Genomic DNA, 144,179 nt, shown 5'->3' with positions numbered 1-144,179 from the left:
AAGATAACTGGAAGCAGTAGTAATGCCATGTGAAATATTAATCAGAATGAGGCAAGCTCCAGATACGAGAAACACTGGTAAGCAATGAATCCAACAAAAGCAACAGGTAAATATACATTATTTTTAATACTATAATTGTGACAAAAAGAACAATTTTGAAAAAATAAGGTAAGATATAAAAATTGAAATCCAAATTATTTCAACAAAACATTAGACATATGGGTAGGGTTAAAGTGTGGTAAATGTCTTGATGGACATGGGGAGTGGATGTAGATAATTTTTACTTCTCCTAAGTAATTTAAATGGTACATAGTTTCAAATACAGAATTAAGAATTAAAAATTTTAAAAATTAAGGAAAGTAACAGTAAAATAAAAATAATATACAAACCTTACAAATCACTAGAGGAAAAATAGAGATCGATAAAAGCTGGATCATCCTAGTAAAAGTCAAAAAAGGAAAAAGAGGTGAAACATCAGGAGCACATAAGAAGCAGAGAACATAAAATAAGATACTATAAATAAGACCAAAAGTAAATTGCCACAATAAGCGTAATAGGTTAAATTCCTTCTCTTAAAGACTGAAGACTTTCATGTTGGGTAAATAAAATACAACATGGCTATATGCTGTTTACCAAAGACACACATAAACGACAAGTGAAGGTTAAAGATAAAATTTGGACAAAACTATACCAAGCAAATTCTGGCAAAAAGAAAGCATTGTGGAAATTTTAATAATAGGCAAAGTTGAATTCAGGGCAGCAGACATTCAATAAGACAAAAATGGATATTTTATAATTATATAATATGTAATTCATGAAACTTTACATACCCCCACGATGGAATTTGGATGTGTTGTCCCCTCCAAAACTCATGTGGAAATTTAATCCCCAATGTGGCAGTGTTGGAAACTGATTGAGTCATGGGGGCGGGTCCCTCATGAATGGATTAATGCTCTCCCTGGGGGAGGGGGGATTAATGAGTGAGTTCTCGCTCTATTAGTTCCCATGAGAGCTCGTTCCTTAAAAAGACCCTGACACCTTCTCTCTCTCTCTCTTGCTTCCTTCTCTCTCTTGCTTCCTCTCGCCATGTGATCTGCTTGTACCCACCAGCTGCCTGCCACTTTCCACCATGAGTAGAAGCAGCCTGAGGCCCATGCCAGATGCAGCTGTCCCAGAATCATAAGCCAAATAAACCTCTTTTCTTTATAAATTACCCAGTCTCAGGTATTTCTGTTATAGCAACACAAAACTGACTAAAACACCCCAATAGTAGCAAAATACAGACGGAAGAGCAGGTAGAACACAAAGGTACAGCAGTAGAAAAGGCAGAAAAGGACAAACTCCTCTCCTCCTTTATGCTTCCCTACTGGGCTGCCTGGTAAGCTCAGTTGGTTAGTGCAAGGTTATAACATCAAGGTCAAGAATCCCCATACCAGCCAGCCACCAAAAAAAGAAAAAACAAAAAAACACTGTATTCAGGCTTTTATAATACATTTTGACAGAAATTGACAAAATTTACATTTTGATAGAAATTTATCCACACCAACCTGTTTACTGTCCTAGAAGTTTATATTTTAAAATGTATCATTTCAAATTGTGAGTCAAAGATTCTTTCTCTAATTGAAGAGATTTTCCCTTGTTAGTGAGCTAGGGAAAGGTGGGGCAGGAATACAATGTCCTGCAAGTACACCTGCTTCAGTCTTATTAGCATTCCAAGTGAAGCAAAATCAAAAAGGATAGCAGAGTACATGGGCCAGGCCCTTTTTCCTCCCCATCCCACTCCTATTCCTTTGCAGCAATAATAATGAGGCACTGTGATGTGGCAAAAAAAAAAAAAAAAAAACCCAACAGAGTAGAAGTAACTGCTCTAGCCACAGCCAGGCCTTAACTAGTTTTATCCCTTTGAGGACCTCCTATCAGCCTATACTTTTATCACCTGGAAAATAACAGTAGCCAAAGATCCAAAACCAATATCTATTGTGTCTTGTTCTGAAGGAAGTGCTTTTTACAAGGGTATAGGGAAAATACAGCCAAAAAGTCAAGTTAAGAAACAAGGGGAACAGAGTCAAACAGGATATCTGTGGTTATGCACCTGGGCCCCGGCCCGAGGCAAAGGGCGGATAGTTCCCAGAAATAGACAAGTCAGTTAAAGTTTCAAGAGTGCCCCTCAGCTGTTTCAAGGACTCCCACTTGACCGAAGTTCACCCCTGGCTTGATTTAAACTAACCAATTACCTTGCTTCTCGCTTCTGTACCCGCGCTTTTTGCTATAAAAAGGACCCAGGAGCTCTACTCGGCGCGCCAGTCTTTCGAAAGACTGAGTCGCCCGGGTACCTGTGTGTTCAATAAACCTCTTGTTTTTGCATCCGAAGCCGTGGTCTCGCTGTTCCTTGGGAGGGTCTCCCTGAACTGACTGACTACCCACTGCGGGAGTCTTTCATTTGGGGGCTCGTCCGGGATCGGAGACCCCCACCCAGGGACCACCGACCCACCAACGGGAGGTAAGCTGGCCAGCAGTCGTTCTGTGTCTCGTTTCTGTGTCTCGTCTCTGTGTCTGACTCAGTGATTTCGACTGTCTTTTCTGAGCGCGCGCATTTTGGTTTCAGTTTGTTCCGGGTTAGTCGCTCTGGGAGCGAAGTGCGGGTAGCGAACAGACGTGTTCGGGGGCTCGCCACCCGGCAATCCTGGGAGACGTCCCAGGATCAGGGGAGGACCAGGGACGCCTGGTGGACCCCTTGGCAGAGGATTATTGTGTTTTGGTCTCACCGCGTCTCGGGAGGCGCGCTCTGCCATCGGACTCTTTCTTCTATTTCTACGGCACTCGGTCTCGTCGCCGTTTCTGGTTTCTTTTTGTCTTAGTTGTGATAGGTCTTTGCGTCGTCGTTCCCCTATTGGAAATTTTCGAGATGGGGCAAAGTGCCCTTACGCCCCTCTCCCTTACTCTAGATCATTGGAAAGATGTCAAAGCCAGGGCTCACAATCTGTCCATGGAGATCAAAAAAGGAAAATGGCAGACTTTCTGTTCGTCTGAGTGGCCCACATTCGGCGTAGGTTGGCCGCCAGAGGGAACCTTTGATCTTACTGTCATTTTTGCAGTTAAAAAGATTGTTTTTCAGGAGACCGGAGGACACCCGGACCAGGTTGCCTGTGTCGTGGTATGGCAAGACCTCGCCCAGAATCCCCCTCCCTGGGTGCCACCCTCCAGCAAAGTCGCTGTTGTTTCGGGATCAGAAAATACTCAAAGGCCACCTACAAGGAAGCCTTCCGCCCCTCCCCAACCCCCCGTCCTCCCGACACCAGATGACCTATTTTCTCTCTCTGAAACCCCACCTTACCCGGCGGCTCCGCTGCCCCCTCTGGCCCCTCAGGGAAACAGATCGGCACCAGGCCGAGCGCCCGGTGATCCTAGCCCTGAGGGACCGGCTGCGGGGACTAGGAGCCGCCAACCTCGCAGTCCGAGAGACGGCTCCGGTCCTGACTCCACCGTAGCTTTGCCCCTCCGAGCCATAGGGCCCCCAGCTGAGCCTAATGGCTTGGTCCCTCTACAGTATTGGCCTTTTTCCTCAGCAGATCTTTACAATTGGAAGTCTAACCACCCGTCTTTTTCTGAAAAACCAGCAGGACTCACGGGACTTCTTGAGTCCCTTATGTTCTCTCACCAGCCCACTTGGGACGATTGCCAACAGCTACTCCAGATCCTCTTCACCACTGAAGAGCGAGAAAGGATTCTTCTGGAGGCCCGCAAGAACGTTCTCGGGGACAACGGGGCCCCTACACAACTCGAGAACCTCATTAATGAGGCCTTCCCCCTCAATCGACCTCAATGGGATTACAACACGGCCGAAGGTAGGGAGCGTCTTCTGGTCTACCGCCGGACTCTAGTGGCAGGTCTCAAAGGGGCAGCCCGGCGCCCCACCAATTTGGCTAAGGTAAGAGAGGTCTTGCAGGGACCGGTAGAACCCCCCTCGGTTTTCTTGGAACGCCTGATGGAGGCATATAGGAGATACACTCCGTTTGACCCCTCTTCTGAGGGACAGCAGGCGGCAGTTGCAATGGCCTTCATCGGACAGGCAGCCCCAGATATCAAGAAAAAGTTGCAGAGGCTAGAGGGGCTCCAAGATTATTCCTTACAAGATTTAGTGAGAGAGGCAGAAAAGGTGTACCACAAGAGAGAGACAGAAGAGGAAAAACAAGAAAGAGAAAAAAGAGAGACAGAAGAGAGAGAGAGACGGCGCGATAGGCGCCAAGAAAAAAACTTGACTAGGATTTTGGCCGCAGTGGTAGGTGAAAGAGGGTCTAGAGATAGGCAGACAGGGAACCTGAGCAACCGGGCAAAGAAAACACCTAGGGATGGAAGACCCCCTCTAGACAAAGACCAATGCGCGTACTGTAAAGAGAAGGGTCACTGGGCAAGAGAATGTCCCCGGAAAAAGAACATCAGAGAAGCCAAGGTTCTATCCCTAGACGACTAGGGGAGTCAAGGTTCGGACCCCCTCCCCGAACCTAGGGTAACATTGACAGTGGAGGGGACCCCCATCGAGTTTCTGGTCGATACCGGGGCTGAACATTCGGTGTTGACCCAACCCATGGGGAAGGTAGGGTCCAGGCGGACAGTCGTAGTAGGAGCAACCGGCAGCAAAGTCTACCCCTGGACCACACAAAGACTTTTAAAGGTTGGACATAAACAAGTGACCCATTCCTTTTTGGTCATACCTGAGTGCCCTGCTCCTCTGTTGGGCCGGGACATTCTGACCAAACTAAAGGCCCAAATCCAGTTTTCTACAGAGGGCCCACAAGTAACATGGGGAGATCACTCTACCATGTGCTTGGTCCTAAACCTAGAAGAAGAATACCGGCTGTATGAAAAGCCGGCCTCTCCCTCCATCGACCCATCCTGGCTCCAACTTTTTCCCACCGTATGGGCAGAAAAGACAGGTATGGGACTGGCCAATAACGTCCCACCAGTAGTAGTAGAGCTGAAATCGGGTGCCTCACCGGTGGCCGTCCGACAGTATCCAATGACTAAAGAAGCCCGGGAAGGCATCAGACCCCACATCCAAAGGTTCTTAGACCTAGGGGTCTTAGTGCCCTGCCAGTCGCCCTGGAACACCCCTCTGCTACCAGTAAAAAAGCCAGGGACCAATGACTATCGGCCAGTCCAAGACTTGAGAGAAATTAACAAAAGGGTGCAAGACATTCATCCCTCAGTCCCAAACCCATACAGCCTCCTGAGTTCCCTTCCGCCTAGTCACACTTGGTACTCAGTCTTGGATCTCAAGGATGCCTTTTTTGCCTCAAACTACACCCCAACAGCCAGCCACTGTTCGCGTTCGAGTGGAGAGACCCAGAAAAAGGTAACGCTGGTCAGCTGACCTGGACACGGCTGCCACAGGGGTTCAAGAACTCACCCACTCTCTTCGACGAGGCCCTCCACCGGGATTTAACTCCTTTTAGGGCTCTCAACCCCCAGGTCATATTACTCCAATATGTGGACGACCTCCTAGTGGCAGCTCCCACATATGAAGGCTGCAAAAGAGGGACACAAAAGCTCTTGCAGGAACTGAGTAAGTTGGGGTACCGGGTATCAGCTAAAAAGGCCCAGTTATGCCAGAAAGAGGTCACCTATTTGGGGTACCTGCTCAAGGAGGGAAAAAGATGGCTGACCCCGGCCCGGAAAGCTACAGTTATGAAGATCCCTACTCCCACAACCCCCAGGCAGGTCCGCGAATTTCTGGGTACTGCCGGATTCTGCAGGCTCTGGATTCCTGGGTTTGCTTCCCTGGCTGCACCCTTGTACCCCCTGACAAGGGAAAACATTCCTTTTACCTGGACTGAGGAGCATCAAAAGGCTTTTGACCACATAAAAAAAGCCTTGCTGTCTGCCCCCGCCTTGGCTCTCCCAGACCTCACCAAACCATTTACTCTATACGTAGATGAAAGAGCCGGTGTAGCCCGAGGAGTGCTTACTCAGACCCTAGGACCATGGCGACGGCCAGTAGCTTATCTATCAAAAAAACTGGATCCAGTGGCCAGTGGGTGGCCAACCTGCCTAAAAGCGGTTGCTGCAGTGGCACTCCTCCTCAAAGACGCTGATAAGTTAACCTTGGGGCAAAATGTGACTGTGATTGCTTCCCACAGCCTCGAAAGTATTGTGCGGCAGCCCCCCAATCGGTGGATGACCAATGCCAGAATGACTCATTACCAGAGTTTGCTGCTAAACGAAAGGATATCTTTCGCGCCCCCTGCTGTCCTGAACCCAGCTACCCTACTACCAGTCGAGTCAGAATCCACCCCAGTACACCAATGCTCAGAAATCCTTGCTGAAGAAGCTGGGACTCGACGGGACCTGAAGGACCAGCCATTGCCCGGAGTGCCTGCCTGGTATACAGACGGTAGCAGCTTCATTGTGGAAGGTAAGCGGAGAGCAGGGGCCGCCATCGTAGATGGCAAACGGACGGTATGGGCAAGCAGCCTGCCAGAAGGGACATCAGCCCAGAAGGCCGAGCTAATCGCCTTGACGCAGGCATTACGCCTAGCCGAAGGAAAAAACATCAACATCTACACGGACAGCAGGTCGCCATTATCCACTGCCCGGGCCACCAGAGAGGAAATAACCCTGTGGCGGCCGGGAACCGGAGGGCCGACGAGGCTGCAAAACAAGCCGCCCTGTCGGTCAGGGTGCTAGCAGAAACTATAAAGCTTCAAGAGCCAATCGAGCCTGCTCAAGCTAGGACCAAGCCAAGAGAGCTCACTCCTGACCAGGGAAAAGAATTCATTTAGCGGTTACATCAGCTAACACACTTAGGACCAGAAAAGCTCCTTCAACTAACGAGCCGCACCAGCCTCTCCATCCCGAATCTCCGGTCCACCGTTCAAGAAGTCGCCAATCGGTGTCCGGCTTGTGCCATGACTAATGCGACTACCACCTACCGAGAGACCGGAAAAAGACAACGGGGAGATCGACCCGGCGTATACTGGGAAGTAGACTTTACAGAGGTAAAGCCTGGCCGGTATGGGAACAGGTATCTGCTAGTATTTGTAGATACTTTCTCTGGATGGGTAGAAGCTTTCCCTACCAAAACTGAAACGGCCCTGACTGTATGTAAAAAGATACTAGAAGAAATCCTGCCCCGTTTCGGGATCCCTAAGGTGATCGGGTCAGATAATGGCCCAGCCTTTGTTGCTCAGGTAAGCCAGGGACTGGCCACACAACTGGGAATAAATTGGAAATTACATTGTGCGTATAGGCCCCAGAGCTCAGGTCAAGTAGAGAGAATGAATAGAACCATCAAAGAGACCTTAACTAAATTGGCCTTAGAGACCGGTGGAAAAGACTGGGTGGCCCTCCTTCCCTTAGCGCTGTTCAGAGCCAGGAATACCCCTGGCCAGCTTGGTCTGACCCCTTATGAAATCCTCCACGGGGGACCCCCCCCCATACTTGAGTTGGGAGGAACACTGGGTCCCGATGATAACTTTCTTCCTGTCTTATTTACTCACTTAAAGGCTTTAGAAGTTGTAAAAACCCAGATCTGGGACCAGATCAAGGAGGTATACGAGCCAGGTGCCGTGGCCATCCCTCATCCGTTCCAGGTCGGAGACCAAGTGCTGGTCAGACGCCATCGACCCAGCAACCTTGAGCCTCGGTGGAAAGGCCCGTATCTGGTATTGCTGACCACCCCGACCGCAGTAAAAGTTGATGGCATTGCAGCCTGGGTACATGCTTCTCACCTCAAGCCTGCGCCACCCTCCGTACCAGATGAATCCTGGGAGCTGGAGAGGACTGATAATCCTCTTAAGTTGCGCATTCGGCGGCGGCGGAGCAAGCCTACCAAGTAATAACCCTAACCAGCCCAACACCCTCACCTGGCAGGTACTGTCCCAAACTGGAAAGGTTGTCTGGTTCAAGACAGAAGTCCACCCCCTTTGGACTTGGTGGCCCTCCCTTACCCCTGATATATGTGCCCTGGCGGCGGGTCTCGAGGCTTGGGATATTCCAGAAATTGATGCACCGGCCTCTAAAAGAGTCAGGCCTCCTGACTCAAACTATGAAAATGCTTATAACCAGATCAAATAACTCCCCTTGGTTGACCACCCTACTGTCAACCATCGCCGGGCCCCTATTACTCCTCCTTCTGTTGTTCACCCTTGGGCCCTACGTCATCAATAGACTAGTCCAATTCATCAATGATAGGGTAAGTGCAGTTAAGATTCTGGTCCTTAGGCAAAAATACCAAACCTTAAATGGCGAAGATAACTTTTAATTCCGCTCTAAGATTAGAGCGATCCACAAGAGAAATGGGGGAATGAAGGAAGTGCTTTTTACAAGGGTATAGGGAAAATACAGCCAAAAAGTCAAGTTAAGAAACAAGGGGAACAGAGTCAAACAGGATATCTGTGGTTATGCACCTGGGCCCCGGCCCGAGGCAAAGGGCGGATAGTTCCCAGAAATAGACAAGTCAGTTAAAGTTTCAAGAGTGCCCCTCAGCTGTTTCAAGGACTCCCACTTGACCGAAGTTCACCCCTGGCTTGATTTAAACTAACCAATTACCTTGCTTCTCGCTTCTGTACCCGCGCTTTTTGCTATAAAAAGGACCCAGGAGCTCTACTCGGCGCGCCAGTCTTTCGAAAGACTGAGTCGCCCGGGTACCTGTGTGTTCAATAAACCTCTTGTTTTTGCATCCGAAGCCGTGGTCTCGCTGTTCCTTGGGAGGGTCTCCCTGAACTGACTGACTACCCACTGCGGGAGTCTTTCAGTTCCTCTGTTGTTACGATCACATAAACTCACAGAATTTTTAAAAATCTATTCTGAAATAACTATAGACTTGCAGGAAGTTGCAAAAATAGAATAAAGTGTCTCATGTACCCTTCTCCCAGTTTCCCCCAGTGTTTATATCTTATATAGCCATAGTATAATATCAAAACCAGGAAACTGACATTGGTAAATTTCTGTTAACTATACTACAGACATTCAGTTTTTAAATTTTTAACCTGTACATAATACGAATTGGGAGGTATTCAGAACTCTTCTTCAATTTTCTGAAATAGTTTCTGTAGAATTGGTGCTAAAAACTCATCAAATTTTAAAGCTGAAAGACATCCTTGAAATTACCGAGTACTGATTGGAACCTTGATTTGACTGTGGAGGCACAAAAGACCCCGTTATTTCTCTCCAAGTAGCCAAAATCAATTGTAGATTCTTACACCTTGGACTATTAGCAGAGGAATAAAATGATTATTCTTGACACAGTATGAAGAAGTTATGTTCAGAAGTAGCTGAAGAGCCATTTCCTAACAAAGTTGCCATTTGCTCTCTTCACTGCACCATATAACCAGGAAATGACAAATGAATTCAAATTTTGAGGACAGAATGAACCAAAGCAATAAGGACTGATGAGTATGATGCTGTTTTTTCCCAGAAGCTGATCCTGAGGCAAGGATTTCAGTGCAAGTTGTTTATTTAGAAGGTGCAAAAACAAAACAAACAAACAAAAAAACCCAAAAAAATATCTCAGCAGGAGAATGGGGAAGTTACCAGGGAAGTAAGACAAGGAAGGCGAGGCGGCCAATGAAGAGTGTGTTATTAAGTCATTTACCACTGTGGGTGCCTGGAACTTAATCGTGTTGGGGAAATTCTGAGAACCAGTATAAAATGCACACATACCTCAGTTACTCCACCAAGGGCATAAGGAGCTGGGATATTTATACACCAGCTTCTTTCAGGCATTGAGTGAGAGCTACTCCTGAGGGGCATTGATTCCCTGGCACTTCTGGCCGGCTTGCATAAGCTCCAGTGGCAGCACAATGCCCTAACCAAGGAAGTTAGGGGCAGGTAAGTTGGAAGTCAGGCTGGGTGCACTTATGTGGTAAAGCCGGGGGACCACCTACAGCATCTACCACAGCAGAGGAAGGGAATTATATTTTGGACACAGTGAAATGAATTATCTTCCAGAGAAAGATTTGTATGATTTTAGAAGGCAAATATGAATATCATGATTTATTTCAAAATTACTCAAACTATAGAAATATATTTTGGGGGGCAACACTGTAAAATTTTTTTTTTAAATAATATTCCTTTGATTCTGTGCCTTCAGAAATAATCTGTGAAGGCAAAAAGAGACTGGCAAGGCATAATCTTTGCATAGAACAATTTTATTCACTTTAAATTAATGCAAACCTAAATATCATCTGATCCTATTTACTTTAGCATGTTAAAAGAATTACATTAACTTATTTGTGCTAAATGAGAATGTACCCTGAATGAAGAAAAAAGTAATGGATTGCATGCTGAGAATAACCTATGGATTAATATTTAAAGTTTCTCAAGAGATGATGTCATGATAAAACTGCCAGGGACAGATAGTATAATGGCATTAGTCATAGATTTCTGGAAATGCTGATCCAACATCTTTTAACACTAGAGGCTTTTTATTTATAGAAATCTGTAACAATTATCCATCCCAAATATACTTAGGTTGTATCCGATTCTACCTTAATATTCCATGATGGAACAGTATAATTTTTGGTATTTATTTTTTTACTCTGGTTCATAACCATTATGTCTTGATGTTTTCACTTTTAGAAGTTTCTCATATCTCTGCAAATGTTGGAGTATATCATTTGACAGGTTAATTTGAATGCCAAAGATTGTCATAATTTAATATTACCAGGGAGAAATGAATATTCACTTTTCCAAAAATACAGAAGGAAATGACTTACTCTTGGAGAACTTTAAAAAATGATACACATGAATATTTTAAACTTAATGTCATTTCTATGAATCATAGCTGAATATAATACTGTAAATTTATAGACTAGGGTTGAAAATGTTTGGATTTGGGGCAATCTTCATTCTTTCCCATCTTCCTGGGCCACAAATCTGAGCATCTCACCTTACTTGCAAGCAAAAATTTAATAGTAGAGGTTGTAGAGGATCCATAAAACAAATGTACCTCACAGGGCCTAGTTTTCCAAAGCCTTGCAGTTTCAAAGATTGACCTTGCAAAGGACAGGAAATTTTCCCCAGGCTATTGAGTCTCTGTTGCAAGATAAGAATTGTAACACAGCAAGGTTGCTGGCTCAAAGACAGACAAGTTACTGATTGATATGTAAAGATCCTGGGAGATTGTGGTAAGAAGAGAATGTTTGCTAAAATCAAGCCTTTGTTGCAAATTGCATTACAGAAGGTCACCTTGCTTGACTTACTGAATGTTACCAGCTTCTATTGTTAAACTTGTTAAACTGTACTTAACAAAACTCCACCTAGGTCTCTTCCTGTAACTTCTTGGTCTGGAGAATAAATGCAGAAAGAGAACCCAATTCATGGTTAATTTCCCAAATGGAAGGATGCCTCACACTTGAGGGTCCTGGGATATTAACCCCTTTCTGAGGCTTCTCACTGCTCAAAAGAGATGGGCTTTGAGTAATCTTTGGTGGCTCCATCACCCAGAAGAAAAGGGGTGACAAATCCATGGGAGGCAAAGCAACAAATGGTGCCCTGTGTGAGGAAATTCTGGGTCCACAGATCGGAGGCTGACCTGCCAAGCCTTGGAAAGGAAAATAAAGAGTACATCTGCCAGTCACCCCGACTAAAGGGGGGGCCTCAACAAAAGAGGTGAAAAGAAAGAGGGTGTCCGCCACTCATCCCATCAAAAGGGAGGTTCCCATCAAGAGGGAAGTCCCCGTCGAAAGGGGAGGCCTCAACAAAAGAGGTGAAGGAAAAAGAGGACGTGCTCATCCCGTCAAGAGGGAAATCCCGGTAAGCGGATCACAGGGGCAGCTTTTGATTAAGCGATTGCACACCTGCTGTGGTGCTTAGCTAGGACTTTGCCCAGACGTTGTGCTTTCTTACTCTCTCAACTCTATCTATTTTTGCGATTATGGGTAGTTTACTGTCTAAGAGGGAAATTCATCATAGTTCAGTCCTTCTGTGTCTCCTTAAGGCAGTAGGTTATAAAGTAACTAACCGTCATCTAATTAAATTATTATTGCTTATAGTGGTTTGGAAATTTTGTTGAATTGCTTTAAAAATTATTCAGAACCTTAACAAAAGGAAAAAACATGTTTATGCCATTACAGAGGATGAAAAGCAATCCTCGCTGCCTCCTCCTCCTCTCCCGCCACCTCCACCTTTGGAGGCAAACTATTCATTTGTTCTCTTGATGGAGTCCTGTCTTAAAGAAGGACATAACATGGGAGTTGATGCTCGTCATGTGTTCCCTGTTGTAAGAACTGGGACTCAGTCGAGACATGAAAACCTCCCATTCTCCTTGTTTAAAAGATTTAAAAAGAACATCACAGAAAATGGCTTACATAGTACTTTTACTAAGGAATGCTTAGAATCAATTGCTAAGGGGTATAATATGACCCCTTGGCATTGGAAAATACTTGGAAAAACTGTTTTAACTCCTGCTCAATATACTGTATGGCTTCAAGAATATCGGGAAGACTTACATGCTATTTCACTCGAAAATTTACGAGATGAGGTTCAAATTAGCATGGACATGTTGCTTGACTAAACAGCTAGAGCAGCCATAAAGGCTTGAGACAAAATTCCTGAAACAAAATCTAAACTTCAACCTCTTGCTTCCCCTGATGCACCTTTTTTTTTTTTTTTTTTTTTTTAAAGATGACCGGTAAGGGGATCTTAACCCTTGACTTGGTGTTGTCAGCACCACGCTCAGCCAGTGAGCTTACCAGCCATCCCTATATAGGATCCAAACCCGCAGCCTTGGTGTTATCAGCACCACACTCTCCCGAGTGAGCCACAGGCTGGCCCTCCTGATGCACCTTTGATACAAAGATTAGATAAGACTCAGCCACTGTTGATATCTGTTAAACAAAAATTAATTACAGATTCGGGGGCTGATGTTACCATAATTGCTAAAAAGGATTGGACCCCATTATGGAAAGTAACTTCTTCACCAGTTACACTTACTGGATTAGGCAGGCTCAAAATCCCTTATCAGAGGAAAAATCCTTTGTTGTGTACTGGCCCCGAGGGACAAACTGCCTCCACTATGCCTTATGTTCCAGATCTACCTCAAACACTATGGGGCTAAGACCTCCCTGCTCAATGGGATATTTATATTGGAACATCATGATGGCCATGGCCACAGTCCCACCATCCAAATTACAATGGACCTCTGGTCCTCCAGTTTGGGTGGAACAGTGGCCTCTTAAAGGGGAGAAATTAAATCAAGCTACTTTATTTGTCAAACAACAGTTGCAAATGGGACATTTGGAGCCATGGCATGGTCCCTGGAATATTCCCACTAAATCTTTTGCTACTGTTAGACAGGGACCCACTGTGCCTTATATAGATTTTATTAATTGTCTTCAAGATGCTGTAACTAGACAAATTGACAATGCTCATGACAATCCAGAACTGCTATCACAAGTTTATTTACATTTAATCAAACAAGTTAATAATACTGGTTTGCAAGTAGCTCCAGATAAAATTCAAAAAAAGGAGCCTTAGAGATGCCTTGGCTTTTTGATCACTCAGAGAAGTATGCAGCCACAAAGTATATCTTTCCATATTCCGGAGCCTTTTACTCTAAATGACTTACAAAAATTACTTGGCCACATTAACGGGCTCTGCCCTTCTATGAGTGTTCCAAATTATCAATTACAACATTTGTTTAATACCTTAAAGGGAGACCCTGATCTGTCCCTGGTCTCCCCTTGTTACTTATCTAAAGAAGCAAAATTAGAATTAAAGCACATTGAATCCTTTTTACATTCTAGACAATTAACACATGTTGTTAAATCTCAAGTTATTCATTTCATTATTTGAAACACCCCATATAGTCCCACTGGTTTGCTTTGCCAATTTCTTCCTCAAATAAGAGTCATTGAATTGTTTTTCTTACTCCATCAACAAAAAAGGAAATTATATACCGAATTGAAACAACGTATTCATTTACTCACTGGAGGAGGACACTGTTATCTAGTGCTTGCTGGGTGTGATCCTGATGTTGTTAATCCTGGTCTTTCTGGGGCTGATTTTTGTGCTGCCCTTAAACTATCAGAATCTTTGCAGATGGCCGTGGTTGATTTTGTTGGTGGGATGCAGTTCTCATTACCTCATGGTGGAGTTTTGCAGGGACTCTGATTGTTGCCCATGCAGTTGAGATCCTGTTTGTCCCCTGTTCCCCTCTCTCAGGTGCTGGCTGTTTTTATCTATGGTCCTGGCAGATCAGGAAAGGGATCTGTGACATGGCGGGAGCATTTTGTTGCTGTCCATCATAAGTCCACTCAAAGGGCTGAATTGGCAGCTGCCATTGCAGCTTTGCAACATCTTTACAATCAGCCACTTAGTTTAGTAGCTGACTCTGCCTACATAGTTGGAGTCTTACAGGTAATTCAAGATGCATCTATCCATGAGGGAAATGATTTTCTTTTATTTGAAATGTTTGGACATTTACAAAAACTTATTAAAAAAAGACATTATTCTTTCTATGTAATTCACATGCATTTTCATTCTGGTCTTCCTGGCCCTTTATCAATTGGAAATGATATGGCTGATCACTTTGTTATGTGTAATAATGTTTTACAGAAAGCTATTAATTCTCATCAGATTTTTCATCAGGGTGCACGAGCTCTGGCTAACATGCATCAGATCTCTTACAGGCAAGCTTGAGATATTGTTCATGCTTTTCCTGATTGTCAGAGTTTTTCTAAATCTAATTCCCCTGGAGAAATAACAGGTAATGAAATTTGGCAAGTGTAAGTCACTCTTAGATATTTACATCTTACTGTTGATACTTACTCTGGTCTTATTCATGCCACTGCCCAAACAGGAAAAATTGCTAAACATGTTAAAAAACATTGTCTTTCTGTCTTTGCCACCATGGGGATTCCAAATCAAATTAAGACAGATAATGGCATACACCTCCAAAGTCTTTCAAGTATTCTGTGACAACTGGAACATTAAATATGTCACAGGAATCTCATTTATCCCCACTGGCCAGGCAATTGTTGAAAGAACTAATGGCCTTCTTAGATCTCAAATAAGCAAACAAAGGAGGGGCAATATAAATATAGGAATGGCCCCTTATGAACAGGTCTTTAAAGCTCTGTTTACACTAAATTTTTAAAATTGTAACTCCCAAAAAGTGTCACAGAGTGACACTTTATGCCTCCTAAAAAGAGACCTAGACCCTTGGTTTTATACCGCCATCTGCCGACGGGACCACAATGGTTGAGATCTGTCAAACTGTTGACACGGGGGAGAAAGTATGTGTGTGTTCTCTCACCCACAGGCCCACCATGGATTCCTGCTAATAATGCTATTAAAGCCTATGTGGACCCCCAAACCAGACGAGGAATTGAACCTGATCCCAAAATCTCAACACCTTGCCATCACACCTCAATCCATCTCACTCGGGATGGTACACATCAGACCACCAGTGATAGAAATAATGACAACAAGTCCCTAATCCACCCGGGGTAAATTAAAACACTTCAATGGTCAAATAGCTTTCAATAGCTCAGCTCTTAAGCTCAGTAACTCATTTGAGAAACAAAAACTAACCTAAAATCTACCTGTTTAACTAGATGGTCTCAGATTTTCTGGCATCTTAAATAGACTTCTAAATTCTCTCCAAGTCTCATCTATGTATTTCTTTACAAAATCCTATGGTAGAATTCTATGCTATTTTCTTAAAAGGAAGAGAGTCTTCTCTGCATCTTCTTGAAAAGGTTTGCATACTTTGCTTTACAATGTAAATTTGTTATCTTGCTTTCTTTAAGGCAGGGTGAGGCCTCACCAATAAGTCTTTTTGAAAAAACACTATCTAAAGCTGACTGTCCTTTTTACTAGTGAGCTTTTTTACATCTTGAACGAAACCTATAAGATCCTTGTTTGTTCTTGTTGTTTATGTCTGCATATATGCGTGTGTAATCTGTATGTTATGTCTATATGTTCATGTCTGTATGTGTAATCGTTTTCTTTTTTTTTTTTTTTTAAAGATGACCGGTAAGGGGATCTTAACCCTTGACTTGGTGTTGTCAGCACCACCCTCAGCCAGTGAGCAAACCGGCCATCCCTATATAGGGATCCAAACCCATGGCCTTGGTGTTATCAGCACCGCACTCTCCTGAGTGGGCCATGGGCCAGCCCCTATATGTGTAATTGTTTTATGTGCAAGGTACCAAATTGGCTTATAATTAATGCACGCTCATTAAATAAATAAGGACACTTTTCAAGTTCACATGACTTAAATCTTCTAAAGATTTGATAAATATATTTTCAAAATTGGATTTAAACCTTTTACCTAAATTTATCTCTAGGTCAATATGTCTCCTGGTTATCTCAGCTCTGACTCCTGGCCATGCTGGGAGAAAAGATATCTTTTAGACATACATAGTGAATACTGCTCTCTGTCTCTCTGGATTCCACATGGCTCCAAACGCCACATGGAAATCTGGGACCTGAAATGGCTAGTGAAAAAAAAACCTATGCCAAATATCGCATAGGCCCTAGTTAACATTAACTGATAAGGGTATAGATCTAATACACCAAGTTTTTGGCTAGGAAACCATAGTATGTATTTGGTAAATATAGCTAAAACTCAAACTGGGCTTTGTATAATTTGCTCTGATAAATGGACACCTATTTACTAACCTGAATGTATAAAAATGTTCTATCAGCACACATCATTGCCTGGGTTTACTAATCAAACAGGATTATTAGAGGTTTTTTCACTTGACTGCTCCTAATATAAAATTGTAAAAGGTTTTCTTTGTCCCTTAGATAACTGGTTTAAGAAACTTACTTCATGATAATTTCTTGTGCTCTCTGCCTTTGAAACCCTTTGTCACTTTGGTTTTATTTTTGTAATAATTTGTGATTTTATTCAACTAAATGTTTTAAGTGTTTTGTTGCTTGACAAAGCTTTCCAAAATCATAAGCCCAACGTTTTTGGTTTAGAATAAGTATGAGGAATTCCAAGGGCCCTAGAGTTTCTCAAAGGATATATAAAAAATGTATCAAAACTAATTGGCTTATTTAATAAATTAGACTATATGGGAAGGCATTGTCAGTACTGAAGGTGTTATGGATATGTGTTCCAAAATCTTCTAAGGCTCTTAAATATTTGTGTCTTGATATAAATGCTACTGGTCATAATCTTGGTTTAATTATAATTTTAAAATGTTATGTCTTCAAATATTTCATGAAAAATCTCTGATAGGTACAGTTTCCTGACAAAACTTTGAGTTCATAGCTTTAAACTAAGTTTCCAGAATTCTAATGAAGAAACTGATGGGTTTGTGAAATTGTTCACAAAGGTCAAAACAACAAAAGTTAATTGGTAAATTAATTTAAAAGAATTATGGGTTTTTACAATTTCTTTATTTTGAAACACTACTTGTTCTCCTAATTTTCTGTTTTCCAAATGTAAGAAAACTCTCTCTCTCTCTTAAGCTATCTATAACTAACAACACTTTGGCAAAATGTCATTTAAAACAGAAGTAAAAGTATTTGTTTTCTCCCTATTTGATCCCCCCCAAATTTAATAACTTTAAATATCCTTATGATTATCATGGCAATGTGGCTATTTTTATAAGTTCAATGAAAATTAACTCTCTCTTTTTTTTTTCTTCCAAATTTTATTTTATTCTGTCAATATACAATTTGGTTGATTATTGTGGCCCATTACTGAAACCTACCTCCCTCCTCCCTCTCCCCCCTCCCTCTCAACAATGTCCTTTCTATTCGCTTGTCGTATCAACTTCAAGGAATTGTAATTGTTGTGTCTTCTCCCCCCCCACCCTGGTTTTTTGGTATATTTGTGTATTTATTTTTAGCTCCCACAAATAAGTGAGAACATGTGATATTTCTTTTTCTGTGCCTGACTTGTTTCACTTAATATAATTCTCTCTAGGTCCATCCATGTCGTTGCAAATGGCAGTATTTCATTCGTTTTTATAGCTGAGTAGTATTCCATTGTGTAGATATACCACAGTTTCTGTATCCACTCATCTGATGATGGACATTTGGGCTGATTCCAACTCTTGGCTATTGTAAAGAGTGCTGCGATGAACATTGGGGAACAGGTGTACCTTCGACTTGATGATTTCCATTCCTCTGGGTATATTCCCAGCAGTGGGATAGCTGGGTCATATGGTAGATCTATCTGCAACTAAAACAATTAGAAGTGATGAGTTTTGAGTGGTTAACACCAGTGCTTTTAATATAGTTTACTTAGTTGTAAATTTATACAATTTAATTTTTAATAATGGCTATACTTAACAACTGGTTCACAAAATTCCTGAAGATTTAACAACCAGCTTGAGCAAGCTAAGTATGAGCCCCTCTAGCACTCCTGTCTGCATCCTGGCCATTCCCCCATTTTCTTGTATTTTTTAAAATTTAGTTTTTATAGTCAATGCATACTTATATAGAGTTTTAAAAATCAAATAGTTCAGCAATGATCATTATAAAAACCAGTAGACCTATTTTCTGATCCTCAGGGGCAACCATTTCAAATATTTTAACTGATTATTTTGGCATTTACGTCCATATCTCTAAATTAGATGTTTCTTGATTTTTCCATTTTGGACATTGCTATAGACTGAATGTTTGTTGCCCCCCACCCCACCTTCATATTTTGAAATTCTAACCCTCAGTGCAATGGTATTAGGAGGTGGGGCCTCTGGGAGGTGATTAGGTCATGAGGGCAGGGCTCTCATGAATGAGATTAGTGCCCTGACAAAAGGGACCCCAGAGACTCACTTGCCCCCTTCTGCCATGGGAGGACACAGCAAAAAGACTGCCATCTATGAGCCAGGAAGCAGGCCCTCACCAGAAACTAAATCTGGTGGCGCCTTGATCTTGGACTTCCCAGACTCCAGAACTTTGAGAAATAAATTTCTGTTATTTAGAAGCCACCCAGTCTATGGTATTCTGTTAGAGCAGCCTGAACAGACTACAACAGACATCATCTACTGACTTCCCATTATGGGAGAAAAGGATTAAACTCTCTTTCATTCTCTACCCATCCCCACAACTACACACATACACATTTCCCATTCCTCCAGGCTTTCCATATGGTTATATTCTAATATTGGTTAGATCAGTAATCGCGAATGTTATTTACTACTTAAATAGGTAATATACAAGCATACCTCGTTTTATTGCACTTCGCTTTGTTGTGCTTCTCAGATACTGTGTTTTTTACAAATTGAAGGTTTGTGGCAACCCTGCATCAAGCATGTCTATCAGCGCCATTTTTCCAACAGCATGAGCTCACTTCGTGTCTCTGTGTCACATTTTGGTAGCTCTCACAATATTTCAAACTTTTTCATCATTATTATATCTGTTATGGTGATTTGTGATTGGTGATCTTTGATGTTACTATTGTAATTGTTTTGGGACGCCACGAACCGTGCCCATATAGGACGGTGAACTGAGTTGATAAATGCGTGTGTCTGACTGCTCCATCGACTGGCTCTTCTCCGTCTCTCTCCCTCTCCTCTGGCCTCCCTATTCCCTGAGACACAACAATTGAAATTAGACCAGTTAATAACCCTACAATGGCTTCTAAGTGCTCAAGTGAAAGGAAGAGTTGCAAGTCTCTCATTTTACATGAAAAGCTGGAAATGATAAAGCTTAGTGAGGAAGGCGCATCGAAAGGAGAGAGAGACCGAAAGCTAGGCCTCTTGCACCAAGTAGTTACCCAGGTTGTGAATGCAAAGGAAAAGTTCTTGAAGGAAATTAAAAGTGCTACTCTGATGAACACACCAATGATAAGAAAGCAAAACAGCCTTATTGCTGATATGGAGAAAGTTTTAGTGGTCTGGATAGAAGATCAAACCAGCCACAACATTCCCTTAAAACAAAGCCTGATCCAGAGCAAGATCCTAACTCCCTTCAATTCTGTGAGGGCTCAGAGAGGTGAGGAAGCTGCGGGAGAAAAGTCTGAAGCTAGCAAAGGTTGGTTCATGAGGTTTGAGGAAAGAGGCCGTCTCCATAACATCAAAGTGCCAGGTGAAGCAGCAAGTGCTGATGTAGAAGCTGCAGCAAGTGATCCAGAAGAGCTAGCTAAGATCATTGACGGAGGTGCTACATTAAACAACAGATTTTCAGTGTAGATAAAACAGTCTTCTATTGGAAAATGTCACCTAGCACTTTCATAGTTCGAGAGAAGTCAATGCCTGGTTTCAAAGCTTCAAAGGACAAGCTGACTCCATTGTTAGGGGCTAATACAGCCCTTTTAAGTTGCTAATACAGTGACCTTAAGTTGAAGCCAATGCTTATTTACCATTCTGAAAATCCTAGGGCCCATATAAATTTTGCTAAATCTACTCTGCCTGTGCTCTGTAACTGGAACAAAGTCTGGATAACAGCATATCTGTTTAAAGCATGGTTTACTGAAGATTTTAAGCATACTGTTGAGACCTACTGCTCAGAAAAAAAGATTCCTTTCAAAATATTATTGTTCATTGACAATGCACCTGGTCACCCAAGAGCTCTGATGGAAATGTACAAGGAGAGTAGTTGTTTTCATGTCTGCTAACACAACATCCTTTCTGCAGCCCATAAATCAAGTAGTCATTTTGACTTTCAACTCTTAGCATTTAAGAAACACATTTTGTAAGGCTCTAGCTGCCATAGATAGTGATTCTTCTGATGGATCTGGGCAAAGTAAATTGAAATCCTTCTGGAAAGGATTCACCATTCTAGATGCTATTAAGAACATTTGTGATTCATGGGAAGAAGTCAAAATGTCAACATTAATGGGAACTGGAAGAAGTTGATTCCAACCCTCATGGATGACTTTGAGGGGTTCAAGCCTTCAGTGGAGGAAGATGTGGTGGAAATAGCAAGAAAACTAGAATTAGAAGTGGAGCCTGAAGATGTAACTGAATTGCTGCAATCTTGTGATAAAGCCTTAACAGACAAGGAGCTGCTTTTCATGGATGAACAAAAAAAGTGGTTTCTTAAGATGAAATCTACTCCTGATAAGATGCTGTGAACACTGCTGACATAACCACAAAGGATTTAGAATATTACATAACCTTAGTTGATAAAGCAGCGGCAGGGTTCGAGAGGAATGACTCCAATTTCAAAAGAAGTTCTGCTGTGCGTAAAATGCTATCAAACAGCATTGCATACCACAGAGAAATCTTTTGTAAAAAAAGAATCAATGCAGCAAAGTTCATTGTTGTCTTATTTTAAGAAACTGCCATAGCCACCCCAACCTTCAGCAACCTGATAAGTCAGCAGCCATCAACATCGAGGCAAGACCCTCCATCAGCAAAAAGATTATGACTTGCTGAAGGCTCAGATGTCCATTAGCATATTTTAGCAATAAAGTATTTTTAAGTTAAGGCACGTACATTGTTTTTTTAGACATAATGCTATTGCACACTTAACAGATTACAGTATAGTGTAAATGTGACTTTTATATGCACTGGAAAACCAAAAAATTCGTGTGACTCGCTTTATTATGATATTCTCTTTATTGTGGTGGTCTGGAACCTAACGTGCAATAAATATCTGCGAGATGTACCTGGACCATGATTACTCTTCCTTTCCAACTTTTTTGTTCTTCCTGAAGTTAATAATTGTCCTGTTTTTTTTTTTTTTTTTCCCATTTGTTTCGTTCCTCAAATACATATTCTCAGCCTTTCTCTCAGTTGGGTAAATCTCCTTTCAAATTCAAATACATTAATTATTTCATCTTCCTAAGAAGTCTCTTCTAGAACCACCTGACCTACTCCAATCTGGATTCGTTTCTCCAGGTCTGCTCCATGGCTGCTATTTTGGGACTTCCCCATCATCTTAGAGATTTCCTTGACCTCTCTTGTGTTGGATCCTCTATTTCTTCAATCCCGTTTTCATCTTTGTTTATATTCTTGTATTGGTGAAACAATATCCTCCAGAGTTTCTTAAGAAATGCACATTTCTGTAATCTCGAATGTCTGAAAATGTGCTTATTCTACCCTCACACTAAATGGAGAGTTCGGCTGGTTTTAGAATCCTAGGTAGGAAATTATTTTCCTCACAATTTTAAAGGCATTGCTTTATTGTCTTTTAGCTTCCAGTGTTGCTTGAGAAGTCTGATCTTGATCCTTTATGTGAAATTAGTTTCTCCTCTCTGGAAACTTATGGACCATTTCTGTGTTTCTTTATCCCCAGTATTCTAAAGTACTGCAGTGAAACTTTGTGGTTTTGATTTACTCTCGAAAGAATTCCCTAACTTTAAATTCAAAACTTTATTTTATTTTTTTAAAGCAAGGGAGCCTTTGAACTTTATTTATTTATATGGTCGCTGGCCGGTATGGGGATCTGAACCCATGACCTTGGCATTACAAGGCTGAGTTCTAACCAGCTGAGCCACCCAGCCAGCCCTATGGTGAGGCTTTAAAATCCAAATTCTCTGAATTGTCATAACATTCTTATTTCATTAATGCAATATCTTTTCTTATTAGTAGTCATTTTTAAAGGTTTTTTTACATTCAGAGAGTCTATTTCCTTCAAGTTTTCTTCTCTGTATGTGCCTCTGTCTTTCACACCGGAAGCTTTCCTCAGATGTCCAGAGATGCTTGGTTGTCTGTGCTGATTTTTTAAGTGGTTTTTAACTGGGGCACTCAAAAACCAGACTGGAGGCTCTGTGTAGTGGGGTGCAGCTAGCTGACTGTAGGCTTCTCTGACTGGCTAGCCATCAGTTGTAGGACTCCCTTCCCCCATACCAGTATTTTGAAGTCTTTTGCATTGTTGGTGAGACTCTCCAGAGGAGTCTCTTCTAAACTTCCTGGGGTATGTAACTCTAGCTGCCAGCATTCCAAGTGCCTGTTGGGGGAAGGAGGCGGGGGTTTCAACATTCAATATGTACATTTCTGCTTAATCTCCGTTTTCAGTACAGTACTCTGGCCCTTAGCTGTGCCTCATGTTTTCCAGTCCGGAGAACTTTTGTTTTGCTCTCTCTAGACAAAAAAGCCTCCAGTCTCATGCCCAAATGAAGAAGGGGCAGTTGCCTGACTACAGGGTATGTGTTTTAGTTTCCTAGAGCTGCCGTAACAAAGTATCCCAAATTGGGTGTCTTAAAACAACAGAAATTTATTGTCTCACAGTTCTGGAGGGTAGAAGTCTAAGATCAAAGTGTCTGCAGGGCCATGCTCCTTCTGAAACCTGTAGGAGAGAATCCTAACTTTCTAGTTCATGGTGGTTTTCTGGCAATCTTTGACATCCCTTGGCTTGCACCTGCATAACTCCAGTCTCTGCCTTCATCGTCACATGGTACTTTCCCTGTGTGCCTCTGTCTTTACAAGGCCGTCTTCTTATAAGGACAAGTCACATTGGATTGGGACCCACACTACTCTGGTATGACCTCATCTTAACTGATTTTATCTGCAAAAACCCTATTTCCAAATAAGATCATATTCTGAGGTACTGGGGATTAGGACTTTGACATGTCTTTTGGGGTGAGTGGTAGTCACCCCCATAACAGTTGGGAAGGGATTTGATGTTCTAATAGCTTCTTAGACTTTCTCTCTTTTTTTTTTTTTTTTAAAGATGACCGGTAAGGGGATCTCAACCCTTGGCTTGGTGTTGTCAGCACCACACTCAGCCAGTGAGCAAACCGGCCACCCCTATATAGGATCCGAACCCGTGGCCTTGGTGTTATCAGCACCGCACTCTACCGAGTGAGCCACGAGTCGGCCTGCTTCTTAGACTTTCAACCAAGTCCTTTTTCTTCACCCCTTACTTCCAGAGGTAACCCGCTGTTGCAAATTCCTGAATCTTCTCAGGAATTCATGGGGCGAGTCTCATGATGTAAACTGGTTTGCTTCTTAGCTTTCTTCAAGACCAGTTTAAAATTCAGTTCTTCGGCTGGCTGGTTAGCTCACCTGGTTTGAGTATGGTGCTGATAACCCCAAGGTTAAGGGTTCAGATGCCCTTGCCGGCCAGCCACCAAAAAAAAAAAAGATGACAGTTCTCTCAGATCTGCTAAGTCAACCACCACTCGTTCACAAGCTTTCCAACTGCCAAAATTTTGCTGCTGTTTTCTCTGATCTCTATCACTGAAGGTTTATGCCTTTAAAAAATCTCTTTACTGTTATTTTAGTGGGGCTTGAGGGGGAATTTAGATGCTTGAAAGATTTAGATGTTCAAGCCAGCATTTTTAGCCAGAATTTCTCCTACATGTATCTTCATTCTTTCCCTCTCAAGTGGCATCTCTTTTCTTAATTCTCTCACATCTCAAATCACAACAAAACTTTTAAGGAAAAGAATTTCTCTAATCTCTATCTATGTGAATACTGGAGGGATTGAGGGAGGCAAGGGGATGGGGAGAGAGAATCAGATTTGGCTGATTCAAAGCTTATACTCTATTACAGCACTCTGCTCCATGAAGTGGATAAACATCAACATGGTACTCGCCACTCAAAGAGAACAGCTGGAAAGCAATATGACAATGCATATAGACAGCTATAGAAATGTTTAAAATCTGTGATATAAGTAGTACCACTCTCAAGATTTTATCCTGAGGATATAATTCAACAGAATGAAGTGAAGTGTGGACTTTGGCTTATGAGAAAATGGTACACTGAATATTCTGGAAAAAAAAAAAAAAAAAAAAAAAACTCCCACTGCAAAAACCATAGAACTCCTAGATGAAGTGCAAAAATGTCTTTTAAAAGGCAGAGTTGAGTTTGTAAAAAGGAAAATCCTCAGGAGTCAAAAACAAAGAGAAAGCTACAAAGTAGCATCGCAAGTGACTGATGCCCTGAGTACGTCTGTCAACATCAGCAACCTAAAGTTTTGTCATTTAATGACTTTGTGTGTGGGAGACAAGATCTTGGGCTCAGGAAAGGTAGGGTTTAGAATTGAGACATCTGCATGAAGTCAGACTCTAAAGGACAGTAAGGTGAAAAGAAATGGAAAGAGAAGACAGAGCATGTGGGAGAGTCGATCTTTTTCAGTATAACCAAGGAACACAAAATACAAAAAGAAAATCTTAAAAGTGCCAGAGAGAAAAGAGAGATCATCTAAAAAGAATAACAACTAGACTGGCAGCAGCACCAGAAGACAGTGGAACAAGAACTTCACATTGCTGAGAGAAAACCACTCTCAATATAGAATTTAATTTTATGTATTTAAGAATACATAATATATTTAAGAATAAGGGCAAAATGAGGACACTTTCAGAAAGCCAAAAACTGAGTTATTATCAACAGATATTCACTAAAGGAGCTTTTAAGAGTGTACATCAGGATCAGGATAACAAAAAACGATCCCAGAAGGAAAGTCTGAGATTTGTAAAACAATAATAATGTCTAATTTGCAGGTTAAAAACAAGATAGTTCTAAAATATCAGATATAACAAGAACTTGTAAGACAAGAGGATGGTGATTAGCATTCTAAGTCTGGGAGGAGAGTAGAGCTATTGATTAACTTTAGACTTTAAGTATACATGCTAAACCTTAAGAGTAACCACTAAGAATAGAAATAGAGTGGGATTAGGCCGGCCCGTGGCTCACTCGGTAGAGTGCGGTGCTGATAACACCAAGGCCACGGGTTCGGATCCTATATAGGGATGGCCGGTTTGCTCACTGGCTGAGCGTGGTGCTGACAACACCAAGCCAAGGGTTGAGATCCCCTTACTGGTCATCTTTAAAAAAAAAAAAAAAAGAAATAGAGTGGGATTTTTCCCAAAACAGTAGTGGGAATAAAGTGGAATCAAAAGAATGATCTCAAAGAAAACAGCAACGGCGGGGGGGGGGGGGGGGGGTAGAGATGAAAATGTGGGACAGATAACACAAAATAAAATGGCAAAAATAATTCCAAAAATATCAACAATTAATTAAAATCACAATAGAGTGTAAATGGGCTAAACTTAGATGTCCTCAGATTGGATTAAAACAAAACAATCCAGATATTTGCTGTATCCTAGAGAAAACCTAAAACACAAAGACATGGTAGAATAATTAATGTTAGCTGTTGTAACAAATAACTCCTAAGATTGCTGGGACTTAACACAGCAAAGTTTATTTGTTGCTCACATCACAGTTCATCAAGAGAGAGGGGGAAAGAGGGAAAGAGAATAGAAGATCACGAACCTTTTTTTTTTTGCAGCTGGCCAGTAAGGGGATCTGAACCCTTGACCTTGGTATTAGTTATAACACTGCACTCATACCAGCTGAGTACCCTGCAAGCCCCCATGTACAACATTTTAGGGGCCAAGCCTAAAAGTGTATCTGCCCACATTCCTCTGGCCAGAACTCAGTTTACATGGTCCCAACATAACTGCAGAAAAAGCTGGGAAATGTTGTCCTGTGTTTCCAGGAAGAGGAAATGGAATTAGTGAGTATCTAGCCAGTCTCTGGCATATGAAAAAGTTGAAAATAAAAAGATGGAAAAGGATATGCTAGGCATACACTAACCACAAGAAAGCTAGAGTAGCTCTGTTCGTATTAGGCAAAATAGTCTTGAAGACAAAATGCACTATTAGGAATAGAGTTAGTAACTATATAATGACAACAAATTCAATTCACCAAGAAGAGATGCTAATTCTGAAATTATATATGTGCCTAATTATATTTTCAAATAACACAAAGCAAAAATTGAAAGAATTATAAAGAGAAACTGACAAGTCCACCACTATAGTAGGACATACATAACATACACCACCTTTCTCAGTAGATGTCACACAGAGCAGAAATTAGTAGCATATAGGAAACATAAACAACAAGCTTGATTAAAAGGACATGTATAGAACTTGTATCCAACTATACAGAATGAATGTTTTTCTTAACAGTACAAGAAAAACATTTATGAAATCTGACCATGTACTTGGCTATACAGCTAGTCTCAACAAGTTTCCCAGAATTGGTATCATATGAAGGTACTTCAGAAAGTTTGTGAAAAAATATAATTAAAAGATAATATAAATCTTTCCATAAATTTTTTGAAGACCCGTCATACAAATCATGTTCTCTGATTACAGTGCAATTAAGTTAAAACAAATAACAGAAATATAATGAAAAGAAAGAAGACTGTTTATGAAGATGTTCATCCTAGTGTTAATTACTTACAGTAGTGAAGCATTAGGTTTTTTTTTATTTTTTATATTTTTTAAAATTTCATTTTGTCGATATAGATTGTGGTTGATTATTGTTGCCCCTTACCAAAACCTCCCTCCCTCCTCCCTCCCCCCCCAACAATGTCCTTTCTGTTTGCTTGTCGTATCAACTTCAAGTAATTGTGGTTGTTATATCATCTTCCCCCCACCCCCCCGGGTTTTTGTGTCTGTGTGTGTGTGAATTTATATATTAATTTTTAGCTCCCACCAATAAGTGAGAACATGTGGTATTTCTCTTTCTGTGCCTGACTTGTTTCACTTAATATAATTCTGTCTAGGTCCATCCATGTTGTTGCAAATGGCAGTATTTCATTCGTTTTTATAGCTGAGTAGTATTCCATTGTGTAGATGTACCACATTTTCCGTATCCACTCATCCGATGATGGACATTTGGGCTGGTTCCAACTCTTGGCTATTGTAAAGAGTGCTGCCGTGAACATTGGGGAACATATATACCTTCGACTTGATGATTTCCATTCCTCTGGGTATATTCCCAGCAGTGGGATAGCTGGGTCATATGGTAGATCTATCTGCAATTGTTTGAGGAACCTCCATACCATTTTCCATACAGGCTGCACCATTTTGCAGTCCCACCAACAATGTATGAGAGTTCCTTTTTCTCCGCAACCTCGCCAGCATTTATCGTTCAGAGTCTTTTGGATTTTAGCCATCCTAACTGGGGTTAGATGGTATCTCAGTTTGGTTTTGATTTGCATTTCCTGGAGGCTGAGTGATGTGGAGCATTTTTTCATATGTCTGTTGGCCATTTGGATATCTTCCTTAGAGAAATGCCTACTTAGCTCTTTTGCCCATTTTTTAATTGGGTAGCTTGTTTTTTTCCTTGTAAAGTTGTTTGAGTTCCTTATATATTCTGGATATTAATCCTTTGTCAGATGTATATTTTGCAAATATTTTCTCCCACTCTTTTGGTTGTCTTTTAACTCTGTTAATTGTTCCTTTTGCTGTGCAGAAGCTTTTTAGTTTGATATAATCACATTTGTTTATTTTTCCTTTGGTTGCTCGTGCTTTTGGGGTCGTATTCATGAAGTCTGTGTCCAGTCCTATTTCCTGAAGTGTTTCTCCTATGTTTTCTTTAAGAAGTTTTATTGTTTCAGGGTGTATATTTAAATCCTTAATCCATTTTGAGTTGATTTTAGTATATGGTGAGAGGTATGGGTCTAGTTTCATTCTCCTGCATATGGATATCCAGTTATCCCAGCACCATTTGCTGAAGAGGCATTCCCTTCCCCAGTGAATAGGGTTAGTGCCTTTGTCAAAGATCAGATGGCAGTAAGTGTGTGGGTTGATTTCTGGATTCTCTATTCTATTCCATTGATCAGTGTTTCTGTTTTTATGCCAGTACCATACTGTTTTGGTTATTATAGCTTTGTAGTATAGCTTAAAGTCGGGTAGTGTTATGCCTCCAGCTTTATTTTTTTTGCTCAGCATTGCTTTGGCTATGCGTGGTCTTTTATTATTCCATATAAATGTCTGGATAGTCCTTTCCATTTCTGAGAAAAATGTCATTGGAACTTTGATGGGGATTGCATGGAATTTGTATATCACTTTGGGTAGTATGGACATTTTCATTATGTTGATTCTTCCAATCCAAGAGCATGGGATATCTTTCCATCTTCTTGTATCCTCTCTAATTTCTCTCAGCAGTGGTTTGTAGTTCTCATTATAGAGATTTTTCACATCCTTGGTTAACTCAATTCCTAAGTATTTTATTTTTTTGGTGGCTATTGTAAATGGGCAGGCTTTCTTGATTTCTCCTTCTGCATGTTCACTACTGGAGAAAAGAAATGCTACTGATTTTTGTGTGTTGATTTGGTATCCTGCTACTGTGCTGAAATCATTTATCAATTCCAGCAGTTTTTTTGTAGAGGTTTTAGGCTGTTCGATATATAGAATCATGTCATCTGTAAACAGGGACAGTTTGACTTCATCTTTTCCAATCTGGATGCCCTTTATTTCCTTCTCTTCTCTGATTGCTCTGGCTAGTACTTCCAACACTATGTGAATAGGAGTGGTGACATTGGGCATCCTTCTCTAGTTCCTATTCTTAAAGGAAAAGCTTTCAGCTTTTCCCCATTCAGGATGATATTGGCAGTGGGTTTGTCATATATGGCTTTAATTAATATGGTGTATCACATTTATTGATTTGTGTATGTTGAACCAACCTTGCATCCCTGGGATGAATCCCACTTGATCGTGGTGAATAATTTTACGTATGTGTTGCTGTATTCTGTTTGCTAGTATTTTAGTGAGGATTTTTGCATCTATAGTCATCAAGGATATCGGCCTGTAGTTTTCTTTTTTGGTTATATCTTTACCTGGTTTTGGTATCAGGATGATGTTTGCTTCATAGAATGAGTTTGGGAGATTTGCGTCTGTTTCAATCTTTTGGAATACTTTGTAAAGAATCGGTGTCAATTCCTCTTTGAATGTTTGGTAAAATTCTGCTGTGAATCCATCTGGTCCTGGGCTTTTCTTTTTTGGGAGCCTTCTGATAACAGCTTCAATCTCCTTCATTGTTATTGGTCTGTTCAAATTTTCTACGTCTTCATGGTTCAGTTTTGGGAGCTTGTGTGTGTCCAGAAATTTATCCATTTCCTCCAGATTTTCAAATTTGTTGGCGTATAGTTGTTTATAGTAGTCTCGAATGATTCCTTGTATTTCAGGTGAATCAGTTGCAATATCACCTTTTTCATTTTTAATTTTTGTTATTTGAATCTTCTCTCTTCTTTTTTTTTGTTAGCCATGCTAATGGTTTGTCAATTTTATTTATCTTTTCAAAAAACCAACTTTTTGATTCATTGATCTTTTGTATTGTTTTGGGGGTTTCAATTTCATTCAGTTCTGCTCTGATCTTAATGATTTCTTTCCGTCTGCTAACTTTAGGTTTGGATTGTTCTTGTTTCTCTAGTACTTTAAGGTGAAGTGTTAGGTTGTTCACTTGCCATCTTTCCATTCTTCTGAGGTGAGCATTTAATGCAATAAATTTCCCCCTTAATACTGCTTTTGCAGTATCTCACAGGTTTTGGTATGATGTATCATTATTTTCATTAGTTTCAATAAATTTTTTGATTTCCTGCTTGATTTCTTCTTGGACCCATATGTCATTAAGTAGAATGGCTGTTTAATTTCCATGTGTTTTTATAGTGTCCAGAGTTTCGTTTGTTATTAATTTCTAGTTTTAATCCATTGTGGTCTGAGAAAATACACGGGATAATTCCAATTTTTTTGAATTTATTGAGACTTGATTTTTGACCTAATATGTGATCTATCCTGGAGAATGATCCATGTGCTGATGAGAAGAATGAATATTCTGAGGTTGTTGGATGGAATGTTCTGTAGATATCTGCGAATTCCAATTGGTCTAGAGTATTGTTTAGATCTTGTGTTTCTCTACTGATTCTTTGCCTAGATGATCTGTCTAATATTGACAGTGGGGTGTTCAGGTCCCCTGCTATTATGGTATTAGTGTCTATTTCCTTCTTTAGGTCTAATAGAGTTTGTTTTATAAATCTGGCTGCTCCAACATTGGGTACCTACATATTTATGATTGTTATGTCTTCTTTTTTTTTTTTTTTTTTTTTTTCGTGACCGGCGCTCAGCCAGGGAGTGCACCGGTCTTTCTTATATAGGATCCGAACCCGGGGCGGGAGCGACGCCGCGCTGCTAGCGCAGCACGTTACCGAGTGCGCCATGGGCTCAGCCCGATGATTGTTATGTCTTCTTGATGCATCAGTCCTTTTATCATTAAGTAGTGTCCCTCATTGTCTCTTTTTATGGTTTTTAGTTTAAAGTCTATTTTGTCAGATATAAGAATAGCTACTCCAGCTCGTTTTTCTTTTCTGTTTGCATGGTAAATCTTTTTCCATCCTTTCACTCTTAGTCTATGTGAATCTTTATGGGTGAGGTGGGTCTCTTGTAGGCAGCATATAGTTGGGCCCTCCTTTTTAATCCAGTCAGCCAGTCTGTGTCTTTTGATTGGGGAATTTAAGCCTTTTACATTAAGGGTTGCTATTGAAAGGTGTTGATTTATTCCTAGCATTTTATTGGTTGTTTGGTTGTCTTAGGTGTCTTTTGTTCCTTGCTTTCTGATTTACTGTTTGGTTTCTGTGTTTTTTGGTTCCTTAGGTTGTAGATAGTGTTTTTGTTTGTTTGTTTTCTCTTCATGAATGCCATTTTTATTATACTAGTGGGTTTTGATTTTTCTTGGGTTTTTTATGGCACTGGTAGTTATTTTTCAGGAACCAAACCCAGTACTCCCTTGAGGATTTCTTGTAAGGGTGGTCAGTACTCCCTTGAGGATTTCTTGTAAGGGTGGTCATGTGGTAGTGAACTCCCGCAGTTTTTGTTTGTCTGAGAAATATACTATTTGCCCTTCATTTCACAAGGATACCCTTGCAGGGTAGAGTATTCTTGGCTGACAATCTTTGTCTTTTAGTATTTTGAATATATCATCCCATTCCTTTCTAGCTTTTAGGGTTTGAGATGAAAAGTCTGATGTTAGCCTGATTGGGGCTCCCTTATAGGTGATTTGACACTTCTCTCTTGCAGCTTTTAAGATTCTCTCTTTGTCTCTGAGTTTTGCCAATTTGACTATAACATGTCTTGGAGAAGGCCTTTTTGGGTTGAATACATTTGGAGATCATTGAGCTTCCTGGATGTGAAGATCTGTGATTTTTCCTATACCTGGGAAGTTTTCTGCCACTATTTTGTTGAATATGTTTTCAATGCAATCTCTGTTTTCCTCCCCTTCTGGAATACCCATCACTTAGATATTTGAGCGCTTAAAGGTTGTCTGATATCTCTCTCAGATTTTCTTCAATGTCCTTGATTCTTTTTTCTTTTTCTTTTTTTTTGTCTGCTTGTGTTATTTCAAACAACCCATCTTCAAGTTCAGAGGTTCTCACTTCAACTTCGACAAGCCTGCTGGTTAAACTCTCTGTTGTGTTTTTTATTTCGCTGAATAACTTCTTCAGTTCAGCAACTTCTGCTACTTTTTTTTCAGGATATTGATTTCCTTGTACATTTCCTCTTTCAGGTCCTGTATACTTTTCCTCGTTTCATCATGATGTCTAGCTGAGTTTTCTTGTATCTCATTCAGTTTCCTTAGAATTATCACTCGAAATTCCTTGTCAGTCATTTCAAGGGCTTCTTGTTCTATAGGATCTAGACTTTGAGATTTATTAACTTTTGGTGGTGTACTTTCTTGATTTTTTGTATTTCTGGTATCTTTTTTTTGATCTTTATTCATTGTGGCAGGGCGTTCCACAGTCCACCAGTTTGAGACTATTGACTAACTAAGATGTTGCTGTGGTTGCCAATTTGGTATGGCTACCTCCGTAACTGCTCAGTTGGCCTCTAGTACCTTGTGTGTGTGGTTGCCTTGGGTCTTGGGCCTCTCCGGGGAGCCACCTCTCTGGTCAGCTTGTTCTCTGCTGGGCTGCTGGATCACGGGGCGGTACCGCAGGGTGTGTGGTCTCTGCTGAGCTTCCACTTCCCGTGCAGGACTTCTCCCTGTTCCATGCACTCAGGCCCGAGCTGTTGGATCACACAGTGGCGACCCCACAGGGTGTGTGGTTTCGGTTGAGTCTCTGCCTCCCTAGCCGGACGTCTCCCCGCTCTGTGCACATTGGGCTGGGCTAGGACGTGTCTTCTGCAACCCTCATCTATCAGCTGGGCCTTCCAGACCCTGCTCGGCACCGCCTCGCCCAGGAAGTCTACCAGCTTTCTGCTAGGTGCAGCCATCCGGTCACTCTGGGTGCCTTTGTAGCACTGTGTAGATCTTTCTTGGGACTTATCACCTTCCTCCTGGTATCGCGGTTATTTGTGTACTTGTCTTATCTCCCACACCAGAGCATGAGCTCCTCGGGGGAGGAGCCGGCAGCACACGGTTCACCTTTGAATCCCCCTGGCATGGACCGAGTCTGGTGCCCGCCCGCAGTCAGCTCTCCGGCAGGTTCAAGCGAACTCGGGAACTCTCTGACCACACTGTTCCTAACCAGAAATCGGTTAGGCCTTTTTCTGAACTGGTGGCCGCAGAGATGGTATCTGCCTCCCGGTAACAGGAAGTTTACTGGGGGCCAGAGCCCAGGGTGCGGTGGAGTGACAGTCAGCCCAGCCCGTACTTCCTTGCCCTCCCAACGCTGGCTGGGGACGCCCCACGCCACCAGCCCCACCAGAGAACCACGGAGGGAGTGGGAGGGGAGGCCGGCCCGCAGGCCCCGGGAAGCCCCGCGCCGGGGCAAGCAAGTGGGAAGACTCAGTGAGGAGCCGAGCTGGGTGAGGAGGACAGGCTTGGCTGAGCCGGGCCAGAGCCACCACCACCTGAGAAAATGGAGGGAGCCCCAGGGCCGGTGAGTGGCCCCGTGGGGCAGTCGGAAGCCGGGCAGGCGTCCACCCCCTGAGCAGGGCCAGGCTGGGGGTCACTCATGGGTCTGTGCTGGGTCGGGCGCCTCCCTCTCTGCCTCTGCATCATCGCCGTCCCCGTTCTCGGCTGCCGCCACCTCGGGCTGCTCACTCGGTCCTGCGGCGCAGCTCGGGCGCTCCCAGTAATCTTCTTTTATGCCGGCCTGAAACCTCGAATCCTGAATAGGGCTGCTGGCCGCCTTCAGCGCGGCCCCGGCCTCCGGGATCCTGGCAGCGTCAACAGCAGCCCCAGCGCTGTGTTCCCTACAGCAGCCCCAGCGCTGTGTTTCCTGTTTAGAGACTCACTTTTGCAGCTAAGAAACAGTTCTTTTCCTGCTCCATACTTCAAAGCTGTTGCCTGTAAATGAGGCAGCCTCTCCTGCCAAGGGCAAAGTGGAGGTCAGCCCCCACGACCGGCCACCAGCAGCGGTCCTCCCTTAAGAGACGGCAAAAGGAAGGTCCACAAGTTTCCCAGCTGCCTAAGGCCCAGTGGCCACCTTTTCCACCTCAGCTACTCAGCGCCAACCACTGCAGCCACCGCCATCTTAGGATCCCCAGTGAAACATTAGAAACAACTGAAATATCCAATGATATGGGTATGACTAAATAAATTATGCTTTATCCACCCATGGCCTATCACGTGACCATTATAAATTATATTATTAAATGAACTATGTTTAAGATATAATATCAAGTAAAAAGTTTAAATCTACATTTTACCTATGATTACAGCCATGTGAAAATATGTGTGCATTTACACAGATTAGAAAGGTACCAGCAGGGCCAGCCCATGGCTCACTTGGGAGAGTGTGGTGCTGATAACACCAAGGCCATGAGTTCGGATCCCTATATAGGATGGCCGGTTAGCTCACTTGGGAAAGCCTGGTGCTGACACCACCAAGTCAAGGGTTAAGATCCCTTTACCGGTCATCTTAAAAAAAAAAAAAAAAGAAATGTATCAGCAAATGAAATCAGGTGTGTTATGTTGATGGGATTATGTGTAATTATACTTTTACAAAGATTTTCTGTGATGTGGTTACATTGTTTACGTGAGTTAAAAGAATCAATAGAAGGGCCGGCCCTGTGGCTCACTCGGGAGAGTGCGGCACTGGTAGCACCGAGGCCACGGGTTCAGATCGTACACAGGGGTGGCTGGTGTGCTCACTGGCTGAGTGTGGTGCAGACGGCACCCTGCCGAGGGTTGCGATCCCCTTACTAGTCAAAAAAGAGAAAAAAAAAAGTCAATAGAAGACATGATCTCTGTCTGGCAGCAGAAGAGAAACTAGTTCTGTGTTAATATCCATTATTTCTTTCTTTTACAATAGAATTTTAACTGGGTACGTAACTGCCCAAAACAAAAGTACATTTCCCAGCCTCCCTTGTGACTAGGTGCTACAGTGGGATGAAGTGATAGCTAATAAAACATGAGAAGTGGGTACCATGAAATGTAAAGAGTATGTCCTTCCTTTGTCCCTTTCCTCCATCTTGCTACCTGAAATCTTCCTTAGCTTTGTTATTACATGTACTATGGGTCGACTGAGTCTAACATGCATTTGATCAAATAAGGGACTGCTTTTCAAATTAATGAATGAGAATATGTGTGACTCATGAGGACAAATAGGTGTTTTGCTATTCAACCAGTGTCCAGTACAAACTATGAAAACAAGATTTTCCTTCCTTTTTTGGATATCAAGTGAAGATATACTGATATTAAAAGTGCATGTTTATATTAAATATATTCTAGTGGGAATCATACACATTTCCTTCAATATTCTTTATCATTTAAGAGAATATTTTAGCAGAGGATGAGATCCTTTTATAGGGTGCCATGCCTGAGTTAGATAAGCAATCAACCTATGCATTTTAAATGTTAAGCAAAATAAAAAACTGTATTTTTAAAGTTCAATAAATAATTGCAGTTTATCACAGCCTCTGGTATGGTTTGATATAATCCAATAGCCTGGATCACAAAAGAAATCAATAATTTCCACAATCTCACGAATGAGAATTTATCAATTCAAAATGAAATTGATAAATATTACTCAAAACAGCCTTTAAGCTTGAAAAATACCCAAAATACATCATTAAATCAGATGCATCATTCTGCCCCAGGTGCTCACAATGCTCGATAATGATTATGTATGCTATGTCACGCCTACTGTAGCAACAAATCCATTATTATTTTTATTATAATTCAGAATAGGTCATTCACAAGCCATTCTGTAGAGACAACATGCAACTAAAAAAAGGCCACTGGAGGCTGATTCAAGAATAGACTTTTATTCTGTGAACTGTAATATTTATGCTAAGCATGGCCTATTCAGTTCTTTTTTAAAATGAAGGAAAACCAAAATTGAATAAAAGTCCCAGAAACAAATTTACTCATCATTTCTTGAACAAAACTGTATACTGTTACTTCGAGGGCATCTAATATAAATAATTTATTCAGATTAAAATTCTGTCAGTAAAAAAATCTTTGTACCTGTGGTAATACAAAAGGGCTTAAAATATGTCTCGCATTTAGTTGAGAGAGCATACTGAGGACTCGTTCCTATTTTTTCTTCCTTTATTACTCACACTCATCATTTATAGACAGATGAGCAGATTGTTAAACAACTTTGGTTGTCTGTCAATTAGCTGTGCATTAACATGACAGAGAATTATCAATATGCAAGTCTTCACACCAGGCAAATAATTCCTTTTCTTCTTCTTCCATTTCGCCACCTGACACCGGTTCAGTAATTTTCACAATGTCGAAAGATGGGGTGGAGACGATGATTGTCTGTTGTTGCTTTGTACTTGGTGTGTCTGTTCGTGGTTTCTAGGCAGGATTATAAATAAAAGCAGGAAGTGTTTCATATTTGGTTTTTACTACTTTATTTTTTTATATTTGACTCTTTATTATTTAGCTTTATCCCCCCCAAAATTACCACAGGTTTTCAAAATTTACAAAGTAATATATGAATACACGTTCACTGTAAATACTCCTATAACATAAAAGTACATTGAGGCAGACTTTACATAGTATAACTTTTAATACATTTCGATAGAAATGACTTCCATTTTGAGAAAAGCACCATCAGAGGTGTGCTGAATCAACAATGTCAACATATGGAGACTATTGTGGTTTTTTTGGCCAACTTATGCTGATGTGTAGCCAAAACAGCTGGTGTTTATCAGAATACCTACTAACATTGTTTAAGAATTTTAAAAATATGTTAGCAAGTAGCTTTATACTACCTAAGGTATAATATGTCAAAGGTGCTTCAGCCTTGAACTTGTAGATGAGAAAAAAATTTATTTATGCAAGTAAGATTTTTTACAGACAGTTTGAATATTGTCCAAAATAATGAATTCAGTACAAGTTAAACTTACGGTCAACTCAGAAGCACCTTTTTCTTTAGCCATCTTATAAGCTTTTTTCATTTTTTCAACTTTCATTTGAGCTTGCTTGGATCGACGACCTAAATGTTTCATTTGACTTTGCTGTTGGGAGGGCCGATACAAAGGTTGAATACTTGAGAAAGATGGACACCTAGAAAATGTTTGTATTACAGACAGGAAAATTACAAAAAATAAAATGTAAATGTAAAGCAAGTTCCAAATTTTATTAAAGCGTTCTCTAGCAAATACAAGGGTACTTCGAAAAGTTCATGAGAAAACAGAATTAAAAGATGATACGAATCTTTCCATGAACTTTTCGAAGTACCCTCATACATAATAAACCTCAGTACTTGGAGCAACATTGCATGTAAGCTTTTAGGTTAAAACTTTTCATTTCTGCTTCAGTTTACATAGCATAGTTTTTTATCTGGCACTTATGAAGGTGTACAGGTGATGATGTTGATAACAATGATGATAATGAAAACCATAAAACCTGGTATCAATGTAAAATGAAATTTCCCGGAAAATACTGTGTAGTAGCCACTTGAATCTTTTTTTTTTTTTTTTTAACACTATATACTAACACAAAAAAGTACTACATTTCATAATGGTTGAAAAAAACAAGCTGTTTTTATCAGTGCTCGGATCAGACACAGTTGGTGCCATACCCATAAATCCCCTTGGCCTGATCACTGCAGAGCACATAAGCCCAACTTCCAACTGCTAGCATTTGTATCACTCAGCCTGAGAACTTTCTTTAAAGCAAGAGCCCATTTGCAGGGAAAGCTAAAAGTGACCAAGAATTAATACCTCCCCTCCTAAGCAACACTTAACCAATGACTGATGGGTGTTGGTGTATCAATACCCCAACTCCTTTGCCCACTGTGCCATACCTCTGAGTTGCATGTTCTACACTGGCTCTGACATTCCCAAGAGGGATTAAGCTCCAGTTACCCACAGTGGTAACTTGCTTGCTGGCACACACTGTTTGGGCTGCCTTCCTTTCTCTGTTTTACTTCTCTACCCGCTCCTATCAGTGGTTCCTGGGATCACCTCCCAAATAAACTGCTTGTACTCAAATCTTTATCTCAGGGTTTGTTTCTGGGAAATTCCAGACTAAGACTGCATTCAAAGACACCTTTATGAAAGTATTTTTTCCTCTTCAATTGATTTAGAATTTGGCTACTTATTTGGCTCTTAAGTGACTCATTCTTGGATAATCAGTAACATGAATTCAAATAGCAGGGAGCCCAGGGTTATACATGGTGGCTGAGAAAATTACATCATTTATTTGACCTTGGTGGTAATAGGGTTAAGTTCTACATTCAGTGTTCATATGAATGAGTTAGAGAAAATCTATTTCACGATGACAGACTGTGCCCTAAACCAGGCCATCTGTCTGGCTAATGTATAGCCTTGATCATAAAATAAACGGGCGAAATTATGTTATTGGGTCAGCACCACTCATCTCTGTCCCTGAAAAATACCCGGTGTATTTGCCAGACAGTGGGTCACCAGTGCCGCCTTCATGTATTTTTCAAATATGCAAGTGTGAAAATAGATTACCAATAGGTCCTCTTCATTCTTATTATCTCTTTCCTTTTCTGAAGAAAGGCAGCTTAACTTGTGAATAATATGGGCTAGGTGAGACTTAGTAATGGAAAGAAAAAAGGAATATAATTGGAGCAGTCATATTCTGACCATGAGTTTCTATAATGTGAACTGGCTCACAAGCTATTGGTAAAGAAGGGAATAATGTCACTGTAATTTATATGCAATTTATCCTAGGCAAGGGGAACCTTCAAGAATACAATTATAACCTTCAGCAGGAAAGGAAAAAGCCCTCAGCTCTATGCTGCACGGGCACTGGCAGCCCTCTCGGCTGTATTTATGAAAACGAAAGTCAGCACCTGCACCTAGGACTCTCCTCCCAGAGAGGTAAACCCACCCACCCCCAGCCCACCTTACTGCCTGGGATGGCTCTTGGTTCTTGGCAGGTTTCACTGCCTCTCATGTCCACTTAAAAGGCAACCACGTTGGCCCAGAGCTCCACTTTCATCTGGACTGTCTCTGTGCCCATTACCTGTTCTAATTAAAGAGTTTGCCAGCATTTCCAGTCAATTGATGCCCATTTTTCGTATTTGCTGTGGCAGCCTCCAGCCACACTAGCTTCCTCTCTGGTGGTACAAGATATCTCCCCAGGTACCAACTATCCTTATTGTTAGTGCTCTGTTTACAAAGCTGCATAAGTTTTGTGCGATCTGCCCCAATGCTGTTTTTCCCATAGGCCTTATTATTACCTTTAGTGAGCTATTTGGCAGAAGGTGAACATTTTCAGAAATGCCCCTGGTATTGTAACCCTGATGAAGGATCTCTTTTACCTAATTTTAGAAACAATCTGTAGCTGGTGCTGACGCATCTCTTCAGTTTTCGGTCTCTGTAACAGATACTTCATTTCTTTTTGTAGACGGTTTGAGACTACTCCAGACTCTGCATAATCAACTATGTCATATATTATCATTGTCCTGGGAATGTTTTCAAGGCTTAATCTTCGCCAGTAGTTATTTCTGCCACCAGAAGATGCAGGAGTCTCATCCAAAAGACTGGAATACTATATGGAAAAAGTGATTAAGAATGACTGTGGGTGCTCTAAAACGTTTTTAGACACATTTCCCAAGGTTCCACTCAAAGGTCACTTCATCTGAAAGGCATTCCTTAATCCTATCTGAGACTTTACTGGCATCTCTCTTCTAAGACTCTTATTACCAACGACTCCATGTTTAGTAATCTGTGTACATCTTAGCTCCCTTACTGGAAGACAGGATCCATGTCACATAGTATCATGCACATAGTACCATACTCACTAAATATATATATATATTTTTTTACTAAATATTTTTTTAATGCATAAACATTTTTATGGCAAATATAACTCAGATAAATTAAACTTAGGATGGAACTAAAATTAATAATAGCTGTGTGTTCTGAATACCTGGTAGTGCTCACTCATGACATGCTTGGGTTGAGAGGATATTTGCATAAACCTTTTTAGAAACAATGAGCTCGTCTCTGGTACTAAGTGGAGAATTTCATTATTTTCATTTGGAGTACTTGTAGAAAGCCCACTTTTCTTTTTTTTTTTTTTGCAATTTAAAATGATATCAAATTAGGAATAAAAAATACAAATATATATAATCAATTTAACATTATAAATGTGCACTTAAGAGCTAGGGATAGGGCAGGAGGAGCTACGATGCTAGAAAACGGAATTACCAGCAAGGCCTTTAGGGTATACTACATGCACACACACACACACACACACACACACAAACATTCACACACACACACACTCAGTCCTCCCTTTGCACCACTGGCATGCATGAATTTCAATCCTCACAATTTAGTTGAATACCAGTCCCCCAACAACATGGTCCCAATTTCAGTGACCATGGTGTAACTGTGAGCGACTGTGTAAAGTATAAACTTTGCTGCTAGCTCTTCAGTCCATAGGTCACTACATAAATGACAGACGTGCATCATGATTAGTGACAAATCATGTACCTTCTTTCAAAATCTGTCAGTGATTGGTCACTAAGGATCTGTTCTTCAGTTCACACACAGCAAAGTACAAAATTGTGTTGCCACTTTGTTTCCCAATGATTAAACCCATGCGACATTTTATAAAAATGGATAATCGAAAGAGGGAATTGGCTGGCAAAGAAACAAAAAGTGGTAACACTGGAAGTGAAATTGGAATCAAATATAAATGGGGCTCTTGAAGAAATAGGTGATCATGGGAACGCTGACACTGCCATCACTCAACAGACTGCAGATATGCTGCTAGAGGAACTTGGTGAAGGTGAACTTAACATAAATGAGAAAAGTGGCTGTGACGAAAAGGATGAAGCTGTCCCAGAGGAAATGTCGCTGGCCAAAAAAAACCTTCACATTAAAGGAACTCTGAGATATTTCGCAATATTTAGTTAGAGTGCAAAAAATAAAATATTGGCAGCTGATCCAAACTTAAAAAGGAGCATGACAATTCACCAAGACATAGAAAAGATGTTTGTTCCACATTATAAATTATGCAGAAGAACAAGAAGGCAAGCACTGTTCAAACCACTATCGGTAAGTTTTTTCACAACTTCATTGAGATTCACGTACCATACGATTCACCCATTTAAAGTGTACACTTTAATAGTTTTTAGTACATTCACAGTTAAGTTTTTTACAAAGGAATAAAACACTTTAATTCTCAGTGTTTCTAATGTTTTATAGTATACTAAGTATGCTGATATTTTTTTTCATTTTCCTATATATTTATAACAGACGATAAGAGAGTTTTTAATGTTCTGACAAAAATTTGTAAAGGTCACGGGACGATCACAATTTTCCCCACTGGTTATTAAGTTTGCTTTGCATGGTTTCAGTTTGCATGGGCATTTTTATGGCCCTGCACTACCGTGCAGACTGAGACTACTTGTATGTTTTATTTCCCAAGTGTGGAGTAGTAAAATGCGTAAACATCTCAGACCTGCCAATGATCTGCTCTGCCACTTATTAGCTGTGTGACCTTGGGCAAGTTTTTTTGAAACTTGTTAAACCTTATTTTTCCCATCTGTAAAAAAGGTCACATAATTTACAAACCTGAAGATTAAAGGAGATACTATGCACGCAAAGGGCTAAAAACAGTGCCATGCCATTATAAGGGCTCAATAAATGTCAGCCGTCATCTCTCTCTCTCCTCCAATATGTCTGTTTGGGGATTCCTCTCTATGACACCAATCCTTGACATGTTCACAATCACAAGTATGTGACCCATGTCATTAGCAAAGATGGTTGGCATCCCCGGCTCTACTTAGTTCCTCATTAAATTCCCTAATCTCATAGGTTAAGGCTCTAAAGAAAGAAAATACAATTGGGAGTCTCTAAGGCACTTCATTAATTTCATGTCTCACATTGAAGCAACTGAGTAAGTAGTTAAAGTCATATGTATGAAGGTACTTCAAAAAGTTCATGGAAAAATTTGTATTATCTTTTAATTCTGTTTTTCTAAGAACTTTTTGAACTACCCTCGTATTATTATTATGAGCTAGAGTTTTGGGATCCCTTGTTTCTTTAGAACTTGCAAAATGGGGGTAATAATATACCTGCCTCTCCGAGTTGTTATGAGAACAAAAGGAGTTTATCACGGAAGCATTTGCCACTATTATCTTTCAGGTATCTAGTTTAAGTTTCCTCATTTAGCACTGCTATCCATCTAGTTATGCAAACCAGAAACTGAGGTGCCATGCTGGACACCTTCCTATAGCTTCCCTCCCTATCTGTCACCAAGGCCCACTGCTTTTATTCTCTAATTATCTCTTGGGTCTCCAGACTCACAGCCCTAAAGCAAGCTACCACCATTTCTCCTAGAATCCTGCAGGAGCCTCCAAACCTAGTGGGCTCTTGCTGCCCTCTAATCCATTCCCTACACTGCAGCCAGAGGATCTCTTCACTCATTGGACTAGATCACCTCATTTCTTTTTTTTTTTTTTTTTTAATAAAAGATGACCGGTAAGGGGATCTTAACCCTTGACTTGGTGTTGTCAGCACCACGCTCTCCCAAGTGAGGTAACCAGCCGTCCCTCTATAGGGATCTGAACCCGTGGCCTTGGTGTTATCAGCACCACACTCTCCCAAGTGAGCTACGGGCAGGCCCCATAGATCACTTCATTTCTTGAAACACTGCGCCAGCTTCTCATTGCACACAGAATAAAGAAAAAAATATAAACACCTTACTTTGGTCTTAAGCCCTGCAATGATGACATCTCTCTGGATAGATTGCATACCACACCCTCCGTGCTCTTCCTCCAGCTCCACAGACCTGCTTTCAGGCCCTGCAGCTCCTCCTTCCGCAGAGCTTTTGCCTGGGTTGTTCCACTTGCTCATCTCCAGACAGGGCCTGGTCAGCACCACCTCTGAGAGGCTGTGACACACATTGCCATTTGCCTGCCCAACAAGCACTTCCCACTTCTCCCTTGTTCACGGAACCCTGATTTTTTTTTTTCAGGTATGTAACAGCAATGTGCTCAGGGGAGGAGGGCCCAAGCACGTGAACCATGTTCTAAGTCAATCGTGAGAAATGATCCCATTTCCCTTTCTCAGTGATTGGTTTAGGGGGAGCGTGTGATCCACTTCTGACCCATGGGACCTGAGCGGAAGTCTGTTGGGGGCTTCAGTGGAAGATTTTCCTTCTTAAGGCAAAGAGAAAGATGCTAGGAGTCCCCTTCTTCCTGTCTTTGAATAGAGGAGCTGAGGATGTGATAGCCATCTTTTTACCATGTGAAGGAAGCCAAGAGACCTGAAGAGAAGCTGATCTAGAACCCTGATGTCCTTGAGCTGCTGAATTAGCTAGCCTAGGAACTGCCTATCCGGGGCCTTCTTTCATGGGACAATAAATGACTTTTATTGTTTAAGCCTCTTGTGGCTGAAAATATTATGTAACTTGTGGAAGAAAGCATCCAAACAATAACAGAACCCTTCCTTCCTCCTGTCATACACTTGTTTAACACCATGTAGCTATATTTTATTTTATTTTTTTATCGAGATAAAATGCTCATAATATAAAACTCACCATTTTAACCATTTTAAAGTGTACAATTCAGTGTTTTTTAGTACATTCACAATGTTGTGCAGCCATCTCCACCATCTAATTCCAGAACATTTCCATCATCCCACAGAGAAACCCTGTATTCCTTAGCTATCAAGCCCCCAAACACAAAAAGCCACATATTGCATGATTCCATTTATATGGAATATCCATACTAGGCAAAGCCATAGAGACAAAAAGCAGATTGGTGGTTGACAGGAGCTGGAGTGATGGAGGAATGGGGAGTGACTGCTTACTGGATGCAGGGTTTCCTTCGGGGCTAACAGAAAGGTTCTGGAACTAGATGGTGGTGATGGTTGCACAACACTGTAAATATACTTAATGCCCCTGAATCATACACTTCAAAATGGCTAAAATGATAAATCTTATGTTGTGTGTATTTTACCACAATAAAAAATACACAGTTCTATCTTCTCAGAGGACAGGGTCAGGAAGGCTTTTTTTGTTTGTTTGTCAACATCTAAATCTAAATTGCTTACTTGCATGTAATCTTTCATGGTGACAATGTCAATTTTATCAGTTACTTTAAACTTCTGGAAAAGACGTTCATCTTCCATAATTTGATGATAAAATTTCTTTTTCCCCATTATTTTGCAAGCATCAACCACTGCCTATAAAGAAAACAGAAAACAGACTAAAAAATAGTATAATAGCATTAATTATCAGCACACACTTTACATATCTTTTCCTACAAATACATCAAATATTGTTCCTTTCTTCTAACAGCTTACTATTCAATAGATAGGCTGCATTTACAAATTATATGGGGATTTTTAAATTACTTAAAATTTCTTTCCATGATCATATCTACATAATTTTAAAATGTAGCTAGAGGACTGGCCGGTTACCTCACTTGGTTAGAATGTGGTACTGATGACACCAAGGTCCTGGATTCAATCCCTGTACCAGTCAGCCATCAAAAAAGAAAAAAGGAAAGAAAGAAAAAATGTAGCTAGAAGATTAGCAGAGCCCACAATGCTCAGAAAGTCACAGTTAAAAAAAAATCTGTTTTCCCTCCTCAAAAAACATTTTTTCCCTTTAAAACACAAAACGAACTTATAATGTCATTTGCGCTGTCAAGGCACAGAAAACTTATCTGGAGATTAAATAGGCTGCCATAGGAACTGCAATGAATGGTGTTACTGCGACCAACTCTCTTTTATGTGGTAGTTAATACATTGCCCCCAAATGTAAACATGTACGTATCACATTGCTTAGGCCTCCATCCCTTTCAGACTTCATTCTCAGTAGCCAAAGAGAAACAAATAAAGGGGTTTTATTCCTCTCCGAGATGTCAACATTTTGTACTCAAGGAAAGCACCTGAGAGGTCAGAGAGAAGAATCACAGAAAATACGAAGGCTCAAATCCTGTCTGGCCCTATCTGCATACCCTTTCGCATATACCCATACTTGTGCTAAGAGCTATATGCAGACTGTGAGTAGAGACTTAAGTACTCCCCGTCCTCTTCTAACACATATTTACATTACGGATCTCTGCTTCTGGCCACAGACAGTATGTGTACGTGAAGGGAAGCTGGCAGAAAGGAAAATTCAAATATCTTTTGATTCCAGATCAGTGTTTCTTTTCCTTTATATCTAAGAATGTGATATTTGTGGAAGTACAAGTATGGGAACTCTAAGTTATAATGCTGACACGAGGCCATAGAAGAGTGGTTGAGAGAGGATTGAAACTCAGAACCTCTGTTTTTTTTACTTAACACACAATACAACAGCAAGCCTTACTGTATTTTCTTTTTTTTTTTTTTGCATTGTCCCTTCTCCACAGTGTTGTGATCAGTTACCATCACAGCATCTGTCACAAGTATTACTGATGACATCCAATCTCCCAGCCTCTTCCACTGTTATGCTCATCTATTATGGAATCTGACAAACCAATAAGTGAAATAGTTTCAAAGAGACTTTTCCTCCCAGTGAGAGTAAGATGTGTTCTTTTAAGAAAATAACACTGTGTGATTGGCATGGTTTGTCTTCGGAGAAAAAGTGATTTCGAATGAAACACATTACTGCTTTATGCATTTAAGAGCAAAAGGTAGATGAAAACCACAAATGTCCTTTTTAAAAAAAATTTTATCAATATACAATGTGGTTGATTTTCGTGTCCCTTTACCGAATCCTTCCTCCCCCACATCAACTTCATATCTGTTTGCTTGTATTAACAACTTCAAGGAATTGTGATTGTTGTGTCTTCTTCCCACCCCTCCACTGTTTGTTTGTGTATTTATTTATTTTTAGCTCCCACAAATAAGTGAGAACATGTGGTATTTCTCTTTCTGTGCCTGACTTGTTTCACTTGATGTAATTTTCTCTAAGTCCATCCATGTTGTTGCAAATGGTAGTATTTCATTCTTTCTTATAGCAAAGTAGTATTCCATTGTGTAGATATACCACAGTTTCCATATCCACTCATCTGATGATGGACATTTGGGCTGGTTCCAACTCTTGGCTATTGTAAACAATGCTGTGATGAACACTGGAGTACAGGTATCCCTTCGATATGATGATTTCCATTCCTCTGGGTATATTCCCAGCAGTGCAATAGCTGAGTCATATGGTAGGTCTATCTGCAATTGTTTGAGGAACCTCCATACCATTTTCCATAAAGGCTGCACCATTTTGCAGTCCCACCAACACCATATGAGAGTTCCTTTTTCTCCGCAACCTCACCAGCATTTTATCATTCACAGTCTTTTCTTTTGGATATTAGCCATCCTAACTGCAGTGAGATGGTATCTCAGTGTGGTTTTGATTTGCATTTTCCAAATGCTAAGTGTTGTTGAGCATTTTTTCATGTGTCTGTTGGCCACTTATATATCCTCCTTTCAGAATGCCTATTTAGCTCCGTGGCCCATTTTTTAATTGGGTTACTTGTTTTTCTGTGTAAAGTTGTTTCAATTCCTTGTATATTCTGGATATTAATCCTTTGACAGATGTATATTTTGAAAATATTTTCTTCCACCCTGTTGGCTGTCTTTTAACTGTTAATTTTTTTTTTTTTTTTTTTTGCTTTCTGCTTTTTAGTTGGATATAATCCCATTTGTTTATTTTTCCTTTGGTTGCCCGTGCTTTTGGGGTCGTATTCATGAAGTCTGTGCCCAGTCCTACTTCCTGGAGTGTTTCCCCTATGTTTTCTTTAAGAAGTTTTATTGTTTCAGGGTGTATATTTAATTTTTTAATCCACTTTGAGTTGGTTTTGGTGTATGGTGAGACATATGGGTCTAGTTTCATTCTCCGGCCTATGGATATCCAGTTTTCACAACACCCTTGCTGAAGAGGCAGTCTCTTTCCCAATCTATAGGCTTGGTGCCTCTGTCAAAGATCAGATGGCTGTATATGTATGGGTTGATTTCTGGATTCTCTATTCTATTCCATTGATCAGTGTGTCTGTTTTTATGCCAGTACCATGCTGTTTTGTTTATTATAGCTTTGTAGTATAGTTTAAAGTCAGGTAGTGTTATGCCTCCAGCTTTTTTTTTTTTTTTTTTGCTTGCTCAGAATTGCTTTGGCTATTCGTGTTCTTTTGTTATTCCATATAAATGTTAGGATAGTTTTTTCCATTTCAGAGAAAAATGTCACTGGAATTTTGATGGGGATTGCATTGAATCTGTAGATCATTTTGGGTAGTATGGACATTTTCATAATGTTAATTCTTCCAATCCAAGAGCATGGGATATCTTTCCATTTTCTTGTGTCCTCTTTAATTTCTCTCAACAGTGGTTTGTAGTTCTCATTGTAGAGATTTTTCACATCCTTGTTTAACTTTATTCCTAAGTATTTAATTTTTTTGGTGACTATTGTAAATGGGCTACCTTTCTTGATTTCTTTTTCTGCATGTTCACTGTTGGAGTATAGAAATGCTACTGAGTTTGTGTGTTGATTTTGTATCCTGCAACTTGGCTGAAATCATTTATCAACTCTAAGAGTTTTTTGGTAGAGGCTTTAGGCTGTTCAATATATAGGATCATATTATCCACAAACAGGGACAGTTTGACTTCATCTTTTCCAATCTGGATGCCCTTTATTTCCTTCTCTTCTCTGATTGCTCTGGCTAGTACTTCCAACACTGTGTTGATAGTGGTAAGAGTGGTTATCCTTGTCTATTTCCTGTTCTTAAGGGATGATATTGGCAGTGGGCTTATCATATATGGCTTTAATTATGTTGAGATACTTTCCATCTATACCTAAATTGAAGGAATGTTGAATTTTGTCAAATGCTTTTTCAGAATCTATAGAGATGATCATATGGTCTTTGTGTTTGATTTTATTGATATGGTGTACCACATTTATTGATTTGCATGTGTTGAACCAAACTTGCATCCCTGGGATGAATCCCACTTGATCGTGGTGTATAATTTTTCATATGTGTTGCTGTATTCTGTTACCTAGTATTTTATTGAGGATTTTTGCATCTATATTCATCAAGGATATTGGCCTGAAGTTTTCTTTTTTTGTTGTATCTTTGTCTGGTTTTGGTATCAGGGTGATGTTTGCCTCATAGAATGCGTTTGGGAGAATTGCCTCTGTTTCAGTCTTTTGGAATAGTTTATAGAGAATTGGTATCAATTCCTCTTTAAAGTTTAGTAGAATTCTACAGTGGACCCATCCAGTCCTGGGCTTTTCTTTGCTGGGAGCCTTCTGATAATAGCTTCAATCTCTTTTATTGTTATTGGTTTGTTCAGATTTTCTACATCTTCTTGACTCGGTTTTAGTAGTATGTGTGTGCCCAGAAATTTATCCATTTCCTCCAGATTTTCAAATTTGTTGGCATATAGTTGTTTATAGTAGTCACTAATGATTTCTTGTATTTCTGAGGTATCAGTTGTAATATCACCTTTTTCATTTCTAATTTTTGTTATTTGGGTATTCACTCTTCTTTTTTAGTTAGCCTTGCTAATGGTTTGTCAATTTTATTTATCTTTTCAAAAAACCAACTTTTTGATTCATTGATCTTTTATATCATTTTTGGGGTTTGTATTTCATTAAGTTCTGCTCTGATCTTAATTATTCCTTTCATCTGCTAACTTTGGGTTTGGATTGTTCTTGTTTTTCTAGTTTTTGAAGGTGAAGTATTAGGTTATTCATGTGCCATCTTTCCATTCTTCTGAAGAAAACATTTAATGCAATAAATTTCCCCCTTAGTACTGCTTTTGCAGTATCCCACAGGTTTTGGTATGATGTATCATTGTTTTCATTAGTTTCAATAAATTTTTGCTTTCCTGTTTAATTTCTTCTTGGTCCCATATGTCATTAAGTAGAATGCTGTTTAATTTCCATGTGTTTGTATAGTTTCCAGAATTTCGTTTATTATTGATTACTAATTTTAATCCATTGTGATCTGAAAAAATACACAGGATAATTCCAATTTTCTTGAATTTGTTGAGACTTGATTTGTGACATAACATGTGATCTATCCTGGAGAATGTTCGACGTGCTGATAAGAACGAATATTCTGAGGTTGTTGGGTAGAATGTTTTGTAGATATCTGCAAAGTCCAATTGGTCTAAAGTGCTGTTTACGTTTTGTGTTTCTCTGCTGATTCTTTGCCTGGACGATATGTCCAATATTGATAGTGGGGTGTTCAGGTCCCCTGCTATTATGGTATTAGTGTCTATCTCCTTCTTTAGGTCTAATAGTGTTTGTTTTATAAATCTGGCTGCTCCAACTTTGGGTGTGTATGTATTTATGACTGTTATGTCTTCTTGATGGATAAATCCTTTTGTCATTATATAGTGGCCTTCTTTATATATTTTTATGGCTTTTAGTTTAAAGTCTATTTTATCAGATATAAGCTACTCCGGAATAGCTCTATATAGCTACTCTGGCTCGTTTTTCATTTCCATTTGTGTGGTATATCTTTTTCCATCCTTTCACTCTTAGTCTATGTGTGTCTTTTCAGGTGAGGTGAGTCTCTTGAAGGCAGCATATAGTTGGGTCCACCTTTTTAATCCAGTCAGTCAGTCTGTGTCTTTTGAGTGGGAAATTTAAACCTTGCATGTTAAGAGTTGTTATTGAAAAGTGTTGACTTACTCCTAGCATATTATTGGTTTTTGTTTGGCTGTCTTAACTGTCTTTTGTTCCTTTCTCTCTGATTTACTGTTTGTCTTCTGTATTTGTTGGTTTCTTGGGGTGGTAGATAAACTTTTTTTTTTCTCTCTTCATTGTTAGCATTTTTCTTTTACTAGTGGGTTTTGATTTCTGCTGAGTTTTTATGACAGTGGTGGTTATTTTTCAGGTACCAAACCCAGTACTCCCTTGAGAATTTCTTGTAAGGATGGTCATGTGGTAGTGCACTCCCACAGTTTTTGTTTGTCTGAGAAATATACTACTTGTCCTTCATTTCAGAAGGATAGCCTTGCTGGGTAAAGTATTCTTGGCTGGCAATCTTTGTCTTTTAGTATTTTAAACATATCATCCCATTCCTTTCTGGCTTTTAGGGTTTGTGATGAAAAGTTTGATGTTAGTCTGACTGGGGCTCCCGTATAGGTGACTTGGCTCTCTTGCAGCTTTTAAGATTCTCTCTTTGTCTCTGAGTTTTGCCAGTTTGAATATAACATGTCTTGGAGAGAACCTTTTTGGGTTGAATATGTTTGGGGATCTTTGAGCTTCCTGAATCTGGAGATCTCTGTCTTTCCCTATACTTGGGAAGTTTTCTGCCACTATTTTGTTGAATATGTATTCAGTGCAATCTCCTTTTTCCTCCCCTTCTGGAATACCCATGATTCAGACATTTGGGCACTTAAGGTTGTCTGTTATCTCTCTTAGATTTTCTTCAATTTTTAAAATTCTTTTTTCTTTTTCTTTTTGGTCCACCTGTGTTATTTCAAACATCCCATCTTCAAGGTCAGAAATTCTCTCTTCTGCTTCTTCTAGCCTGCTGGTTAAACTCTCTGTTGTGTTTTTTATTTCGTTGAATGAATTCTTCAGCTCCACAAGCTCTGCTACCTTCTTTTTCAGGGCATTGATCTCCTTGTACATTTTTCTTTCAGGTCCTGTTTACTTTTCCTTATCTCATCGTGTTATCTAGCTGAGTTTTCTTGTATCTCATGTAGTTTCCTTAGAATTATCACTTGAAATTCCTTGTCAGTCATTTCAAGGACTTCTTGTTCTATAGAATCTAGAGCTTGAGAGTTGTTATTACCCTTTGGTGGTGTACTTTCTTGATTTTTCATATTTCTGGTATCTTTCCTTTGGTGTTTAGTCATTGTGGCATGGGATTTCATGGTCCACTCGTTCAACCCTATTGTCTGACTAGGATCCTGTCAGTACTGCCAATTTGGCACAGCTACCTCAGTGCCTTTGGGTGGGAGGCTTGGGCCTCTCTTGGGGGGCCTCTCTTGGGGGGCCTCTCCAGGCGAGTGCTGTGTGCACTCACGTGGGCTGGGGGTCCTGCAGCAGTGGCTACCTGTTCTTTTGCACAGATGCCTCAGGGTACATGGTCATGGCAGCTCTCGGGCCTGTCTGGGGGCTCCTCTCTGGGTGGCGTGCACTCGCCTGGGCTCCTTACTGTATTTTCTATTCCAGTTCTCTCTTATGTTATCCATAATATTCCTTTTGTATTTATTTTTTAAATTCCAAAGATTAGATCACAGACACATATGGAAAATGAAAAAGGAAGAATATGTTCAAATGGTTATAGTTTTAATCCTAATGTACTAAATTGTAGGGACAGAAATAGTTTACTAAAAATATGACATAAAGTTTTCCTATACGTAGATCATTTTTGCTTTCCATTTCATTAATTTATTTATGTATTATGCATCAAAAGAAAAGACAGTATTGGCACATCTCTCCATTAGGCTTTCTTGCAATTAATTTTCTGTGAGTTCTTATTAACCAGCCCCACAGTGACATGAAAGGTAAAAACAAATAATTGTACACTGAACAGGTATGAAAACTAAATAATCTCTGCTTTAGGAATTTCTTTAGGCCTAACTATATTTTACTTTAGCTCAAGTTACTTAGAAAAGGTATTTATTGTCAGTTCCTCCCTACACTGCCCCACTCAGCCACCACCAACAATCTCTCCAAGACCCAGTTTCCTTATTTGTATAGTGCCTCAGCTGTGTCTGGCCCATTCCAGCCCTCAGCCAAAGAAAAACATGCCTGGCAGGATAGGGCAAGCTCTCTGCTCACTTTAAGAGGGGTTTGAAAAAGTTTGCCATCCAATGGTGATGGAGTTTGGATGTGTTGTCCCCTCCAAAACTCATGTGGAAATTTGATCTGCAACGTGGCAGTGTGGGAAACTGATTGAGTCATGGGGGCGGATCCCTCATGAATGGATTAATGCTCTCCCTGGAGGAGGGGGGGGGGAGTAATGAGTGAGTTCTCACTCTATTAGTTCCCGCAAGAGCTTGTTGCTTAAAAAGACCCTGGCACCTTCTCTCTCTCTCTTGCTTCCTCTCGCCATGTGATCTGCTTGTACCCACCAGCTGCCTGCCACTTTTCACCATGAGTAGAAGCAGCCTGAGGCCCATGCCAGATGCAGTTGTCCCAGAATCGTAAGCCAAATAAACCTCTTTTCCTTATAAATTACCCAGTCTCAGGTGTTTCTGTTATAGCAAGACAAAATGGACTAAAACAAATGGCCATGGTGTTCTTTCTCAGACATGTGCCACGTATGGCCAGATTCAGAAAAGTCCTTCTCGATAGGAAAGAAGAGCCCAGCCCCAGGGGAAAAGAACAGGCAAAAACTAGACAAAGATTCCAGGATAGCAGCCAGTCAGAGTAGGATTCAAGAGGCAGGTTCTGTTCTTAGTGGGTGACTCAAACGGTCAAAGGGGGGCATCTCTTCCCCTGATACTCAGCATCACTGTGGCTCAGGAGCCCCCACAGCCCTGTGGCTACTTGCTAGCCCAGATCTACACTTGGGCTTATAAAGTTACTCTACTATCTCAAGTCACTTCCCTGTCCCTGCTGGAAATCCTCACTTGTGAAGGTAGTAATAACTGGTATCACTGCACTGGAACAGTTTCTTGGTTTGAAACAGTTCAATTGTATATAGGCTCAGAATAAATAAAACCACCATAACTGCTGGGGTTGTTTCAACCTTGAAATGTGCACAGTACAGTGGAAATACAGACAAGTGTTGAGTCTCAGTCATGCCCCTGCTAAGTCTCTCCAAGTTTCAGCTTCCTCGTAGGCAAAATGGGAATAATATGTACCTCACCAGAGTTACTGGAGGGCCATGTAAGAGAATGTGTATGCTCATGTTTAGTGTAGTTCCTGACTCTCAGGAGTGGCTAAGAACAGGGACTTTGGAGTCAGGCCAACTGGGTCTTGATCTCACTACCTTCACTTTCTAGTTGTAAGACCTTAGGCAAGTTACTTAGTCTTTTTAAAATGAGGATAATAACAGAATATACATTATAGCGTTTATGAGAATTAAATGAAATAATGCATATAAAATGTTTAAGATCATACTTGATAGAAAGTGCTCAATAAGGGCAGCCATTATCAGTAATAATGTGTTTTTTAAAATGTATAAATGCTCAATTCTCAAAAGGACAGAGATTTTCAATTTAAAATAATAGTTGCTGGATGCCAACAGTTAAGACTTATCAATTACCCAGAAGTGTTGCAGGCCAAGAGGGTGGAGGACACTTTTAGGACAGTGCTTTCAAACTGCATAGTGCCTAGGATCACCTGGAGGCCTTGTTAAAATGCAGATGCTGACTCAGTGGGTCTGGGGTGGGACCTGAGATTCTACATTTCTAACAAGCTCAGCAGATGCCAGTATGGGATGCCAGTGCTGTGTGGCTACAGACCATACTTTGAATAACAAGGCTTTAGTATATTCTCTGGTGGATCAATGACAGTGACAACCCTCTGTAAATAAACACTCCTCAGAAAATAGATCATCAAAGTAGGCAACAAGATCTTTTTTATGCGTGGCTATGCAATCGTTCTGGCACCATTTGAACTGCCTTGGCACCTCTGATGAAAATCAATTGATCATCTATCTATGTGTGAGTCTGTTTCTGAATTCTCTGTTTTCTCCTGTTGATCTACGTATCTATCTTTATGCCATCACTACACTGTCCTGATTACCGCAGCTTTACAAGTCTTAAAATCATGTAACGCAATTCCTTTAATTTTGTTCTTCTTCTCCAAAGAGTTATTCTATTATTGTATTATTTTTGCTTTTTGTTTTCTGTGAATATGTGAGAAATGTAGCTGGAAAATAAGGAAATGAAACCAGAAATGAAAATAAGAAGGAGAGAAAAGACAGAATGACAACGAAAAAATCCTTTATAAGTGAACTTAGACTAAACATCTTAATGGACTAAAACTAATTTCTTTCATGTTAAGAAATAAGTAAACTTATAAAAGTTGGATGAGTTTGCTAAAGACATAATACCTACGTTCAAAGAGCAAAGGAGTTGAGAAAAATTCCACTTTTACAAGTTTTCTATCAACCACGAGTCCAAGTGTTACCAGAGTTTGTTTTAAAGCTGAACTAAAGAGAAAAAGGAACCCTAATGTGTTCTCTTGAAGTTGGCTATGTTCTGATCATTTAAAACCATTATAACATTTAGTCAAAAACTCAAGTTGAATAGCATTATCACATTTTTATAATAAGAACAGACAAAATTTTTAAATCATGGGAAAAAAGGAAGGATACACAGCAAAATATTAACAGTGATTATGCCAGAAGAGTGAAAGCACAGAAAAGAAAGGCATAAATGCATACAGGCCAGCTGCTAAGAAAAAAGAAAAAAAAGGCATAAAGGCATATTTTCTTTTTATATCTCTGGGCTATTTCCATTTTTTTCAACAACTATTTCATAATTTAAACAAAATTTTTATGTTATTATACAGCATTCTAATGCATTTTAATATATACACAGTGATTTCCGGTTACTGCCTCTAAGGTTCTCATCTCCTCACGCCTGGGCACAGCAGGGACCAGCAGGTGCAGACCCAGGAGAATTTCAGTTCCTGGAAAAGCCCCATTATATAATCTCAAAAAAGAAACAGTTGATGATATCTTATAGGGACAACTACAAACTTATTCTGTAGATAAATGTGGTATCAATTTATCCCTCATATGTAGGATAAACATATACTTTTGCATTTGAAGTCAATCTATATAAATGAACAAATGTTAACGTTTTTGAAATACCATATTCCATAATGGAAACTCTGCAGTCCACTTGATATACTTCTGAAACAAAGTTAAAATTTTCTCTAATATTGCCCAAGAATACAGAGAAAAGCAGTCCCTTTCCTTCTAATATTCTGCAGAGAGTCAATGCTGCACACACTGGGTCTGATCAGAAACTGCCAGGCTGTGTGGTCTTCTCTCCTGAATACATGCTAGAACTCATGATTTAAGGTGGGCCATACTTTTTGTTTAAAATATTTCCAGAAGAGAGATCTTGCTGTGGTTACAGGAAAATAACCTTTGATGTGTGATTTATAAAAGGCTAAATTAAGAATTTCCACCTTTTTTTACTCAATTACAGTCATGTATAAGGGCCAAAGGAACAAAACCTGTGCTGTAGATACTTGCAATTAAACCCATGGTTGATAGACCAGCAGCAGCCACATTTTAAGATCCCCAAGTGATTCCTATACTGTAGACATAATTATGGTGAATATTCATGAAACTTAAAATGATGTTGATATCATGTAAAAAATAAGAAGAAGAAACAGTGTATGAGAATTCATGTAAAAAAGAATATTTAAAAATGCATTTTCAACAGCATAGGCCAGCACGTTTTTTCTAAATATGCTACCAGAACAGAAACAAAACAATAAAATTCCATTTAAACAAATAAAATTGCATCAAACGTTCTCTATATTACAAAAGCCCTGACCAAAAGGCTGCTTTAGTCCATTAACAAACCAAAATTTTAATACAAAAGAAAACTGATGAATATTTTCTAGAGCCTTATATAAGTAAGCCATTCCAAATGTTTTTTACCTGATAAATGGAGCCACTTTGAAACACAGTGCTTAAAAACAAAAACACTACCTGCCTGGGGGACTGTTCAATGGTAAAATAACTTAGTCTGTATAAATTGAATGCAATTCAGATACTACATAGATATTAAGAAGGTAAATTAACATAAAATGCGCATCATAAAACATTACCTCACTTGATGGCTTTAACAAATTTTTTCCGCTAAAATACTTGTAACCACGGCCTTCAGTTTGAAGAAAAATTTTAAACACGATGAGAGGTGGAAATGTTTCACCACTAAGTCTGAAATAAAGACCATAAGTTAGTCATTTGGCATCAGGTTTTGGGCTCATATAGTTTTTTGCATACAGGGTAAAGGCTATGCCAGGGGCATATAAAGAACTGGTAATGAAATGAATCACTGAGGATGAAAGACCCGCACTTTGGTGTGCTCACATTTATTCTCATACTGTGTCGAACTGGACATGGAACAGGAGATGAGAGCTACTCTTATGGCAACTTTTAGCCAAAGAGCCATGTCTTAGTTTCTTCACCTAACAAATGTAAACAAGGGCAACACATTTACTTTATAATTATATCCCAAGAAGTTAAAAGGATTAAAAAAATTTCTAAGATTTCTTCATATTAACTAAGTACTTCTTGAAATAAATCAGCATAGATACATTACCTGAATCTGACTTTACACTTCATGCTAGGATCTTTAATAAGCTCGGCCTCTAAGGGGCTTACTTTCTTCAGTATTTCATGTGTCACAGAATGTTCCTGAAATAGATGATGGTGCTGTAAATGAAAAGTGGTACCCTGCCCAGACACAATGTACTGACTATAACAGAGGCAGCATGGTAAAGTGAACAGTACACTGGACTTGGAGTTCCAAGGAGGTGAGTTCTTGTCTTGGCCCCTCCACTTATCCTTTGTGTAGCTCTGAGTCAGTTATTTAATCATTTTGGCTCCAAGTTTGGGTATCTGTCCTTTCTTGAGATTGCAGGCACTGTTCTTTCCCTAGGACACAATTTTCTCAATATATTGTGATTACCTATCAACCTGTCTGTGTCTCCTACTAGACTGCAAGCTTCATGAAGGTAGTGGTGATGTCCTTTTTCTTTACCACTACTATATTCCTAGCATCTAGTACAGTGCCTAGAATACAGTAGATGCTTAACAAATATTTGATGTTGAATGAATCACTGTAACAATGATAATAGTAATAACTTACTAGCTTTTAAGCACCTTTATGTACCACATGCTATGTTAGGTGCCTTATGTAACCTCATTTAATCCTTACAACAGCAATATTACTAGAAGATTATCATTCTCATTTTACAAATGAGAAAGCCAAGGCTCAGGGAGGTTTTGTAACTTATACCAAGGCATACAGGTAGTAAATAAGAAGTCAACATTCATACTTAGATCTGTTTGACTCTAAAGCCCCCATTCTTTTCCCCAAACAACCCCACCCAACCTTTATGCCTATGATGATCACACAAAAAAAGTACACTAAAGGGCTTTTATTTTTTTTTATTTTTTAAAAGATGACCGGTAAGGGGATCTCAACCCTTGACTTGGTGTTGTCAGCACCACGCTCTCCCAAGTGAGCAAACCGGCCATCCCTATATAGGGATCCGAACCCACGGCCTTGGTGTTACCAGCACCACACTCTCCCACGTGAGCCACAGGCTGGCTCTACTAAAGGATATTTAAAAAGACGAGGCATTATTAACATAAGGTATTAACTTGAAGCATTAGGATAACAGACGAAAAAAGAATTAATTTCCTTCTTTCTGTTACTAAAAGAGTCTAAAATTACAACAAAACCAATACTATGATAATTAAATACAAGTTCCACATAAACAATGGACAACGGATCTGAAATATCAAGAGTTTAACTGGGTGAGTTTTCTGTAAGGCATTCTGCTTTAACCGACATCAGAAATGGGCCTGTGGGTCAGATGAAGAAGTGTACACATTGCTCAGACTATTTTTTCAGAGCTACTAAAATTCCCTTTAATGTGACTATCGCTAATAACAGAGCACTGGAATTATGGGGTTTTTTGTTAGGAGAATATTTGGTACTATACCAAGGAAGGCTTAATACTCTGCTGGGGCTGCCAGAGTTGGGTTTTGTTTTTTTTTGGGGGGGGGGATATGCATCTTTTTTTGTTTTTGTTTTTTAGTTAAATAGGATCATATTCTTCATACTGTTCCACACTTGCCTTTTTCACTAACGGGCTACCTTGGTTTATCTTTCTATTGCAGAATCATGTTAATGCTGCAAGATTTAACACTATGAAAGTAGCAATATTTATTTAACCAGCATTCTATCAATGGATATTATACAGTTTACTTTCTTTGCTGTTACAAAAAATGCTGCAATACAATTGTACATATATTGTAGAAGGATCTCTAAAAGTGAAATTGCTGGGTGGAAGGTAAGGGCACTTTTAATTTAGAGATTTTTATTGTTGGAAGATCATTGTCTAACAAAACAAATAACAGTATATTAATTTCAGGAAAAGAAATAACAGTCATCCACATTAAAAATAAATCCAGAAATATTTATTTAGGGCTAACAAAGGAAGCAATTCCAAAACCTCATGCAGTATTATTAGATCCAAATAGAATAGATAAGGAAGGTTTTCTATTCTATCTTTAATTAACAGATCTTTTAGCTTGATAAGTAATTAAATCTGTCAGAGAAAACAAAAAGCAAAATACATACCGCTGCACATACTGTGTGCTTTAGGAGTTGAAATATTATTTTGTCCATATGACATAACCAAGCTCTCTGTATTATTTGAGCTGCAATGTCTCTATTAATTTTGAGAGAAAAAAAGAGGTTAATATTTATGAAGTAGTTTTCATTTTCCTAAAATCTTGGAACACTCTCAATTTATGCTTCCTCTTCCTGCACTTTCCCATCCTCCACTCAAAGACTGACCTAATGAGGAACATTTGGATGTGGTAATTGGAACTGGTCATTTACAGAATGTAGTCAGAATGAGGATATGAAATACTTGAGAATATTTCCCTGGAGACTGAAAAAAAAAAGTCCTGGCTAAAATTTTATTATCAAGAGGCATATATATTATAAATTTATCATTAAGAGGCATATACATTATAAATAAAAAGTTTGAGGAGACAAACTTGCTTTCTAAAAACATCCATGACTTAAAAATGATTCAGTTTCAGTTAGTTTTTAAAAACACTGTCCAACTAGCTCAAATGCTATGAAAACGGAATTTGGAATAGTTGAAGTTACAGGAGGCCCAGTTCTCTTCTGGGGGCAGATGACTATGCCCTAGAAAAAGAAACACCCTTCTCTGATCTTTGCAAAAACCAGGCTCATCCCAGTTAGGTCAGAGAATTATTCTACTTTTGATCACGTCCCAGTACTGGCAGACTGTGAGGGTCTCTCTCTCCACCTCTCCCACCTCTCACAGGGCTATGTGCAAAAAGAGATCCTCCTGCATAATGTCCCTGTTGGCTGCAAACTGCAGACTACAAAATGCAGAGAAGAAAAGGCCTGAAGTATGGAAACAAACCTTTGAATCCTAGCTGATGCCATTTATAAGCTGTTTAACCTTCTGCAAGTCACTTACCTTCTCCCAGTTGCTGTTTCCTCATTTATAAAATATAACAATAAAACTGTCTCACAAGGTTGTATCACGATCAAATAGACGTGTTAACATGCTTTGTAAATTACAAAACACTACAACTATAATAATTATTAGTCTATTTATAAGTAATTTTAAAACACAAAAAACCCTCTGATTTACAAAACAAGAAGTGTTAGAAGTTATCTGGGTAAATACTGTTTGGAAACTGTCCAGTTGTAAAAAATGACACAAGACAAAAGACAGGTACTTACCGTTTTGTTGTCTTTGTCTTTGCAGTATTTGCCAGTTGTACTTTGTGGCCTTTTCTTGGGTGTTGATTATCTGATTTTGGAACACCAGTACCAGTTGCTTTTGAGGAACGATTCATTTTCTTTACAATGAAGTAATCTGCAAGTACATAAATTAAGCCTTTGAGGTCATAGTCTACATTATTACACTGTATGGACTAGACTCAAATGCCATATGACTGTTGTGCTAATTCCAGAACCCTTTAAAAAGGAAGGCATCGCGAATCTCTCAATGTTGCTTACAGTTTACATTCTTTGTATACTAAAAATATTATGTGGTATATGGGAAAGACAAGAGGATCTATCCATAGCCTTCTAACTGGTCTGTCTCCAGTCTCTTCCTCCCCCTATTCATTCTCCACACTGCTGCTGGAGTTAACTTTTTAGAGCAATAATTCAATCTTATCCCTCCCCGCTGTCACTCCAACAAATTCATAGAAGGCAGGAGGCATCTTGCTAACTATGGAATCCCCAGTGCCTGGCAGAGTGGAGGGTTTCTACATGCTTGTCTGAAAACCTTTCATCCCAGTTTTATGACCAAATAGCTGTGAGACTTTGGGCAAGTCACTTAACCTCTCAGTGGTTCAGTTTCCTCCTTGGTAAAATGAGAGGGTGTGTACTAAATTATCTGATTCCACCTCTAACTTTCTTTGAAGCATTACTCCAATGTGGATGCAGCTCCCAAATTCTCAGTCACTGCTTAGTCTCTTCTACTAAACCAGGGGCCCTTTATCTTTTCTTTTGGTGCCATGGACCCCTATGGGCAGATCCCTTCTAATAACTATGTTTTTAAAATGCAAAACATAAAATACATAGGATTACCAAGGACTCCAATTATACTGAAATCGTCAAAATATTTTTAAAAACAAAATTATAGTAATATGTCTTCTTTGTGCGTTAAATATCTAATAACTACTGAACTTGTGAAGCAGCAATGAGCATAGATATTTCAAGATATCTGCTATGACTGTAATGTGATATAAAAAGTATCTGTGCTTTCTATTGATGACAAAGTCACAGATACTACTAACATTACTGTGGTTTGTTGCCTACACTAAATTGAAAGAAACACTAAAGTTCAGTTACAGGTTAGTGAAAATGAATTGTCATTTTTTTCCCCATCCAAGTTCACATACCTCCTAAATTAAGAACTCCTGCCCTAAGTTATCGCTATGCTTCATGCTTTTATATATGTGTGATGTTACATTACTGATGGAGAGCCTTCAGAGTCTGTTCAATATTTCTCCTTAGGGATGGAGATGGGGAAGGTGATGGCTTGAAATATACAATTCTCTTGAGAAAGAGAAAAGAAGCCCTTAACATCTAGGAGCTGACCTGGTACTTACAGCTGGGCATTGGTATTACTCTGCTTCCTAACAACACCCAGTCCAGAGCAAAGCCCTGCTTCCTTGAACTCGCCCCCCAAATCACCCAACCAAAGCCCAAATCCTATGACAAATCTAACTCTCTTACTGAAATGCCCCACTGTTTCCCCAGATGTGCATTTTCCCGCAGCAGTGAGAATCCCAACTTCTTCAACTACAGGTGTGCTCCTAGTGGTCTTTGTCTGGAGGACAGCGACACACCTCTGCACAAATCCCCAAATCTGCCGCATGCCCACCCGGATGGGGTTTGCATTTTCTTTTCGGTTAGGACAGAAAAATAGAATGAACTACAAAATACAACTTCACTATGAGACAGTGCAACAATTGTTTAGGTTAGAGTACAGGCTTCAAAGGCAAACTATCTAGGTTTGGATCCTGGCTTCCCACTTTCTGTGTGTGGCCTTGTACAAATTACTTAACTTCTCTATGCCTCAGTTTCTTCATCTATAGATTTGGAACAATAATCTTCGGGTTGTCAGAAAGATTAAATACGTGTAAGAAGCTTGGATCAGAGCTGCGCACATAGTAATCCCTTACACTAGTGCTTGCTATTCTTGTTAATAAGACAATTATTACCATTATTACTTATTTCTACAAGTATTAAGGGGTAAACATTCGATTCCCAGGGATGGGTTTATGCTTAAGTATTTTAAAACAAAAAACAAAAAAATGCCAGAGCCCTTCGCGACTAAAGACGTGGCAAATTAGTTAAATTTAAAACCTGAGAAACGTCTATAAACCTTCCGTGCGGTCAATCCAGGGCCTTAATCGGCGAATTCCGGTTGTGAAGATTTGCAGCTGCCCGAGGTCCGCCGAGCGCCCCCGCCCGGGCGGCCTCAGCGAACAGGATTCCCAGCCCACGCCGTTGGGCGCCCTTCGTTGGCGGCGAAGGCAGATTCCCAGCGCCGCGCGGCACCTGGCCCCTCCTTCCTCGTGCCTCCGCGTGCCTTCGCGTGCCGCCCACACAGAACAGCGCTTTCTTGCTGCCTAGCAACCACCGGCGCAGGGGCGGAGCCTCCCGGAGGGCGGGGCTTGCGCTCGCCCACCGCCCGGGGCGCGACGCGCTGCCGCTCAGCGACACCGCTTCCAGCCCGGGGTGGTTGAACTAAGCCTTGGCTGCGTCGAGTTGGCTGTCAGGCCGTGACTCGCACCGCGGCCCCCTTGCGGTCGGGGAAATCAGGGCCCTACCGAGCCTCCGTAGTTGCCTCTGTAGTGGGCGTGGCCGAGGCCGGGGTGACCCTGCCTGAGCCGCCGCTGCCAACGACATGTTCAAGGTGAGAGCGTGGAGCTGGGTCACAGCTGTCACCGCCCTCTCCCGGCCTCCCAGAGCCCTCCCCACGCTCTCGTGGGGCCTCTCCGGGGACCAGGCCCGGCTGGCCCAAAGGCTTTTCCCGCCTCTGAGCCGGCTGCGTTCCGGCCCCGCGGTTCATTCACCGGTCTGCTTGGGGTGAGCGGCTGCCGGGCGGAGGCGTGAGACCCTGGGGTGGGTAGGGGAGGCCCTTTGGCTCGTGCTGTCGTGAATAAAACACTTTGAAAAGTTAAAGTGCCTCCCCCGAAAGTACCCACCCCCCGACTGATGCCTTCCTGGTGTCGTGGGTAGGGTGAGGCCAACTCAGGGCACTGCGGGGTTCGCGGCTTCGGTTGCCTGGCAGAGTCAGGTTTCAGAACCTGGTATGTAGGTGGAGGAGGGTCACCTTTGGAGAAGCTCCTGAAGGGTGTGGGGGATGCTGGGTGAGTAGGAAAGCTGGAGCTTTGCTCCATTCCCTCCTGAACCTTATTTAATGTGGACAAGTCGACCCCCCTTCCTTAGGTTTTATGAACTCGTGTCCTTTGAAAGAAATCGACTTCTACAGTGAAGACTTTTATTTCGGAAATCTGCATTTTAGCATAAAGCCATTCTACTTTTTAAAAAGTAAATTATATTTTCTGTCATAAGAAATAAATCACAGGCTACCAGAAATTAATCTACAAGTCTTCAAGAAGCACAGTACCCATAAAACAGTGCTAATGAAATCTCAAAATTGTATTACTCACTTAAAAGTTTTATTGAGCTCCTGCAGTGTGCTTTGGGCACATTAGTAAAGGCTGTAAAATAAGGGCATGGGTTCTGCCTTCCATTCTTGGCATTGTCACTTTCTAGTTGTGTGACCTTGGACAGGTTACTTAACCCCTCTGGGCCTGTTTTCCTATTGGTGAAATTGGGGTAATAGCATCTACATCATAGGCTTGTTGTAAGGACTAACTAAGTTGGTATGTGTAAAGCACTTGGAAAAGGCCTTTGTGCATAGATGTGCCATCTAAGTATTTGTTTTTACTTTGTTTTCAGGCAGCTCACAGTTTAGTCAGGAAGACAGATCCAATAGCAACTTTTACTCATTTGATAAATTTGTGTTAAACACCTATTATGTGCTAGGAGTTCAGCTTAGTTTTAAGGTTACAGCACTGAAGGATATGCTGTGATCAGTTTAACTGTATGGGTACCAACAATATGCTATGGCAGTACAAAGAAAAGCAGGATCTACTTGGCCTAACCAGGTGTTCTTAAACTGGGGTCTTCAGCCCCTCAAAGAGTCTGTACATAGAATGCAGGGTGTCCCTGAACTCTGATGGGAAAAAATAAATATTTTCAGTCTCCAACTGAAATTGAGCATTTCCTTCAGTTATGAATATGGGTAATTGTTTCAGTTTTTTATTGTTTCAGTTTTCTATTTAAGGCACTGCTTTATTAATTTTCACAACCTGTGGGTTGGCTGGGCAGTTTTGTTGGCATCCGCTGAACTCAGCTTTCACCTGATGGCTTGGCTGAAAGGTGACCTCACTCCCGTGTTTGGGAGCTTGGACTTTCTCACATGGTTACTGGGTTCTAAGACGGTAAGTCCAATGTGCAAACACTTATCTACATCACATTGGCTGATTCAAAACAAGTCACATAGCCAAGCCCAGAGTTGATACGGTGGGGAACTACACAAGGGCATGGATATGAGGAGGTGTAGTTCATGGGGACCATTAATTTAACAAGATCCTATAGCAACAAATCACAGTAGTATTAGCAGTCCCTGTCACCAGTAGAAGTCACAGTACCAAAGCTAGTCAGACATTTTCACATCACATTATAGTTGTTGCACGTCTCAAAATATCATTTATACTCATCACTACTTCAAAATTATGGTAGTTGCAAGACCCACTATTAGATTTTTTTATTAAATGAGCTAATAAAGAAGCACATATTACTATATCAGAAATCTCAGTTTTAACTATATTTTTATAACTACTTCAATATAATTGGTATTTCATTTTATGAAATTAGAAGCATTATTTTGAGAAGGGGTCCATAAGGCTCACAGACTGCCAAAGAGGTCCACGGCACAAAAAAGGCAAGGAACCCCTGGGGACTTCAGGGAATGCTTCACAGAAGGGACATTTAATTTAGTTTTGAAAGACAAGTAGTAGTTCTTCAAGTGGGTGAGCTGGTAGCCCAGTTTTGATGTGTCAAGGGAAAGATACAGTAAGCTGAAATTATTCCAGGTAACATATACTTTAGAAAAGATCACAACAAACCTTGGAGGACACTAAGGAGATGGCAAGGAAGAGGGGAGGCCAGAGATGGAGAATCAATTTTTGAGAAGTAGAAATAGGAGTAGAAAAGAGTAATGTTTAGAAAACCAAAGGAGGAAAATTTCAAGGAGGACAGGCTATATTAAGATGCTTTCAGCTGGGAAAACCCAATTGCTTAAATAGTAAGGAAAATTATCTCACAAAGTCCAGCGGAAGGATGGACTCAGGCTCATGGATTCTGTGGGTCAACAGTGTCATCAAGAACTGGTCTTGGCTTTCCACAGTAAGCTTGGTTTCCCTTATGGTTGCAAGATGACTGCCAGTAACACACATCCTCATTTACTAGAGCAAAAGAGAGGACAAAACTCCCACGCTTGGATTATGTCCTTCCTTCAGTCTGATTGGACCAATTTAGGATAGGTGTCTGCCCCTGACCCAATAGGAATTGCCAGGGGAATGCCGTACTCTGATTGGCTTAGACTAAACAGTATCAACTTGGAATAGGGTCACTTTACCTTAATCACATGGTAGAGTAATGAATTCATGAACACAGTGGGGTTCTTTTGGGAAGGAAGAGGACGAATGGAAACTGGATGTGCAACCAACAATGTCCAATACAGAGAGAGAAATTAGATGAGTTTGGAGAAGTTCTCATTGATTTGAGCACTTTGGAAAGCTTTCATGATCCTTATACGTGTAGGTTTGCTGAGTTGGTGACTGAGAGATGAATAAATGGATGCAATGTTGGTTGATAAATTTGACTATCAAGGAAAGGAGAGTGAGTATGGTGACCAGAGGGAAATTTGGGGTCATTCTAGAGTTTTGTGGTTGTTAAAGGGTTCAAGATTTGGCAGCATCTGTGGTCTGCGGAGGAATGTAGACAGGGAGCTTTTACAAGAGAGAATCCTTCAGCTTTACAGTGAGGAGAGATTTCCTCCTGTGAGATGGAAGGAAAAGAAGGGTGAGAGTGATTATAGACCAGTGGTTCTCAACTAGATTGTAGCACCTACTTAGAGTACATTTTGGAAACTCGTGGGGTTGTTCTTTATACCTTTAATTTGATTGTGTTGAACATTTATACACTGAAATATAATTCTTATAAATCTTTCCTTTTCACCTTTATGTTACCATCAAATCAGTACCCTGATATCTTTTTTTTTTTTTTTTCCCCCTTTGGACTTATATGTGTAGGTGGGTGATGAATTTTATTTCAGGGTAGCAAAAGAGTGTTATAAAATATTTGTCATAAAATGGTGGTGTTAGGTCTAGTAGTTGAGAACCAGTGTTTGTCAACTTTAATGTGTGTGCGGCTCTTGTTAAAATGCAAGCTCCAATTCAGTAGGTCTCGGGTAGGGCCTCAGGTTCTCCCTTTTTTTTTCCTTTTTTTTGGTGGTTGACCGGTACAGGGGTCTGAACCTTTGTCCTTATCGTTATAACACTGCGCTCTAATCAACTGAGCTAACCGGCAAGTCTTTTCTCTATTTTTTAACAAGTTCCCAGCTGCAATAGATGTTTCTAGTCCCCCATCACACTTTGAATAGCAAGAATTGAGGTAAATCAGTAGATGAATGGTTTCTTGTGTTTTCAAGGTGGATGGTTTTATGAGCACGATGAGATTTGGAAGAGGCGCTGACCAAGGAACAAAAAAGATAGAGCTGAGGCTTTGAGGGCTCTGCTGAGAGCACTCCTACAAGTCTCTGCTGAGTAGGGACGGTGCAAATGGTAGGACTGATCTAGGTTTGGGAGTTAACAGCTTGGGTCAACTAGGCTGGAGGGCAAAGGAGTTGATAAGATAGGTATGGTGGAAAAAGTACAATGTGTGTGACTAGTTATGTGCATGTTTAATTAAAATATTTAAACTGTAACCATTGCTTTGATTTAGCGATTCGTCTTCAGGTCAGTAGGGGGCATTGGTGGATTAAAAAAATACATTTGAAAGCTATCCAGTATTTGCATTCTGTTGTAGGAAGGAGCTTTTTCTTGTGCTGCTGCAGGAAGTTTGACTATTGAATACATACACCTAGTCCCCAAATTCATGTTAGTAGATTTCATTCATTACTCAGATTTTATCACATTCCAGCTATGGGCTGGGCATCATGCTGGACCCTGGTGGGTACAAATGAAAAGACCCAGTTTTTATCTAGGAGAGAGTTCCCAAGTCTGACCACACATCAGAATTATTCAGAGACAGATAGTTTTCAGGCCCTGCCCATGGTTCTGATTTACTTTTTAGGTGGAGTTCAGGAACCTTTAGTTTTGAAAAGGCATCCCAGGTGATTATGAAACTTTCTTTTCAGAAGCTCACAGTGCAGTTATCAGCACAAACAAAAAGTCCATTAGGATGCAGTGGTTCTCAACCTTGACTGCATGTTCAAATCACCTGGGGGGCTTTTAAAAGTCCCCATGCCTGGTCTGGACTCCAGACCAACAACATCAGAATCTCTAGGGGTGGGATCTAGGCATCTAGTTTTTTGCCAACCATGAAAACAACTGACTTAGAGGGAAGAGGACCAGCAGGGGGCATCAGACAACTTTATAGAGAAGAACATGCGTGCGCTGACCTATGGAGCTAAGCAGACAAGGTTGAAAGGGCTTTCCAAGCAGAGAAGAAAAGTACATGCAAGGACACAGAAGTGAGAGCTCAGAACACTGTGAAGACATTGGGCTTCACTGTGTTACCTTGAGAGACATACTAAAGCTCTCTGTAGCTGCTTCCTTATCTGTAAAACACAGATAAGACACACCAACCTCAAATGGTCGTGTGGATTTAATTCACTCATGCCCAAAGCTCAGAACAGTGCTAGCACAAAGTAAGTGCTCAAGAAATGTGAACTGCTCTAAACTTTCAGTTGGCATCTTGTAGGAGGCTGCTAAGGTAGTGTTATGGTAGTGCACAGTCTTGGGGCACTCCAAAAGTACTTTTTATTTCAAAACTTGGTAGTTGATCAGATGTGGCAGAGGAGGAAGAAGGAGAATTCAAGGATGCTGCCCAGGCTTTTGGCTTGAAAAATTGAGTGGCTGTAGAACTATTTATTGAGATGTAAAAGTAGAAGAAGGCCAGGGTTGGTTTGGGGGGAGATGACAATCTAGTTTTGAACAGGTTGGGCTTGTTGAAGTATCTGTGGGCATTGAGAGGTGATAATAAGATGTGGAACCCAAGGGTGTGGAGTTTTCCTGAAAGAGATGTGGGCTGGAGATGGGGGAATGGTCATCTGGTTTCCTGCTAACTGAGGCCCCAAGGGCAAGAAGGCCGCCTACTGAAAAGTGGCCTGAGTCAGTTTTCTTCCTGAAGGGCAAAGATGTGACCTGTACTCAGAGCTAACCATACAGAGGAGCCCGAGTGAACGTGTCCTTAACTATAAGGCATTATTACGACACGCATTGTTTGTGGCTTGGTGTAATGCCTGTATTGCCTGTCTTACTTCCTGAAATTAATTTTCTTACCATGTTACTAGTATGTTATTAGTGCATACTGAGGGGAGAATTAACAATGCTAAATGGAAAAGGAAAATCATCTGTAAATTGGAAAAGTACTCTAAGGTTTATACTTGAATATTATTTTAAATGCCACATATTTTGAAAGATAGATTTTTTTTCCTGTACAATTTAAGCATCTCTGAGGGAATTCTTGAGGAATTATAGTGAATACAGTTTTACTTGCATAAATACATTTTTTATGTGCAGAACTAATGGGATTTTTTTTCTTCCTTTCTTACTCTTTAAAGAAGTTAGTTGGTAGATAACAAAGAAGAAGAAAAAACTGCCCTGCAGCTCTGGACATGGTCTGAAAGCACAGACTCAGGTTCTAGTTGTGTTTCTGGTTTCTAGCTGAGCGACCTTGATGAGGTTTCTTAATCTCTCCAAGTCCCCTGATCATGGTACTGTGGGGATAGTAATATGCCCCTCTGTATCTCATGGGGTTGAGAGATTCGAAAATAACTTATGTGAAAAGAATGGTGAACTACAAAGCACTATATGAATGTAAGATGTTTTATATTCCTGCTGCAGCATATCTATCCACTGAAGTCATCTATGGTTGCAGGTTAGCACTGTGGACTTAGGACTGTAAAAAGTGAATCAAACTTGGATAAATTCACTTCTCATTGGGAAGTGAATGCTGCTCTGGATACTGAAGCACTCTTCCATCTACTTCTGAAATGCAAATAGCCTCCTAGTTCCAACTAACACTGGAAGAGGAGAAGGAAGAAGTAGATGAATGATACCTTAAAAGAGAGGGGAGGTCAGAGACAAAACGGAGGAGAAAAGATAATGTACTAGACATTCATGATAAATGAATTTATTACCCCCTGAGGCCTGTTCATGTTTGTACACTTTTATGACATAAAGGTTTAATTTTTAATCTATATACGTATGTGTTTCACACCCATGTCCTTTCTAGGCTAGACTAGAACTTCTTAGAGGCTAGGAAATGAACTTTGATATTTGTTTGTATGGTCCATTTAAACTTACTGCAAGTAATTAGATGTGTAAGAAATCTCTATAGCAAAGATACCTATCTGTTTCAAAAATTTAAAGTTAACTTACTTATAATGTGACAGGAAAGTGCAAATAGATTTTTAAAATAAAATAATTGAGCTTATATCAGTGATTTTCTTCAACAATGCTTAAGTGGAATTTTACAGTTCATACAGCATGAAACTTTATGTAGGTATCTTCAGGGGGGGAAAAATCTCTGTCTTAAGTATATATTTTAGAATTTGGAAGTTATTTATTTTTTACTTCTGATTTTTCCCACATTTTTGCATGACCTCATGCCAGTTTTATTAGAAAACTTAAGCAGTGCCAGTGTCTTGTTGTGGTGGGATTTTAAACTTGTGTTCATTGTGCATTGAAACTCGGAGAAGCAAGAATTTAGAGCAAAGGTCGTAGAGTTTTCAATATGCTGAAAGCCTCTAACTTTGAATATTAGCTGTATTTTCATGGTATAACTTTATGTATTATGGGTAGTATAGTTGTATTTTGAGTGAATTTTTTTTAAAGGAACTTTAAGTACAGTCATCCTTTGTCTTTCTATTTCTGACTCTTTGAAGCAATGCAGTATCTTTTATTCAAAGCCAACACTGGCTCCCACTTAAGGGCTTCTTTGTTTGGTTCTGTGAGGATGAGGAGTCCCTCTGTAGGAGTTGAGATAGATTCACAAGTGCATGTTCCTTGCCTTAGTTGGGAGGGATACCCAGTAGTTTATTTTTTCAGATATATATATATATATATATTCATATCTTTGAACAGTCTTTTAAGATAGGATATATGAAAATAATAAAGGTTCTTTTTTCTCTTTTCCCCCATTCTGCAAACTTCAGTCCTTGTGAAACAGCAGCCTGTTTTTCTTTGTGCTTGCTGTAGTGAATTTCCTCTCCTATGAGAGGTGCTGATTCATGTGTTGTATTATTACATGGGTGAGACTGGTGAGTAAGTAAGCAAGAAGTGATACAAGAACTCCAACAAGTTTCCTAAATTTTCTGTTGATGGCTTAACTCATTTGGCAAATACTGACTTTGAGCCTGTTTATGGAGTCACACAGTTTGGGAGCTCTGGTAAAGTTGCTGTGTATGGTCTAAATATTTCCTTTTTTTTTTTTTAATTTCTTATTTTTACAGAAATTTTCATTATGAATCCAGATTATCATCAGCTGAATTGAGTCTTCTGCATGATTATTTTGCAAGAAAGTTTTAGTTTTCTTTTCCTTAAAGAACAAGAAGCAAATGAATAATAACTGAGATGAGTTTGAAGGCAGTTGTCATCAGTGAGTTCAGAGTTCTCTGTGCACATGGTGGTCTGTTAGGAAGTGAAACCTGGGTCTAGATAGATTCCACTTTGACAAAATAGCTCTTCTTATTAAATGATGTACATTTTAGTTGCTTGAAAACATAGACAAATTAGAAAAGCAAGACTTGAAGTAAATATTCCCCTATGATTTTTTCCTACCTATATTCCCTTAACTCATAAAAGTTTGGGTGGATTTCAGGATGCCATTCCAAGAGAAAAAAAAAAAAAAGATATATTTTGGAATTTCAGGCAAGCAGCAGTAAATTTCTATCTAGATGAGGAAGTTCGAAGTTCAAAATAAATTTGGAACCTGGTAAATTGCATATCATTTGTGTTCCATGTCTGCGGAACCGGTATAGCCCAACTGAATGACTCAAAACCTGCCTAAATGAACAATTATCTTAATTATCTTACTCTTTGGTCCTGAGGTTTCCTTCCTGTTTATTACACAAATTTATTCTTTTTCTACAGGGATTTTTCAAAATCTAATAGCTATTTTTAAAGAGTAGAAAATGAAATAATTACAGATGAAACATATTTTCTTTGCTTTGCTGACCTAATTTTTGGTGAATTCTGCCCTCCAGAGGTAAATTAAGACTTGTTTTTCTGTAAGAAAAAAGATAATGTTGACCTTGAAAACAGCCTCATTTTTTTCTTTGCTTATCTCTTTAGATTATAGTCTGTTTATAGTGGATGAGGAAGAACTAGGAAATACTGATTAGTATAGAACTATAGAACTGAAAGTTTATTATAGAATAGTTCTGTGTTTGTCATAGTGGGAAGGTAGTTTTTCTTCTTGTTGTTTAAAGTCTGAACTCTTAAAATATTGGCTTTATAATCCTCTTTACAGTAAAACAGATTGAAATGATTGTGGTTTCTATTGTTATAGTATGAGTGCTCCCAAATTTATACATCCAAATGAGTGCCTGTCAAAACAGTCGTTTTGAGAGGATAGATTTAATTATCCTGTCAATATATTTATTCTAAAAACTCTATCACTGATCAGTATATTTATTTTTAAAATATTATCACTGATCAAAACATTTTTACCTCTCTTCATTGGAATTATCTTCATACTTTGTGACAAATTCTTTCATATATCCTCAGGAGTCAACCATCTTTATTTGCATGTTATAAACAAATCAATATTCGTTGTAAAAACTTCAGGAAATACAGATAATAGTAAAGAATCACCCTTAATACCACCACCTATAGACAACCACTGTTAACATCTTTTCAGACTCGTTTCTGGACATATATATACTCTTGGTATGACATTTTCAAAAATTCAATGTAATCATACCATGAATTTCCCCTCCCCATTTAAAAAACAAATGCCATTTTCTAATCTGCCTTCCCACTCTTATTTCAAATATATTGAGACTGATTTTCTTAGGCTTAAAATTTGATATGAAGGCATTTAGAAATGGAAGCCATATGATTATATATTAAAAGTAAGTTTCATTTATTAATTTGTTACATAAATGGGTGCAGTAAATTCTTACTTCGTATATGACTTATAAAGGTTACTAGTTTGAGGAGAAAATACCTATTTTTAAAATTTTTGTAAGTAATACCTTTTCCTTGTAAAAAGTCAAGATAGTACAGTTAATGATCAGGTTCCCATTGTCTGCCTCCCGCTGACCCCCTTCCTAGAAATAGCTTCTATTCTGTTTGGTGTGTGGCCCTCCAGATTAGAAAGAATTGCTATATGAAATGTAGGTACTGTATTGGATGCTCATTATGGGGGAAGGTATTCTTTATTCTTTTGATGTTTCAAGAATTATGGACTCATTTAGTTTATTTTTAATTCAACTTACAACACATTACTAGGGATACCAGTATAGCCTGATTTAAACAAAATTGTTTTTGTCATTTCTTTTACCCTAAATTCTTTCACATATTTTATTTTTTTGTTTTATGTCAGTTTCTTAGAACAAGAATAACCTCAAAAGTATTGTCAGTTTTTGTAGACCTTTTCTAAAAAAAATCCATTTCAGATTTTTACCTTTTTTTTTCTTATTGGTTATGAATGTTCATGGGGTACAAAGCAAATTGTCACCACTCGTGCCTAAGATGTGATGGCCAGATTTTTACATTTTAAGCGACAGAAAAGAATCAGATTAAAAAGCATTTTGTTTCAAATGAAAAATGTTTTCAGAATGGGAATTATTGCAGAAAAGGTTGATCGAAGATCAAAGAACCAGCTTAACATTTTGAAGAAAAAAATACACGATTATGCCTCTTCCTGTAAATAGAGGAATATCTAATTTTTTAAATGGCATTTACTTTAAAAATGTTCCCACCACAATTACAGATTTTAAAATGATCTTATGCAACAACTTTGGAAATAGCTGCACATTTTAATGTACAGGTTATGTGACAGTCAGCTATGTTATATAATAGCTAAAGTATAATAATTAAAGCATTAGATTTGTTGCAATTTTTGATACCAAATTATCTTGAATTGATTATCATTAAAACCCCATCTGACCATGATATTAAAAAAGAACTTCTTGATTGAGAATGTTTTTGATATTACTAAAGTAATGAATGGTCACCTGTATTTGCTCCATATAGAGATCATATCTACTTATGGGTCTAGCTGAAAAGATTGTCGTGTGTTGAAAATCATCCTCATGTTCCAAACCTTTGGTTTCTTTTGTTACTACTCTTTACAGAGGCTGTTCCTAGTGACACTGCTTTTTTTTTGCTTGCTTGTTTGTTTTGGCGGCTGGTGGTATGATTCTTAACATCGATGTTTTGGGTGACTTTGCTAAAAAAAAAGAAATACAGAAACATTCTGATTGTTGATTCTGCTTCCTCTCTGCAGTTTCCCAGAATTTCCCACTGGTGGTACTTGTGGTATTCCTTTTTCTGTTAATCCTGTCACTTGTTTGTTAGTGCACTTATCACAGATGGTATCATTATTTGTTTTTTGGGGTTTTTTGGTGGCCAGTATGTGGGGATCATGATTTGTTTATCCACCTTATTGGACAGTGGAGGCAGGGACCAAATCTTATTGTCTTTGGTTTTCATTGTTTTATTAAAGAGTTATTTTATTGTTATCCTTTGACTGTGTGGCTTGTAGGACCATTAAATGAGATAGAGAATCTCAGAGAAAAACAGGTTTTGGGAGAAAAATAAGTTAAAAACATCATGTTGTACACCTTAAATATATACAATTATATATATATATATATATATAAAAGAAATAATACATTCCATCACCTCAAAGAAAAAAGCAGTTCACTTTTGGGTATGTCCTGTTTGAAGTTGCAATTGAAAGCCTAGTGAAGATGTCCACCAGGGAGTTAGACATACAAGCCTGAGGCTTAGAGAGAGGCCAGGACTGAGGATACTGATTTGGGCATTATTAGCACATGTGTGGGAGTTAAAGACTCATTTAAATGCAATTGCCCTCCCAAGTCTGGCATCAAGATCCATGTTTCTGACCAGGAGCTGCAGAGTACCAATGCCTCTGTTGATGACAGCCACCTAGAGTAGCTCAAGGCCACAGTGCCCAGCCCAGACAAGCTCCCTGGACTCAAGATGTACCCCATTGACTTTGAAAAGGATGATGACCATATGGATTTCATCATGGCTGCATCCACCCTCCAGGCAGAAAACTATGACATTCCCCCTGCAGACTGACACAGCAGCAAGCAGGGAAGATCATCCCAGCCATTGCCATGACCACAGCAGCTGTGGTTGGCCTTGTGTGTCTGGAGCTGTACAAGGTAGTACAAGGGCACCGACAGCTTGTCTCCTACAAGAATGGTTTTCTCGACTTGGCCCTGCCCTTCTTCGGCTTCTCTGAACCCCTTGCCGCACCACGTCACCAACCACCTTGAGGTTTGCAAAGCTGAGGATCACAAACTCACCTTTGTCTGAGCCACATTTTAGTTTTCCCTATGACTATGGGTTTCACAGGTATATTCAAAACCTCAGACAAGCCAACATATTTGGGTCCTTACTTTGAGACCCCCAACTAGGTGAATTCCAGGAGAGGCATCTAATAACTGAAGGGTACATTCCAGAGGGGCTGAACCTAAAGAAACAGAGTCTTTGGGTCTAGTCTGTAGCTTAGAACTCATTAAAGATGCAGTTCTTAACAGAGCAAACTTGACTTTGATCTTGGAAGCCATACTTATCTAATCCAAAGTAATCTAATGAGTTCTTGGAAAGTGTGTACGTACCCACTTTCTGAGTCAAGTCATGTGCCCTGGGCAGGGAGTGAGCCTTGCAAACAAGGATTCTCAAGGACTGTCACTTGGAACAGAAGAGTGCTCAGGCCATGGGTACACATAGTCTGGAGGTTCCAGCCCCCATCAGAAAAGGTCCAGGTGAGATCTCACTTCTCAGGAGGTATATTCAGTGTGGTTGTACCATAATGGGTCAGGACCCCTCATGGAGAGAGAACACCTTTGTGTTCAACCCAGCAGGAGTGCTAATGGGAGAAAAGTTGATAAAGCCAGAGCTTTTTGTGATTATGACCCAGACCCTGAAAGTTGGTTAAGTCATTCTTCAAGGTGCCAGGCCTCCAGATCAGTGTTGTTCTTCCTTGGGGAGACAAAAGAGTGAAGAAGGTTCTTCTTCACCTCCTCTTTGTGCCCTCACAATTTCCTGGGGTGATCTCTGCCCACTGTAACAGACTTTCCCTTCTTAAATTCTGCTATTGAATGCGTTGTCCTGAATACTAAATATGATCACTAACAAATTATGATAGCCATCTGGCAGGCTAACAGCGTCCAGGACCCACATTGGTGACAACATCTGGTTTGGCTGGCTTCCTCTTTACTGTTATAAGGGAAAGCGGTGAATGTACTGAGGCAGGGTGGCGTAGTCTTGCACCAAGAGGAGACCCCTTTGATGCCCAAAAGGAAGGTGAACCACCCAAGATGTTGAGTACATCAGCGTCAGCCTTGTCTGCCCGTGGACCTTTTACCGAGGCTTCTCCTGTGGGCTTCCATCCCACAGGTCAATACCACTCAGTTCCTTACCACAGTCAGATGGATGGCTGGCTCCTTCCTAGTAGTGACCCATGGCCTAAAGTTCCCACCTATATTTTACCATGAGCTTGGCATGGATTAGGCGTACTGGAGGCCATGGATTTTTTTAAAAAAATACAATTTAATACAGTGAAATGCACAAATTTTAAGTTGTACAGTCTTAGATGTATGACTTGAGTTTTGACAAATGTGTATACTTTATGTAACCCATGCCTCAATTAGTATGTAGATTAGTAAGTCCATCACCATTCCCCCACCCTCCACTTCACCCCCAGGCAGCAACTATTCTGGTTTCAGTCACTAAATATAGATTTGAGGCTGTGGGTTTTAAAACATACAGATTTTCTTAAAGTCTGAATGTTGAGACATGTCAGAAAATAATATTTATTCAAGTAAATCAGTGATTCTGAATTTGGGGGGGTTGCTCCCCACGAGACATTTGGCCGTGTCTGGAGACATTTTTGATTGTCGTGCCTGGGAGGGGGTGCTACTGGCACCAGTAGAGGCCAGGGATGCTGCTATGCATCCTACAGTACACAGGACAGCCCCCACAACAAAGAATGGTTCAGCCCAAATGTCAATAATGGCAAGACTGCGAAATGCTGAAGTAAATCATGTGCTCTCTGCAGAGAGAGAATTGTCTGTGGGTCTCCCAAGTGTTCTGGAGTGAAGTTTGTTTTGTTTGTTTGTCTGTTGAGAGCCTGCTGGAAGGCCGCTACAGGAGCCGGCTTTCTTCAGTGCTACCACACTTGTGGCCACCGTTCTTGCTGTGGAATGGGAGTCAGGGTGGGATTGGGGAGGAACACTAATAGAGGAAGAAGAAAACAACTTAGACAATAAAGGGAACAGGCTTAGAATAATATTAAAACTAGAGGGCCGACCCCGTAGCTCACTCGGGAGAGTGCAGCGCTGGGAGTGCAGCAGTGCTCCCGCCGTGGGTTCGGATCCTATATAGGGATGGCCGGTGCGCTCACTGGCTGAGCGCGGTCACAAAAAAGGACAAAAAAAAAAAAAAAAGCGGTCACAAAAAAGGACAAAAAAAAAAAAAAAAAAACCTAGAAAAACGAGTAAGATGAAAAGGAAAAATAAAGTAGAAATTAATAAGTAAGAATCCAATAAAATATTAAATTAAAAAAGTAAACGAGTTGAGATTTAAAATCAGAGATGAAAATGAGTGATAATAGTCATTAGGAACATACAAGAGGAAATAGGAATAAAAGGATAGAAGGTCATGAAATGAAAAATGAAATGTGTGAAAAGTAGATAGGATTAAGGGTTAAAAGCAGGAATTTAGAATGAAGGGCCACTCTGAAACCAAGCCGCTTAGAGGTTAGGGCGTTGGATGGTGGGGAGTGGGGGTGGGGTGGGGTGGAGGGGGAGGGTGGTACAGAGACAAAGTCCGGGGTGGGGCAGGCTCTTCTCAGTGGAAAGTCTCCAGCTGAGCAGTATGGTTGTGGCTGGTCGTGGGCAGATCCAGAGGGCAGAGAGCAATGAGTTGGTGCCTCCAGATACCAGCAGCCTTATGTGCCCTCCTCGGGCTCTGGGAGGGGACTCCTTCCTGGGAACTGCAGACAACTCTTGGGTGACTCAAGCCTCAGACTGGCCTGGAGCTGTGGGGGAAGAGCTATGGATTTATTAATTTAAACTGAATTTAAAAAATCAGACCCCTCCTATTAAGGTCAGCAGTTTTATAGGAGGGATATTGTTCTCTTTAGGTAGTATCAGGGGTATGCTCGTCCTGCCTAATAATTGTGATGGGCATAAACCACATTGACAAAAGTCAGCAGCAGCTGTCTAACCTTTACCTTGGAAGTGAAAGAAATCTGTAGCAATATTGCCTTGAAATTAAGACCTTTAAAGATGAGCACTTAATACTTCAGGGTGTGTTAATTATTTTTAAACCAGTTAAAGTAATAACCACTCTTTTTTTTTTTTATGGCTTTCAGGTCTTTTTTTGCTTCTGAAATATGAGAATTTCGTTTTCGTGTGTGATTTCAGGCATACATTTTGACAGACATTTTTGTTGTATTTTATCTGGCGTTATATGTTTTGTGACTAGTACAGGATAGCCTAGTCTTATAGCCTAGTCTTTCACACTACAGGCACTGCAAATCTCAATAATGTGATTTCTGGATGCGAAATCATGCCTATGTAGTTAGAACAAGATCAACCACTCACTTATTTTTCACCTCTCTTCCATCCATTTTCTTTGTTTCATTGGAGCAGACAATAAATAGTTATTGAGCATTTTTTTTATGTGCTAGGCACAGCCATACCAATAGGAATATGGAACAAGACACAGCATCATCCTTGGAAGGGATTCCAATCTAGGAGAGAAAACTTGATAGATGTAAATGAATGGACAAATAAAAAATAGACGTAAATGAATGAACAATGAAAAATAAAAGCATGAATTTTCTCTGCTCTTAGGCAGTTCTACAGAAAAAGAAAGCAAGTATAGGATATTTATGACAGAGGAATTTGCATGTGCAAACCAGTGAAGCTGGGAAAATAGCCTGGGAGAAACATAGGGAGTTCAAATTTTGTGGAAGAGGATAAAGTGACAGGGAGATGAGGATAGAGAAAGTGGTTGTGGCCAGATCATAATGGGCCATATTTGGCCCACATCAAAGTCTGAGGCAATAAATACTAAAAGATCTCAAATAAGAATAGAATAAAGTTTGCACTTTAGAAAGATCACTCTTTCTCAGTTTGGTGCTTTGAGTCATTAGAAGGCCAGGTGACCTGTTAGAACGCTGCTAAAACAATCCAGGAAAGAAATGAGGGCCTAAAGAAAGAAATGAGGGACCATGGGAGGGGATGAAGAGGAAAAAGTAGAATTGAGATCATTAAATAGGCAGAATTAGCAGGACTTAGTGACCAATAGGATGGGGGTAGTGGTGGAAATGACATTGGAGTTTAATTAATTTTTTTTAATTGGCAGATAAAAATAGTATGTATTTATTGCATATAACATGATTACACATTGTGGAAAGGCTGAATTGAGCTAATTAACACATGTGTTACCTCACATACTTATTTTTTGTGGAATCTAAAAAAGTTGAACTCATAGAAGCAGAGAATAGAATGGTGGTTACCAGGGGCTGGGGATGGGGGGATGGGGAGATGTAGGTCAGAGGACACAAAATTTCAGTTAGGATGAATAGGTTCAAGAGATCTATTGTACAACATGGTGACTACAATTAATAACAATGTTTCGCATTCTTGAAAATGGCTAAGAGTAGATTTCAAGTGACCTTGGAGTTTCTGATGGGGTTGTCTGCTTTGGTGATGACACCATTCCTAAGAGGGAAAGTAGAGAAGGAGGGGTAGGTCTGAGGGAAAGATTATGAGTTGGTTTTGGATGTGTTCCAAAAAGCTAGCTAGCTTGCTTTCTTTTCTTTTCTCTTTTCTGTTCTTTTCTTACTTTTCTTCTCCTTCTTTCTTCCTTTTTATTTTTACTTGAAAGGCTTAGTAGAAGAACTTAGGAACTATTGTCTTTTGGAAATAAAGTTAACCTGAAATTTTAAGTCTGTGAAAACGTGTTTTTTAGGTTCTGACTTCCTCAGAACTTCTGGAATGTATTTATTTCTCATAAAGTGCAATAAGCTTTCCAGGGCAGGGATGGTCGAAGTTACAAATATGCTCATGTTCCACACATTCGGTTTGTAGCATGGAGAAATGGCTTAAGATTGCTTCTGCATTTCAGGTAATTCAGAGGTCCCTGGGGCCGGCCAGCCTCAGCCTATTCACCTTCAAAGTCTATGCAGCACCAAAAAAGGATTCACCTAACAAAAATTCCCTGAAGGTTGATGAGGTAACATGCTATTTGTGTTGTGATATATTTTGAACATCTGATTTAGTTACTGTAGGAGAGTTTTTACAAATTGTATATCAGGAAGATATTTAAAAGGAAGAAATATATTTCCTTATAGTTTGTTTTGTGGGAAATTACTAAATTATGACATTTTCAACAGATAAACTTTAATGGTAGTTAGCTAAGGGCATAATTAAGGAATATTTTATAGATTTTTTTAGTGGTGAATCTTCTATGTCCCAGTGGATTATAAGCACAACTCACTATTCTAAGTGGTCTGCCTGATTCTGGATTGCTTATCAAGCCAAGAAGGTATTTACACTTTTTTTGTCTCTAAGAAATTAGAGACCTGGGTTGTTTCTACTTCTTGGCTGGATTAGAGGCTCATAAGTAGAAACTTAATAAATACTAAATAAATAAAACAAGAAATATTCTTTCCATTGATTACATTCTTTATTATCTGTATTTCCCACTGAATATTTTAGATATTCAGTTTCTGTTGCTTTGGATAAAGTGATGTAAAGATCTGCCTTCAATCCTGGGCAGGGTTACGTGAACAGTGCTTACATAAAGCTAATTAGTTTATATTTTGCCCTTTACTCTCTTCTCAGGCCTTGAGACAGTGGCATTTTTGAGGGTGAAGAAGGCAGCCAGTAATGGTTGTGGAAAATTTCTTCTCTGGGTGGGGAACAAATCTGTTCTCCTGTTTTGATTAGCACCAGACTGATCATTTGAACTAAGCAACATGCTCTTCAATTACTCTCAAGCTTTTTTTTTTTAACCCCCCTCACCCACCTTTAGAGTAATAGAATCCTTTTTCCAAACTAAATCTAAGGTGCAATACCAAATACCAGTATATAAAATGGATAAAGGGGAGCTGCTTTGTCTGCTGTCAGTGGGTGGGAGGGGTTAGGACAGCACACAGCCCTGCCCTCTTGGCCTTGTCCTGGTTGATTAAGGCATTAAGTAAGGCGCAAAGATTCTCAGAAGTAAAGTTTAGGTTGCATGTAATCCTTAGAGTCACTGTAATTCATGAATTATTAGAAATACTGTGCCTACAAATTTGATAATTGATTACATGATCTCATTACTGTATACACATTTTTATTTTTGTTTTGTTCTAATGCGTATAGCTTTCACTCTACTCAGTTCCCAAGGATCAATCTAAATATGTGGAGGAGCCAAGGACCCAACTTGAAGAAAGCATCTCAGAGCTCCGTCATTATTGCAAGCCATATACAAGTTGGTGTCAGGTACAGCTGTTCTGAAAAGGGAGTAAACGCGTTTCTGTTGAAGCAATAATGAAAAGTCTATATTGGCTGCGTGTTTTTGGAAAAGGCAGGATAAAGGGCCCCAAGTTAAGAGTGCCCAACTTACAAATGTTCATCGGTGCCATGGGGGGGAGGGGCAGAGATGCACTAGCTTCCTGGGGACAGCTTTGCCATAGCTACAGAGATAATTACCTCTCTGAGTGGTGTGTGGCACCTTGACTAGAAAGCTGAGGGCTGGGTACTATCTTGTTGGTTGCAGTTATGAAAACATTGTTTTCCACCAGGGGAGGATATGAGGCCAGAACGCTAATGAAAGGAAAAGGATACAATATAAACATTTATATCAAGATTAGGAAATTTTTCCCTCCCTAGAGATTCTATAAGTCAGTACCACTTGAAATAGGAACGTTTGTAGAGCATTTTGAATGCTGTAATTGGAGGGCAGATACGAAAATAGGGTGGAATTACATATTTGAGTACTGAACTGTTTACTCCAATGATCAAAGACCTACAAATACAGATTGGCTTCTGTCTCTGCTCATGTTTTAGATCAGGCATCTGTCATTATGTGAATGAAAGTATGTCCGTGATTGTTAACATGTGAAACTAAAGTTGACAATCTACAGAATGCTTTTGTAGGCTTTGATATACACTTTCGCCATACTTGATTTTGATTTTTGAAAAGTGAGGACAAATTAGTAAAAACTAATATGTAGATATGTCCAAAATGGTCTGGATATACTTTGCTTGAAATTTACAAATTCAGTTTTCATCCAGAACTTGTTTTAAAATTTTTAATTTCCACTCTCTGTGCCACTGCTGAACTTTTGTTCACCAATTTAGAAAGAAAATAGTAAGCATGGGCTCTATCAACAATATAAATTAGGCCATTATACTTAAGTATCATAACCATATTATTGAGTTATGAAATACCCAAAGACTTTATACATAACATGTTGTAAAATGCTTAGACTTTACTCTCGTGTTCTAGAAGATTTTTAAACCATCTGCTGGTAGTTAAGATAAGCTTAGCAAATTTGTGCAAATATTTTTGTATCATGTAGGCCTGACTACTGTTATTTCTAGTCTTTTTTTTTTTTTTTTTTTTGTAATAAAAGTACTTTTTCTTTTTACCTTTCAACCTAAGGTTGCTTTCTGTTTTTTACTTTTTCTTCTGCGCATGGTACCCAGTGCAGCAAAATACCTCTCTGGATGATAGAGTAGCTATCAACATGTTTATTTGCACTGCTTCTACATCAAAAAGCTTTCTTGTAATTATAATGTTTTTTTATTTTCCTGGGTAGCAAAAAGTCTTTTTTTTTTTTTTAGGTATAAAATACTTTTACTAAATGAAGTCACATACATGTGTAGTTTTTAGTCACTGTCTTATTATGGGAAAACATTTACTGAAATATTAAAATGGTAGGGTTATTCCCATGGCTAGACTTCCCTATATAATCCACATGTAAAAAGGATTGAAGAATATACCGCATTCATATCAGTATTTTAAGCTGGGACAACACAGGGCAAATCACTTCACAGATTTATAGCAATCAGTACTAAATCAATTTTCTGGGTAGCCCAAACTCTTCATGAATAGAAATATTTCTAATCCCTGGCTCCTTTTTCAGGCCTGCTATTTCTAGCTCCTTTCTTGAAGAACAAATTTAATTTTTTTCATAGTAAAGAGATTGAATTGGCAAAAGAAGTGGACAGTTACTCTAGACATTGATCTGTACATTTTCTTTCTTTTTTTTTTAATGGACAGAAAAAAATAATAATGGATTTTAATGAAGTTATAATCAGTTATTTATGTCCTCCTCCAAATTCATCATTTATTATTTAAGGCCATTTAAGAGAATTAGGATAACTTGTTCTGACTTGAATTGAATTACATAAAACAAGTCCTTTTCCAAGTGACAACTAGTTCTGATACCTTCTAATGCTCATGTATCTCTTTTCCCATATTCACTGTTGGCCTCTTGAAGGTGAGTTCCTTCTAGCTAGTCCCTCATTTCCTTTAGGATCGTCTGATGTTCATGTACAAAACCTTTTTATTGTTGTAGCTAAGAGCATCTTTATACTTCATTTGCTTCAGGATTGAGGTGTCATGGGCAGTTTCCAGATATATGCTCAAAAATAATGGCAAATCAGGAAGTAGACTTAACATGAAGGACAGATTTAATCTTACAATGGGAAGGATTGCCACTGTAATTATGAAAGGGATTGGATTTTAGTCTCTTTTCTTCAATTTTAATAGAAGAGTGAAAAGTCTGGTTTGTTGAAACCATTCAACTTGGAGTCTTTGTTTCCTGTGGCAGTAGTAAGCCCTTCTGCCAAGTGTTTGCAGTGAAGGGAAAATTACAAAAGAAAAAAAACAAAAACACCAGACAGACAATATATCCCTGTGTTCAAAAAGTGTTAATAACATGATAAATTTATTCAGTAAAGACAAGTATATTTATTTTGTTACATTCTAATCAGCAAATCCTATTAATTCAGTGTCTTTTTACCTTTTTAGGAAACGTACTCCAAAACTAAGCCCAAGATGCAAAGTTTCGCTCAATGGGGGTTAGGTAAGTTGATTTTTAATTAGGCATAATCAGTTACTTTATTAACATTGGACTCTTTAACTGGGGTTCCGTGGACAGGCTCTAGGAGATCTGTGGATTCCTTAAAATTGTGTGCACAATTTTAGAGCTATGTGGATTTTTCTAGAAGGAGAATCTATTGTTTTCATCAGATTTCAGGGGACTAGTGTTCCCAGTCAGGTAACTCTTCAAGATCATTAGGATTGTTGGGCTAGCAAGTACAGATACACTGGATTTTTTTAAAAATCTATTTCCAGGTATAATGTACTACAACACACTAATTCATGAGTAAATTTTCAGAATCAGAATAGCTCATTTGCACTGCTGGTAATACATGCTATAGAAATTTAGAGACAGGAAGGAACTGAGCTGGTGTCCCTGGGAAAGGTCTTATTGCATAATCAGCAGTGTTCTTACATTTTTTTAAATTTGGTTTTTATTGTCCTTGATTATTTTTCACATGTGGGCCACTTATCACATACACTCATAAACTGGGTTCATAGTCTATGTTCTGACTAATCTTAGAAACTGGTAAATTAATAGAGACACTGATCATACATATTTCATTATCCTTATTGGGCATCTCAGCAAATCAAAATCTTGTTTTTACAAGGGCTTGTTTCCATGATGGAAGAAAATAAAACTGAGTACATTTATTTCTTTGCTGAGGTCATCATAGTGTGTTGATACGCTGATACCTCTGAAACTATTAGATAGATAAATACATTTTTCATTTGAGGACAGACATATTAATAGTTGCCTACTGGTTCTTTCAATTATTAATGCATGTTAATAAGTAACATCTTAACTTTGTTAATTTCATAAATACTTATTAGTGCTTATTATGTCAGGTGCTTTAAAAATAAAGTGCTTTAAAAATATTAATTTATTTAATACTCGTAACAACACTAACAGGTATTTTATTGTCTTCATTTTTCACCTGAGGAAACTAAAGAGCTCCTGAGGTAGTCTTTTATCTGTACATGTGTGACTGAGAAGGTCTCTTCATTTCACCTATCATTTCCCATTGATTCATAGCAGTAGGCATTATTTGCAATATTAGTCTTTTTTTTCTTCCGGATTCATACTTGTTGCATAGTTCCGTTATGAGTTGTGTTGTTTGCCAAGGCAATCAATCCATTTCCAGCAGTCACAGCCAAGGCATGTTACTAGAAGTTGGACTTCAGCACAATCTTACAACATTTCTTCTTTCCCATTTCTTTGTGATTTACCCACTTCAGTTCAGCTCACCAAAGCCATCTGAGTGTCCTTCTGTCAACTGCTCTGTGTGTACGTCTACAATTGAGTAACACTGTTACTCAATTTTTTGTTACTCGTTTTTGCTGGTAGGCAAAAAATAAGGGGAAGTAGAAAATTGCTTCAAATGACCCAGACAAGAGGATGTAAAGTAAAAACTAGGTTAAAGGCAAAATAAGTAAAAGGCCAGATGGGAATTAATGCAAACATAACACAAACCCTATAGTAGTATTTAAAATGATCACCACATTTCCCGAAGAACCCAGGAAAAGGAAAACTGTCATGTGTCTAGTACTACCTAGGGAAGAGAATTACTGAATATTTCAGTTTATTTGTTCAGTTCAGCATACATTTGTTAAGTCATCATCATGCCAGACATTAAAGATCGAGGTTGATTAAGACAGTAGTCACAACCGCTAACATGCATATAATAAATTATTCAATACTAATGCAAATACAGAGGCAATCATAGACCACTATTAAAGGTACAGAGGAAGGAAGCTACTTTAATAGAGACTGGGGAAATGGGAGCAGTCAGGGAAGGACTTCTGAGATAAATCTTGAAGGAACAGTGCTAGCCACACCAAAAACATGGGGGTGGGACTGTGGGTGGCATTCCACACAGTGGGCACAGCATGATCAAGTCTTAGAGGGGGAAAAAAAGGCTTAGAGGTGTGACTCGGTATTGGGTGTTTGAGGAACCGTTAGCAGAGAGGGAGTGCTGAAGATGAGGTTGAGAGACATGAGAGCTTTGTAAGTCATGACCTGACTGAAATTCATTTGTTAATTCAGCAGTATTCATCAGTTACTGGCAGTGTTTTAATAAATATCTGTTGAATGAACATCCACTATTACCACTGGGGGAAGATAACATAGAAGTCTAAGCAATCCACCATTAAGGAGTTTACGTTCTCCTTGGGGAGACAAAACACACACACCTGGATAATTAAACACAAGGTGCTATAAGATTAGGTACCAAGTGATGGTACAGGGACTAAATATAATGGGACTTTAGAGGAGGAAGAGAGGTCTGGGATGATGAGCTTAGGAAAGGCTTTTCTAAGGAGGTAGGACTCAAACTGGCTCTTATTTGGTGTGATTGGCTCAGTAGAGAGGAAGCATCATGCAAATGAAGTCATAAGGCATGTTCAGGCATGGTGAATAGGCTCACACACTGTATTTGTTTATATTTATTCTTTCACTGTTGACAGTGGCTATTTCCTGAATGAACTGTACTACGAGTTTCCCTCATTATCCAAATTTATCGTGTTCTTGAGTGCGAATAATGAGTTCAAATGGCAAAGGATACTTATTTTTCTGATTCTAATGTATTTGGTTCCTGAGTTTCAGAGAGCCAGCAGCAAAGCTTCAGATAGTGACAGATCTAGCCATAGATTTATCCAAATCTATTTTTGTTTCTGTGTTTAGATAACAAGAGTTTGGATAGTGAGGGATCCCTATATTTGTATTTCTCCCTGGGTGAATAGCTGATTCAGGTCTGTTGCCTTCAGGAATGTGAAGGTAATCTAACATTACTTTATTGTCAGTTGGCTGTCAGACCACAAGTGTTTGAAAGTTGGACACTTGCTATGTGATATAAATCATGTTTATGAAAGCAGCGTATTAGCAGAAAGCAAAGAATACGTGGTTTGAAAATATTTGATACTGTACATACTAGTCATATATAAGACTTTTGTTTTATTTTTTAATGAGCAATTTATGGAACTGTTTCCCGGTCTGATTCTGTTGTAGACAGCTATGAATATCTCCAAAATGCACCTCCTGGATTTTTTCCAAGACTTGGTGTTATTGGTTTCGCTGGCCTTGTTGGACTCCTTTTGGCTAGAGGTAAGTACAATTTTGTGTTTTTTAGAGTAGTTTTGGGGGGTTTTTTTTGTTTGTTTGTTTTAGTAGTCAGTTCATATGGGAGAGATAGGATATATGTTTGGTTCTTTCATTTACCAGTTTTCGGAATAATGAGTTAGTTCTTGAATATGACCTTCTTAATATATAATTGATATGGTTGTTTACTCCAGTATATTTGATTTTAAGCATATATAGAAATTATATACAATTGGTTAAAAAAAAAGATATTAGTTATCCTTTATAGGCACATTTACTTGCTCAAATCCCTATTGCTCTTTGGTACAGAAAGAGTGAACTTTTGTTCAAAGTCTTTCACACCTGAGAAATAAACTATTTGTAAATGCTTCACTATTTTTAAAAAAATTTTTAATCTCTAAATTTAAAAAAATTTTTATTTTAATAAAGAAAATGGAATTTATTGCTTGCAGTTTTGGAGGCTGGGAACCCAAATCTGGAGAACACATCTAGTGAGGGTCTTCTTTGATGGTGGCTCTGCAGCTATTCAGGAGTCTCACGTGGCAGAAAATGGCAGAGCACAGAGAGAGAGACTCTCACTTGCTTTCCTTCTAAATCCCTCAGAAACATGCCCCTGACCACCATTATTAATCAATTCATTATGGCATGGTCCTATAATCTAATCACTTCTTCAAGGCCCACCTCTCAATTACCATAATAGGATTTCCCATGCTCTCAACAGTCACAGTGGGGGCCAAACTTTTAATACATAAAACGTGAGGGCCACAATTCAAGCTTTAATGGGTTTGGGGGGCATCCAATCCACAACATTCTGCCCCTGGCACCCCAAAACTCATGTCTTTTTCACATACAAATATACTCATTTTGTCCCCAAAGTCTTAACTTGTTTCAACTCAGAAATTTTAAAGTTCAAAGTCTCATCTGTGAAATCAAAACAAGTTATTGACTACCAAGGTAAAATGGTGGGACAAGCATAGGATACATATTTCCATTCCAAAAGGGAGAAATAGGCCGAAAGAAAGGGGTAACAGGTCCTAAGCAAGTCTGAAACCCAGCAGGGCAGGCATTAAATCTCAAAGCTAGCAAATCATGTACCTTGACTCCATTTTTGATGTCCTCTGCATGCTGGTATGGGGGTTGGGTCCCCAAGTCCTTGGGCAGCTCCACTTCTATGGCTTTCCTGGTCTGAGGCCATGCTTCAACTCTCACAGGCTGGCATTGCATACTGGTAGCTTGACGATTCTGGGGTCTCCATGGTGGTCCTGCTCTCACAGCTCCACTAGGCATGGTGCTGTTGGGGTTTTTCTGCTGCAACTCTGACCCCACATTTCCGCTCAGCATTGCTCTAGCAAAGGCTGTCTGCAGTGGCTCCATCCCTGTGACAGATCTCTTCCTGGGTCCCCAAGCTTTTCCATACATCCTTTGAAATTGGGGTGGAGGCTCCCAAGCCTCCACAGCTCTGGCATTCTGCGAGCCTGCAGACCTAACATCATATGGATGCTGCCAAGGCTTCTAGCTTGTATTTTCCAAAGCTGAGGGTCCAGCTAGACCTGGGGCCAATTTACTACAGCTGGAGCAGCCAAAGCAGCTGGGATGCTGGTGTGGGGAGCAGCATTCCGAGGTGGCTCTGGGCAGCGAGCCCCCGAAAAGTACCTCGGGCCTGTTCCCTGAGACTATTCTGTCTCCCTAGGCCTCTGGGCCTGTAATGGAAGATGCAACCTCCAAGATCTCTGAAGTGCCTTCAGTGTCTTTTCTCTCTTCTCATGACAATTCCTTTCTTCTGCACTAATCTTTTTAGCCAACAGTCATACACCATTGAATTGTTCTCCTGAAAATGCTCTGTGCTTTTTACCACATGGACAGGCATCTCATTTTCCAAATTTTTGTGCTCTGCTTTCCTTTTAATTATAAATTCTGGCTTTATATCATGCCTGTGCCACCATAACTCAGCTTAGGCTGTTGCAAGTAGCCATGTGGCTTCCTGAATGTTTTGCTGCTCAGAAATTTCTTCCACCAAGTACTCTGGGTCAGCACCTTGAAGTTCCACATTCCATAAAACTTTTGGGTGTGAACTGAATGCAGCCAAATTCCTTGCCAGTTCCTAGTAAGGGTGAGCTTTGCCTCAGTTTCCAATAAGTTTCTTCTCATTTACATCTGAGATCTTCTCAGAATGGCCTTAACTGTCCATATTTCTATCAGCATTTTGATTACCACCATTTGACTGATCTCTAAGAAGTTCCAAATGCTCCTTGGTTTTATTGTCTTCTAAACTCCCACCAGCAGTTAGGCTTTTTCTAGCCTGCTCCTTCAAATTCTTCAAGCCTCTCCTTAACACCCAGTTCAAAAAGCCACTTTCACAATTTCAAGTATTTGTTATAAGCAACACCCCCCTTTCCTGGTACCAATTTTCCGTATTAGGCTGTTTCTTTTGCTTATAACATAAGTACCTGAAACTGGGTGATTTATAAAGAAAACGAAATTTACTGCTTACAGTTTCAGAGGCTGGGAAGTCCAGCGTCCAGGGCACACACCTGGTGAGGGGCTTCTTTGGTGGTGGCTTCACAGCAATGCAGGGTCTCACATGGCAGGAAATGGTGGAGCACAAAGCTGTATATGTTTCACTATTAAGATCAGGGTATTAATCACAGTAAATAGAACAGTAATTTAATAGAAATTTATTAATTTTTTGATGTGTTATGGCTTCAGTCAGTGATGATGTAAAAACTTTTAAAATGCTTAAAATTAGAAACTAATGAATGTCAACTTAAAAATACTCCTATACTACACTGCTAGATTATAAAACATAGGAAATAAAAGATGAATAGGAAATAAAGGATGATAAAGTATTTCACTATGAGGAGATTAGTTTGTTATGAACTACTTTAAGGTCCACTGATTGTAAAATAAATGTTTATGGTATAAAATTCAGATATTACAAACATTCCTAATAGAGAAAGTTTATGAACCCTGTAATCAGACCCCCATGAAAGAGAACCATAGAGACTAGTTTGGTACTCGTTCCTCCAATTTTAAAATTCTTCCCTCTGCATGCATTGGTTGTTGTTCTAGTCCATTTTTTGTTGCTATAACAGACTAGCGCAGACTGGGTCATTTATAAATAATAGAAGTTTATTTGGCTCCCAGTTCTGAAGGCTGGGAAGTCCAAGAGCATGGTGCTGGCATCTGGTGAAGGCCTTCGTGCTGTGTCATCCCATGGCAGAAGGTAGAAAGAAGGGCAAGGAAGCATGTGCGAGAGACTGAGCAAGAGAGGGCCAAACTCACTTTTATAACAAACCCACTCTCAAGATAACTAACCCACTCCTGTGATAACAACATTGATCCACTTATGAAGGCAGAGCCCTCATGATCTAATCACCTCTTCTTAGGCCCCACCTCCCAACCCTGTTACACTGAGGATTAAGTGTCCAACACATAAACTTTGGGGGACACAATAAAACCATAGCAGCCATTATTTTAGAATCTGGAGGGTAAACACTACACTGGCACCAGTTCACCTGTGGAATGAACTCACGTCATAGTCCCTGTGCCCTCCTCCTGTCTTGTGCAGAATGTATAAGAATTAGATTTCCTTGTACCAGCCAGCCACAAAAAAAAAATCCTGTCCATTTTTAGTAATCATCTTGTGAACACTAATGTTTTTTTCCCAAACTTCTTTCCTCTCCTTTCTTGCAAAGCTGTTCAGAAAAGTATTCCGGTCTTATAGATGAACATCCCAAGGCCAGGGTGTTGGAATTTTGGTTATTGTTAGGGGGATGGGAATGTGGGATCCAATAAGATGTACTTTCCTTTTCCATGGTTGGAGCACATTGGGGAGTCTTTCGGGCCCAAAGAAAGCTCTCTGTGCTATGGGTACGTTCTTACACTGTCGAGTGTTTGTCCCCCACACATCCACCAGGGTGACCACCCTGAGGAGGATTGGTGGAGACCGTGTTCTCCTGGACAGAACAGCAGTGTGAGGATACCCACTGCTGTGGGTTCTAGTCTTTGTTTTTGTTTGTTTGCTCCTATCTCTTTCCTCTTCCTGGAAGGATCGGTAGTTTTAAAGTAATTTGAAACCTTAGTTCTTCTTCACAAATGTTCACACAGGTGCGCACACACCCACTCACACACACGCGCACAACAGCAGGTCTGTTCCCATGGCTGCTGAGTGTAGAGGGCCTGCAGTGAGCCACGTCAGAGGGGCTCACCAAGCAAGATGAGTGGGATGCTAGGTTTGTTTATGTGTGGCCAGAGTGCTTTGCAGGCACCTCCAGGTAGATGGTCCCCTACTCTGGCAGCAGCAGGATGGGCTCAGAAGGTCCCATCCAGTAGGGTTTCTTGAGCATATCTGCTGAGGTAGTGTGCCTCAGTTGATGGGGATGGCCATGACTCTGGTGATGACAGGAGGCTCCCAGAGAGGGGAGTGATGATCATTCAGACGAAGTGAGCCCAGCCAAGTCACTCAGGGGTGGCTGGTGGTTGTTGCCACTGTCGTTGCCTTCTGGTGGCTCTCCCTAGCGTGGGCAGCCAGTGGTTCCCCTCTGGCAATGCTGATAGCCACACCACTTGGCTTCTTGAGAGGTGTAGGCATGGAGAGGGGGCAGGGATATGTGATTACCTCCTTTGACCAAGAGAAAGTATTTTAGATACTGGCACATTACTTATATCCATATTTCTTGAAGAATGGTTCAGTGATAAAACTGAGGATAGTTTTTATTGGCTGGAAGAAAATGGACATTTTTAAAAAGTGTTACTTATACTTCCTAATCCAGAGGGAAGTGTACTGAAGAGGGCAAGTGAGTTCTTTGGGAGGAAAGATACAGAATGTCCATCCATCTTCTATACTTTTACACTGACAGAAAAAAAAGAACCTACTAGAACTTTTTAGATGGGAAGAAGGCAATAAAGAGAAGGCAGAAGTCCTAATTTATCAGAACTACTTAGCTGTAACAATAAGCAGGTGAGGTTTTGGGGTCCCCAGCTCATCATAGGAACCAGCAAGGGCTGGAGGCCCAAGAACTGTCGCTTGTCAGCTTTCCCTAGAGGAGTGAAAAAAGACTAGGAGAGACAGGTTTGCTGCTCTTCACCTGGTCTTCACATGTGTCAGCTGCCCAGGCACTTAAAGCTTCAAGTGGACGAGGCGATCCCAGGGGTGTACCAGGCATTTCTCTTCTAGGATAATTATGCCCTTTCAATCCAGGCAATAGGATCAGAAAGGAAGCATTAATTTATTAATAACATTTATGATAACATTTGTATTCTCTTCTGTAACCCCAGGTCCATCTTTGGGGATTTGTTTGTTTAAAGCTTAAAACCAATAAATAGCACTTACATTATTAGAACTATGTAAGTATTATCAGTATACAGCACACTGGCATTTGTATGGGTCCCGTGTCAAAAACACTGGGCCTCTCAGTGGAGACTGTTTCTAGTGTCAAGTCCACATGTATTCTCCTGTTTCGCCCTCTACCAGTCTTCTTAACCTCATTCTCAGGTTTCTCTGAGCTCTGCATCCTGCTGTTTATTCTTTTGATTCCCCCTTTTCCCACAGCTCTGCATCCTCCTGCAATCTGGCCTGAGATTTCAACCCAGCTGTTGTCTTGGGACTTGGCTCCTTCACACTCACTTGGGTTTGAGCCCCCATTTTCTGAGTTCCATGTCATCTTCTCCTTGGTTTACTCTGCCATGCTGTTGGACTACATGCTTAAGTCACTTTCAAGAAAGTAACATGCTGTAGGCAAACTTTTCAAGACCTTGCATGTCTGAAAATTACTTTCTGCCCTCATACCACGTGATAGTTTGATTGGGCATAGAATTTGTTTTTCATCAAAGCTTTGAAGGCCAGGTCTTCTAGCTTCTGGTGTTGCAGATGTGAGAGTCAGTAACTAGTCTGGGTGCTTGTTGCTTCTGAAATTATTCTTTTTTTTTTTTTTTTTCTGGAAGCTTTGAGGATCTTCTCTTAATCTTTAGTGTTCTGAATTTCCATGGTGCTATGACTAGATATAGATGTTTTCATTCCTTAGTTGGACATTTTGGTGGCTTATAGCCTTCAGCTGAAGGAAGATAGCTATTTTGTATTTCTCTAAAAATTTACTCTCATTCTTTTTCCTTCTTGAGCTCATATTAATTAGCAATTGGGTTGTTTAAAATGACTCTATATGTCTCTTATATTTTCTTGATCATTTTATTTTGTTCCTTTTAAATTTTTTTACTTTGGTCATTAATTACCAAGAGCTCTTTCTTGTTCTCTGAACGTTCCTTTTTTCATAGAATTCTTTTTTCTTTTAATGTAGTAGCTTCTTGAATTTATTTGATGATACTTAATAACAAGTTTAGTTCTGTTTTGAAGTTCTTCTGTTTCCTGTGGGTAATTTTTTTCTTCTTGCTTGTCTTAGTCTTTCTCTTTTATGTTGCAGGCATTCCTCAAATGACTGGCGATACTTGGTTGTCTGGTCATGTTTCAGAATGAGACCATTGAAACTCTAGTAAGAGCCTTTTGTGCGTAGATGGGCTTGTTGCTGACAGGCAGGTTCTATCCCGGTATGAGCTGGTGCCAGTGTGAGGAGGGGTTTACTCTCTGGCACTAACACACACCCACACACCCCAGCTATCTTGGTTCTCAACAGAAAATTTGGCCCAGTGTGAATTCCTGGCCATGGGCAGTTTTGCACTGGGATGGTGTGGGGGAAGGAAAAGGTCAACTGGTCCATGCACAGGACTTGAATTTGTCCCCCTGTCTTGATCCCTGGTTACCGTCTCCACTCACCACTGTACCTGCCACCTCTGGGTCTAGAGTGTCCCTGGGGCTGTCTGGGACAGATCTGCTCCCTCCATAGCTGTGGCCCTTCCTCAAGACTTCAAGGCTGCATGTCCTCTTGTTTCCATTCACTCTGCATGTCCTCTTGTTTCCATTCACTCTCCATTTTCTTTTTTTTTTTTTTTTTTGTCTTTTTCGTGACCGGCACTCAGCCAGTGAGTGCACCGGCCATTCCTATATAGGATCCGAACCTGCGGTGGGAGCGTCGCTGCGCTCCCAGCGCTGCACTCTCCCGAGTGCGCCATGGGGTCGGCCCTCACTCTCCATTTTCTGAGAACTGGTTGATACCTCTTATCTGCCAGTGGCTCCTCCATATATTTTCTCTTAATTGTGGGCTTATTAATCTGTATTTTATTCTTTTACTGTTTTTTTAGTGGAGTTTCAGAAAGGAGAAGAGAGGAACACTTGTGTTTAGTATTTAAATAGAAAGCTAGTTTGCTGTTAAAGAACATAAACCCTAGAAACCAAAATACTATTTCATTTGTTTGTTTTCAAAACAATCTTTGTTTCTGCTCCCTTAGAAATGGTGGTTCTCTTAAAAACATTTGCTGAGTGAAAGAAGCCAGTCACACACATAAAGAAATCTTACATATTGTATGATTCCATTTACACGAAATGTCCAGAGTAGGCAGATCTATAGAGGTAGAAAGTAGATTGCGGGTTGCCTAAGGCTGGGGGGATGGTGGAATTGTGGGGTGACTGCTAATGGGTGTGGGGTTTCTTTGGGGGGTGATGAAAATGTTTTAAAATTGATTGTGGTGATGGTTGCAGAACTCCAGGAATATACTAAAAGCCATTGAATTGTACACTTTAAATGGGTGAATTGTGTGAATTATATCTCAATAAAGTTGTGAAAAAGTGGTGGTTCTTTTTGGTGCATATGATATTATTAGGCACATTCTCTCAATTCAGGACCAAAGAAATCTTATTCATATTAAATGTATAAGATAAACTGTGATGGTAAGGATAATGAATCCTCTGATGGTGTGTACAACCTTTTATTTATTAGGTTCAAAAATAAAGAAGCTGGCCTATCCACCTGGTTTCATGGGATTAGCTGCCTCTATCTATTATCCACAACAAGCCATCACATTTGCCCAGGTAAGCTAGGCCCAACAGGCTAGGATGTCCCTCATTCTTGCTTCTGTACATATGGGTTTGTTGCTTAATTTTATTTTATTTTGCAATTTTTACAACAGCAGACTAAAATTTGTACATATAGATGAACTACAGCAAATTTAAATGTTTTTTCTCTATTATGTACCTCAGTTCTGGTCCCCCTTCCAACAATGCCAATCTTCAGAGAATGCACATTAATTTGAATGTTAATCAAAAATAATTTAAGATACCTTTTCTGCATACTTACATGGAAGTCTAGAGACTAAAATTACAAAGCTGCTAATTGTGGGTCACTGTCAGTTTGGGTGTGTCTGATCACAGCCTGTTCTTGTTAGAGTTGGAGGCACAGACTGTGCTCTGGCCTTCACACCTTCTCCCTGGTACTGGCAACTGGCCTCGCTGGCCTTGCTGGGGACTTCCGGGAATGTAGTCCTCTCTGTTGGGAATGCCTTTCTTGGGCTTTCAATTGGCTGCTCCTTTCTTAGCCTTCAGGCCTCAGCTTGACGGTATCCCGGCAAGTAGGTAGATCACAGTGGCAGGCAACATGGGTACAACTGGACCAGTGGTTCTCGAAGTGTGGTCCCTGAACCAGCAGCATCAGCATCACCTGGGAGCTTGTTAGAAATGCAGATTCTCAGGCCCCACCGCAGACCAACTGAATCAGACACTCTGAGGGTAAGAGGCAGTAGTCTGTGTATTAGCAAGCCCTGAGGTGATCTTAATGCCCAGGAGATTTGAGAACCACTGATGTAGACCAGTAGGTACCCTGAGGGGGTAGTATCCGGAGTCAGTGGGACTCTAGACATAGAGGCCTTTGAAAAACTGACAAGAGCAAGGCAAGCTCTAGGTCTCCAGGTCCTGGGCAGATTATGGAGACAGGGACTCAGTTGCCAGAACTGCCATATCACATGGAGACTCAGTCCCAGGAGGAAACAGAGTGCAGTAACCAGAACCAGGCTCTGAGCCAGACCCACCTAATGCTGAACTCCCTGGATTCCTCATGAAAGAATTGAGTCCAGATTCCTAGATTGGGCTGTATAGGTAGGTGGTGGTCCAGTGGCCCCAGCTGTGGGAGATTGATGGCTTTGGTGGAGAATGCCAGTAAGATCTTCCCAGCATGGGCTTGCCATTGTTTATAACAGTCCTGGAGGCAGATAGTTTTTTTTTGTTTTGTTTTGTTTCTTCTTGATAGCTGGCTGGTACAGGGATTGAACCCTGGACCTTGGTGTTGTCAGCACCACGCTCTAACCACCTAAGCTAACCAGCCAGCCCATGGAAGCAGGTAGTTAATGCTTCTGTCCCTGCTCCAGCCCCAGCTCAGGAACAGTGAGTAATGTCTGCCTGCTGTAGATAATAAAAATAATGAAACATCACCTCAGTCTGTTATGCATTAAGTAGTAAATGGCTGGGGTGGGGAGGGTGGGGAGAGTGGGCTTGGCTGCTGGTTGAGAAGCATATGAGGCTGCTCCGAGAGTGTGGGTCTTTTTTTGTCTTATATGCCACAGCATATGTTGCAAAACATCTTTTGTATTCACAACCAAGATAGTAGGATACAAATCTGAGTTGCATTCTTATTTATTTTTAAAGTCAGTGGGGAGGAGTTTTGTCTTTTATTTTATACCTAGAATAAGCCAGAACAAAACAATTTATTTTCACTAGGTATAAAACATTAGTTATTTGTTTGGGATGATGAAAAAGTTCTGGAAATGGGTAGTGGTGATGGTTGTACAGCATTGTGAATATACTTACTGCCTCTGAATTATACGCCAAAAAATGGTTACAATGATAAATGTTATGTATATATTACCACAATAAAATAAAACAAACATCAGTGATTGAAAGAGATTTTCCGATATTGTTTCAGTGTCATTTAGTTCGTATTTAACAGTTTTTCAATTTTCTTTTTTATGAATATCCTGATCTTGGACAGGCCACTTAACTGCTTGTGTTCTGTTTTTTGTTCAGAAGCATTTAGCTGAAAGCACTATAAGAAAACCCTTAGACTGATGGAAAATGTCATTTCCGTCTCAGAAATGCAAGACACCACAAATAGTACCATATATGTGGTACATGCTCACTGTGTCTACTGATAGGTCTGAGAATCATATCATATCATATCATATATTTTAAGAACAATAAGAGGAACTGGAAGAATATAACTTGTAAGAAATCAGCATATTGCAAAAATCACTGGATTTACTAGCATTGTGACCTTAGACAAGTCACTTGGCTTCTGAATGTTCCCTTATAGTCTTTGTCTACTTACCACACAGAGTTGTTATACAGGATAAAGATAATTCATGTGAAAGTGCTTTGTAAACCAAAATGCTATACAAAGATTAATTATTATAAAAATTAGAAAATGAATAATAACTGCTTTCAGAAATTTGAAATACTGTTATGGTGAAGAGTAATCAACATTTTTTGTCATAAGTAGGACCAATGAATACAAATTAGTGGAAGCATTTTTTTTTTTTTGGAAAGTTCAGTACTTAAGGAAAAAAAGTTTCCAGCAATTAAAAGCCAGCTAGCCAAAGTTAGACAAGCATGTTTTAAAGTCATGAGCTCCCTGACCCTGGGGCCTGCCTCTCAGGATGTTGGAGGAACAATTCTGGATCAGGATACCCTATAGAAACTCAAAGACTTTATGTTTTTTTGGCGGGGGCTGGGAAAACTGGGATCATCTTCATTGGGTTCACCTATCTTTCATCTAAGCCCCTAAAATGAATGATTGATTTTCAACTTAGCAAATGGCAACTGTGAGCTGGTTGGCTATGATGTACCAGGCAGGATGCTAGATGTGATTCTGTGTCTGATTTCCAGGAATTTCACATATCAGTAATGGTCTCCTGCATTTTTTTTTCCTTGAAATTTTGAAATGTTAAGATATACATCCATAATTTATAGTAATAAAACAGCAAATTATTTTTAAAAGGTAACTATATACAACCAGACTATTTTTTTTTGTCTTAGTCTGTCATTTTTACTATCTTTTCATTTACTTGTGTTATATAGTTTTAATGTATATGTCCCAAGACTTCCTGCAGTAGTCATATGCTTACATACAGTTATTTGGAAACAGGAAAAAAGAAATCAGAAAATTCTCTTCCTTACCAGTTATGTATGGAATAGCAACAGGTCTTTTCTATTTTGTTTCAAGGTCAGTGGGGAGAAATTATATGACTTGGGTTTACGAGGATACGTAGTTGTAGAAGATTTGTGGAAGGAGAACTTTCAAAAGGTGAGAAACATCTTTTTCATTGTCTTCTTTTGGTTTAAATATGTGGTTTCTCTAGGGTTCTATAAAATACTTGATAACCCTGTTGCTTTACTTGCCTTTTCTGATTGTTTTTAGTTATGTCTCCAGCTCAGATTTTCTGGTGCCCTTTATTGGAGGAGCATTAGAACTTTTGAGCATTTGTTTTCTATCAGCAGGGCCACTTTATTGTATTTACAGTTTGCTCAAAGTGTAGCATATTATCCAAAAGTTTTATCAAAACTAGATTCAAAGGGAATATACTGTGCTCCCAGGAATAACAAATAATTGAGACACCCACCTCTTCTTACTTTTTCACTTATCATAAGCTCCATTCTTTCCTTTAACAGTACAGTATCTGTTCATTCCCCAGCCTTCTTGACCCAGATGGGCATGAGCCATGTTGTGCTGGGAACCAGCCACATTCTCTGTGTGTTATCTGGTAGATGAGCAGCAGAGGGAGGAAATTGTATAATTGTAAAGATGTGTCACCTTTCGTCTCTTCTAGTAGCCACATATCTGATTGAATGTTGCCCGTGCCTGCTAGAACATTCTCTCTTTCCCCTGATAAGGAAGAATGAGTACAGAACAAGGAATCATGTCTCCTCTAAGCACTCAGAGGTAATAGTCAGCCAAGAAAGAATTAGGGTTCTTATAGTATTAATGTACTTTCTACATCATAGATTGAAGAAAGTTCATTTTGACTCCAATTACATCAAATGAAAATACTCTTTTAAAAATGTAAATAACTATTGGCTGTCCAGTTAGCTCACTCAGTTAGAACTGGTGCTGGTCAAGGGTTCAGATCCCTCTACCAGCCAGCCACCAAAAAAAAAAATATATATATATATAGATATAGATATAGATATAGATAGATAGATAGATATAAAACTATCTCAAAATTAACACTCAGAATTTTGAACTGAAATTTGGAACTGACCGTGTAGAATAAATTATAAGCCCTTCCTATTGTTTATATAAATAATCTTCTAGTGAAATCTTAAGAGTACTTTTTATGCTGGTGGTTTCTAAAGGAATTAGTCCCTCTCAAGCCTATTTAAAACTAGCTCTTGAGTAGGAAGTTCTTAATCAGTATCAAGTGTCCTTTGGCAATCCCTTTTAAAGAATAAACATTCATAGTTTTATTTTCATTTCTCTGACATTTTCTGTGGAAGCTTTCTTTCTTGTTTAAAAAATTCTTTAACAAGTCCACACTGAATTTTATATGGGAAAGGAAATAAAATGTCAGGACAACTGTATACACCCCTAGAAAGAAACATGGAAAGTGTTACTAAATCAGCCTCAACTCCAAGCCTCACTGTGGTGTGACCGCAGACTGGGGCACACCAAGGGCAGAAGAGGACCCCCCAGGAGCCTCTGAGTGCTCAGTGTGGTGTCTGTGCAGATGCAGGCGTGCATCAAAGCTGAAGTGGGGGCCACAAGAGCCTCTAGCTTGGGAACAGCTTTCCCTGGCTGCTGTGAGAATTCGGCCCAGTGCGGAAGCAACGGGACTGTGGATGGAATGCAAATTACACAGGCCAGCATTTTGTGGTAATTTGAAAACGTTAGGATTAAAGTTACTCAAATTTATATGTAGGTTTTTTGGCAGTGGGATTGTAAAGATTTTTAATTAGCTCATGGTTGGTTTACATTTTTTTCTCTAGTCTTTTATACCCTTTCCCTCTTCAGAGTCATTGAGAACTAAAAGTATTCTCCCATTTGTTTACTCTCCAAGCATAATTTTCCTGACATTTGTCTGTTCTCAATAGGTGATAATATCGACATTCATTACATTAAACATTAAACATTGACTACTAGTTTTAAGTGAAAAATAGCAGAAGGCTCCTAGTTCAAGATTCGATATGCTTAGATTTCAGGAATTATTTGATAAAGTGCCATTTGTTTTTTGTTGATTTTGTTGTTTTTGTTGTATTTTCTGGGTTCCAGGGTTTTTTTGTTTTTATTTTTTTAATGAGAGCAAAGATTTAAGCTACCCTGGAATAGGAATCTTTTGGGGCCTTGGAGCTGAGTATATGCTCTTAGAATATCAGATAATTTATAATCTAGTAAAGGAGATAGGAAAATGTATAACCAAAATACGAGGCAAAACATGATAAGTGCCAGAAGAAAGGCACAGAAAAAAATGTAAGATTTTTGGGTGAAGAGAGTCTGTCTCTTTAAAAGGAATTGGGGGACACTTCCTAAAGGAGATTATTTATTTCTAGGCTCATTTGGAAGTTGGTTTTCAAGTCAGGCTTCAATTACCAGTCTCAGTTAGGTGTCATCTAATTCATAATTATTTGTATTCTTATGATGTACATGCTTTTAGTTGTACACAGTCAAAGAAATGCGTGGACATTATGTTTAGAACAGGTCCCTGAAATTTTAAATGGTATGAATGATGGCTCAGTTCTTAATTGCATTATTTCCCACGGGGCTGTATTATTCTCAGGTACCCTAAACAAGTCTGTGGCATTTTGCTGCTCTGCCATATCTCTTCTCTTTTAGAATTGATTCTAAATGTTTGGACTGAGTCTTCTACCAATAAAGATTGGATGAGGTAGTCTTTCAGTCTGTCACAGTCATTGGTCACTTAAGAGGAATTTATTTGCTTCAGCTAAAATGAACTCTTGTCGGAGCTGTGAAGCCAAGATAGGAGTGTCCAGACATATTGTCATCATACTGTGGTCTAGGATTTGTGTTTTGTTTTTTTAGATAAAAGAATATATAACATATTTATACAGTTTAAAATCCAACTATATAATGATCACACATGTACCAACCAACGATCTACCTTTAAAAATAAGAAATTACCAACGCCTTCCAAGGGCCCCTCCATCTCCCCAGAGAGAACCATTATCTAGAATTTTGTGGTTTTCCTTCACTTGTTTTTCTTTAAGCTCTTCTTTCAGCTTAACCATATATGTATATATTCTAAAACACTGTAGTTTGAAGTGCCTGTTTTTTGCCTTTATAATATAAATAAATATACCGAATGTAAATATAAATATATATAAAGTTTATGGGCTATATATGGCAGTAGTTTATTCATCTTCACTGCTGTAGACTATTTCTTTGTGGAAAAATACCCATGTTGATGGTTAGTTGGGTGGTTTTCAGTTTTACCGCTATTAAGCACACATCTGTGAGCATTTATGTGCTTGCTTCATGGTTGGTGAAGAGGTTTTCTGGGCCGGGATTCCTGGTTCATAATGTCTGAACATCTTCAGTTTTACTAGATGATGCCAAGTGGTTGTTTCCATTTTTGCCAGCCTGGTGGCTTTAAAATAGTTTTTCATTATGGGGTATGTGTGTATGTGGCTTTACGTAATTTCCCAATTTTTATTTTGAAAAAAATTCACAACTATAGATCAGTTGCAGGACTAATACAGTGAATATGCCCTTCACTTAGGTTCACTAATTAACATTTGCTATATTTGTGTTATCTTTTTACACGTGTGGTGCTTACACACACACACACACACATTTTCTTTTTCTGAACCATTTGAGAGTTAGTTGTAGGTATCATTGCACTTTCCACCCATATCTAATTCAGCATGTATTTCCAAAGAATATGGACGTTCACTAATCCATATAATCACAATACCATTATCGTACTCAGAAAAGTTAACATTTCACTGTTTATGTTTATGTAAATGCCATCTAATATACAACCCATATTCAAATTTCCCTAGTTGCCCCAATAACGTGCTTTCCTTAAACAACTTTTTAATTTTTTTATACCTAAGTGAATTATCATAAGGTAAACAGACTTGTAAACCATCATCTAGAACAAAAAAATAAAACTTGGCCAGCCCCTCTACCCACACCCCTCCATGTAGCCCATCTCAGCCACAGTCCTCTCCCTCCCTCCAAGAAAAACTGCTATCCCGACTTTTATTGTAATCATTTTCTTGTCTTTCTTTATGGCATTATCACCTAAGTATTCGTTCCCTGTCACTTTAGTTTAGTCTTGCCCATTATTTTTGACTTTATATGCCTTTTAACTCTTTTCTTTTTTCTTTTAAGTCTCTCAATCTACAGGTCCTCCTTCCATCCTTTTAGTTTTCGTACAACTTATCTGTTAAAAGGACCTGGCACATTTGACCTATAGGGTTTCTAACAGTTTGAGTTTTGCTGATTGCACAGTTACAGTGCAGTTTAACATGTTCTCTGCATTTCCTGCATATTGGCAGCTGGATCCAGAGACTGCTTGATCCAGTTCACATTTGATCCATTTGGCAAGGCGGTAGGTCTATACAGGCACATAAGTCTGGGTTTGACTTTTCTTTTTTAGTGTTAGCACCCATTGGAAAATGATGATATTCTACTTTTGCTGTTTCATTTTCACATATTAGCTGGAATGTTTTGATAAGGAACCACTTCCCCTTATCTATTTAGTTTCCCAGTTATGGTTTATATAGGAAAGATAGTATAAATTTTGCCTGATTTTTTTTTTCTCTTATTTATCTGGTTTCAAAATAAAGAATTGGTTCCCTCCCATCCTCAGAAGCTCACCAATTAGTTTTTTTTTTAATCATTATGAATTTATAGATTGAAACATTTGATGGGTTTGAATGCTTTGCAGTTCTTATCCTTATTAAAGTGACAATTGTCCCATTTTACTAGTAGAAGTTGGCTCTGAGTCCTTTTGACATGCCCAAGTAGTCTGGGATAGTCTCCTCACTATCTGGTATGTCAGGATATTCTCAGAATTTCTAATCATGGTTTTAATTTGCCTTTCCCTGATGACTAATGAGGTTGATCATCTTTTCACATGTTTATTGGCTTCTTTTTGAAATGTCTGTTCATGTCTTTTGGCTATTTTTTGTATCGTATGGATCATTTATCTCTTACTTTTTTTCCCTAGATATTTATATTTTTGGTCGCATGTTTGCAGATGCCTTCTCCAAATTTGGGGCTTGTATTTTCAGTTTTGGTGTCTTTTGATGATCGTAAATTCTTTGTGTAGTTGATTTATTGATCTTTTCCATTTTGGTTTTTACTCTTTGACTATAGGAGCTTAATAAAAGCGTGAAATATTTATTGATTGTCCATTGCTAATCTGAAACCCTTTCAGAATAGTCCCAGCCCACGGTCTGAGTATCAGACATAGAGGCCAGTTGTGGGTGTCAGTCCTCAGGGTCACAGATGGCTCTTTTGGAGTTGTCGTACAATTAGCTAAACACAGCAGTATGTCTCAGTAAATTTCATATTTTAGTTTTTCACCAGGATTTTAAAAAAATAGAAGTTACTATCGAGGAATTGTAGAATGACTGTTAAAGGACAACAATAACTAATTATTTAAAGGGCAGGAAAATACATAGAGAAACACAAACCTGTCACCAACATGAACACTGATCAGAACTTCTAAAGCTGAGCTTTTAATAGTTTTTGTCAGGCCCTTGGCTAGCTCAGCAGGAAAATAAAAGGGAAGCAACAGCCGCTACCCTTAGGAAACATGCCCTGCTTTCTCTTCCTTCATTTGAAATTCTTCAGATTTTTAAACACGGGAAAGTTTAGCTGAAAGTAAGTTATGTGATTTAAAAATGTTCATCTTTGAAATAAGCAGTCACAGAAGGACAGATACTGCATGATTCCACTTACATGAGGTGTCTAAAATAGTCAGGCTCATAGAAGCAGAGACTAGAATGGTGGTTGCCAGGGGCTCAGGGGAGGGAGAAATGGGAAGCTGCTAACGACGGGTGTAAAGTTTCAGTCAAGCAAGACGAATAAATTCTAGAGATCTGCTGGACAACATTGTGCCTGTAGATAACAATACTGTGTCGTACACTTAAAAATCTGTTAAGAGGGAAGATCTCATGTTAGGTGTTCTTACCACCATAAAATTAAAAAAAGAAATAAAGACGATATCGTAGGTTTTCCAAAAAGCTAAAGTTGTTCAGAATTTGTGCCCTTTCTAGTTTCTTGCTGCCTAAAATTCTAAGAAATAAAGGTGTACTAGGCAATGGTTTTCCTTTTCTTTTTTTAAACATCATTACTCAGCAAAATAAGAAGCTAGAAATCCTGTGGAAAAAACAATCATCTCTTCTTTAGAAAGGCATTCTCTTTTGGTATGAGAAAAGATTGACTGGTAGGATGCAGGTGGCCTGGTGGCTAAGAGGGTGGATCTCATCACACTGAAGCACCAGGCTCCTGCCCCACCTCTGAAATCTTGGGAAGTTACTCTAGCACCCTGGGAACTGGGGTAGCACCTCCTGAAGCTGTTTGGAGGATTAAATAAGTTTATCCATGTGAGAAACACATAAAATGATGGACTCGAGCACATGATAGTCATCAACCACTGTTCATGTGACACTGTACATTTTCACTTCTGCCTGAGAAGATAATGTCTGAGTCCCGTATAACATTGCTTTAGTTTTATATCGCTACTGAAACAAATGACTACAGATTCACAGGCTGAAAGTAATACAGATTTATTAACTTATCTCTGTAGGTCAGAAGTTCAATATTAAATCAAGGTGTCAGCAGAGTTGTATTTCTTTCTGGAGACCCTAGGGGAGAATACCTTTTCTGCTCATTTAGGTTGTTGACAGATTTGAGTCATTATAGGGCCAAGGTCTGTCTTGCTGGCTGTCAACTGAGGGCTGTTTCTGACTTCTAGAGGCTACAACATTCCTTAGCACACAGCCCCCTTCCTCCATCTTCAAAGCCAGGAGCAGCAGGTCAAGTCCTTTTCAAGTCTCCTCTCTCTGACCCCATCTTCTGCCTCCTTCTTAGACTGTAGGAACTTATGTGATCTGACTGGACCCGAGATAATCCAAAATAATCTCCTTATTTTAAGTGCAGCTGATTAGTAACCTTAATTCCAGTGTGACCTTAATTTCCCTTTGCCACGTAAGATAACATAGTCACAGGTTCTGGGATTAGGATGCAGATGTCTTTGGGGGACCACTATTCTGTCTACCATATCCAGTGAACTGGAACTTTGTTGGGTCTTTAACAGGTCATTTATCCTTACCTTTTATTTTTTCATCAAAGAAATTAAGTCACTACCATATAGGACTGAGCACTTGTTATGAGCTTGTCCCTGGGCACTAAGCTTTTTGCTCAGGAAGAGTCTGTGGGGCAAGTTCTGTTATTATCCCCACCTTACAAGTGAGAAACTGCATTTGGGGGAAGTTAAATAATTGATCAAAATAATTCAACCAGTAAAGAACTCAGACATTTCAGTAGGCTCGTTTCAGTATACCTCAGAGGTTTGGCTGGCAATCCCCCTTCACATGGCAGTGCATATTAATTAGAAATCAATGTTTTGATTTTTAAAAGTTTCAAATTTGGTAACAGAAATTGTCATTCATGTTCGTGGACATGGTAAGAAAATAAACTTAAGAGTTCTGGTCAAGATGGCAGAATAGACGGTTCCCAGCATCAGTCTCTCCCACAAATCAACGAATTTTACAACTATAAAAATGTAACATCAGACAAGCTGGGGCCGCTGGAGCTCGGGGGAAGAGGAAGAGACACCTACAGAGTTCATGAAGGCAGGAGAAACAATGGTGAAAGAAAGAAAAAACTGCTCTGAGCGTTTCAGGCTGCGGCCGCTTTAATGCTGGAACTACTGAGCGCATGGAGCAGGAGCCGGCAGAAGCCGCAGCTGTGCCCTTCAGATGGAGTTGCTTGGAGGCAGCAGGGGAGAAGAGGGCCTTGGCGGCCCCCAGGACAGCAAAACCACTAATAGGATTCCCATGGACCCACGCAGGAGTGAGGAGCCAGAACAGCTGAAAAAGGGGAGCCATTCAGAGGCCAGTGAGTCATCGCAAGGGACCGGAGCAGGGCCCGTCCCACAGGAAGTTTTTGGAGCATGGGCGGTGGGGGAGACAGGAACACCACCAGGAGAACACTGGGTCACAGCAAGGACAGCCAATCCTCCCCCTGATCAGCACAGGACCACTCAGAGGAGAGTGGTCGGGAATGCAGAATTGCATGGGGTGCAGTTTGATGAAAAGGCTCAGGCCCAGATCAGAGTTTCTACACAACCCAGGTACATTGGGTCTCTGGAAAGCTGGAAGTACCTTTAAGGTCAACCGTTAAACCCTGAGCTGCACAAAAAGCCTTCCCTAGGGAGACAGCAGCAAAGCAGCAATATAGCTCAACCAATACAGCTCAAGTACTGGTTCCCACAGGAAGTTCCCCCGTTTTAGAAGTGAGCGAAGGACAAAAAATTAGTTCCAGCCCAGGCACACCACCAGCGCCTTGGGGCCTGCCTGGGAGCCGGAGACTTGGAGCTGGACACCAGACACCACTCCCACATCCACACACACTGCGCCAGCACCTCAGGGTGCACCTGGTGACCCGAGGTGTGGATCCGGGGACCAGACCCCCCTCCCACAACCAGGTACACCATGCCAGTTCCTCAGGGCCTGCCCGGTGACCCAGGACATGGAGAAGGGGACTGGACCTCCCCTCCCACAACCAGGCATACCGCACCAGCGCCTCAGGGTCCTCCCAGGGACCTGAGGGATGGAGAAGGGGACCGGAACCCCTTCCCACAACCAAGCACACCATGTCAGTGCCTTGGGGCCTGTCCAGTGACACAAGGCATGGAGCTGGGGACCAGACCCCCCTCCCACAACCAGGCTTTACAAAGTGCCAGTGCCTTGGAGCCCACCCCGGGACCCAAGGCATGGAGAAGGGAACTGGATCCCCCCCTCCCACAACCAGGCACACTGCACCAGCCACCTCAGGTCCCATCCGGGAACCCGAGTCATGGAGAAGGGGACCAGATCCCCTTCCCACAACCAGGCACACAGTGCCCACGCATTAGTGCCCACCTGGTGACCTGAGGCACGGAGCCAGGGACCAGACCCCCCTCCCACAACCAGGCACACCACGCTAGCACCTCAGGGACCACCCGGGGACCCAAGTCATGGAGAAGGGGTCCGGACCCCCCTCCCACAACCAGGCACATTGCATCAGTGCATTGTGGCCTGCCCGGTGACCAGAGGCATGGAGCCAGGGAACAGACACACCCCACAACCAGGCACACCACCAGCATGAAGGAGCATGCCAAAAACATCACCTCCGTGTAGGTGGCCCATCACAGCCACCACAATAACCATGGCTGCCGTGAAAGTGGCTAGACGCCACAACCACCACGCAGATGGTCCACCAGCCACTAGAGTGCATTGACACAAGGAGAGTCACCAGCAGCGATAAAGAAAAGAGGATGTCTCTCTCCACAAAGCCTATTTCAGAGTGACAGAAGAAGCATCTGCTCTATGATAATATTGGGGGACCTAATCACACTTCTCAGCATTGGACAGATCATCTAGGCAACAAATCAACAGAGTAACCATTATTCTTTCAGAAGGAGAGAAGAAATCTAGGGTAATTAGAGGGGGGAGAGATAGGGGGAGGGGGAGAGATTGGACAAGGGGCATAAAGAATAAGTGCGATTTGTAACAATATATATGGTAGTAATATTGATTTGATCAACATATCTCAATGTTGAACCCCCAAAATATCTATAATCAATTTTGATTCAATAAATAAAATAAATTAAAATTAAAATAAATAAAAAGAAAATAAAGTTAAAAACCACAATCAGATATGTATCAAAATTAAATTATATGAAGTATGATTGAGTTATAAAATATTTTAAATAAAATTATTTTTCTGAAAATGCAAAACAATTTTGATTTCTGGCTTGTGCTAGATCAAGAACTGCCTTTTGAAGTCAGGATATTATTTTCTCTGAGATCATGACCATTTCTGCCAAGAGAGGTCTGATTTGTAATAGGGTGGGTGGATGGGCTCAATATTTTTTTAGTGAGATATTGACTACCATGTTTTGTTATAATATAAGTAATATGTAACCAAACAGGGAAATCATGCTAGCAACAGAGTTGTTTTTCTCAATCAGAAGAATGTTTTTGTGTGCTCATTTTATTATTGTCTGAAAGACAAAAAAGCTTATGAATTTAGCATCTTATTTTTTGAGACTGACATACTGGCAAGTATAGATAGTAGACTATGTAAGAATTTAATCAGTACTTGGCAGGCATCATGTTAATTCAGACCTAAAATATTTTTAACTAGGTAGAAAACCATATTTTTTTTTTTTTTTTTTTTTTTTTTTTTTTTTTACAACCCAGTTGTTGGACACTGTTATCTCACTCGCTATCATAAGCCTCTTTTTTTATCTTTTCCTGTTTTTCATTAATCACACACCCAAACTCTTTTTTACACTCATCATATCTCTAGGTTCTACTCCATTCCACTTTTTTATTCAACAAATATTTGAATACTTATGTGCTAGGAAGGCTGTAGGGATAGTGTGCCCTTATGAAGCTTACAGATTAATGAATAATCCAAACATGAAAGAAATAATTATACAAATGAGGAAGCACCTGGGTGCTATGAAAGTGAATAAAAGGCCCTAACCTGAATTGAAGGGCAGGGTACAAAAAAGCCTTGATCTAAAGGATGAATGGCATTTAGGCAAAATTTGAGATTGACCAGTCTAGGTCAAGGGGTGTATTAGTCCGTTTCTGTTGCTTATAACAAAATATACGGAACTGGGTAATGTGCAAGAAAATGAAACTTATTGCTTACAGTTTCAGAGGTTTGGAAGTCCAGAGAACACACCTAGTGAGAGTCTTAGTGGTGGCAACAATGACCCAGTGGTCTCACATGGCAGAAATGGCAGAGCAGAGAGAATGAAACTCTCATGTGATCTCCTTTTAAAGCCCTCAGAATCACGCCCCTGACCACCATTATTAATCCATTCACTACAGCATGGCCCAACAATCTAACTACCTTTTCAAGGCCCCACCTTTCAATTTCTGTAATAGGATTTCCCACCATCCCAACAGTCACAGTGGGGATTAAGCTTTAATGACTTTGAGGGATACAGTTCGTTCCACTTCCTTTGGCCCCTGGCCCCCAAAGTTCATGTCCTTCTCACAGGTAAATACTATCCTCAAAGTCTTGTTTCAACTCAAAAGTCCAAAGTTCAAAGTCCTATCTGTAAAATCAAAGTAAGTTATCTACTTCTGAGATACAATGGTGGGACAAGCATAGGGTACATATTTCCACTACAAAGGGGATAAATAGGCCAAAAGAAAGGGGTAACAGGTCCTAAACAAGTCTGAAACCCAGCAGGGCAGGCACTGAATCTTAAAGCTGGTGAATCATGTACCTTGACTCCATGTTCGATGTCCTCTACACGCTGGGGCAGGGGTTGGGTGCCCAAGTCCTCAGGCAGTTCTGCTTCTGTGGCTTTCCTGGTCTGAGGCCATGCTTCAGCTCTCGCAGGCTGGTGTTGCACCCTAGTAGCTTCACAATGCTGGGGTCTCCATGGCGGTCCTGCTCTCAAGGCTCCACTAGGCATGATGCTGTTGGGGTTTTTCTGTTGCAACTCTTACCCCACGTTTCTGATCAGCATTGCTCTAGTGAAGGCTGTCTGTGGTGGCTCCGCCCCTGTGACAAATCTCTTAATAGGCCCCCAGGCTTTTCTGTACATCCTTTGAAATTGGGGTGGAGGCTCACAAGTCTTCCCAGCTCCAGCATTCTGTGAGCCTGCAGACCTAATGCCACATGAACACCACCAAGGCTTCCGGCTTGTATTTTCCAAAGCTGTGGGTCCAGCCACATGTGGGGCCAATTTAGCCAGAGCTGGAGCAGCCAGAGCAGCCAGGGTGCTGGTGTGGGGAGCAGCATCAGGGCCGTTTCCCCCTTGTCTTGATAATCCCTTTCTTTTGTACTAATCTTCCTTTTTCTCCTGAAAATGCTCTCCACTTCTCTACCACATGGCCAGGCTACAAGTTTTCCAAATCTTTATGCTCTGCTTCCCTTTTAGTTATACGTTCTACCTTATGTCATGCCTTTTCTGCCATAACTCAGCGTAGGCTGTTGCAATTAGCCATGCAGTTTCTTTAATGCTTTGCTACATATAAATTTCTTCCACCAAATACCCTGAGTCAGCACCTTTAAGTTCCACATTCCATAATACTTTTGGTCATGAAGAGAAGGTGGCCAAATTCCTTTCCAGTTCATAGCATGGGTGATCTTTGCCCCAGTTTGCAATAAGTCCCTTCCTATTTACATCTGAGATCTCAGTATGGCCTTGGCTGTCCATATTTCTATCAGCAGTCTGCTCATCACCAAGAAGTTCCAAACTTTCCCTGGTTTTCTTGTCTTTTAAACTCCCACCAGCAGTTAGGCCTACTCCTTCACATTCTTCCAGTCTTTGCCCATTACCCAGTTCCAAAGCCACTTCCATATTTTCAAGTGTCTGTTATAAGCAACACTCCACTTAAGTGGTACCAATTTTCTGTATTAGTCAGTTTCTGTTGCTTATAACAAAATATACAGAACTGGGTAATGTGTAAGAAAGTGAAATTTATTGCTTACAGTTTCAGAGGCTGGGAAGTCCAAAGTCCAGGGAATGCATCTGGTGAGGGTTTTGGTGCTGGCAACAGTGACCCAGTGGTCTCACATGGCAGAAATGGCGGAGCAGAAAGAATCTCTCGTCCACTCTCCTTTTAAAGCCCTCAGAACCACACCCTTGACCATCATTATTAATCCATGATCCAACAATCTAATCACCTCTTCAAAGCCCCCCCTTTCAATTACTGTAATAGGATTTCCCACCCTCTTAACAGTTACAGTGGGGATTAAATTTTAATGACTTTGGGGACACAATTCAATCAATCCATAACAAGGGGTGCATTTTGCAAAGGTCTTGTCCCAGGAAGGAGCTTGGCAAGTTCAAGGAACAGCAAAAAGGTCTCTGGGGTGTGTGTGTGTGTGTGTGTGTGTGTGTGTGTGTGTGTGTGTGTGTGTGTGTGTGTGTGTGTGTGTGTGTGTGTGTGTGTGTGTGTGTGTGTGTGTGTGTGTGTGTGTGTGTGTGTGTGTGTGTGTGTGTGTGTGTGTGTGTGTGTGTGTGTGTGTGTGTGTGTGTGTGTGTGTGTGTTCGTCATTCGTGTGTTCTCATGTTCACAGGTATGGAGGCAGGGCTAAGCAGTAGCTGTGGAGGAAGAGGATGAGGACAAAGATACTGAGTCCTGTAGAGCTAGGTTCAGAGGTCAAGTAGACCAATTATCGTATATTGATCCACCAAGCAGTGCACATTGCTTTGTTCCCCAGAATTCCATCATCAAGTAGATATGGTGTGTAGATAGGGTGACCATATAATTTATCATCCAAACCAGGAGATTCTTGTGAGTGAAAAGGGACACTATTGATTATGCTGGGACAATGAGTGTAAAGCAGTGCTTATAGACCAGTTCTTAACCACTCAGGTAAACCCCAAATTCACCTAGAAACCATTCTTTGAGATGACAGGGTTAGTCATGTGTTACTGACTTCTCACCTTCTTCCCCTCCTTCACCCATGAGTAACTCTGAGAGAGGGCTGCCAGGAGAACCTTGTCGAGTCTAGCCACAGAATCCCAGCCCCCTTGCCCACCCACCTGCGGCCTAGTGTTTTTCACACTGCCATCTCAGGAGAGCTTGGATCTTTGACGTAAAGCAGGTCTGATTAACATGCTTTCAGAATTAAAGTCTTAAAAGCATATAGGAAAGAAAGTAAGGCTTTAAACATTTAGCATATGACTTTTTCCCAGTAGAAACTTTCCTACACCACTTCTCATGGATTACATGACCTAATCATATGTTCCCAGATGGCAGCCAGACAGAGTGGGTGTGGTCTGATTCTAACCTCTTTGAGTAAACACGTTTTGTGAATTGGCCCCTGTGGTGGCTAAGGCATGGAGTGGAGTACACAGAGGAAGCCTTCCCACAGGTGTAAAGCCTTCTTCAGCAATGACAGCCACCAGGAGTATTTCTCCTTCAGGAATTAAGAAATCTTTTCATTACTGATATGTTTGTTTTACAGAATCAACTGTTTGGCTGAATCTGTGTAATGAGTATTAATGGAGCTTTATTTCCTGCTCTCTATGCCAAGTCACTGTCTACAGCAGGGCCCTCAGGGAGCCCTAGTAATGTCTTCAGTTTTCTGAGAAATGTGTTACTTTGCATCATAATCATATTTAATGGTGTCTTGCTAGGGCAATTGTTGGAATCCTGCCTGTTTAGCCAACTGTATTGTCAGGTTAGGGCCCACAGACCCTTCAAACCCATTGTACAGACTGGGTCACCAGACTCTTCACATACAGGTCCACAAGCTAGGTAATTGGGAAAGATCCCGGGAGCCTGTTGGCAGAGGACACGAGCTCAGTCATCAGCTTCCTCAGCAGCAGCAGCTTACAGCAGACTCCCGCAACACTGGTGGTAGCCTCCTGGAGGGTCCCAGGAGCCCTGGCAGCAACAGCTTGCAGCAGCAGTAGCAACCTCCCCATAGCCCTGCCCCGCCCCACCCCCGGGGTATTCTAGGGGCAGGGGGCAGTGTGGATCAGAGCTGCTCGTCCTCCATGCTTAAGTCGGATAACCCAGTACACCTGGGCACACATATGCAATTACATTAGACAATAACCAAGGAACACCTGGGCACACGTGCATATTTATATCAAATGTTCGGCAAGATTCCAAACCCCCGAGGAAGCCTGACCATTTATATTTTGTTTTCACTACAGTCAGCAACCGCCAAAAAGTGGAATCTCTTTGTCCTCCTCAGCCTTTCTTGACCCCTCCTCCCCAAGCCTCTCAATAAAACGGCTTGACCACCTCCACCCCAAAATAGTGATATTTAATGTTTGTATTCAGCCAAATACTGAAGACACTTTGAGGAATTTCACTATTTCTTTTCAAACTGTCTTAAAGCTCTTACTTTTGTTTTACAAGCCAGGAAATGTGAAGAATTCACCTGGAAATAAGTAGAGAAAAACCTCCAAGCTCTGCCCATTTTAATCAGGTAAAGAACAAGAAAATTCTGTGGTTATCTTCAGCATCGTTAGTGCCAGCTGCAATGACATGTCTTTAATTAATTTAATTAATTATGGCAGTTTCAATTTGATGTAGATATTTTATTCCATTTCTAATTTGGGGGCTTTAGTGCCATGACTTATTTAATTGTGTTTGTTTTAGAAATGTACCTGGATGTTTTAGAAAAGCTAGAACCAGACAGTTGGGATTTATCTACAAATCTATTTCAAACAATTGAAAAGTGCCATTATTTCTTAGGTTTTTGGGTTTTTTTCAAACAACACTTTATTATAGTAAGCACACTTGAATTTATCTAATATTCAGTAAACATTTGTTGAATTCATGACTATTGTAGACAAGCTCAAGAGTATGTAGCAATATTAAGTGACACAGGGAATTCCTTCTTTATTCCTTTTACATTATTGGGTGTAATTATTCCTTCTTTAAAGATTGAATAACCTTAGGCTAGAGAAATTTAGGATATCAGGCAAAGTCAGAAAACCAGTGAGATTTCTGTTGGGCTTATATTCAATTCACCATTTATTTTCATTTATTTGCTTAATGTTTATTTACTGAGTACTTGCTAAGTACAAAAACACTAGTAATATTAATAATATTTTGTCTATATATTAAAAATTTTATAATAGCATTTGTGACTTCCTGGTAATTAGAAGATTATTTTGAATTTGGAAACAACCTAGATATTCAGCAACAGGAAAATGGTTCAATTACAGTGTATCCATAAAGAGGAATATTATTTTGTTTCAATAATATTTAATTGCATGGGATCATATGCACAATTATTGTTAAATGAAAAAAAAAGGTAGTAGGAAACATTTTTAGAGGGGATAAAGACCATGAGATACAACAGAAAATTAAAGTGTGTATCTTTCAGTAGTAGGATGATTTTTACATTTTTTTCTTCTTTACAGTTTACTGTATTTTTAAATTTTTCTGCAATGAATATGAATTTTATAATCAGAAAAAATTTGAAATCAGTGTTACATTTTTTGTAAATCATGGCTACTGTTTAAAACTTATGAAAACCGTGGGCTTGAAGTATTTCTTTCTCAAGCTTTCTCCATATTTTTAGAGACCCAAAGAGTCATATAAACTTAGAATTTGAGAGAAGTCATTTGGCCCAATCCCCAGCCTCAAGCAGATTCCCTTGTAGCACTGTATGTTCCCTCTTTTACACCTTCACTGAAAGGAAACACCCCACAGGGCAGTCATCCTTGGATAGTTCTGATTTTTAGGAAGCTGTTTCTAATACTAAGCAAAAATGTCTCCTTCTGACTCCTACACAGCAGTCCTGATCCTGCTTTGTGGGTCACAGAAAACAAATCCAGTTCTTCTTTCACATCGCAGGCCTTCAAATAGTAACCCAAACTCAGTAGTTCTCTGATACAAACAACTTACCCAGGAGCTTGTTAAAAGGCAGAGGCCTAGGCCCCACCCCAGAATCAGCATGTCTGGGGAGGGGGATCAGATGTGTGTGGGATATGCTCTTGGACAGGGGACTAGTAGGTGAGCAGCCAGAGAGCCACACATGTCCTCTAGAGACTTCACATTGATTATCCCAGACCAGAGTTCAGCTTACTGTATACACAACCTTGATTTCATTTTTTGTTTTTTTAGATCTTTACGGGAGGTGTTAAAAGTGATCCATGTTGGTTGTAAAATTTCTTTTTTTTAAAGTTTGTCTTATTCCTTTCTCAGAGTTAATTTCTGTTAATAGTTTGGTATATCATTCCAGACTTATATATCCATCCACACATGTGTGCTTTTGGTTTTTTGACAAAATGGGATAATATTCCTCATATTATTCTGCAAGTATACAGAAAGCTCCCTGAAAGCACATAATCGTTATTTTATTATCACACCTAAAGAAAGTAACACTAATTCCTTAATATCATCTAATATTCAGTCAATGTGCAGATTTCCCTGATTATCTCATTAATAACTGTATTTCCCATAACCTGATAGTTGGATCTGAAGGCTTAATCAGATTTAGGTTCAATTTTTTGGTTAAGAATACTTCAAAGACAGTTCTATGTTTACCTGTGTTGAATGAATGAATGAACTTGCTTTTTTCACTTACTATTTTGTGTGCATCATTCCCTCTCAGTACTTATTGATCTACCTCATTCTTTCTTCAGTTGCTTAATGATTTCCCCAGTATGAACTACCATGATCTACGTAATCTTTATTAATATGGGTTGTTTCCAGTTTTTAGTTTTTAACAATGCAGTAAATCTATCAGATTATTAGAGAAGCCAAAAACAGATTAATAAGCTGAGACAGAAAAGATAAGCTAGTGGTTTACATGTTTAATTTAAGAATCTTTGGTTTTATATTAAAAGATCAAGGAAGTAGTCACTGGTCTCTAAAGTATTTATAAACCTCAAATTGCTAGGTATATTCATTACATGTTAGGAAAACAGCAATCTGGAGAAGACTCTGTCTTTGCTATGTCTTTGGATATATGTGTATTTCATTTCAGAAAATGATGGGGCAATATGAGGAAAGGTTCAGACTGAGGATAATATAATCATGCTCTCCTCCAGCAGATAGATGGAAATGTAGGTGTTTGATCTGCAGAAGGGGAGGATGTGATGTGTGATATGCCATTTAGGCATTTATTTTTTATTTATTCATCCTTCCATCTGTTTAATTATGTGCAGATACACAGCCAGTTGAGAATCTGAGTGTAGTATTGATGGAACACAAAACCCTTCTGAATTCTAGTTTAACCATCTATAAAATAGGAATAATTAGTTCTCCTTAGTTCATGATCCTTATAGTTGTGGGATGATAATGTAAATATTTTATATGGTTTCTTGACTTAAATCTAAAGAATTTTCAAAATACATAATTTTAGAGTCATTTTTATCTTTTCTGGCAAAGTTTACTTATGTTTTTCTTTTCTTTCCTTTAGTTATAGGTAAACTTTGGAAACTCCATACAGTAAATCAGGATTTCTACAGAAAAATGGCAGAAAAGTCAGTATTGATTATAGTAAACTGGCTTTCTTCTTCTGGAAAAACTATTCTAGGTTTCTTTGTTATCTTGGGTGATGCCATACTACAATTGGACTAATCAGAGATCCTTTCACCTAGAGATAATGTACAAGCCTTAGGACTCCTCGTTCTCATGTTGCTGTTTATGTACATAATTAAAACCCAAGTTAAAAAAAATTGTCCAGCTTTCTTTTCTGATATCATTGAGTGACAGTTGAAGCATATCTGTTGCCCATGTGTATGGTGTGTGTGCGTGCATGTGTGTAGTTTGTATGCGTGGCACGTTTCTGTGTGTGTGTGTGTGTGTGTGTGTGTGTGTGTGTGTGTGTGTGTGTGTGTGTGTGTGTGTGGTGTGCACGGTATATGTGTGTTAAAGACGACTGTAAACTCTTCTTAGGGCAGTATCAGCTGGTAGTCTGCAGAGTCTGGGTCCCACAACGGAGCAGAGTAGAGAAGAGTGGCTCTGGAGCTTAGGCACGATGCTTCAGTAACTGCACAAGAACACTTGTAAGTAATACAATTTGCCTGACACTGATTACAAGATACGCAAAAAAAAAAAAAAAACAGTAACAATGATCCCTTGTTGTGGCCATCGCCTCCTAGTTTGTACAGATCTTCCGGTAGGAGATTCATAATGAAGTAGTATATGTCCTTTGCCAGTGGATGAATGGGGATGTGGCTGTGTGTATGGGTTCTCTGTATGTGTGGCTTGTAGTCTCCTCTTTGTGGCCCTTGAATGCACAGCTCATTGAACTCTGTATTCCCAGTGCTGGTGGGATCAACAGGAGCCTCTCTTGACTTGTCAGCCAGCCAGGAAGGATGACAGAGGAACAGTATATAAAAGAGAGTTTAGAATTTCCAAATTTCAATCAGATTTAGAAACTAGTAAGTCATCTTTATATTTAATTCCTTATTGTCAACCTTCCAGAACTCATGGCAGTTTGTAAGATAGCAATACACAAATGGACATGCATGTATTAATGTTAAATATACTTACTAGAGTCAAAATGGCAGGAACGGTGCCAGCATTGTTACCGGATTAATGAGCTGAAGTAAATTTGTCCCTGGAATAATACCCCTAGTCACTCAGAAGTCTTTTATTTCCTTTTATGCTGAAGTAATTTTGCATTACTGTACCAATCATCTGAATATATTAAAGCTGTGGTTAAATTATAATATCTCATTATAAATCTGCTATTATTATTTCAGGCTTTCTCCATTTGGCTTGGCTTCCTATATCACCTCCAGAAACCAGAGATTGCGGGCCAAGCGACGCTCCCGCCGCGGGTTCGGATCCTATATAGGAATGGCCGGTGCACTCACTGGCTGAGTGCCGGTCACGATAAAAAGACAAAAAAAAAAAAAAAGGAGTAGAGATTGCTTGAAGATTAAGAAGAAATGGCCCACACTTCAGCATGCTCTGGAGATCATTAATCAGTATTTGAGTGCCTTCTAACTGTAAGGTACTACTTCCCATTTTTAACCCTTTAGTCAGTATTGAAACATTGCTTTATTTTTTATTTATTTAATGTTTTTTTTTGTCATTTTTTCGTGACCGGCACTCAGCCAGTGAGTGCACCGGTCATTCCTATATAGGATCCCAACCCGCGGTGGGAGGGTCGCCGCGCTCCCAGTGCAGCACTCTACCGAGTGTGCCACGGGCTCGACCCTGAAACATTGCTTTAAAGCCTCTTAGCTCCTCCATGCAGGTGGTAGGGTTAGGTATCACAGAGCCAGCTCGTAGTAGTGTCTGATCCTCATGTTTAGTACAGAAGGGGAATCATCTCCCAACCAGGATAGCTCAGAGTTGCCCTTTAAACTATTTTTGAGTTATAAGTGGTAGCCCAGAGATCTTTTCCTTTCATGGTTGTTTGTATCTGGTGCCGCCTTCTTTTCATATTTAACACTTTTTGCATGCCTTCCGTGTACCGTGAACTGTAGAGAATATAAAATATGCATTTTACTATCTTGCTTTTCTCTAGCTCTTTATATTTTTCAAAGTGCTATTTTATATATTTCCTCCCTTGGCTTATTCCTAACCTTAGTACATTTATACTCTGTTTTTCTCTATCCCAAGGTAATATTCTCTATTTACTTTTACACTTTTAATTGCATCTCTTATGACCATTTCTCATTGTAACTATGAATCTACATCTAGTTTATCTGCAACTTAACATAGTTCTAGTTGAAAAACTTTAGGAACTTTGGAGAGAACATTCTCCACCATTCAGAGTGATTCAAGCTCCTCTGAAGAGATAAACGTAGTTTGTTCTGTAATAATGTTACTACACAGTTGCATTCCTAAGAAAGAGTGCTTTGTCAAAAAATTAAAGTTTAAAAGCAATTGCTTTAATGAAAAAAAGGGACTACGGGTACCAAAGAATGCTTTCAACAATCATCACCTTTATCTATCCTGGGGACAAAATCAAAACAATAGTAGTACATAGAAGAACCCAGGGCCAGCTGAGCTGAACAGCCCAGGCAATAGAGTACAGGTGCCTGGGCCACTGAGTCAGCAGCTTTTGATTCCAAGCCCAGTAGTGTCCCATATAATACAAAGCACTTATCTTAATAGATCAATGACATTATGTGCAAATTGCCTAAAGAAAATTTAAAATATAGGCAAAATGCCTGTGTTTGCATATACAGATGGAAAAATGTGACTTGTTCAAGATTAAATAGCAAATCAATGACAGTTAAAATTAGGCCATATAGTGAGTATTACTGATTTTTATTAATGTAAAGATATAATTCAGAATCCTTGAATTAACAACAAAAAATAGACAGCAATTTTGTTCTCCTTGTCTTGTCTTAATGAAGGCAGTTTGCTCTCATCTTTTGGGAAAAGCTTAATATTTAGAGACTGCTTTTCCTTGTAACCAGCAATATTCATGCTTATCGTATGAACTGAATGATTTAATGTATGAACTGAATGATTTACTGTGAGTGTAAAAGTTTTCACCTTTTAATTCAACATACCCACCCAGTATAATGCAAAAACAACTGTGAGGGACCAACAATACATTTGTCATTCAAGGCTTAATTTTCATTAAAGGTAAATATTTGTGGGGGTTTTTTTGTTTGTTTGTTTTTTTATTTTTTATTTTTTTTAAAATTTTATTTTGTCGATATACATTGTGGCTGATTATTGCTCCCCATCACCAAAATAAAGGTAAATATTTGAAATAATGGTTTCATTCACCACTGGTTGAAAGAAAATTGCTTCAGGTTTTGGTTTTCACACAATAAACCTCCTGTCTGATGTTTTGTTTCCCTTCTGATATGTTAAGTGTCAAGTCAGTAATTAGGCATCACATAGTACTAAAGGTACAATTAGGTCAAATTCCAGATGTGACCAAAGTTCGGGCTTATTTATGTTTATGAAATGATAGCCAGGGAAAATTCTGGGTGAGAGAAAAGTTGTTTTCCTAAGCAAGCATTTCACATTTTGTTCACTTAGCAATGCTGAGTAAGTCATCCATATTTCACATTTACAGGCCTTTATCTTCTTAATTAACTATAGAGTTTTGTTGCTGGTCTTTAGCTATGACTCTAGAAGGCAAAAGATTAGCCAAGGAAGTGACTTTTTCCCTGCCCACCCCAAACCTGTGAAATAGTCTTAAGACTCAATGTCCAGTTAGTCCGTAAACTCTCTCCTCTCAGGTATGCCTTGTGAGACTCCCCCTTCAGCACTGCCTTGCTGATGAGAGTGTAGAGGAAAAGTAGAAGAAAAAGTAAAAGGCAACGATGAAAAAAAATACAGGATTCAAAGACTGCTCCCCACACTCAAGTCATAGTGAGTCCTTCATAAACACTTAGATAACACAATCCTAGAATTTCATTAGGAGCAAACCCAAATTCATGTGTGGTTACAGTAATGGTTTTAAATGCTTTGTTCACTACAGAGAAAACATTAACTTTTTAATATCTTCCATATGCCTTCTAAATTACGAGAAAATGGCCTCCAGGTAATGATGGTATGTGAATACATACATTACTACTCCTTATACCCCAGGAAGACAAAAGGAAAGGGATTTTTAAGATGGTGATCACACACAAGAAAAGGATGGGGAGAGGCAATGGGACTTCTGTTTTTTGCAATAGACTTACTGAAACTGTTTGATTCTTGAAAACTATGCCTTTGTAACATTGACGCAAATAAAAATAATGAAAACGTTCAGAAACAAATTCTACAAAAAGCAAGAAAGTTAATATTAAAAGTCTTGTATTTAATTTGTAAACTTTGGTCCCGTGTGTCCACTGGAGCCCTTCCTGAAAATGAAGGTATATGATGCAGTTCTCTCCATTTTTAAAAAGTTTTAGAAGGTTATAATGTGTCTTTGTGTTTATGGCATTCTGTTGTTCTGAATCTTTTATCAAGAAAGCGACCCTTAATTGCAAGAGGGAAGCTGTGACCTGTTGTAGGGCATGTTACCTGGGATTGGAAATTGTGTCATTTCAGGAAGAAAAGCAGAGACCACTTAGTATATTGTTAGCCTTGCCGAGGCTCTTCAGAACCAGAATGGCCGAGGTGCTCCCAGGGTCTTTCCTGCCTCATACACCCCCTTGCCTCTAGTTTTGAGGGTGAGGCGAAGAATGTGTCTCCTTTCTGTACCTTTTCTCTGTCTTATCAAGCAAAAGTGTCATTGTTTTCCACTCCTCACTTTGCCGTTACTGGCTCTTTGTGGCTCTCCTGACCTAAAGATGGTTAACTTATTACTAATAGGTTTCTTTGTATGATCAGTTTTCCCCTTGGGACACCTGTTCTTGTTACTCATTTATAGGCAGGATGTGAAATTTAGGAAAAGCTTGCACCCTTTCAAGACCTTTCAAACTTATTTGTACTCCTGTTGAATTCACCATCACTTGTGCCTTTCTGAAGAACTGATGTTCCAGGCATGAAAACCTTTTCTCTCTGAACTAACGGATCACTTTCTAGATTTCTTATGGTCTCCTGCATGTTCTACCCTTGTTAGATCACACCCAGTCTCTTCGAGTAGACTGTAATGTCCCCGAGGCCAGGGCAAGTGTCTTTCTTCTTAGTGTTCCCACAGTGCTGACCTAACACATACATTGCAAATGTGCGCTGAGTGAATTCTTGAAAATTCAAGATTGCATTACAGTTCTGTTTCAATCAGAGCCTTTGGAGGGTATCCATAGGTTTTGGATTTGTTTGATTGCCACTAGCCTCAGAGTGTGTGTCCCTATATTTCTGACTTCCAAATCTAAAAACAGAGGAGGTTGGCCTAGGTGCTCTCTAAAGGCCTTCAACCACTGTGGCTTCTCCTTAGTTTTATTAAGCACCCACTGAGTGCATGGTCTAGATATTCTGTTATGGTGGGCAGGGAGGAGAAATACCAGTTAGAATGCAGATTCAAAGATAAAGCAAGTACATGAAACAATTACAGGGCAGTATCATTATAATGTACAAATTATCTGTGATAGATAGTGGTTTCGTATATTGGTCTTGTGAAAAGAAGCACCCAAGGATGTTTGTCTAAAACATGAATATAATGTACCTAGGCAATAGTTTTACAATTTTTGTGTACACTACCTTTTTTAGGTAAGTAAGGAAAGTAATCTGAGGAAACAAGCCTGGTAAAACATGGGACATTGGCTTTGGATGGGTGATTTTACTGAGTTAGGACTTAACGCTCTTTTTGTATTATCACCGTTTTTCCCATGGAACACCTTCTGTCCCTAACAAGTCCAGCAAGGATTAGTCCAGGCCTTTGGGGGCACTCTTGATGTATCCCTCTAGCTCATTCATTAATGTTATTGTGTACAGAAAATAGTGAATGTCTTATTTCACATATGACCAGTAATTTGAATGTTGGGCTAAGACTAGTACCAGTTGAGATCCTGCATGTCCTGCTTTAATTAATAGATATATTTAATTTAGAATGATTATCAATTTGTGTAAGAAGGTATACCACTGTCCTTTAAATATCTCTTAGTATCTTAAACGTGCTGCTGGACAATATTTACTGTAGGAATGTAATTACATTTATTCACAGATAGGATAAACTTCAGATTGCTGAAATGATTACAGATTCAGAATATTAATGAACACCAAGTGTAAGTGTTTCCGTAAGTAAAGTTAAAATTCAAGCTTATGTGAGTGACGTGACATCTGTCCAGAAGAGAGTTAACACAGCAGGCCTGAGCCTGCCTTCTTTAGAAAGGCCTGCTTGCGGGACTGGCCCTTAGGAAACTCAGCTTCCCGGAAAGTTCCTTATGCTCATCAGACTGGGGAATCAAACCCTGCTGTATCAGGTTACATAGATTGTTTATGCAAACAATGCGAGTTATGGCAAATGCCTAGTTTCCTTCTGGGAATCTGGAATTTTGGTAGTTGCCAGGCAGAAGATGCCTATGTGACCAGTCCCCAGTAAAAACCTTGGGTGCCGAGTCTCTAATAGACTTCCCTGGGCGGAAGAATTACACACGTGTGGCTGCATTTTTGCAGCTGGAGAAGGTAACACACTCAATATGTCCTCTCTCAGGCTGGGAGGGAGAGAGCATAGGAAGCCCGTGCATAGATTTCTCCAAACTCCACCTGTGTCTTTTCCCTTGCTAGTCCTGTCGTGTATCCTTTGCTGTAATAAATTTAAGCCATGAATACAACTATATGCTGAATCCTGTGAGTCATTTTAAGCAAATCTTGGGGGACCCCCCTGAAACAGTGTGGTAAGATGGTATTTGTTTTATTTATGTTATGCCATCTTCCCCCCAGCTTTAGAAGAAAAACATAAATAAAAGGACTATTATATTTACATTAAATATTTCCAGGTCATAAGACATTTAAAAATAGTTTTTATTCATCTTCCTCAGGCAGAGAGAAATTAGTTTTGAAAGCCACAGAAAACTCTAGGCTCCCTTGTTTAGACCAAATTAGTGATTGAGTGGTTTTTCTGATTCTCACAGTAGAGTCTTTCTTCCTTCCCTCACACTATGGAGGCAAGCTGTTTGGGCTGGTTCAAAAGTAAATAGGTCATAAACTGCAGTCCATTCAAAAGTGACGTCTTTATGAAAGCGTTTGTTTGTCCTACAGAGAAAGCACTGGCTCATTTCAAATATTGTTCTCAGCCTAGATCAGAATGCTAAAGAGCGCACGTTGCACATTTTGTTTCAAACACAATAGCTTAATTGTTTGTTTTTTGATAGTGCCATAAATATTTCCCTGGGAAAGCGCTACCAGATAGGTAAGACTTTTACAAATCTGTGTAGGATCATACACCTAAATGTCAGCTAAAACTGTAAGACTCTCAGAAGACAGCATAGGAGTAAATCTTGATAAAGGAGTAAATCATGACCTTGTGTTAGGCGATGATTTCTTAGATACAACACCAAAAGCAAAAGTGATGAAATGGAAAAATTGGACTATCTCAAAATTTAAAAAGCTTTTGTGCTGTAAATGATCCTATTAAGAAAATAAAAAGACAACCCATGGAATAGGGAAAAATATTTGGAAGTCATATTTCTGATAAGAGACTTGTATCCAGAATATATAAAGAACTTTTACAACTCAGCAGTAAAAAAACAATCCAATTAAAACTGGCCAAAGGATTTGAACAGACATTTTTCAAAAGAAGATACACAAATGGCCAATAAAGACATGAAAAGATGTTCAACACCGTTAGTCATTAGGGAAATGCACATGAAAATCACAATGAGATACCACGTCATACCTGCTAGGATGGAAAAGACAATAACAAGTATTGACGAAGATGTAGAAAAAACAGTCTGGAAGTACTTCAGAATGTTAAGCATAGAGTTTTATGATACAGCAGTTCTATTCTACTGCAGTGTATACCCAAGAGAAATGAAAACATGTCCACACAAAAACGTATACACAAATGTCTATAGCTGCATTATTAATAATAGCCAAACAGTAGAAACAACCAAATGTCCATCAGCTGATGGATGGCTAAACAAAATGTATTTCCATACAATGGAATATTATTCAGCCATAAAAAGAAACAGGTTGCTGATACATGCTACATCGATGACAGGTGAAAACATTATCCTAAGTGAAAGAAGCCGATCACAAAAGAGCACGTACTGTATGATTCCATTTATTTGAAATGTCCAGAATAGGCAAATACATAGAGACAGAAAGTTGATTAGTGGTTGCTTAGAACTCCGGGGTTGGAGGAGGGCAGAGCATATTAATCAGGGTTCAACTAGAGAAAGAGAACAAGTAGGAGGTGTATATTGAGAGATTTATTACAAGGGATTGGCTTAGGTGATGGTGGGAGCTGGCTGGGCAAATCCAAAATCCATAGGGCAGATAGAAAGGGCAGGCTGGAGTTCTCAAGCGTGAGCTGAAGCTACAGTCCACAGGTGGAATTTCTTCTTCGGACAAACATCAATTCTGCTCATAAGACCCTCTGTCTGATTGAATCAGGCCTGCTTAGACTGAAGTCAACTGATGATGGACTTTTATCACGTCTACAGGATAACCTTCACATTATCACCTAGATTAGTGTTTGATTGAACACCTAGGGACTGTAGTGAAGTTGACATATAAAGTGACCATGGGGGAAGATGGGGAGTGACTTCTAATGGGGTTTATTTTGAGGGTAATAGTTTTACAACTCTGACTATACTGACAACTACTGTATACGTTAAATTGGTGAGTTGTATGGTGTATGAATTACATCTCAAAAAGGTGTTCAAAAAAGACTGCTGTATTAGTCTGTTTTTGTTGCTTATAACAAAATACCTGAAACAGTGATTTATACAGAAAAACTACATTTATTGCTTACAGTTTCTGAGGCTGGGAAGTCCAAAGTCCATCTGGTGGTGGCGACAGTGACCCAGGGGTCTCACATTGCAAGGTGATGAGAACAGAGAGAGAGAAAGACAGACTCTCCTCTTCTTTTAAAGCTCTCAGAACCATGCCCCTGCCCACCATTTTTAATCCATTCACTACGGCATGGTCCTACAATCCAATCACCTCTTCAAGGCTCCACCTTTCAATTACCATAATAGGATTTCCCATTCTCTTAACAGTCACAGTGGGGGACCAAGTTTGTAATACATAAAACTTGGGGGACACAATTAAAGCTTCAGTGAGTTTTGGGGGGACATCATTCAATCCACTACATTCCACCCCTGGCCCCCCCAAAACTCATGTCTTTTTCACATGCAAATACATTCATTTCATCCCGAAAGTCTTAACTTATTTCAACTCAAGAGTCCAAAGTTCAAAGTCCCATCTGTGAAATCAATACAAGTTATGTACTTCCAAGATACAATGGTGGGACAAACATAGGGTACATACTCTCACTCCAAAAGGGAGAAATAGGGCAAAAGAAAGGGGTAACAGGTGCCAAACAAGTCTGAAACCCAGCAGGACAGGCATGGAATCTTAAAGCTGGAGAATCATGTACCTTGCATGTTCAATGTCCTGTGCACACTGGTGTGGGGCTTGGGTCCCCAAGTCCTCAGGCAGCTCCACTCCTGTGGCTTTCCTGGTCTCAGGCCACACTTGAGCTCTTCCAAGCTGGTGCTCCATTCTGGCTGCTCCACAGGTCTGGGGTCTCCATGGTGATCCCACTATGATGGCTCCACTAGATAATGGCACTGATGGGGTTTCTGTGCTGCAGCTCTAACCCCATGCTTCCACTGGGCATTGCTTTAGTGAAAGCTGTCTGCAGTGACTCTGCCCCAGCAACAGATCTCTTCCTGGGCCCCTAGACTTTTCTATACATCCTCTGAAATTGCGGTGGAGGCTCCCAAGCCTTCACAGCTCTAGCATTCTGTGAGCCTGCAGACCTAACACCACATGGACGCTGCCGAGGCTTCCAGCTTGTATTTTCCAAAGCTGCAAATCCAGCCACACCTGGGACCAATATACCCACAGCTGGAGTAGCCAAAGCAGCTGGGGTGCTGGAGCTGGAAGCAGCTTCCTGAGGTGGCCCTGGGCAGTGAGTCCGTGGAGGACTCCTCAAGCCTGTTCCCCAAGACAATTCTGTCTCCCTAGGTCTTCGGGCCTGTAATGGAAGGGTTGGTCCCAGAGGCTTCTGCAATGCCTTCAGGGCCTTTTCCCCCTTCTCTTTATAATCCCCTTTCTTTGTACTAATCTTCTTAGCTAATGTTCGCTGGGCTGCATCATTGCATGCTCTCTGCTCCTTTACCACATGGCCAGGCTGCAAATTTTCTAAATCTTTACACTCTGCTTCCCTTTTAAATTCTGGCTTTTCATGTCAAGCCTCTACCACCATAACTCAGCATAGGCTCTTGCAAGTAGCCATGCAGCTTCCTTAATGCTTTGCTGTGTGGAAATTTCTTCTGCCAAATGTTCTGGTTCATAACTCTTAAGTCCCACCTTCCTTTAAGTCCCAGGGCACGAACACAATACAGGCAAGCTCTTTGTCAGTTCACAGCAAGGGTGATCTTTGCCCCAGTTTCCAATAAACTCCTTATTTCTATCTGAGACCTCTTTAGAATGGTCTTTACAGTCCGTATTTCTTTCTTTCTTTTTTTTTTTTTTTTGTGTGTGTGTGACCAGTAAGGAGATCGTAACCCTTGGCTTGGTGTCACCCTCACCGGCCATCCCTATATAGGATCCGAACCTGTGGCCTCGGCGTTCCCAGTGCCGTGGCGCTCCCGGCCTCGGCATTCCCAGCGCCGCGCGCTCCCAGCACCGCACTCTCCCGAGTGAGCCATGGGTTCAGCCCTACAGTCCGTATTTCTAACATCATTCTGCTCGCCTCCACGTAACCAGTCTCTAAGACATCCTAAACTTTCCCTCATCTTTTTGTCTTCTTCTGAGTCCTCCAAACTCCTCCAACCTTTGCCTAACACCCAGTTCCAAAGCTGCACCCACATTTTCAAGTATTTGTTATAAGCAACACCCGACGTCTCAGGTACCAATTTTCTGTATTAGTCCGTTTTTGTTGCTTATAACATAATACCTGAAACTGAGTGATTTATACAGAAAAACTACATTTATTGCTTACAGTTTCTGAGGCTAGGAAGTCCAAAGTCCATCTGTTGGTGGCGACAGTGACCCAGGGGTCTCACATTGCAAGATGGTGAGAGCAGAGAGAGAGAAAGACACACTCTCCTCTTCTTTTAAAGCTCTCAGAACCATGCCCCTGCCCACCATTTTTAATCCATTCACTACAGCATGGTCCTACAATCCAATCACCTCTTCAAGGCTCCACCTTTCAATTACCATAATAAGATTTCCCACCCTCTTAACAGTTACAGTGGGGGCTAAGTTTCTAATACATAAAACTTAGGGGACATGAAGCTTCAGTGAGTTTTGGAGGGACATAATTCAATCTACTACAACTGCATATTTGCACACCCAGTTTATAGTGAGTGGCACTATTTACAATAGTCAAGAGGTAGAAGCATCCCAAATGTTCCTCAACAGATGAATGGATAAACATGTGGTATATACATACAATGTAATATTATTTAGTCTTAAGAAGGAAGGAAATCTTGTCACATGCTCCAACATGGGTGAACCGTGAGGACATTGGGCTAAGTGAAGTAAGCCAGTCATAAAAACAAATTCTGCACGATTCTACTTATTATTCCACAAATTCTGCACGATAACACCATAAAGTATCTAAAGTCAAATTCATAGAAACAGAAAGTAGAATGATGGTTACCAGGGGATGGGGGATAAAGGGAGTTGTTTAATGGGCATAGAGTTTTAGTTTTGCACGATGAAAAAGTTATGGAGATCTGTTGCACAATGTGAATATACTTAGCACCACTGAACTGTACACTTAAAAATGGTTAAGATGGTAAATTTTAAGTTGTGTTTTTTACCACAATAAAAAAACAGAAAAGAAAAAAAAAGGCTGTGTGTCCTGCATTGCCTGACAGCACCCCTGTTATCTGAACTCTGTCCTGACCCCCTTTTCTGTCCCATACAGTGTTGTACATAGTCTCTAAAATGAGAAAAGAGACTTTCTCAATGTACAGTCAAAATATACTTAGGGAGTTCAGGTGATACTGGCTCGATTGTTTATCTTTTGGTGGTTTATTTAATTTCATTAGCCTATTTCTAGGAAGCTGATGATAGAGACAATGAATTTGCAGGATAAAAATGTGAGGTAGAGTTGTTTCGATTTATTTTTTCCAATTAACTAAGACAGCTGCTAAAAGCAACCAAAAATCTGGTCTTGAATGATTTAGAAAAGTGGCTGCCTGGCCCTTCTCTGAGTTTGGTGGGGAGCAAGGGCTTCTGTTCAGGGAAGTGATGCAGAGTCCAGACCGACGGGGCCCCCACCTGACTGTGCACCCTGATGTATCTTGAGACTGTCTGGCCCCAGTTTCAGACTGAGTGGGGAAGAAGAACAGCCCACAGCCAAAATGTTGAACCAGGAAGTATTCGGTCCCCTTGGCCAGCCCCACTTCCTGGTTTACTATCCCTTTCCTCTCTGGGCATCAGTTGCCACTTTGTGACAGTTGACAAATTCACCCAGAAGGAGGGGCAGCTGGAACTGGAAAGGCCAGGCAGGCCGGGGCCTTCTTCCTTGCACTTGCTGTTCCTGCTGCCAGGAATGACCTTGCATTAGCCCAGTGGTTCGCAATCAGGTGACTCTGCCCCCTAGGCATTTTTGGCTATTTCAACTTGGGAGGGGGGTGCTACTGGCATCTTGTGGATAGAGACCAGCGATGCTGCTGAGCATCATGCAATACATAGGACAGACCCACAACAAAGAATTGCCCAGCTCCAAATGTCGATAATGCTAGGGGTGACCCCTAGGCCCTTGTAAGACTACCTCTTTGTCATCCAGGTCTTGACCTAAATTGACCATTTGTTGGGTGGGTTCTGACGAGCCAGCATAAGGGAGTTTTATTTCCTTGTTGCACCATCACTGTATTGTATTTTGTTTATTTATCTTTTATCTGCACCATCTCCTCCCACATACAATACACTAATGAGCAATATAAATTCCGTAAATCTGCAAAGATCAGAGACCTCGTTCCTCCTGCTGTATCCCCAGCGCCTTGCATAGAGCTTGGGACCTAGTGAGATGCAATAAATACTTGTTTCAACAATGAATGAAAAGGATTTAACTTGCTGTAGCAATTCAGCCTCCTCCCTGCCCCCCAGGACATGCCAACTCCCCTTTCCTCTCTTCATCCTGAGGCCTCTGGCCCCTTCCTGCTTCCCCAGCTCCTTCTACAGCTGACCTCAGGAGGAGGAGTGAAATTCCTGGCAGGAGGTCTCCTAGGGGAAGCAGACCTACAAGGCCGAGAGAAGTCTCTGGAACATTACTGTCTGAGGAGTGGGGGAGAAGAAGGACTCATGGGAAATAAGCTAAATGGGAAAGGTACGGTGGGGGGAATCTGTGTGTGCCTGGCCATTCAACAGTTTTGAGTGGAAGAAAGGAACTAACATTTATTGAGCATCATCTAGATGTAGGGCAAAATAATTTCATTTCATCCTGTTTTAGTCCGTTTTGTGTTGCTGTAACATAAATACCTGAGACTGGGTAATTTATAAGAAAATGAGGTTTATTTGGCTTACGATTCTGGGACAGCTGCGTCTGGCATGGGCCTCAGGCTGCTTCTACTCATGGCAGAAAGTGCCAGGCAGCCAGTGGGTACAAGCAGATCACAAGGCGAGAGGAAGCAAGAGAGAGAGAGAGCAAGGGGTGCCAGGGTCCTATAAACAACAAGCTCTCGCGGGAACTAATAGAGTGAGAACTCACTCATTACTCCCCCCTCCCCCAGGGAGAGCATTAATCCATTCATGAGGGATCCGCCCCCATGACTCAGTCAGTTTCCAACACAGCCACATTGGAGACCAAATTTCCATATGAGTTTTGGAGGGGACAACACATCCAAACTCCATCAAATCCTATTAAAAATTCTGAGATGAAGACACTAAAGTCTATCACAAGTATTGTATCTAAGGCCACACAACTAGGAAGTGGCAGAATTGAGACTTGAATCAAGGGTTGTGTGATTCCAAAGCCCAAGCTTTTTCCAAGGAGCCAACTGGCTTGTTTCTCCCATGTTGTTAAATCCTTTGGAGAGACCAGATAAGATGGGTCCTGTCCTCAAAAGAATTTCTAATCTGGTGGGGGGATGGGGAGGCAGGCAAGTACACAAATTAGCCTATTAAAGTTGTAGTGGGTGTAACCTCTACGCTAGCTTGGAGGTACAAGTGTCACTTTCCTGTAATCCAGTTAATTTCTCAAACACGCATACACAAATCAGTGGGCAGTCCAGTACTGCTCACTCTCTTGCTCTCTCTCTCAGCTCCCACACCAAATTGTATTTAAGAACTCTGGGAGGGCCAGCCCGTGGCTCACTCGGGAGAGTGTGGTACTGATGGCACCAGGGCCATGGGTTTGGATCCCTATATAGGGATGGCTGGTTAGCTCACTTGGGAGAGCGTGGTGCTGACAACACCAAGTCAAGGGTTAAGATCCCCTTACTGGTAATCTTTAGGAAGGAGAAAAAAATAAATGAAAAAGAACTCTGGGGGTTTACTGGGTCTGCATGGGGTCAGTCCTAAGTGAAAGACAGCCATGTGGTCATAACCACCTGGTCACTACTGAAAATTAGTCATTGCAAGGGCTGGAGTGGTGGCCCAAGGTTGCCACTCTTTATACCCTTCTAGCTGACTTCTACTCATGGATTTAGCCGTTATCTCAAAGGAAGTCCCAATGTATGCCTAGGCAGTTTCAGCCTCAGGCACAAAATGACCACAAATGACCACAGCAATATTTCTGCTCCCATATGTTCTTACCTTACTGAACCCGCATGGAGTCCGTTTGCCCGTGTGCCATGGAAAGCCAATCACTGAGTCAGGTGTCTTTATAGTACAGAAAGGTTTATTCACGAAGTGGCCATGTGAAAAGATGACAGATTTTATATCTCAAATCCATCTTACCCACAGTGGGGAAGGTAGTACATTTATGGGGAAGTGGTTAGGGGTTGGTGCAAGGTGTGGGGGATCATGATTTGGCAAAGGGATTTGAAGGTGATTTGCACAGAAAATGGTGGCATCAGCAGGATCTGGAGGTGGAGCCCTTGGCCCTCTAACTTCAAAAGGTCACACATTCACGCAGGCTCAGTAGAGAAGTCTGCAGGCTTAGCCAGCCTACCCTGGTTTGTGTTGGGCCAAGCTAACCCTGAGTATCCTGAAAAAAACACCGTAGGCATACAACTCGTCTTTTTTTTTTTTTTTTTTTTTTTTTTTGTCGTTTTTTCGTGACCGGCACTCAGCCAGTGAGTGCACCGGTCAGTCCTATATAGGATCCGAACCCGCGGCGGGAGCGTCGCCGCGCTCCCAGCGCAGCACTCTACCAAGTGCGCCACGGGCTCGGCCCCATACAACTCGTCTTAAAAGACAGATAGGAAGAAACAGAATGAGAGGTTAGTTATAAAAATTTACTGAAAGAATGAGCAATTTAAACAGGGAATAAACTTTAACTGCAAAGCCACTGTTATAGAACTTTTATAGAACCTTTATAACCTTTATATAACCTTAATAACCTTTATAACATTTACGGAACCTTGCCACCTCTCCCCCTGAAAGGTGGAATCTGATTCTCCTCCCTTTGAATATGGGCTGACCTTAGTGACTTTGTCCTAACAATTAAATGCAGCAGATGCAACACTGCATGACTTCTGAGGTTAGGTCACAGCCTTCCACCTGGTTGTCTCTCTCAGAACCCAGCCACCAGCTATGAGGAAGCCCAGGCCACACAGGCCAAGTGTAGGTGTTCCACCGACAGCCAGCATTGCTGGCAGACATGTGACTGAGTGAGCCTTGGGATGATTTCCGCCCCAGCCTGCAAGTCTTCCCGCTGAGACACTGTGAGCAGTAAGAACCTGTCCCTGCCATGCCATGATGGAATTGACTACCCAGAATCCACGAGCGTAATGAATGGTTGTTTTTATGCCTCTGCATTTTGGGTTAATTTGTTATGCAGCTGTAGTAAGGGGAACACCCACCGTCCACCTGTGAGAGTTTTAGCCCTGCCACTGAGGTCATTAGTCTAGACCCAATGGCTTCATTGATTTTAAAGGCCTAGTGGAAGGTCAACCTTTGTGCAATCGTTCTGACATCTCCTAGGGAGAATTCATCTGCTTCTGCTCTTTTCTGACATAGCATTTGTCATCTTGTATTAAAGCTACTTGTGTCTGCCTCCCAGGTTGACTGTGAGCTCTCTTGGGGGTGGCTCACTCCACAGACACCTGATATGTGGCAAAGCTAACAGCTCCTTATGCATTCACTGCGTGAACCATCGAATCAAAATTCAACCCCCCTGTACGGTATATTTTCAGTAGCTTTCTTTATGTATACATGTGCATGGATGTGTATGTATTTTTTTCTTTAAAGACAACTTGTGTATGTATACACACAATGGCCCATTACTGAGTGTTAAAAATAGTGAAATTCTGACACATGCTACCACATGGATGAACTTTGAAGACACTATGCTAAGTAAAATGAGCCAGACACAAAAAGACAAACACTGTTTTCCTCTTATATAAGGTAGGATATCTAGGGTAGTCTCATTCATAGAGACAGAAAATAGAATGATGGTTGACAGGTTCTGGGATGAGGGGGAGTGGGGAGTGGTTTAACGGGTACAAGGTTTCAGTTTGGGAAATTGAAAAAGTTCTGGAGATGGATGGTGGTGATAGGTACATAACAGTGTGAATGCACTTAATGCCACTGAACTGTACACTTGAAAGTGGTTAAAATGGTAAATATTATGTGAATTTTTGCCACATTTAGAAAAAACAATTCCTATATAATCTGTTATTTCTGAATGCCACCTAGAAGCTATAAGACCCATACCAGAAACTCAGCTCTGAAAGAAGCTATAGAGTTGCCTTCTAGATGATTCTATCTAATCCTCAGCAGACTTCTGTGAAAATGAGAGAAGGTACGTGCACAGGACGTGAACTGCTTCCCTTTCCCATCATGTGCTGCTCAGAGCCTTTGGGTTGAAAGTTCAGCCTGTGATCCTCCCCACACATTACCCCCCTCCTGTGGCTTCCTGTGGCTTTGGCTCTGCCAACACATTCCAGCTTGGCAGAGCTCCTAAGGTGCACGTCTCACCCTTCACATACTTTTCGTGGTAATCTTGGCCTTGGAGACACCTAATCTGAAGTGGAATTCCAAAGATGCCTGACCACCTGGCTTGAAGGAAAGAATGGTGAACCAGGAGCTAGAAGGCCTGGATTTATGTTCCAGGTCTGTGCCTCACTGCCTGTGTGGCACTGACAAGTCATTTTACTACCATGTTGCACTGTCACATCCCCCCAAAATATCCGTATGCATTCTGCCTGTTACAAATGCATTCTGAATTATACACTTGGAGAATGTGCGCACTCCTACCTTTCTCCCCACATTAAGACCATTAGTTGTTTAGTCTCTTACTATGAATTAGTTTAAACAGACTGCAAGAGGGTGTTGGACAATTTTGCCATATAGAAAAGGCAGGTCTAGAAGAGGCCAGGAGTGAGGGAGGTAGATAGGGCAAGGTAAGAACCTTGGCACTGTACTGACTTCTAGAAGCAGAGGAGAGGAGTCAGGGGCCTGGAGACTGCCAGTCAGGTTAAACTATCTTCACAGTTATACAGGAAGATATCACGAAAGCAGTCTAAGCTGGGATGCCTTGAGGAGGCAGAGGACTGGTACCCTTCCTAGACTGAGTATGATGGCTTGAGGAGGGTAAAGGGAGAGGGGCCGTGGGGTCTGAGACCTCTCCCCTAGTTCTGTATCTTCTGAGCCCACAACTGTATCAGGATTGGGTTCGGGTGTGAGTAATAGCGACCCTAAAACTGGTGGCTAAAAAGACTTAAGTTTATTTCTCAAATAAAAGAAGTTTAGAAATAAGCCGTCCAGAGCTGGATTGACAGCTCCATGGACATAGGGACACAAGTTCCTTCCAGCTTTCCACACTGCAGTCCCTATGCTATGGTCCTCATCTTTAAGGTCTAAAATGGCTCTGGAGCTCCAGCCACTACATCATAGTTCCAGACAGCAGAATGGAAGAAGAGAAGAAGGAGTACATGCCACCTCCCTTCCAAGACTTCCCCAAAGTTCCACCCAATGCTTCAGCTTACTTATTTACTATAATTTCACCTAGCTCCAATGGAGTCTGACAAATGTAGTCTTTTAGCTGGGAAGCAATATGCCAAGTTAAAAACTGGGATTCTTTTAATTTGTGAGAGAATTGGAGAGTAAATATTTGGTAGGCAGCTAGAGCCTGTACCACAATAGCCTAAAAGCCAGTGTGGGTATGGTCACTAGGAAATCCACTTCATCCACCACACATTCCCTTAGCATTTACAGAGCAGTCATAATGCAACAACCACTTACTTTACTGTAAAACTTTGAGCTCATTTTGATCTGTTGTATATATAAAGCTACCAAATTTAATTGTCCTTATTCAAAAAACATTTTACTGAATGACAGTAAATGGCACTGATGATGAAAAAATGAGTAAGACATAGTTTTTGATCTTAAAAATCTCACAGTCCAGTGGACATCTGCTGTTTTTGTCTTTCCAGGACTCCACCTTTCATCTGATAAGAACCTTCTTTCCACTGAGAAACATATGAGGGGACTTCAAAAAGTTTATGGAAAAACAGAATTAAGAGATAATATTAATCTTTCCATGAACTTTTTGAAGTACCCTCATATTCCATGTGCTTTGGGTGAGTTTGATCCTTCTCCTGCTCCAGAGTAAAGAGATAAAATGACAAGGGCCTGGTGACAGTTTACCCTTGGATCTAATCATAACCAAAGCCACATCCATTCAGAATTTTCCAGTTGTTTGGGCCAAACCCATTCCCTTTTTGCTTAGGCTAGTTTGAGCTGGTTTCTGTCATTTGCCATCACGGGTCCTGTTTAATGAGATATTTTCCACAAGATGGCAGTGACTGTACAAGAGAATGTAGGGTGTCGTCTTTGCCTTCCATTGTCATCGGTTTCCATTTTAACCTGCAAGTGGGTTAAAATTGCAAGTCTATTTTTGCAGGTTTTACCCATTTCCCAAATTTGGGCCTTTCCTCAGTTTATTAGTACTGCTTCTGCTGCGTGGAAGATTTGTGCCGCTTACCTCAACTCTATACACTCATGTCCTTTTTTATTTTTTATTTTTTTGAAGTAAAAGACTTTATTTGTATAACGGTTTTAGGTTTACAGAGAACTTGAGCAGAAAAGTACAAATAGTTCCCATATCCCCTCCACAGCTTCTCCTATTACTAATATGTACATTTGTGTGGTACACTTGTTACAATTATAAACCAATATTGTCCTATTACTATGAACTCAATTTTACATCATGGTTCCCTCTTTTACATACCATGTCCTTAAAACAGCTGTGACCTCCTCACAGAGGGGAAATCTCGGTCATATCTTGTGGGGGAAGAAAGGAGGTTGTGACATTTTAGGCAACACTGAGAACCCAGAAAATATGGAATGCAGTGTGAGTATCCATTGTTTCAAACTGAAGGGAGCTATTTCCCTGAAAGGGAAAAAGTTTTATTTAGTGCTAAGAATAGAGCAAGAGAAACATCGGCCCAGTGCCTTCAGCTGAGAAATGAATTTCATTAGAGTCAGTTATTGTCTATTGTTCCCATTGGTTGGTCTGGTTGGGCTGAGATCTGATTTTCACTTCAATTCTCACAGACGACATCATTACTTCTCTTTGTGTAACTTTTGGGAAAAAATTCAATATGAATCAGATTTTGTTTTTAGCTCCCACGAAAGAGAGGCATTTTTATTTTTTTTTTTAATGCAATGAGAACAGACTCAGACTTAGATCAAAATACTTACGTCACAATGGAATATCTTTTAGGAGCTTGAGTCCTCTGCCTTTCATTGTTTCATAATCTGCAATTGCTTGACTCTTCCCGTCCCTAATTTAGAATGGGGTGCACCTGCTGCCTAAACCCTTTCACTTCCTTTAGCTCTGGCTTCCTCTTTTTTTTTTTTTTTTTTTTTTGTTTTCATGATGTTTGCAAGCCTGAGATTTATTACTGGTTGCTTCCCAGTCAAGGGAACACACAAATCTCCCAAACTTCAAGGGAACACCCCATTTCGTGATTCCCAGTCTTTCTTGTTCTTAGAGGCTGAGTTCGGATCTCCAACCTTCCCAGAGATTCCATGAGTGGTCACATAGCCTTCCAAAATTTTCTTCCCTTAAGTTACTCAGATTCTGTTTCTGATGATTGAAACCAAGATTTATTGCGTGGTGGTGGTGATAAAAAACACGTAACGTAAAATTTACCATCTTAACCATTTTTAAGCATATAGTTCAGTAGCGTTAACTATGAGGGGTCTTCAAAAAGTTAATGGAAAGATTCCTATTATGTTTCAATTTTATTTTTCCATGAACTTTTTGAAATACACTCGTGTATGCACACTGTCGTGAGACTGATCTCTAGAACTTTTTTGTCTTGAAGAACTGAAACGCTGTACCCATTAAACAGCTCATTTCCCTCCCCGCCCACCAGCTCCTGGCAACCGTTATTCTATTTTATGTCTATAAATTTGACTGCTCTAGGGACCTCATATAAGTGGAGTCAGACAGTATTTTTCTTTTTGTGACTGGCTTATTTCACATAGCATAATGCCCTCAAGGTTTTATCCACGTTATAGCATGTGATAGGATTTCCTTCCTTTTTAAGACACAATAATATTCCATTTTATGCATGCAGCACATTTTGTTTATCCATTTATCCATCGATGGACATTTTGGTTGCTTCTGCCTCTTGGCTGTTGTGAATGATGCTGCTGTGAACATGGGTATGCAAACATCTCTTCCAGACGCTGTTTTCAACTCTTTTGGATATATGCCCAGAAGTGGAATTGCTGTATCATATAGTAGTTCTATTTATAATTTTTTGAAGAACCTCCATACTCTTTTCCTCTTTCAGTTTTAATCTAGAGATATGTAAATTTTAATCTGTTTGCAGATTAAGAAGCATATGTCAAGGAATTGCCAATGTTTATAGCAGACAATGAGAAAAAAAGATAGAATAGAATTTATGTCAAACTGGGGGCTGGCCTGTTAGCTCAGTTGGTTAGAGTGCTACCTTGTAAAACCAAGGTCAACGGTTCAGACGCCCGGACTGGCCAGCCGCCAAAAAAAAAAAGAAAAGAATTTATATCAAATTGAAATTACAAAATGAAGTCATAGCAATGAGCCTTTCATTTTGAGATCATACTCTTCAAAATTTATCTTCATTTTCAATCTGTGATTTTCACTTTATGTTGTTTTTGGCCTCTCCTTATTAAAACCTCATTTCCTCTAGTGGAATAAATCCTCAGAGAGAAAGATGAGTTAGAGATCCACTTTCTCTCTCTCTCTCTCTCTCTGAGTTCTCTTTAATTATTAGACAGGTGAAATAAAACTAGATAGAAACCAAGGCCCCTGCATGCATAAATATTTTTATGGACAAAATTATGTGCGCTTTTTGTTTAGATGGTGCTGTTACCGACAGGCCAGGCTCGGCTTGACCTCTCACATTAAACAAATGACCTGAAAGTCCAAAAGTTGGTGCAAGGATTTGGAAGGTTTATTCAGATTACCGGTACTCAACTAAATGTCTAACCGAGCAAACAAAGAGAAAAGAGGAGCAATGGGGTCCTGTTTATCCTAGTCCCAGTTGGTGGGGCCAACCTATTCTACTGTTTTCAGCATAAAGAAGAAAAATATGGACTAGATTTTTATCAAAGAAACAAAGCATAGCCGGGAGCCCTCCAGGGTGCACCTACATAGTAGTGGATATAATCCAACCAAACAGCAGAAGAGGGCTCAGAATATCAGAGAAAGGTAAAGAGAATAAAGCATTGCCTTGTCAGAATTTAGGCCAGGGACTCCAGGAGAGATCTGCCAGCAGCAGAGACATGGGAGCAAAATAGTCCCAGTGGCCACTTGCCTCTTGCAGCTAGAGTCTTCTCTGGTACCCAAAGCTTTCCAATTTTCGCCAGTGATTAAATTAGGCTCTCGGATTCCAAAGTCATAGAAATGAACAATGTACCCAACAGTAAAGCAAGCAACGCTTTATTAAAAGAGGAGATAGACTTATGCATAAGGGGGGTAGCGACAGTAAAGCTAACCCCCCAGGGGAGGTGTTCAGGGTCTTTTATAGGGAAAGGGGTTAGGGGGTACAGGCCAGTGTCACTGGAGATGGTACATTTTGTTCTTCCTGGTTGCGTCATGGGTGCATGCTCAGTAGGTCCAAGATGGCAGTGGCGTTCATCATTGTCACCCCAAGAGAGTCACTGTAGCAGTCACCTTGATGCTTTGTGTGCAGGTGGGAATTCCTAAAGGGGTCTTAAGGTTAATCTGTAACTTTTACAATTATAGTAAACAAGCCTTGGGGAGGGATTTTGCAACTCAGTAAATATCTGTTTCCTCTCTTATCTCAATCTATTTTGTCAGGGCAGCCCATGGGGTAATCATTTGCCCTGGGGGGTCTCACGACTTAGGAGTAGAAATGTAACAAAGTGTCCTCTGCAGGGAAAATGGAGTCAGTTTGATTCAGGGGCATAGCTTACTCTGTTTCAGTGCTATCAAGAAGTTTTGCATCAAGCACTGCTGTGCTACACCTTCACACCAAAATACTCTGATTGTTAAAATACACACTCACCCAAAGAGGGTCTGATCCCTTACACAGTCTGTTTTTGAACATTTTTTTTCTCCAAATTTTTAGCCTAAATGGTAGAGATAAGCAAAACTGGCACGGACAGATGTCAGCCATGGAAGTTTATACCTTTTTCTCCCAAACTTCTGAAAGAATGGGAAATTAAATAGTGTTATTCGATGCCCAGATTTCTCGGAGTGCAAGCTCTCTGAGGACACATCCTGGGGTGGAGGATACTAAACGAAAGAGGAGAGAATCAAGGCTGTGGACTCCACATACCTCAAAAAATTCCCTTCCTTTATCTAAGTAGCTGCTTTGCTTTCTGAGCAGCACAGAAGACAGTGGTTCTTGCCCTTAATCGCACATTCAAATCACCTGGGGGTGGTTTTAAATATTCTGAAGTCGAGGCAGCACCTCAGACCAATGACAGTATCTCTGGGGGGCATCAGTAGTTTTGGTAAGCTCCCCAAGGTTGAGAACTACTGTGCCTAGGAGAAAGAGCAGATTGCTACTGCTTTTTCCTCAAGCATCATGATTTTTAGATTTATCATTTTTATTAAAGAACACCACACAAACTTTCATTTCAAAGTTGAAGTGCCACGTAATCTGTGACATTTATGGTCTGATAAATATAAGTAAAGATCATTCTCTCTACAAGAAAGAGCAAATGGATGAAATATATTCACTGCAAATCGGTGTGTCCCCAAATTAATTTCCATGAACAAAATCATTTTTCCATCTGACCGTTTGCCCTCACCATGGCTCATGTATTATTTTTCTCATTTGTATAGAACTTTACACTTTTCAAAGAGCTCCAGGTCTGCTCTTACTTGGGCTGTCCACATGTAGGTTCCCACACGATTTTGCTTCTAGTGGTTGTAGTGAGTACTGAATGTTTGTGACTCACTGGAATGTTTACCCTTTTAATTCTTTTGAACAGTCTGTCTCCTGGTTTCCTTCTACCTTTGATGTTAACTGGCTAAGCTGTGGTTCATTTCCTGCTATTTGCGACTTTCAAATTAAATGCATAAATGAAATCAAAGCAAATGAAAGGCCCAGGTCAGCTATCCTGTTAAGGGCTACAGCTGTGGTTCTGGAAGGTCCTAGTCCAACAACTGGCTTTGCCTCCCCCGCCCCCCCCCCCCCCCCACCACCACCACAAAGGAGATCTGTCCTTTGTAGGCAGGGTTATTTATTAAGGTTGGCCTAAGGCTCTCTAAGCAAATGTGTTGTTTACACCAGTGGTTACTTTTTCCTGTGCTGAATCACATAGTTTGTTATGTTGGGACTCAGAAAAGGAGACCCCAAGGTGAAGGCCTCAGAAGCAGCCTCAGAAGCAAAGTTTCTCTCTTTCTCCTGCACTCCTGTCTCTGGCCCCTCCTGCTCCCCCAAGGCAAGACATAGAAACTAGAATCCTCTTCCCCAAGGCATGTCATAGAAACCAGAACCCCTTTTCCCCAAAGCCAGACTCAAAGCCGAAAAATATTGCCCTAATCTTCCCCCTGCCTTTCTGTGTAACAGAAATTAAGATCCTCATTCCAGAGGGGTCCTACCCCATACCCAGGAAGAAGGAATACTGCACAAAGAGACCAAAAGAATCTGAACAGACAGGCCATGCTGGCTTTCCCCACCCAGGCTGTTAGCATTTGCTCATACTCTTTTGTTCAATCGCATTTCTACACTCTGTCCAGTGTGAACCTAAGCATAAAAATGGACAGTTTTCCTTGTATATTTAGGTCTTCATTCTGAAGGCTCCCGTGTCATATAAAACTGATTCAGTATCTTTGTTATGTTTTTCTCTTGTCAACCTATTTTTTGTTATAGGGGTGTTGACCATGACCATTACAATGGGGAGGGAAGGGATCACCTACGGTCTGCCCCTGCAGCTGCTTGGGAGAGGTATTGTATCTGACAAAACTCAAGTGGAGAATTTATCCCAGTTAATTTAGCATGTAAGGCCTTGTCCTTGAACATTCTTTATCCCTGAGATTCTGGATATAATATGGGGCAAGTTTGCTTGTTAGTTGGTGGGAGGGGGTGAAGAGGAGACCTTATGGGCAATTGTTTTCTTATGCAGAATTTGGAGTCAGAAGTATTTGCTTTCATCTCAGTTTATAACTCAGTTCAGAATTCCAAGGTCATAAACCTGAACATCCACCTTACAAGTTGGTTGTGCAGATTAAATGAGATAACATAAATTATATACGGTAAATGTTCCTTAAGCAGCCATCTATGTGATCATGTATTAGAAAAACATTCCGGTTTTATTATACTTTCTATCTGAAGAAAAGAATTGAATTTACCAAGTCTTACCTGGTATTGGGCCCACCACCTGCCAGGCTTGTGCTGTACAGAATGGGAGGCAGGAAAAAAAAAAAATCACATGACCTGCTAGCAAGCCGTTTAGGACCCAGGTGGGGAGAAAAGCTACACCCAGGGGATCTATTAAGTAAAATAAGTCAGTCTATAAGTAGGGGCTATAGTTGTGAGTGGGACTGAGCCCTGTGGTCTGGGGTTGAGGCTTGAGCTGGGAATTCAAGGACAGAACAGAGCAGGAATTCACAGAAGGAGAAACATCACAAACCGCTGTGCTGTTATCTCAGCGCTTGGCTCTGATTCCCACAGGTCTCGGCTGTGTAGGGGAGTCAAAACCCTATTTCTCTCCTCCTACAGTCCCGGCTGGCCCTGAGAACTGAATTGACATACGATAAACAGAAGAAAAACATACACATTTAATATTCTTTACACGGCGTGGGAGTCCTCAAAAGGAAATGAAGACCCAAAGAAGTGGCAAAACCTACGTGCTTTTGCATTAGGTTGAACAAAGAGAGGCAATTGTGGAAAAGTAACTAAATTATATGGAGAGGCTGAAGGAAGATAATACTTTATTAAGGTCTGTTTGTGCAGAATTCTCTCTGCTGTGACGTCCGGCTGAAGAATGTTTCTTTTCTCCTGAAACAGAGAGGACATCTTTCACTTCGCATGGGAGTTTTCATCTCCTGTTTTCAGGAAGAAAAGGGGAGATTAGAATGTCCTTCTTGCATCTGCTGTTTCTCAAGTGCCTTTAGCTCCAAGTAATCCTTATTGCCAAGTGGCATATTATGGGATGGCATATTCTGCTACCCTTCAGCTGCATTTTGCAGCAGGTGCACCCTCAGGCTACAGCTGCCAGCTTGTGAACTATTGTGAAATAGTGGGAGCCGGGAAATCCTGGCTTGGCTTGCTTCACCCAGCTCTGAGCCAACTCCTGGGGGTGGGGTGGGGGGTCTTGGAGAGGGGCAGGGCATCATGATTAATCATCTTATTGGGATAAATGGGGGAGTGGGCTGGGCAAAGACTATAGCCACCACAGGCCACTACTTAGGAATTCTGATTATTTGCTTTCCAGCCAGAAGACTAAAAATCTGAACTGTTCCATGAAAAACCAGAAACCAAATAACTCTATACGTAGTTCTTTGCACTGTCTACAGGATTCTGGATTAAGGTTATTGTCATACCAACCCCTATATAGAAACTTCAAAAAATGTTCAGTATGTTGCCTATCTCTCTCTCTTGCTGCTCAGCACATCTTCTCTCCTATTTCTCACAGCTCTTTTGTTCATTTCCTGCTCTCTCCCCTTGCCCTGCTTGCAAATCATGTGATTCTCCTTTAAAATGTTTTCTCTTTCTCCTCATTTTCCTTATCCTTTAGACTTTTCACCATGTCTTATTTTGGACTTTTTCTAAAACAAAACACTGATGATGAAAACCTTTCCTAAAAGCTGTTAGGATGTCGTATGCAATGTATACTGGGAAAATTGTGACTGTTACCCTAGGAGCCACCCCAGACTTCACTGTAAGAGTGCAGGTGGGAGTGTGGCAATTGTGAGGATGATGTGAAACTGTTTTACAGAAAGAAGGGAGTTAGGCGTGAATCCAACCACATAAGCCAGAACAGCTTCAAAAAGAGGTCTTCCATATAAATATTCATAGGAAAAGGTACTTTTTTCATCCAGAACAAACAATCCCCTTCTAAACCTTTAAATAATCCTGAAAACATATTTGATATACTATTCCCCAAATGTACATATGTGTTTTATATTCTCTGTTTATTTTCAGGACTCATATAGTGAAGGCGAAGGTTTATCTAAATTCTGATGATACTCTTTTCTTAACAGGAAATGAAACTGCCAGTGTTCTACAAAGCAAAGTACCTAATGTAATGAAGAAATCATGCTGATTCACCAGAAGAAAACTGTTTTAAGTGTAATCAATTGAACATTTGTGTGTATTTTTACAATTAAGGGCAGGCCAGTTAGCACAGTTGGTTAGAGCACCGCCTTGGGATCCCCATGCCGGCCAGCCACCAAAAAAAACAACAAAAAATAAAAATAAATAATCTGTACAGTTAAATTGCCTTAAAAAAATCAAATTGCTTTGTAGACAAAGTCTATCAATGGTGTGATCCACAATTTAAAATGTATTTTTAAGGATTTCTGACTTTCATGCTGATTAGAAAACAGGCAAGTCACAACCATTTGACATTTTGGGATAGGATAGTTGGAGTTGGAAGGAGAAAGAGAAGTTACTGGAAAATTTTAAGAACAAAGTAATGTGAGGCCATATATGCTACTTTTTATTTTTTGAGAGTCTGCATTTTTTTTGTGAACTGTGTTTTCTTTAACCCAATTAGAAAGTTGCATAACTTTACACACACAGTCAGTGGTTTTTTTGGGGGGGGGGGGATTGTTTTGTTTTTTATTTTTATTTATTTATTTATTTATTTATTTATTAGATAATTTATTATACATAGATGTGGGATGCGACATTGATTTTCAATAGTTGTGTACAGTGTGTGGTGGTTAGATCAGGATAGTCAGCTTATTCATCATTACAATATACATTCTTTGTGTCTGTTGACCAATTCCTCATTAGCCCCTTTCCTCCCGTTTTGTTTTTTAAATAACTACTTTGTTAGCTGATTATTTAGTTTACCTCACAGTCTTCCAAATTACTTTTTCAATTATAGCTTGTCATTCTTGCAATGTATGCTTTATCATTTTGCCCACTTACCCCCATAACTTTCTCTGCTAGAGAAACTGGAAAGCAAAATACTAGAATTTCCAGATTCTCTTACAGCTAAGGATTGCCATGTGACACACTTCAGCCAGTGAAATGTAGGTGGAAGTGCTTGGAGATGGCTTTCTTCAGATTTAAGGAAAAGGCTGAGCTATATTAGAAAGGGCTGCATTTTTTACCCTCCGCCTTCCTTCCCCCTTTCCCTGTGTAGAAAGTGGACACTTTGCTTGGAGGTGCAGGAAGTGACATTAAGCTAAGAGCTGAGGAAGAGTAGGTGTTAATTAGGTGTAAGGGAACGGAGATCTTCAAAGAAGAATGGTGCTGTGCCAAGCAATTATATTTAATAAAGAATGATTGAAGGACTGGTATCTGACATGTCTATCTTTGAGTGATCAAAGGATCATTGATGACCCTCATCAGTGGATGAGGGAGGACTCCAGCTCCGGAGGGCAGAATTAAGGCCACAGTTGGGTGAATGGAAACAACAGAGAGAGACAGCTTTCAACTCCAAGCTTAGCTGAACTTTTTGACAACTAGAGCTTTCAAACAATGCTTTGAGCTACCACGTAGGTAGTAATTATCCCGTCACTGAATGTGTTCAAGCAGATGCTGACTGACATTCGCCCAGGAACAATAGAATGGGAGTCCTGTGTTAATGCAGTGATTGTACTATTTCAGTTTCCTTCGAACATTTTGCTCACATATGCCCTAAAAGAATTTTGAAAAACTAGGTACCCCCTCACATATTTTATTTTGTCTTTTAAAAATTTCACTTAAAAGTTTTCCTCTCATATTTCCAGTGATGTCTTATATTTGTAAGATCATAGGTTAAATAGTTGCAAAGAATATTATTTCTGGTGTACTGTATATTCTGCACATGCTTTCAATCTATTTTTATCTCTTTAAAATCTTGGCACAGGTCGTTTAGCTCGGTTAATGGAAAGTGCCTGCTCTAAACCTAATGGCAAAGCCAGTCCTCACTAACAAACCAATCAGCCAAATCAAACTAACTTTTAAAGAATTGTGCAAAATATTAACCCTCTCCCTAACCTAGAACTGACATGATTCTTGCCTTCATGGACCTTGTACTCTGACGGGAGAGACAGATCTTTATCAAAGAATTTCATAAATAAACAACAAGTCACAACTGGGCAAATTGCAGTGAAGAAGGTGTTAATAGAAGATATGGTAGGAGGAGGTGGACGGATGGTCTGGGAAGACTTCCCTGAGAAAGCGACGTTAAGCAGAGGAGAGCTGAGGAACAGTAGGCGTTAATTAGGTGAAGGGGAATAGAAATATTCAAAGAAAGTCTGACTTTATTTTTCGATTCAATATACATGAAATATCATCTTACTTCTACTTCTAATGCTTGCATAAAGCAGTTTGTCACCTGGATAAAATAAGTTTCTATTCCATTTCATATTTTTTAACCAACACTCTTTTTTTAGTTCTTGAGAAAGAAAATTGTCTCAAACCTAGTCTGAGAAAGAACTTTTATGTCTGATGTAATTTGCAGTCTCTTCTGGGAGGTAACCAG

General features: G+C 40.2%; 2 protein-coding genes and 1 non-coding gene across 3 annotated transcripts; 1 reads left to right on the top strand and 2 right to left on the bottom strand.

The window, feature by feature from the left end:
- Positions 1–36,158: 36,158 nt before the first annotated feature.
- CXHXorf58 (chromosome X CXorf58 homolog) lies at positions 36,159–61,585 on the bottom strand. The gene is made up of 9 exons (XM_063084529.1): positions 61,505–61,585; positions 59,363–59,498; positions 58,214–58,304; positions 56,162–56,256; positions 55,665–55,776; positions 44,030–44,161; positions 39,280–39,509; positions 36,890–37,049; positions 36,159–36,335 (listed from the first exon to the last, which is right to left on the bottom strand). Exons 2-9 carry the CDS (start codon positions 59,476–59,478, stop codon positions 36,159–36,161), a joined length of 1,113 nt encoding a protein of 370 aa, XP_062940599.1. The 5' UTR covers positions 59,479–59,498; positions 61,505–61,585.
- Positions 61,586–61,882: 297 nt separating this feature from the next.
- APOO (apolipoprotein O) lies at positions 61,883–115,153 on the top strand. Its single transcript, XM_063084025.1, has 9 exons — positions 61,883–62,057; positions 78,847–78,954; positions 80,088–80,207; positions 82,747–82,801; positions 85,826–85,921; positions 93,742–93,833; positions 97,012–97,092; positions 111,876–111,945; positions 114,895–115,153. Exons 1-8 carry the CDS (start codon positions 62,049–62,051, stop codon positions 111,909–111,911), a joined length of 597 nt encoding a protein of 198 aa, XP_062940095.1. The 5' UTR covers positions 61,883–62,048; the 3' UTR covers positions 111,912–111,945; positions 114,895–115,153.
- Positions 95,045–95,118, bottom strand: TRNAV-GAC (transfer RNA valine (anticodon GAC)). The gene has a single exon. It is a non-coding gene; the product is annotated as a tRNA-Val (tRNA).
- Positions 115,154–144,179: the final 29,026 nt, after the last annotated feature.

This window comes from Cynocephalus volans, chromosome X (genome assembly GCF_027409185.1).
Source record: "Cynocephalus volans isolate mCynVol1 chromosome X, mCynVol1.pri, whole genome shotgun sequence".
Taxonomy (NCBI): domain Eukaryota; kingdom Metazoa; phylum Chordata; class Mammalia; order Dermoptera; family Cynocephalidae; genus Cynocephalus; species Cynocephalus volans.
Note: the sequence above shows the minus strand (reverse complement) of the source record. Positions and strands in the feature narration are given on the sequence as shown.

What these genes read in the sequence shown, in the direction of transcription:
- APOO (XM_063084025.1), top strand. An exon ending in TTTCGCTCAATGGGGGTTAG is followed by an intron (nt 82,802 to 85,825) that starts GTAAGTTGATTT and finishes ATTCTGTTGTAG; the next exon opens with ACAGCTATGAATATCTCCAA. An exon ending in AAGCCATCACATTTGCCCAG is followed by an intron (nt 93,834 to 97,011) that starts GTAAGCTAGGCC and finishes TTTTGTTTCAAG; the next exon opens with GTCAGTGGGGAGAAATTATA.
- CXHXorf58 (XM_063084529.1), bottom strand. Translation starts at nt 59,478, where the DNA reads ATGAATCGTTCCTCAAAAGCAACTGGTACTGGTGTTCCAAAATCAGAT. An exon ending in CCATGAAAGATTACATGCAA is followed by an intron (nt 39,510 to 44,029) that starts GTAAGCAATTTA and finishes TTTTCCATATAG; the next exon opens with TATTCCAGTCTTTTGGATGA. An exon ending in AAGGTGCTTCTGAGTTGACC is followed by an intron (nt 36,336 to 36,889) that starts GTAAGTTTAACT and finishes AATCCTGCCTAG; the next exon opens with AAACCACGAACAGACACACC.